The sequence below is a fragment of the Sarcophilus harrisii genome, chromosome 3 (genome assembly GCF_902635505.1).
Source record: "Sarcophilus harrisii chromosome 3, mSarHar1.11, whole genome shotgun sequence".
NCBI classification, from domain to species: Eukaryota; Metazoa; Chordata; class Mammalia; order Dasyuromorphia; family Dasyuridae; genus Sarcophilus; species Sarcophilus harrisii.
In genome coordinates this window covers 555,042,654-555,186,832 of record NC_045428.1, presented here as the reverse complement: position 1 = coordinate 555,186,832, position 144,179 = coordinate 555,042,654, and the positions used below count along the sequence as shown (strand labels likewise).

The following is a 144,179-nucleotide window of genomic DNA, read 5'->3' as shown; positions in this document are numbered from 1 at the left end:
AGTTTGAAAGGGTCATTATCTAGCCGTCAGTAAAAATCTATTAAAGCAAAGCACCATACTAAGTGCCAAAGGAAGGGAGAAGAAAGCAATGCACCATACGAAGTGCCAAAGGAAGACTGTCCCTAACCTAGAAGACTCACAGTCCTATAGTAGCTAGGGCTCGGGATAAATCTTTGTTCATGGCTAACAAGATCAGCCTAAAGGCCAGGTTGGGATTTAGTCTGGAACCAGTCAGTCTGTGGCTGGAGAGAAGGGGCCTTCTACAGTCAGCATTTCAAATCAACCTATAGCATCAGTCAGAAATCAGAATGGAGCTGTTTTAATGAATCAGTCTTTGGTTAAGACTTGAGTCGGGCTAAAGCCAGGATCAGGGCTCAGTTTTGGAAGGTGTACAACTCAGGTAGGGGCTAGAGTTAAGGCTCAGTCTGTAGACAATGTTAGGGAGTTAGGCACTGGCAGGAACTGGGTCTGAATCAATGAGGAGTGAATCTGGGCCAGGCTCGGGGGCCAGACTGTGGCTGAGGCTCAGCTTGGGGTCTGAGTAGGATTCACTTTGTGCCCAGATCTTAGAGGTTCGATTTACAGCTTAGTTAAGGGGTCAATCTAGGACATGCATCAGGGATCCCTTGGTGACTGGCTTCAGAAGTCAACATATAAGCAGTCTACATGACCAAGTTATCAGGCGGTAGTCAATAGGCAAGAGATAGGGCTCAATTGAGAGCCACAGGTAGGTATTGTTCTATATTTAACTTTAGGGTCCAAACCACAGCTGGCTTTAGAGCCCAGTCTGTGACCGGATCAATCTCTAGACAAGGCTCCATGTGTGGCTAGATCAGACGGCTGATCTGTGGGGAACTGTTAGGGGCTCATCTATGGCTACAGTGGGACTCAGTCTGGGGCCAGGAGTCTGTTGCTGGCTTTTGTGGTGTCTCAGTCTTTGGCTGGGACTTTCAGCCTAGAATTGGGATGGGACAAGCCAGCACATCATCAACCTCCAGGAGTAACTTGTAACCTCATTCTTATACTTGTAACCTCTTCCTATAAGATGCTCAGGGATTACCTTCTGCATGGAGCTTTTCTAGATCCGCATCCCCCTCCTCAACTATCTTGTAGATATTTGCATTTATTCATTTTATATTTATGGTCCCTCTGTTTTTATATGTACTTTGTTGTCTGTCTGCCTCAGCCTCTTGAGGAAACAGAGTAAGCCTCTTGAGAGCAGGGATTTTTTTTTTTTTTAACTTATATCCCCCACAATAGGGACACAAAATAGGTACTTAATAAATGCTTAGAATCCAACAGTTGTTTTAGAGTGTTGACTGGTTGTTGGCAGAGGTTAGGGGGGATTCAGTGAGTGCCTGAACAGAGAGGGTCAGGACTGACTCAAGTTTTGGAGGACTCAGTTAAATTAGAAGAACAAAAAAAGCAATGGGGAGTTAAAAACTAAAGTTAATTCTGGAAAAAGAAAGGAAAAAATAGGTGGCATCCTATGGATACTGAGGCTGACTTTTCTAGATCCAGTCAATGTGTTGATATTTGCTTGATTCTTTTTATATGTTTCTAGGGTGTGGGGGAGACTCATCAAAAAGCAACAGTGATAGTGATATAAAGGAAGAAAAGTACACCACTAAAAGGTTTAAAAGGAAGAGAGATAAAGAAAAAAGAAAGAGAGAGAAGGGGAGAGAGAGAGAGAGGAGATGAGATGGGGAGAGAAGAGGGAGAAAGCATGAAAGAGAGTAAAAGGGATAGTAAAGAGAAGAAAAAATGAAAAGAGAGAGAAAGGAAGAGACAAATGAGTGAGGAAAATAGAGAAGGAAGGAAGAAGAAAGGGAGAGAGTAAGCCAGAAAGAGACACAGACAGAGAAAGGGAGAAAGAAAGGGAGGGAGAAGGAAAGGGAGAAAGAGGAGAGACAGAGAGAGAAGAAGAGAGACACATTGAGACACAGAGAGAAGGAGAGGGGAGAGATACAAAGAGAAGAAAAAGAGACAAAGAGAAGGAGGGAGGGAGGGAGGAAAGGAGGAAAAGAGAAGGAGAGGAAGAGAGGAGAGAGAGAAGAGAGACACAGAGATAGAGGGAGAGAGAGAGAGAGAGAGAGAGAGAGAGAGAGAGAGAGAGAGAGAGAGAGAGAGAGAGAGAAAAGGGGGGGGAGGGAGTCACACAAGATGAAGTACATCCTTGTATGATGAAAGAAATGGTGGTTGTGATTACTGAGCCACTGTCTTTGATAATGCTCTTTGAAATACCATGGAGAATGGAACAGACGCCAGAGGACCAGAGAAGGGCCAACGGTTTGATTTTTCCACACAAAAAGGAGAAGATAGTGGAATTTGAGAACTGGGGGACTTTATTAGCTTCAATTCCCGGTGACATTCTAGGACATGTTATTAAAGGTATAACCTGTGACCCTATTTCATCCTCATCTCTTTGAGTTATTGTTGATCCTGAACCTGATTCAGGGGAGTGGGGGAGACGGTGATTGAAAGAGAAAGAGGCGAGCAAGATGGGTTTCTGATGATCCCGGCATATTAGAGATATATTGCCTGTCCTCCAATGGGAGGAGGCTGGGTCTCCGTGAATTCGTTCTTGATGCAGAAAAGACGTCCTGGAATTGGAGGGGGCTGGGGGCGGGGGCGGGGGTGGGGGTCATACTCTGCACGCTGTTGTATTCAGGGTTCGATGCCGGCCTTCCCTCTGCTGACCGGGACCTGCACCTCGGGCTTCTGTGAGGGCGGTGGGAATGGCCAAAGCAACCGCCGCTGCCCGGGGGGGAAGCATGGAGCGCTCACCTGGCGCTGTCCTGAGAGCGGAGCCCCCTTTAGAAGGACCCCAGGGGCCTGCCCCACCAGAGGAGCCCCGATTGTGGAGCAGGGACATCCACCGAGGGAAGTCTGAGCTGCTGGGCCTGCCAGCCGTGGAAAATTCTACCGGACTAGGGAGCTGGGGGAGTAATTTCCCTCCCCCCCCCCAGCATAATGGGGTGTTGGCTGGTCCCCACTGAAGCCCCGTACTTAGGTCAGGCAGGGCAGGATCTGCCCGCTGCCTGCGTGTGTGTGTGCGTGTGTGTGGCCGTCGGTGAGCCTGTTTCACCAGCGTGAGTGTCCTGTAGCATAAGTCCCCGCTTCCCGACAGCGAGCCCAGGTATTTTGTGACCGCTTCCTGCCTGTTGACGAGGTGCTGATGAAAGGCTCTTAATTGGCTTCTGAGTCACAGCCCAGCGCAGACAATAGGCTTCCACAGGAGCAACCTGACCCCCTTTCCCTCCCTGACGCAACTGGGGCCGCGCGGCTGCGGCTCTGAGCTGGGCGGGAGCCCGCGACCCTGCTTGTTCTCTCTCTGTTCCTTTCTGCTCCCGGAGGGCCCGAGGCTCTCGCCAAGTCAGACCTGACAAGTGGGAGGGGCCGCGGGGCAGCGGCTCTGGAGTCCAGAGCACCTGAGTTCAAATTTGGCCTCAGACACTTGCTGTGGGAAGCTGGGCAAGCCGCTGAACCCCGAGTCACTCCCCCCCCCCCACACACACACACAAAAGGAAATTTGGTAGTTTTCTTATTTTAATGATTTGAGCAACATTCCATTTTGTTCTCTAGAGTGATTTTTAGCCCCGGCCACACTGCCTAGCGGCCACGGCTTCGCGAGGCTGGCTGCCCGCGAGCTGAAAACCGTCTGGTCACCGAGAGGGTCACCGCAGTCTCCCGGGAGAGCCGCCCCACACATGGGCCCTAGACAAACTGACGAGCTCGCTGAGCCGCGGCTCCGGGAGAGCACCACCTGGTGGTCAACGCAAATGTTGCATCACCTTGCAAGGATACTGTGCTCCTCTAGCGTTACAAGGTAGCTTGCAAGCCACACGAAACCCCCAGGTGCCAGGGGGAAGCCAGAGTGTCCCAGGGCCACAAAAAGGGTTCGGGGGCACCTGGAAAGGGAAAGAAAAAGAAAGCGAAAGCCACCGTTTTATCAAGAACTAATCTCATTTCCTTTTATGTCGGGGTAGCTCTAGGAGTGCTATAGATGCACATATTTTACCAAAGCCTCTCCCGCCATCCTCGTGGGCAATGGGAGCCGGTCCGCAGGACGGCTAGCTGGACTCAGAACTTTCCAGAGAACAGTCATCGGCACAAGCATGTAAATGAGTGGGGATCTCCAGGGGCGGCCCCAGGGATCTGTCCCAGCCTCCAGAATAACTGACATTTTTATCAGTGACTCGGATACAGGCACAGATGGTGAGCTTGTCAAGTTCGCAGATGACACCAAGCTCAAAGGGATCGCCGGTGTGTGGAAATGACAGAATAGGGATTTTTAAAAAAGTATAGACTAAGACACTGGGCCCATCTGAGAAGGTGAAAATTAATGGAGATAAATGCAAAGGTCTACATTTGGGTTCACAAAATGAGCTTTGTAAATACAAGATAGGAGAGAAAAAAATAACTCACAAATGCATGGGGAGATAGAGAGAGAGGCAGAAAGATAGAGCAAGAATTGTAGTAAGCACCTACTGTGTGCTACAAATTATGCTAAATGCTAAAAGCGAGATAATTTTTTATCTTTTGGAACTTTCATTCCAATGAGAGAAGGCAACCCATAAAGCAGACCTAGAAAGGGGTGGAGTAAAGGAAGGAAGCCAGCATGCTGCAGAGCTTCCTGAAGTAGTTGCCCAGTCACTGATCAGGAGAATGGGCACTCTGCCCATAGAAGATAATGGGCAAGAAATGAAGTCTGAAGTGTGGATTCAGGGGTGGAAAAGATAGGGATAATACCTAGGGGTTTTCGTAAATGGCAAGCTTTAATCCATGCTGTGAGCTGGTAGCCGCCAATGCTAATGAGGTCCCAGACCACAGAACTAGGCAGACAAATAGTCCTCTGCCCTGCTCTGAGCACATATAGACTATTGGGTTCAATTCCAGGGAAGGACATGTATGAGCGAAGATGTGTCCAGAAGCAGGTGACCAGCAACGGTCATCATACAGGATCACCACCTGAGAAAAGTTTAGCCCAGAGAAGATTCGGGGTAGACATCCAAGCTGTCTTCAAGCATTTGGAGGACTGTTGTATGAAAGAGAGAGTAGGTCTCTAACTCCAGACCTATGACCAATGAATGAAATTTCAGCTTAAGAGAAGAAAAATATCTTCCTAATGATGATGCAATAATTGAGTGGGCTTCCTAGAGTGCTAATATTTGAAGGCTTGGGAGGTATGTTGAAGAGGGGATTCTCATCCAGTTATAGAAGGTCTCTGAGGTTCATTCGTTCTTTGAGATTCTGTGAATCTGTGACTAATGTTAGGACTTGGGTTGTGGTAAGATTGAGGGGTCAATGTGTGGCCATGTTTAGGAGATACCACATGAAGACAGGAATTATTCTGAGTTTGCATTTAGGGCTCAGTTTGCTGTGGAGGCAAGGGCTGAACTTGTAGCTAGATTTAGACAGAGTTAGAAAAGATCATGGTGGACATCCAATCGAACCTCTACTTAAATGTACTGTACTGTACTTTACAACATATCATCCAGCCTTTGCTTGGAGACCTTCAATGAAAGGGAACCCCCCTCCATCAGAAACAGCCCAAATCACTTTTGGATGGTGCTTAATATTAGGAAGTTATTTCTTAAATCAAGACTAAATTTGTCTCTTTGGAACTTGGCAAGCCTTAGAGTCAGGAAGATTTGGCATCTTGCCTGGGACCTAGTCTGGTGACTGATTCTTCACAAATGACTTCCCTTCTCAGTGCCCCAGGCAATTTTCTAAGACTCTAAATTGTAGATGAATTGCTGCTCTGCATTGATGGAGGATGTTTACATACTGGGAGTTTCCCCTGATTCATGAAATCACAGGTCTGGACCTCCCCCCACTAAAACCTGACAAAATCAAAAACCTTCTACTTATTAATCCTTGTTCTATGCTCTGGGACCAAGAAGTGCTAGTCTCTTTCTTTCTTTCTTTTTTTCGTTTGTATGTAATATATAAATCTATATACATCCATCCATCCATATATATGTATGTGAGATCTCCTGTGATAGAATGTCCTTTCTGTGAGGGTAAGAACTTTCATATTTTTTTTCTTTGTATGTCTAGCAGCTAATAAAGTAATTGGCACAGAGCAGGTACTTAATGTTTGTTGATTGATTGATCTAGGAGTTCCACCTGTTGAATAGTGAGGAATAAAGAAAGGTTAGTGGGAAGTTGGATTGAGTCCAAGGGGCATATCTAGTCCATTGTGGACTCCTCCATCCTTCTGCTTGAAACTTTGGTGTTCTCCCTGATTGTATCCTTTGTCTTTTGTAGTCCCATTTTTGAAGTGTGACTCACTGTCCCCTTCTGGAAGAAGGTCACAACTTTAGATGTGGAGATGTTGGCTATGGTGCCAAGTGAGGAGTGAGTGTCACACTTATACCTTTTTCTTGTTGTATCTTCTTCACTCTCCATACTGTTCTTAACCTGTGGTGTCTATAGTTAAATCTCATAGTCTTCCCTTAAACAGCCCAGATAAAGGCTTGTTGTTTTCAGCACAGAATGCTTGGTCTCCTCTGTGAATATCCTTTTTAAGTTCCAAAGCAACCAGAGAAAGCCGGGGAGGGAGGGGTTAATTACAATTCTAGTTCTGTACACAATGCTCCCTCTTCACACAGATTGAAACATCATTGGCTTAGAGCTATCCGTTAGGCATGAAGCATGTTACCTACCTTCTGACAATGTAAGGATGGAATCAAGATACAGAAGCAGATGCTCAGTTTTAGTCACGGCCACCATGTGGTTTTGTTTTATTTGTCTATGTTTATTTGTTATAAGGGTTTATTTTTTTTCAGTGTTTTAATTGAAAGGGTGTGGGTGGTAAGATGGTGATTTCCCCTCCAAGATAGTGATTTCCCTTCCCCATCCCCCCAAAAGAAAAGAAAAATAGGACCATTAAAATATTTTTTAAAGTATACCAAGAAGGAAGTTCAACACAAGGTTTTACAAGGGTTAATGTTGAAAAATTATCCATGTATATGTTTTGAAAATAAAAAGGTTTAATTAAAAAAAAAAAGGAAGTTCCGAGACAAAAACAAGTCAGCCAATTTTGTACATAACTGCTTAACTTTATTATCTATTCCATAAAAAAACAACAAACAAGTAGGATGTAAGGGAAATCCACTGTTTCATATACAATCTTCTTTTTATATTTCATTTTGATTGTGAAAATACTCATGGCTTTTTAAAAATTTTATTTATAAGCATAATGTTTGTTAAATTCAGAATAGGAAAAGATAGCAATAGATTTCTTGGCTGCCATGCTACAGTCTAGGATTATATTGAACCTTCAGTGTTCTAGAATGTCGGTATCTTTTAGATGAACCTAGTTTTGCTTCCATTATCTTGTCATCATCAACCTCCCCAGTAGAAACCCTTTCTACTATTTGGATGATTATAATTGCTAGGAAGATCTTCTATTAAGTCAAAATCTGCCTCTTGGCAACCCATTGATGTCCTGGAATCAAGAAAGAGCTGTAACACTCAATTGAGGTCATAATTCCATATTAAAGAGCCAGTAGCACTTTTTTTTTTTTTTTTTTTAAGGTAAATATCACCATCTGCTGGAGAACAACAATTATAACAAGAAGGATCCATTACTCCTGATAGGGGTGATGGAGCACAATTAGGTATCAAGCTGCAGGACATAAAGCCAGCCCCGGATTTGCCCCTGGTTGGTTGGGGCCCCACTTGGGGTCATATATCCCTGTATAGGAGAGAGGTAACCCCAAAAGGGATAAGTCATCTGATTCTTATCAGCTCAGATTTGTGTCCTTTATGATGTAAATATAACTATGAAACCTTAGCAGTCCTGGTGTGTCTAAGGGGTGCTTATGGCTACCCTTCTTAGGTCTTCCCTGGCTGGGGGATGATGTGGCAGCATAAAAAGAGATCTTCCAAGAGTAGTTTGCTTCTTCTCTATTATATTCAGCCAAATAGGGGATGAACCCTCTGAACCCCCCTCCCCCATTGTATCTAGAACCCATTTGTTCCAAGGGGAGTAGGTAGGGAAATGGTACCATTTGTGGAATGTAGCTCTGTGGCAAAATAGTATGATGTATATGGAAGTCTGTGTGTGCGTGTGTGTGTTTAAGACAAAGACCCAGCCAGGTTAGCCACATGAAGTTTTGCCACATGGAGAGCCAGACACCACTGGGAGGCACCTTTCTATCTCCTGATCTTGGGTGACTCCCTGGAAAAGAGACTATTTTCTCAGTGCTTCTGCTCAAAGTTGCTTACATGAAAAGTTACCTTCACGTTCACCTGCTTTATGTCTCAGGACAGGAGGGAATTCTCAGCTACAGCTGGGTCCACAAACAATTATTATCCTTAGCCCTAAGTCAGAGGCAGGGGGAGGTAGTTACTCTCTGCTCTGGGGTGCTGGAGAAATGCCATTTTTTTCTGTACTAGCTCATATGTAAGTAATCCATCACGTCAGGATCTTTAACCTGGGAAGAGAGCGAGCCCAGACATTCTGTCTGGTGAACCTGTCTGGCTGTTTTTTTGTGCATTTAGGTGGAAGAGTGTGTAGGTCTCTGAGTGTGTGTGTGTGTGTGTGTGTGAGATGTAGTTAGAGCTAAGAGTAGCTGTGTCTTGAACATGTCTAAGCATATCCCACAAGGAGTCAGGTAAAGCCTCAGGTCCCTCTTGAGTTTCCTTGACAAAGTGTGAAATCCCCTGAAATTCTTTGACAAGGTGTGAATTTGCCTAGGCTTGGGTCCTCCTCACCTATGCTTGGCCCTTTGTTATGTTATCAACTCAAGTTCAAAAAAGAACACAAGACATGAAGTCGGAGCAGCAACTCGGGACACTCTCAAGGTCTCTCAAGAACTTTAGAATCGATTGTATGGCATGGGAGACGCTGACACAGAACCGCCCAGCATGGCGTGCCCGCATCAGAGAACATGCTGTGCCCTATGAACATAGCAGAAGTGAATTAGCTCAGGACAAATACAAGATGTGCAAAGACAGAAAATCCTCCCCAAATGTTCATAGGGACTATTTGTGCCTGACCTATGGCACTTCGAGCTCGTATTGGTCTGATCAGCCACAGTTGGACACACAGTAACTGGACTGAGAGCCTCAGTCAGATACACTGTAACTGGACTCCAACACAGTGACAACCACAGTCAGATACACTGTAAATGGACTCCAATACAGTGTTAGCTACGGTGACAGCTGCAGTTGTACACACAATAACAACTCTAACACAGTGACAGCCGCAGTTGGATAAACTGTAACCAGACTCTAACACAGTGATAACTACAGTCAGACACATAGTAACAATTCTAACACAGCAACAGTCGCAAACACAGTAACTGGACTCTAACACAGTGACAGCCACAGTTGGACACACAGTAACTGGACTGGGAGCCTCAGTCAGATACACTGTAACTGGACTCTAACACAGTGACAACCACAGTCAAACACACTGTAACTGGACTCTAACACAGTGACAGCCACATTTGGACACACAGTAACTGGACTGGGAGCCTCAGTCAGATACACTGTAACTGGACTCTAACACAGTGACAACCACAGTCAAACACACTGTAACTGGACTTGGACACAGTGACTGCTGCAGTCAGATATACTGCAACTGGATTCTAACATAGTTAACAACTACAGTCAGACACACTGTAACTGGACTCCAACACAGTGACAGCCACAGTCGGACACACTGTAATTAGACTTGAACACAGCAAACACCACAGTTGGACAAATTGTAACTGGTCTCGAACACAGTGACAGCTGCAGTCAGATACACTGTAACTGGATTCTAACATAGTAACAGCTACAGTCAGACACACTGTAACTGGACTCCAACACAGTGACAGCCACAGTCGGACACACTGTAACTAGACTCTAACATAGTGATGATATTTTGGTCCTCTTCCAGAATGAAGGACAAGAACCATGGAGCAGCAATAGATGGGTCTAAAACCCACCACCAGTAAATTCATATACCAGGACTACCCTAGGGCAGGGGCTTTTAAAAGGAAATTTAAAATGAGCACTGGCTAGAGGAGAAAATGGTCTTTAGCTGGAGAAGTAGAGAGCAAGGTGAAAGAAAATACAGATTTTTTTTTTTGATTGGAGGGAAAGGAAGGAGGAAAAAGAACAAGCACTTATTAATCACCAACTATATGCCAGGCACTGTGCTAATCACTTTACACATATTATTGCCCTTGATCCTCACAATTCTAGGAGATTTCTCATCCAGGATCACCCCACTACTAAATTTCCGAGGCTGGATTTGAATTCAGATCTTCCTGATTCAGGTCATCATGAAATTGAATCTAGCCTCAGATACCTACTCGCTTTGTGATGCCAGATTATTACTGGATTAACACTCATTCCTGTTTGCCTCAGTTCCTTCATCTGTAAAACGAGCTGGAGAAGGAAATGGCAAACCCCTCTAGTATCTTCGCTGAAAAAATCCCCAAATGGGGTTTTTCCTGACTCCAAACCCAGCACTCTTATTTATCCACTGAACTACCTAGCTGCCTGAACAAGCCCATGGGCGTATATTCTTTGTCATTCCTTCCATCTTCTGGCACTCCCTGAGACCTGGCTCCCTGCCATGACAGTTTCCTTCAGTGTCCTTTCCAATACTGATTAGACTTTCCCTCATATTCCCAAATTTCTGGAGAAATTTTTCCATTCAGAATTCTCTTACTTGGACTCATTAGTATTAAGGACCACTGGAGAAAAATTTAGCATTGTTTTCTTGCTTTTGTTGTAGGCCATAATTGTACAGCAGTCCCCTTTTTCCAGTGCATTTCCAGGTCGGACCAGGTTTGGGTTTTGCAATAACTTTTGTTTGCTTGAATGCAGATTTACTGATATCTGTTGTATTACTGTAGCCAGTTTGAGAATTGTGGCTTATAAGAGAAGTATAGATTTTGCATCTGTCAAATGCTAGTATCTAGAAGTTTGCCTAGGGCAAGCTATGATAGCTCATAAATGTTCATATGTTTCTCTATTTATTTTGAAGCAGTCCTAGACTGTGACATGAGCCCAGACAGCCTGTCTGAGATCCTAATGGGCTACAAGTTCATAGGATAAAGTTTACCTGTTGGCCTAGAAAGCCTGAATAAACAACTCTATGTCTTGTTCCTTTTGGGGAGTCTTGCACTTCTTCGATGGTTTCCTGAGTATATTTTCTTTAAGTTAATTTGCTCATTCTGGTGAGTGGTGACTTCGAAACTCCATTTCGAAACCACTTGCAGTGGTGGGAATTCACTGGAGGAAATGTTGGGTGGCCCTTGATAGAGAGACCCAGGAGCAAATTCAGCCAGACCTCCTAGGGCAAAGCTTCTTAAACTGTGGTTTGTTCTAGAGGGGATGGCTAAACTGAATGTGAAGCAACAGTAAAAGGTATCAAATATTCCACTGGGATTTAATTTTTTAATGTAAAAATAAACAAACACATCCATCTTATTAGGAAGCAAATTTGTTTTTTGTCTTTAATGGTAAAATTACGTGTATATCAAAGAATTGTTTTAAAATTAATTTATGATCTATTATTAGTAAATGTTTACTTTGTACACCCATTTGATATATCTAATATATCCACAGTCATGTACAAATTTCCTGGGCAAAAGGGCATCCTGAGTGGAAAAAGCTTAAGAAGCCCTGTTTTGGGGGATCACCTATGGTCCTGGGTCTCCTGGACAAATCTCCATGGCTCATCTAGAAATTTGTCTTCAACATACATATTTGTGCTCCTTCAAATATCCTAATTTCACAGTCTACTCATCTCTTCCACCTCAGCTACATACAGAGATGGTCATATTATCCCTCCATCTTGATTGACATCACCTGTGTAAGTGCTCCATTTCCCTGTTCATAAACTCCAGAATTCCTTGATCCAGACCCACATAAATGACCTTATATTCTGAGGAAATCCTTGAAGCGTTTTCACCCAGGACAATTTGGTTTCTCACATGTGAAGATGAAAGGGTCGCTTTTAGTCAGCTCCAGGACCCTATTCTCTGCAGAGAGTGCTCTGAAATCTCTGTAGGCATCAAGTTTCCCTTCAGTAAGAAAATGCTTGATTTTCTTTTCCTTTTTAAGTTGGCCTAGTATATGTAGGTTCAGAGAGGACTTTCAATCAAAGAATTCGAGCTCCATGGGGTGGCTAGATGATGAAGTGGATAAAGCATTGACCCTGAAGGATCTGTATTCAAATCCAGCCTCAAATACTTAACTTTATTAAATGTGTTACTCTGGGTAAGGCACTTAACTCCAATTGCGCGTGCGTACGTACACACACACACACACACAGAAAAAGAGAGAGAGAGAGAGAGAGAGAGAGAGAGAGAGAGAGAGAGAGAGAGAGAGAGAGAGAGAGAGAAAACGAACTTGAGTTCCTCTTTCCCATGGAGTCAATGGATCAGAACTGTTATACAAGTGCTAAATTAAATCGGTAAGTTTTTCCATCTGAAAAATGAAGAGGTGACTTCCAATCAAGCCCAGTTCCCTAATCTCTATGGAGAGAGCCTGAGTTTCTATTCTATTTCTTTTCATTGTTGTTTTTGGGGATTGGGAAGGCAAACCAAGGGGGTGGGTGATAACCTATTGAAACTTTGTTTAAAAATGATGTTTGTTTGTTAAATATATCACCACATATTTGGAAGTATGTGAGAATGTTAATTGCCAGATTTCATTACAATCTGGCCATCCAGACTTTTCCTGAAATGCTAACACAAGGTGCTGAAGAAGGCATTTAGAATGAATAATATAGAACCTCCCCAAGCAGGGGAGAGAGAGCTAGAATTTGGGATTTCAGACATGGCAAACACACTCTGGTAGATTTATTGGGGAGGCAATATCGAGCTGGGGGGAAGCTATAAGGGTGAGGGTGAGTCAATTGAGTCAATCATTCTACCGCACATGAAGTAACTAACAAAATGCTCTAGCCTAGATACCCTTATCAGGTAAGATCATCTCTATTGAATCAAATTGATTAATCAAAGACATTAAGTACGGTCACACCTTGTAGGTTTTATATAAAATGGCAAACTAGTTTAGAATATTGGCATTTGAGAGTCTGGCAGCTGAGGAAAGAACAGTTCCAGTCTAGCCCCTGAGAGAAAAATTACCTGTGAGGTTCAGGGGGTAAGAGAACTTGGATTTCTCACTGGCATACTGGCAGTATCCCTGAGACAGAGAGTGTCTGCATTGGGAGCCAAGGATGATCTAGGTACACTGAGCAAAGGCAGCCTCAAGGACTCTGCAGGAGCCTGGCAGAAAGCTATATGGTGCCCAAGCAGAACTTCCAGAGTTCCCCATAAAGTGGGAGTTACCAGATTTCTGATACCTTTCTGATCTCTCTAAGCCCGAGTCCACTCTCCCCTGGGCTTTGTACGCTCTGGTAGGACGGCATCATAGGCTTTGGGGGATACTTTATACCAACTTTGTGCCAGCCTTTTGGGGTCTGGTTTATAAAGAAGGCAGACGAGACTCTAGCTCTGATGAGGATTATGACTGACCCATACTACCCACTACTCTAACACTTCAGTCAGTTCCCCTTTCTAAAAGCTCATTGGATGGAATTGCCCGAGTAATTCATCTCAACTGATAATCAAAGGGAAGGAAGCAATGGGGGCTTCCCCCCATGGGGGGCTCAGTGAGTTCGTTAGGACAGCTCGTCTCCAGCTTTACCGTCCCGAGGGGAGAGCCAATAGCCGTCTCTGGGGACGTGGACACACATGTGCTGTCTAGATGACCACAGGTCACCCAAACTGGTAATCCCTAAAGAAGTCATGAAAGCTAGAGGCAACACCCAAAAACAACTGCAAGTAGGTGGCAGTATAGTTGAAAGTTTGGGTCTTCTACCAGATCACATGACTGCAGCACACATGATTCTTATTCTGTTGAACCAACCTTTTTTGCCCTGGTTTTTCATAGATGACTGGCAAAAAGAACAGATGCTTGATGAAGCACTGTATGATGGGAGATGAGTCACGAAGCAAAGGAATGATGGCAAAAGACTCGAGGACCAGTCTTGGGAAGGCGCTTGCCTGTTGAAGCAATGGCAGACGTTGGAGTTGTGCAGCAGAGTAATGTATTAAACTGTGAGTGATCCCACCAGGAAGCAGTTGGCACTGCATAGGGCATACTGTTCCTTGGGCATGAAAACTCGGCGTGATAACTTCAGACATATGGATCCAAAAAATATCTAGAGCTAGGAAGAGGTAGATTATTCTGGCTCAAGATGTCAAGACCTGGGAGACGACTCATTGTGTACAAAGGAAAATATGACCAAGTCATGCTACATATTTGAAAACACTAAAGACCAGCAAATCTTTGGAAATTTTCCGTTTCAACTTCTTATCTCTGGAAGGAGATAACAAAAAAAAAAGCCATCTCTTGTTGGTAATGGACTACTTTCTTAGGTAGAAACAAGCCCAGTCAGGACCCAGAAAGCCTCCTCAGTTGTATTGTGGAAAAAGAATTTCTCAGTGTGTGGACTTCCTCCCGGGAGCTTGCACCTTCCGAGCAAGGTAGAAACTTTGGAAGCACAGCATGTGATAGCAGGAAGTCTAGAACATCACTTTTCCATCTTCAAGGGGACCAATAACCTATAATAACAGCATTTTGAGGTGAGCAAAGCATTCTATAAATATTAGCTAATTTAAGCTTCACAACAATCCTGGGAGGCAAGTACCATTATTATTTCATTTTATAGATGAGGCATTTGGAAGTGAAAGACCTTGTCCAGGTGCCCAGCTAGTGTCCAAGGCTGGATTTGCACTCATGAAGGTGAGTATTCCTGATTCCTGGTCAGCTAGGTGGTACTGTGTTTAGATTATAGCTCCTTTAGTCAGGAAGATTCATCTTTTTGAATACAAATCCAGCCTCAGACATATACTAGTTGGGTGCCTGGACAAGGCACTTACCCTTGTTTGCCTCAGTTTCCTCATCTGTAAAACGAGCTGTAGAAGGAAGTGGCAAAGACTATCTCAGCAAAGAAAATGGGTCATGGAGAGGTGGTCAGGACTGAACCAGCTGAACTACAACATTCCAGGTCCTGCAGGCCATCCTAACAGCAGCCTGAATGTCTCAACTCAGATGAGTGTTTTAGGACCACTACGACCAGAATGGAAATCTTGGGGGAGCAAACACGCCACCAGGAATGTTCCCCATTTCTCACCCTACCTGTTGATGTCTGCCAGGAGCCATACCTGCCAAGGCACTTGGAGATGATGAAGAAGGAAAGATGGCAGACACTTACAAGTATGTACTGAAGTTGAGAGAAGTTGAAAGAAACTTAGCACCTAACTACGTATTTAGCCGGGAATTATGCTGACATAAATGGTGATATGATGTTTGTACTCATCAAGAGTTTTGATGAAGTGATAGTTATGCTAAGAAATCTTGGTGTTTGTGGGGCACGCGAATGAGCGGGCTGATGGAAATCTACCCCATAGCTCTCTGGGAAGAGAGTAGGCAACTTGCCTCTTTGTAAAATGGTCAGCTGCCAAAGACAATTCCTAGCAATTAGTTATTGCCAATCACCGAGGTCGTTGGTCCCCTGAATGAGCAGGTCAAGACTAATAGATGTTATCCGCACCTGACTGGCCCTAAACGAATGAGGTCACCTGCCAATCATGAGATAATTATCTGACCCAGACAAAAGATGAGAGACAGAATATTCAAAGGAAGGAAACTCTGTGCACTGTACTCCAGAAACCAAATAATAGCAGAGGACTGCATCCCAAGGCAACTTCTGCGCAGCAATTCAGTCCCAGAGTCCCCGAGGACTCCAGACCCAGGCCACAGCAACCCTGCAAGTTAACTTGGGTTCTTTAGAAGAGAAGCATCAAATCTGGGCCAGCAAAACTCTCCCTAAACCAGATTTAAATGTCGCTGGGAATGTTTTACGAAATGAATAAAAGTACAGTGCAACGTAGATAATGTTCATTTGTGGTTTTTAAAGTCTATATGCCCTGGCAGACAGGGAGTCATTTCTATCCCACTGCCTATGAGATGAGATTTAGACAGTTAAGACCCTTGTTCTGATGGGGACTGTAATGGGCTAACCTTTCACTAACACAGCTACAGAGTCTCAATAAAATTAGGACCATCCATCTAATTACCTATGCTGTCCCAAGGGTACTGAGGAAATGGTTGTACAGGAAGCTAGATGGTGATACGACGTTGACCTTCCTTGAATGTAATTATGTCAGTCACTTATTAAGCACCTACTGTAAGTCAGGCATTGTGCTAAATACTGGGATTACCAGAAAAAGCAAAACATGGTTCCTGCCCTGGAGGAGCTCAGTTTCATCATTGAACATGTTGTTTAAATAAGCTTCTGCTTATTATAGATTCGAGTTATGTTTTCCTCGGTGTTGACATTGGGCATGTTGTGTGGTTCCACTTGTGTGCTAACCTGGCGTGGTCACCGTTGGCTGCGCGCGCCTACTTGCGCTATTTGGCCTGTCCCATTGTCCATTAGGCATTCTGCCGCTGTCACTGCAGAGCTTGTTTTCGGTCTGTGAGCAAGCCCTCGGCGCTGCACGATGGGCATATGATACATCCTGTGTGGAACTGAGGCCTCCAGCCCCGGAAGCAGCCATCAAAGGACGCCTTTCTGCCACGTTCCAGGGCTGCCGTGTCCTTGTGGAGGCCTGTTTGCTGTTCGGGCCCTGAGATGATGACCTGGGACTCCATCACCTTTGCTCTGCGTTGTCCTAAGCCCTGTGTGCTGCGCGGCATGATTATGGACACCCCATCTGCGCAGCGCCTTTTGTAAGGGACTGAACATTCCAACCCTAGGGAAGGATGCCCTAATCCCTCCTCTGGGTGAGGGAGGCATAAGCTGGAACCTGCAGAGGCTTCTGGGATTTGGAATTTTTTGCTCATCTCCTGAAGCAAAGAGCTGTCACATGGGCGGCCCCTGGGGCGGATGAAAAGGAGATCCTGTGGAAAGAAGAGGAAGGGGGGGGAGGGGAGGGAAGTGGTGGCCAGTGCCTCCCCCAAGCCGAAGCAGCCCTGACCAGCTGTGCCGATGACCACGATGACCCAGCAATTTGGGGACGGCCGTCTGGCAAGCCCTGCTCAAACCCGAGCCTAGAGGGAGGCCGGAAGGGGCAGAATCCGGAGGGGCGCAGAGCAAGGGGGTGTAAGGCTGCCCTTGCACGCTGGCGCGGGAGCACCGGCGGGAGCACCGGCGGGAGCACCGGCCCGCTGGCCGAGAGGTCTCCACGCCCAGGCTGCTCGGGCCTTTCCGGCGCCCCACTCTGTTCAGGAGCCGCGGGGGTGGCCGGAGCCGGGACAGGGGGCCCGGGGGTCTCAGGCTCCCAGATGGGAAGCTGCTTTCCTCCCGGGAGCGGCCGGGGGAGCTCAGGACAGTTTCCTTCCCTCCCCCCCCAAGCTAGCCCGCGGAAGGTCCATTGTCAGTGACAGGGTGAGAGAGCGACATCTGCCGGACGCAGCACGCATTGCGACGCTGAGCCACGTTGCCGCTGGCTTCGCTGGCTCCGGGTCTCAGGTCCAGGACAGGCCCCGGAGCCGCTGGGGCCCCTCCCCGCGGGTTCGGCTCCGCCCGGGGCCTCCCTCCGCTTGGGGAGCCCGAGAGCGCCGGCACCGCCCCCACTGCCCCCTCCCGGGGCCCGGGGCCCTCTCCCCCAGGCGGCGGCAGAGAGGCCTCCGTGCACGTGAGCAAGAAGCCGCCCGAGCTCTGCCGAAAGAACAGGAGCCGCCGGGGCGAGAGGAGCTTGTCCGTCAGCTTCGCCGCCCCCGCGCGCTCCCCGCCCCCCCCCCCCCCCCCCTCCCCGGCCGCGCACATCCGGGGACTTACGCGGGCGCGGCCTCCCCGAGGCCCTCCCGAGCCGGCGCCCGGCGCCCCCCAACATCCCGGGGACCCCGCGCCGGACCCGCAGCTGGCGGGCGCGGACCGAGACCCGAGGCAGCCTCAGACACGGCGGTGACTCGGTCTCCTCAGTTGTAAACTCGCCTCCAACTAAAATCCCCGCGGTCCTCAGCGCGGCGCCCGCCCTTAAAGGCTCGCTCCGTCCCCGGCCCCGCGAGGCCGCTGGGAAATCACCTCCCCCCCGGACCTCGGCTTGCCCCTCGGGGAGAGGAGGAGGGCCCGGCTTCGTGGGGGCCCCTCCGCCTGCCCGGATCCGCGGCACCTCCGGGGCCTCTCAGGGCGTCCCCCTCCGTCCCGGCATGCGCCCGGCCGGGCACAGAGACACCGAGCGGCGCCCGTCCGGCCTGTGCAGGAACACTCCCAGACACCAGCAGGCTCCTGCTCCCCGCTGCGCCGACCCAGCCTAGATGCAGTAATCAGGGATTCACAGGCCAGCCTCGGGCTGCCGGCGCCCCCAGGCCCGAGCCGGCCCAGCCTCCCCCCCTTCCGCCCCCCCACCCAGGGTCCCAGTCCCTGATTAACCCCTTTCACTAATTGGCCACCAGCCCCCTGACTTTGCTGGAGGCCTTCTCAGGAGCTGGGAGCAAGAGGCTGCAAATTGGCCAGGAAGCCCGGGCCTGGGGAATAGCATCTGCAGCGCGGCGGGAGGGAGCTGGAGGGAAGGGGGGCGCCTCGTGCATGTGTGAAGCATGCATGTACACAGGAAGCCGGGCCTGCATCCCCCCCCCCCCCCCTGCCAAGCAGCCCTGCCTCCAGCACATCTCCACTCACACACGCACACGTGTAAAAAATCAGCCTGGCTCTCACACGCCAGCGCTTACAGCAATCACAGACAAAGGCAGGTCTGTCACACCAGAACAGCGAGACCCCGCGTTTGTGGGCCTGGCCACCGCGGGGAAGCGGGGAAAGCGCTGCTTTGGGGGTCCCTCCCACTCATTTGCTGGGGGAGGGGGCAGGGAGGGTGGTATGAGATAGCTTCTAAGCTCCAAGGTTCTGGGATCTAGAAATGCAACAAAGCGTGCAGACGTAACCCAACACGTGTGCCCACAGAATACATGGCAAGCCCACCAAGTCCCCCACTACCGCCTCTCCCACACACCACTGCGACGTAGCCGTGTGTGCGTGTTCACACAGGTGCACACACACACACACACACACACACTGAATAAAAAACTGCTGCTTCTCAGACTTTGCACATTCTCTAGGTTTCATTAACAGTGAAGCTCCTTAGGAGCTGAGACTTTGCTCACAGTGCTCCCAAGGGCCTCCGCTCCAAAATGCCTTGGGCTTCAGCCCAAATTCTCCAGGACTCCGTGTCTACCGGGGCCTCTCCAGGCCTGTTAGTTAAGGCTCCAAAGAATCCACCCTGCCCATCTTCACAGCAGACACCCCCCACCCCCAGGGATGCACTGAAGCATATGTTGGGAGGAGACAATGCTTTATACAACCACAGAATGTCAGCAAGGAAAATAACCTTCAAATCATGAAGTCCAATCCTTTAATTTTACAGATGGTGATGCCAGAAACTAGAGAGAAGGGTTTTTAAAAAAAGACTGATGGTCCTAGTGGACTGCTAATTCAACATAAATCAGCACAACATGGAAGTTAAACTAGGTTATCTAATCTTAAACTGGGTTTTAATCAGTGACTTAGAGAAGGAATATGCGGAGCCCCCTCCGGGGCTACTCCCCCTGAAACGCCCATTCTTGGCTATCCCTATCATGGCTTCCAGGGAGAGCCCTGAGGGACTGGGGTTTTAATTCTGTTGTTCATAAGCCCCCACCAATGTGATGTGCTGCTCTCAAACAATCAACTCACTTTTTAGCAAATTATTCCCTAAGAAGAGATAGGAACAGCAGTTATAAAAATGCCCCCTACTATTCTACACCCCCCCCTCTCCCCAGTAGCCCAGGGTACAGTCTCGTAATTCTGACTAGATGTATCTGGACCTATCCATCTTCTCTCTCTGGATACCCATCTGGATATATTAGCTGCTCCTGCTCCAGTCTTTCCAATCGACAATTGGAGGAGGGGGGCGGGGGGAAGGAAAAAAAGCTCTCCTTCCTCCTATGGCTCCTCCTCCAAACCGGGACCTCCGAAGAGACCACTTCCATTACTAGATGGGTTCCTGGTTCCCTGGCTGTTTTTATCCGTATCCCAGGTGTGACGTCATCTGCTTTTCGTGCACTGGCCAAAACTCTAATCCTCTCAAATTGATTAGGAATGTATTGATTGATTCCATGCAGGTGTCTAGGCCATCTGTGATTATGTCAGTTGTGGGGGGAGTTGGGGCAGAAGCCCGTCCCTCTACATACACATGCTTTTTTAATTTGCAAGCGGGAGACATAGCTAATGTATAAGGGGGCATGAGCCAAACTGAAGAAGATGAAATATTCCCTGCCCTCAGGGAGCTTACATTCTAATAAAAGAAGTAAAGAATGATGTCAAGGAAAGGGCATTTGATTCCTAAGTTATAAAGCTGGTGAGGTCACAGGGAGGCGATTTGATTCATCCCACCTAGAAACAAAGGTAGAGTTGATTTGATCATGGTTCCAGAATTATTCATAACTGGAGCTAGCACTTATATGAGGCAGCTGGGTGGTATAGCGGACAGAGTGCTGGGCTTGAAAGCAGAAAGACCCCATGTTCAAATTCTAAGACTCAGAAACTTCCTGGCTGTGTGACCTTGAGCAAGTCACTTTAATGTATTTGAGAAGGAGATGACAAAGCACTCTGGTATCTTTGCCAAGAAGACCCCATGGACACAGAGAGGTACAGGGAATCACAAGGAATGGGAGATGAATGAACAACAACAGCACTTATATAGCACCTACTATGTGCCAGGTACTATGCTAAGAACTTTCCAAATACCTTAATTGGAGCCTTTCAATGTTCTTTAAGTTAGGTGCTGTTATTAATCCCCATTCTACAGTTGAGGAACCTAAAGCACAGAGTCACACAGTTCTGAATCCCAGGCCAGATTTGAACTCAGGTCTCAACTCTGCTATCTACCCCCTGTCTCAGAACTGGAAGATGGAGGAGGATTGGGGAGTCTGGAGATGGTGGGAGAGTAGGGAGTGAAGCAGGGCACTTAGCTTGCCACCTGGCAACACAGTAGGCACTGACTGTGCTGGCCATCCCATACTATTGTGGAGCTGGCAGCCAGGAGGGGCAATCACCAGTTGGGGGCGAGAGATGGGACAATGAGCAAGCAGGTGTACCAGAGATTTAAGGGTTAAACCCAACATGGCGCATGGAGGGGGAGGGATTATTTTGTTTGGTTCCTAAAGAAAACCCTGGAGACTGGGGATGTGCACATTGTAAAGACAAGTCTGATACTGGAATTTTCCAACAAGAGCCATCTTAAAGGAGAATGGGCAGTCCTGGGATTGGGGAGAGGGGAGGGGGGAAGGATTCCCATCACTAGGTCTTCTAGCAGAGGTTGGATGCCCTCTTCTCCAGGAGCTTCTAGCTAGGATTCCTGCTCAGGGAGGGCCTAGGGGGCCCTTGTACAAGGTCACATGGCAAGTCAGTGATTGCAGAGGAATGGAAACCAGACCTCCTTCCTCCTTTCCACTACTCCTCTGGGATCTTTTGTTGGACGTGGCAGAGTGGGGCTGACCTAAAGCAGGGGTGCTTGGGATATAACCTAGGGGGGCTGCACAAGGTCTCACACCTTGACAAATTAATTCTCTGGGGCCAAGTACTTTAAAAATCTTCACAAGGCCCCTATGGACCCACAGAACAGACAACACCTTTTACACACTGGCCCCCAGGAGCATTACCTGCCTGTGAAAGGTGCTCTGGAGATGGATGAGTGTTTGTGGGAATGAAGTACAAAGGCAAGTAGGAGGGCACCTGGGATGTTGAAAAAAAACTTAAAAAACTTTAGAGCTTTGAGGGTCCTTAGAACCCAAGATGTCAGAGCTGGGAGGGCCCTTAGAACCCAGGAGGTCAGAGCTGGGAGGCCCTTAGAACATGGGATGTCAGAGCTGGGAGGGCCCTTAGAAACCAGGAGGTCAGAGCTGGAATCTGACCCAATCTCCTCTGAATGAGAAGGAAAATGAAGTACAGAAGAATAACTTCTGTTACCCTCTCAAGGTTACAGGCTAGTTAGTGGTGAGCCTTGGCCCACATCAGTGTGCATGAGAGCTTATAAATCCAGAGGCCGGCTGAGCCGCCATATTTGTTCCCGGGCCGGGCTCCCCAGGCCAAGTGCAGAGGGCCTAGTGAGCCTCAGCCTGAGTGAGGTCCACGGTCTCCAGCTCTCAGAGCAGGCAGGCAGTCCCAGACACCATTTTGTCCTCTGCCTCCCCATCAGTCACCAGTGGACGCAGGAAGCCAAGTGCTGACTAAACACCAGCATCTCCTTGGCAGGGGCTGGGGGTAGAGGGGGCCCGGGAGGGGGGGAAGGATGGGGGCCACTCGGCAGCAGCGACTGCTCTAAGCTGTTTGCAAACAAACTCCCCAACTCCCGCTGCTCGCTCCCTCCTCTCGGTCCCCACCTTCCCCCGATGAGCTCAGAGCGGCTGACGCAGCAGTTGCTGACAATTAGAAACTTCTGGCCCCTCTCTCCTGGGATGCTGGTGGGTGACTCTCCCTGCACAGCTGGGCCACAGGGCCTTGTCAGGCTTGACTGGAGGAGGCCACCCACCCAGGGAGTGCCCTCCCCAGCCCGATCCCCCCCAACCCAGGCGGCCGCCGCAAGCCTCACATTCAGAACTGGGTGTCTGCTCATAAATTACCTCCCCCCCTTTCCCTCCGCCTTCCTCTTCCCCTTCCCCTTCCCCAAGGGTCAGTTACCAGAAGCAGCAGCTGCCTGGAACAGCCATTTCTTTTCTTTCTTTAACAGGTCATTCTCAGGGTCAGAGTATAAGAAACTCCCCCCACCCCTCATCTCCTTCCCCAACTACAGGAGGCTGGGGGTGGGGGGAAGGAGGGCAGAGGCCAAGAGCTCTTATCGGATTCCACTGAAAAGGGTTCTATTTAAGGTAAGTTGCTTTGGTCTGAGAGAATCAGAAAAGATGCTGGCCAGATGTTGGGTGTCTACATCAGCTTTCATCTGGCATTCCTTTCCTTCTGGACCCAGTGAGTCACCAGCCGGGTCTGTGGCCCCTCGGTGAGCAGAAGGCTGCTGGACGCCCTCCATCTAAAACCCCTTCCCTATCCTGGGGCAGATCGGGGAGCTACAAGTCCTTGTCCTATTTGGCTGCACGACCCCTGGAAAGGCAGTATCTTTTTTCAGATGAGATCAGCAGGGCGAGGACATCTCCACGCCCCCTTACAAATGGCCGACCCCAGCTTCAGAACCACCTCCCCTCCCGTATGTCTCTACTCACACAACTCATCCCTTTCCCTCCTGGACCCAAGACATGACCTGGGACCTGTCGTCTGCTGCCCACATCAACCCCGTGCCACCCCTGCCCTCGGTGGGCTTCCCAGCAATGTGGCCTCTTCATGTTACCCATAAGTCCACTGCCTGCCACCCACACTGTAAGTACTCCTATTACTCTCTTGCAGAAAAACACCAAATGCAATGGCTGATTGGCTAGGAAGGTTTTATCAAAGTCTTTAAAATGTTTACATTGGAAGTATTTATACATATACAAATTGCAAGGGGGCAGGGGGGGGAAGGGAAGACAAACACGGGGCTGCAAATGAGGCAAGACACACAACCGTGGACTACTCTGGAAAACTGGGTGCCTTTGTCAAGGTTTGGGAGGAAGGGGGGGCAGTGACGCCACTGAGGGCAAGGGTTAAATGGCACTCTGCTTCTGTGGACTGACTCGTCCCCTCCAACTGGGATCTTTCAGCAAATACTTCTGAATCCAGCTCAATCGCCCGGTGTGATGGGATTCTCACAGCAACAGTGCCTTCCCCCCCACACACACATCCACCCACACCTACTTCTCCCTAAATCTCAGCATGACAGACTCACCCAAGAAGCCAGAGTTACCACTGGAATATCTGTCCTTATAAATATATTTATATCAGAGAAAATAAGGCACTCTGGGAGCATTACAGCTTGCTCTTCTAGGTCTACATCATTCTAGACAGAAAGTAAAAATTGGTTAGTTTCTCAAGTGAATTAACTGAATAAAGTTAATGCAATAACAAAATTGTTCCCTACCCTGCTTTGAGGCACTGTAAGAACTAAGATGAGGCACATGAGAGGCATGTGTCTGTAACGACTGCTCGGATTCCCCTCCCCCAGCCAGGTCATTTATTATTGGTGTTCCGCCTCCCCAGATAGGAAGTGCCCCTCTGTTCCTGAGTAAAGGTCGCTCCTGGATTTGGGGCACACCTTAGGGTAAGGCCCTGAATAACTGTGACAAGAGTTGCCCTGGGCCGGCGGGGGGCAGGGTGCCGCAATGGGAGTAGGCTAATGGCTCAGGTGAAGACACAGGGAGAATGCTGAGGCGGGGTCACCAGAGCCAGGGGAGTCCTTGATTTGAACAAGTCATTGCTGCAAAGCCAAGGCCGTTTTTTCCCAGCTCGGGCTCCTCGGTGACACTGGACAGGGTCATTCCTGGGGGATCAGGCAAGCTCTAAATTAGGACAAGAGCTTCCCCTCACCCCTTGAGATCGCCCAGTGGCTTTTAAATTGGGAGACCCACCTTGGGGACACTCCCTTGGAATGTGTGAATTGTCCCTGGCGGGCACTCCAGACTGGCTGGGATGGATGGGTCACCCTCCCGGTCTCCTACCCACTACCGGCCTCTAAAATAATCACTAAACTTTGCATTTAATAGTTAGAGGATTCACAAAGACACATGGTTAATTGCATAGAGTCCTTTCTTAAAGGAACAGCAAATTTTAGGAATAAAAAGCGTTTTTGTTTTTTTTTTTGTGTTGTGATCTTTCCCGGGGTCCATCTGCATGAGCAGAGCCCAGAGGACCCTTGTGCTGCCTGGGTTTGGGAGCCCCACCAGCCAGGGTGGCTTAAGCCAGGCGGCTGCTGGTACAAAGCGCCGAGGTTGGCTGCGTAGATTTTAATGAGAGCGTTGGGCAGAGCTGTGCAGAGGCACTCCGGGACTTGCAGATCATTACCAAGCCAGCTGTAGAAGGAGAACACAGCGCAGCGAAACCCTAGGAGGTCACTGAGCTAATGATCTAATCCTACCTTCGGCAGACAGCCCCCCCTCCCCAAAGCCCTTCCTGCCGTGGGCTCGCACATGGATGTGAGATGTGGATTCTGGAAGCCCAGAGAACACTGCCCCTTCTCAAGGTCACAAGTGTGCAGGGAGGGGCCAGGCCAGGGGGTGGCCAAACAGTGGCCTGATCAGCCCCAACTCTCGCTCTGTGTTGAGGGGAGGGAGGTGGCTCCTTGGCCCAGAGAAATGCCAGCCCCCCACCCTGGCCCTTTCCCTGGCAGCTGGGAGGCTGGCTCCATTGCTCGGACCATTTGAGGTCTGAGACAAATGTCCATTCTTAAGCTTCCAAAATGCAGGTTGAAAAAAAGGCTGTGAAGCAGCTGCCCAGCCTGATGAATGGGGAGACCTGAGCTGCAGACCCCAGATTTTGGGGTGTGCTGGGGTTCAGGGCATGCCTCGGAGATGAGCTGGACTGCTGCTGCTCAGCTCTGCCCACTCCCCCATCCTGAGATTCAAAGAAAAGGAAAATAGAGGAGCAGCACTGGAGAAGACAGGCACAATCTCCCTGTGATTACACACACCCTCATCTAGCCAGAGGGGCTTCTGTGGGCTTTGGCAATCACTGCAACACTGACTCTACTGGAGAGAGGCAGCCTGCTTCTCTTTGTTTCAATGCTCTGAAAACAGGAGAGGCAGGAGTCTGGGGGCTGGGGAGGTCAGATGGGGGGCAGGGGGGGGGGTGCTCTCATCAGGCCGGTGCTGCTTCCCAGCCCATCTGTGTTAATCTTGGGGAGGGGACCACACAATCCATTCCAGCATGGAGAGAAGGAGAAAAGACCTCCATCCTTTCACAGCCCCCTAACCCCTACCACTGACAGACTCCTTAAGGCAGCAGGGCTATAATCTGCAGTTGGCAGAGTCTTCCCTGAATTTGGGGGATATGGAAAGGTAAAAGGTGGGAAGAGCGATAAAAGACTTATAAAAAATTAATTGGGGTGGGAGACGCCTAGGATGCACGGAGAGAGGTCTATTGATTAGGGCGGGTGGTTCCAGACTGCTTACCACATTGGAGACTGCTGCATCCACCCCCTAAGAATTCTTTATTCTATTTAGCACAAAGACTCAGGCTGAACAGACCAGAAGGAAATGCTCCCTCTCTCCACCCCTCAGAAGGCAATATTAGGGAAAAATCCCTGGACATTTGTGGGAGAAACATAGGAACTCAAAGATCCCTAAAGTGGAACTCCAGGCCCGAGTTCTAGTTTCAGCCAGGTCCTGTGGGACCATGGACAATTCCTGAGCTCCTGGCTCCATCTCTAATTTGTGAGGTGAAAGGACTATCCTGGGCTCTCTGTAAGCCTGAGACCCTGAGCGGGACTGATGTAGGCAAGCCTGCAGGAAGGGAGGGGGGCCAGGCCCAGATCTCCTGCTCTAGAACCTGGGGCAAGTCCCCAGCCCCATCCCTGGTCCTCTGGTAAAATGGGAGGAGATTGAGACCTTTGGCCCCTTCAGTGTCACACAGAGAGCTGCTCTGCCAGCCTGGCTTGTCCTCCCTGGGTTCTTTGGCCCTCTGCCACCGGAGGGGCCTTCTGGAAAAGGTTTCGGAGACGAAGGGTGCCCTTTTCTTCTTCATGACACAGTCACATCAAAGGTGACGCTCATCAGCCTCAGGCTGCGCCTCTGCACCCACTCCATGAGAATGGAAATGGAAGGCTCCCTGGGGACTCTGGCGAGGCGGCCCTGCCTGGCCATCCCACTCCTGATACAGCCACCAGGGCTGGCAGGGATCACAGCAGAGGACCAAGCCTCTGCTTGGCTCCTGAGGGTTTCATGCCGTGCTGTGCTAGCAGATGGGCAGGGGAGCCGGGGTCAGTCTCCTGCTCTGGAGCAGGGTCTATGGGAGACCGAGACCCCATAGGCACAAGACAGGTTTAAAGTATGCCCAAGATGCCACTGAAAGGCACTTTCTTCCACTGAGAAAAGAAACTCTAATCTACCTTAGCAAAAGAATGTAGCATGAGGTTTTGGTCTCCTCCTCGCCCGGCTCTCCAGACCAGAGGAAGAAAACCAATTAGGATGTTCTTGATGATTTCACAGGCTTAAGGAAAAGTGAGACAGGGAAAAAACACACTGGAGGTGTGCAGAAAGCACTTAGGCTCATCTTTGGTTACTACGGGGGAGGACGCCGATGGCCCCTCTGGGCTCTGCTGGGTGGGCTGAGCAGGAGCCGGAAACGGTGCTGAAGCACACAACTAATCGAACCACTCCTCCTCGTCAAACTCCGAGGAGTCGTCCTCAGAGTCGCTGTACTCGACTGCAATTCGCCGGGCCAAGATGGTGGCCACATCATTGCCCACGACATCCCGTTTCTCCTGTTCTTGCTGCTCCTCCACCTTGCGAAGCTGGAAGCCTGGCCCAAGAGAAAGGAGCAGAGCACAGGGAGTCATTGGGAGCTGGGACAGTTCTGGCCCAGGGCACCAAAACCTCATTAGCCCTGAGGGCCCCAGCAGGACTGAACAATGCCAGGGGAGGCCCCTGCAGGCCTAAGGCACAGACGGGGAGGGGGAAGATAGAGAGAGAAAGAGCAGAATAGGGGAATGGGAGGGGGGTGGATTAAGGCAGAGGAAAGAACAGAGGAAAGGGGAAGAAAAAGGGAGAGGAAGAAGAGAAGAGTAGGACTGAGATGGAGGAAAGAACCAGGGTACCCCTTACAGCAAGAGGGAGAGCGCATCCTCAACAATTACCATAGCATCCCTCCAGAGCTCCCAGGGCTGTCTGGGATCCACCCCAGTCTCCCAGAGTTCCTCCTTTCAGAGTTCCTTAGCTTGGAAAGACTGACCCTCAGCTTCCTCCCATCCCATAGGCATCGAAATCCTGCTAAACTGAAGGCCATTTGTGACTGTGCAGAAGCCTAGGTCTAAGTCCAGTCAATGGCTAGGGAGGTCTGGCTTATGTCCCTGCTTAACCATAAGCTTCTTGACAGCAAAGACACACACTCCCTGTAGTGCCTGGGGATGTGTCCCCACTAAACATGGCTCTACCATTCTGGGGGAGGTGAACTAGTATTTCCTGAAGGTGAGATGACACAGCTAACTAGCCCTGAGAAAGAGGTTCTGCCACGGGGCTTTCTTAGACACCATGACAGAAATCCAAATGAGGAAATCCAGAAATATCAACTTTTACACTCTGAGGATCACAGAAGCAATGGGGACTACAGAGCTAAAAGGGATCTCAACCCAACCCATAGCTGAACAGGAATTCCTCTGTTAATACCCCTCTAAAGTGGCCATCCATCCTGGGTTAGCCTCCAGATACAGAGAGCTAGCTCCCTGCTTACTGAGGCAGCCCATCCTGGTTTTGGCCAGCTCTGAATGCCAGGAACTTTTCCCTTCTACCCCGGGGAAATCTGCCTCCCTCTAACTCACGTCCACTATTCCTGGAGTAAGAGGCACAAACCTAATCCCCCTTCTACATTCCACCCTCACAATACTAAAGTGCCCTGGTTCCCGAAGAAGGCCGAGCTGCACCTTTTCTATGGGAGAGGTCAGAGAAATGCTACAAACAGACAAGGCACATGGCCCCAATACCAAAGGGATTTACCTTGACGGATGGCTGAAAGTAAGTCACTTCGGGCATCATTCACAGGAGGCAAGGATGACTTCGGTTTGGATGCAGAGCTGTCGGCAAGTGGTGGCGGTGGGACCAGCTGGCCATCACTGCCACCGAAAGACAGAGGTGGAGGTCCAGGAGGAGGAGGAGGAGGAGGGGGAGGAGGAGCACCTCCAGCAGGCTGAGTTAGAGGAGGGGGTGGAAGACAAGGGTAGTCAGCTGCTGGAGGTGGAGGTGGGGGAGGAGGAGCAGCAAAATCAGGGTGAGGAGGGAAAGATGGAGGAGAAGGAGGTGGTGGAGTCCCTGGAGATGCAAATCCAACCGGTGGTGGTGGTGGAGGAACTCCCGCCACTGGTGGTGGAGGTGGGGGAGCAGGAGGAGCAAACCCAGGTCTGGGGCCAGGTGGGGAGCCAAGAGGCGGAGCTGGTGGAGGATGGCTTGGGCTAACAAGACTGGCTCTTTTAGGTCCAGCTGAACCAGATCCTCTTTGATTGTCTGCTGGGTAGCTATGGAAAAAAGGAAACGAAGACACTATCACCATGAGATGGAATTATATAAAACTACCATTACACTAGTTTCAATTCATATTAACTTAGGAGAGACAAACACAATTTCATTTTCAAGAAAAGGAAATCTTTGGTAATCCTCCTCTGCCCAGAGATCTTTAAATCTTACTGTCTTTCAGTTTTGTAGAAGCTTCAGTGCCTCTGTTTATGACTGAGGAGGAAGAATGGTCACACAAAGGCTAAAGATACACACCATTCAATCAACCCCGCAACAAAATTTAAATGCCTGCTTTCAAGGTCCTATTCTATACAAATATGGACATAACAAAGAACCTGTTCTCAAGGAATTTATTCCTCAGGTAAAAACAAGCATAATATCAGGAAGTACATTTAGTTTAAAGAAGTTCAGGAAAAATGCTGTGAGAAATATAAGGGAGAGAAGTATACATTTCAACTGGGATGGGGCAGGAAGGAAAGGTCAAGGAGAACAAGGAGGAATGGAATCTGGGGTAACCAGTGAAGGAAAGGCAAGATTTCAACAGAAGGAGACATAAGAAAAATTTCTTCCAAGGATGGGGGAAGAGCCTGAACAAAGGCATAAAAAAGAGAGAGGAATAAAGAAGGAGAAAATGAGAAAGGGAAATAAAGGATAATTTAGTTTGGCTGAAATAGAGAACATATGAAGTGGAGATGTATACAAAGGCTGAAAAAAGATGGTACCAGACTTCACTGTGGAGGCCCTGAATGCCAGAATCTGGAATTTTATCTTACAGGCAATGAGAAACTACTGAAGTTTTCTGAGTTGAGTGACATTATGAGACAGGATTTAGGTTTAAATAGGGAACTCTCATACTAATCTTACTAAGAAGAAATATGGACCTGGACTAGATAGCCTGCCCAGGGATTTGAGAGAAAGGACAGATACAGGACATACTAGAGAGTAGGAAACTTTTACTAAGGTCATTACCACCTCTGAACAATGGATTGGATTTGTTAAATGATACAGAAGAACTAAAGTTATCAGTTGGGATGATGGGAAAATGGAGCTGCCATCAAGATATAAAAAAGTTAGGCAGTAGGGCAGGTTTGGAGGAGAAAGTGAGCTAAATTTTGGACCTGCTAACTTTCAGGTGGAAGGGATTAGATATCTGAGGAGGCACTGGGGGTGAGTAAGACAAAATATAAAAGACAGAAAAGAAGATGAAGGGGAGAACTACAGTGGATGCCAACATTTAAAGGGCTAAAGAAACAGTAAGAATCAGCAAATGAAACAGAAGCACAAAAGTGGCCTTCCAAGGAAGCCAGGAGGAAGGAGCAACCCACAGGCTCAACTACCACAAGTAATTTAAGGGAAATAAAAATAAAGATACTCCAATGATAAAGAGACTATTGATGAGTGTGGAGGCCAAAACCAGTTTTTATGAGGGTAAGGAATGATTAACTGGGCTGTAAGGAAGTGGTAGCAGGAAGAAGCAGGGGCAGGTTGGAGGGAAGGGGGAGGAAAGGGAGGGAAGGAGGGAGAGGGAAAGAGATGGAGTAGGGTCTCAGGGGAAATAGGTTGAAAGGTGAAAGGTACAGGTGGCAGGATGAGGAGTGACAAGTAGAGGCAGGTCATCCCATAAAGAAGGAGTTGTAGGTATAAAGCCACCGAGAAAGCGAGAGGGTTAATGTACCAGAAAACTGCATTCATTTACCAAAACTAGTCATATAAACCCTCCTCAACTTGTAACCCCTAAACAACAGTATTCTTGGAAAAATCTACTCACAGGAGAGTGGAAGTGAAGAGCACCCCACCATTTGCTGGCTATCTGGGAAAAAATACATACAAGAGGAAAAAATTCACAGCCTCTGGTTGGCATATCACTTGAAGAACAAAAACTGAGTTTAATGTTCAGGCTGTTCAAGGAGGTTTTGTGCTGCCCGATTTAACACTCTCCCTGCTCTGTTACCAACATGATGGTACATATGGAGAAACTACCAAAAAAAGAGAAGGAAACAACAAAATGGGACCTCTGGTAAGGTCAGTTCTCCTACAAGAAAGGGGCAAGAAAGAATCTGAATGAAAATACAAATCCTCTCCATGCCATGGATGCAGCTTGTCCTTAATTAAAATCACTCACATTCACTGCAACACTGATGGGGCCTGAAGGACAAGCCAGGCTGGCCAGATGTGAGTGGGTTAGGAGATTCAGAATACAGTTTTGATTGGGCAATTCCTAAACCCTACTCTGAAGAATCCAGATGTTTTGTGTGGTAAAAACAAGGATTCCTTGCAAAAATGTCTATGTTGAGGATATTTTCTTCCTCTGAAATACAAAAGAGAGCCTTGTATCATAATTCTTGTACAAAGAATTATGGAAGGGACAAAAATGGGCTTAATTTCCTTCATTTCTGTTCTAAATTTTACCTGATCTCTAGTGTCAGATTTCCAAGACCAATATTTATGCATTCTATCAATACTTGTTTAGTTCTGTGGTCAAATTAGCCTGGGAAGCAAAGCGTTACTATATTATTAAACAGTAAACTCTTTGAGGACATGGGCCTAGGTACAAAGCCTACTGCTTTATACACAAGAAGCAGTTAGGTGTCCAATTAATAAAAACCTTCAAAACAAACAATGGAAGAAGTAGGAGATTCTGAATCTAAGCAACTGACCAGTTAACGAAATGAATGTTTCAAGCCAAAAGACAGAAAATGACCTAAGCTCAGAATGATGATAAAGGATCTGATTCCCCTGAAATGAGACTAATTCAGATGATGTTTGCAGCTCCACTGCAAAGCTCTAGCCACACTCTTATTTACAAGGCCCTTCCTTATGGCATCATTTCTGTTCAGACACTCCTTACTGAAGCATCCATTTGAGCCCTGGGTTGGCCACATAAATTCTCTGACATCTCGAAGGCCTGGGCTCCATCAGGAGCTGGCAACAAAGATGCTGTTTGCATGCAGCAAAGTGATTTGGGATTAGTGAGTCAGAGAGCAAAGGAAGCAGGAACTGACAAGGGGACCAAAGGATTTAAAAAGCTATGGTTCCTCAAAACACTAGGACTGGAACCTTCAATATATGATAATGTCCTACCACGCAACATTCAAGGAGAAAATGTCTCTCTCACAGGTTCCATCTAAGTGATAAGCCAATAGTTCCTAGGGAAGAAGAGAGAACATGGTGCATGGAGTCTCCATAGTATCTCCAAATACCATTTACACTATTACTTTCAACATCCTCCTCCATAAATCTTTGCCAGAATGGCTGATAAATACCCAGTGGGTAGATTTTGAGTGTCATCTCTCTCCCTTTCCCTTCTCAACTTCTCTTAGAGATGCTAACAAGCTGCAAGAGGAACAAAAGGCAGCAGAAAAAGAAGATGATAAAGTGAAGGATCTGGATCACATGAAACCACATTCACCCCTTGGGTTAACTGGCTAACTATTTAAAATTTCTTTGACAGAATTTTTGTTAAGTCATTTTATTTTGTGTTGAGTTAAGATAAGAAAGTGAGATTGGTAAGCGCAAGGCATGACAAATTTGTTTTGAATCTAGGAGAGCAAATAGCAAATTTAACCAGAAAACCAGAGAAAAATGTCAGTTTGTGAGGTAAGAAAACCAAAAACCATGGGGGTGGGGGGGAGGGAGGGAAAGAGGATAAAAGGAAAACAACATGCTGACACAGGGCACTGATTTCTCCACATTATTCTAAGACCAAAATTAAACTTGTGAAAGGGTCCATAGAAGACTCAAAGTCTCAGCATGGCCTAGGGGCCTGAGCACAGGCCTGAGTCATCAGACCTTGGATAAGTCACTTCTCTCTGATTTCCTCAGTTGGAAAAGTGAGAATAATAATACTTAGACTACTACCTGAAGGGAATGGGGAAGAAAGTGCTTTGCAAACTTTAAAGTCCTACAGAAATGTGAAATATAATAATAACAAACATTTATATGGTACTTTAAAATTTTTCAAAACTCTTTCCATGGTTTTTTAATTTAGGCCTCACAACAACCCTGAGGTAAGTACTCCATTTACTGCAGACTGCAGAGATTACTATCCTTATTTCACAGCTGAGGATGAGGCTCAGAGAGGTCATGCCCTTCCCCTGTGTATCAGGCTGTATGTGAGCTTGGGCATTCCTGGCTCTCAGTTTAGCACTTATATAACCACTGACCACTGGAAAGGCTCAGAGAAACAACATATGATCAGTGCACAGGGACCAGACAGCAGCTTGCCAGTGTACTCTCCTTGGCCCAACCTCCTCCCTTCCCTCTCTGATCTGGAATAGGTGACTGACCCTCAGAGGGTCCCTATCAATGTCCAAAGCTTTGGACTGTGTCGTTTTAATAATCACAACAGCAACAACAACAATAATGACAGAACTGGCTCCTATTATACCACTTTATTCCATACATATACATATAAATTTCATTATTATAGTACTTTAGTTTATATACATATACACATATATACAAACATACAATGTATATTATTATAACTTTAAGATTTCCAAAGTACTTTATCTTTGTAATTTGTGGAATAGCAAAACAAAACTGGAAATGAGGTTATGTTCCAACCGGAACTGACCCAATCACTGAGCTCTTTGCTTTTCCCTGGGATAGGCAAGGAACAAAGTGGGGAACAAAGCTTACCTGAACTCCACTGGTGGCGGTGGCAGGCTATCATCAGGGAAGGAGGGAGAGGGTGGAGAGTTGGACTCGGCCTGGGGTGGAGGTGGGTAGCCACTTGTGTCCACACTCTCTACAGAGCCAATGCTGCCGTTCTGATACACCAGGTTAGCTGGGTACCTACAAAGAACCCAATACCAAAGAGGTCATTTTCAGTGTTCATAATCTTCTCTTTTTAATTTCCCCAAAGAAAACTTCTCAATGACTTCCAAGTAGGCGGGATCAGGAAGACATTTTTAAACACTTGTTTACACAAGGGCCAAACCCATGAAAATGGCCTGCCTCTCCCCACCCCCACCTTTGTATTCCAGTGGAATGTAGCTCCATCATGGTCCAGGTAAGTCACAGACAGATGCTGGGTAACTCTTCTAAGCTCCATTACTCCCTAATCCTGACCATGTTTTATGTACCACATTACAGGGTCACAGATCTAGACCTGGAAGGGAACATAGCGACCACTGAATACAACCTTTTCCCTTGGCAGGGGGGACCCTGGGGCTCCATGCCCAAGGCACACAAGTAACTGGGCTCACAGAGGGGATTTGACCCCAAGTCTTGTGTGATTCCAGAGACAAGAGCTTCTTCCACTCAACCTACCACATTGTCTTTCTCAAGTACATACAGAAATTCCAGCTTTATTTGTTGCCACTGGATTTTAAGGATATTATTAGAAGTATTATCCCAGCCCCAGAGAACCCTAAAGAGATCACCTTGCCAGGGTCTTCAATTTATTAAGATGAAGAAAGGAAAGTATAGGAAAGGATGGTGGTTTCCTTGAGACTCTACAATTAGTACACCCATTTTTCCCATGCTGGGCCTCCCTCTTCCACTTTTAGTCTTACCACCTATGAGGAAGATTTAAAAAGAGCCTGATCTAATAGAAGGAATACTCAGTGTAGAACTGAGAAGTAGGTTTGAATGCCCACTCTGGCATTTACAGAGCTAATTCTCCAAGTTTCATACTTTCTCATTTGTAAAATTTAACTAATAGCATTAACATTATCTATCTTGCCTAGTTACTGCAGAAGAGTGCTCTGTAAACCTGAATGCACAACACAGATGTGAATTACTTTATTACCCCATTTTGTTAAGCCCTCTACTAAAAATGTTAAGTGAAACGGATGCGTAAGGCCCAAGGCCTGTCTTGTGGCCGAGGGCAAAAACTGAGCCATGGAGGACAGTGAACACACAAAAACGACAAGCAAACAGCATAATTTTGTAGTCAGCAAACTTCTGAAATGATCAAAGGCCAAAGGAGGGTTTCCACTGGGAAACTCCAAAGAATGGAGTGGAGCTGCTGAGAGGTAGTCAGATCCACATGCTTCCTGCCAGATCACAAGTTAAATAAAATGAGTTGCCAATTAAAATAAGAATCTATTTGGGTTCACTATATGAAACACTGCCTCCGCCCTTTAACATCAGGTCTCGGGTGAACTGGAAGAAAACCAACCAGCTTGAGGCTCTAAGTCTCCATTCATCTGCCTTGTCCCACCCCATCATCACCTTCAACTGCCCAGATGGCTGGGACTTGCCCGAAACACAGAAGTGAAGAAGAGAGAAAGAAGCCATCACCATCACAATGACCTGATTTGGGAAGCCCTGAGAGCACTCCAGCTCAGACATCTTAAATGTTACTGCAAAAGTGTAACAACAAGTATGACTGGGTTCAGTTGGCCAGGAGCTTGGGGTAGAGAGTAAGGAAGACAAGGGTCTAACTTTCTCCTGCCCTCAAAGTCTATGATTTTGTGGGTATATAGGTTCTTCTTCCACAGATGGAGGTAAACAACCCTTACCCACACCTGAGCAGAGTCATGAGCTGCTATGGCCAAAAACCCAGTGACTTGTGGTCAACACTCAGGTAATGAGCCTGAGCATAATGAATCTGGTTAGGTTTTAGATGCCACACATAATTCATTCCTGGATCTCTGCAGCTTGCATGGCTCTATAGGAATTTGGTGCTCCAGTGGAGTAATCTTAAGTAATCAGGGGTCAGGTCATTTGGGCAGCTAGATGACATAATGAATACAGTGTTGGTCTTGGAATCAGGAAAATTCATCTTCCTGAATTCAACTTTGGCCTCTGACACTGACTTGTTATGTGACCCTGGCCAAGTCATTTTACCTCAGTTGCCTCATCTGTAAAATGAGCTGGGGAAGGAAAAGGCAAACTGCTGTAGTTTCTTTGAATAGAAAAACCCAAACAAGGTCACAAAGAGACAGAAACAGTTGAAATGACTAAACAACAAGAGTTTCTTCCGGGCATTATGGAAAACCATACTGAAAGCCTCAAACCTTCAGGATAACAGTGGTGAAGGAAGCAAACTCCCCTCTCCTCCTTTCCCCCAGACAATAAATGACCATATCTTGGGTCTGTATGTCTCTAGATACTCACCTTACAGGATGATAGCTAACTGTACCAGTTAGAACCAGATAATAAAACGGTCATTTTTGCCAGAAGGTGGAAGTTAATTGTTGTTCAGACTGAAATAACATTTCAGTCATGCCCAACTCTTTGTGACCCCATTTGGGGTTTTCTTGGCTGAGATACAGGCCATTCCCTCTCTCCAGCTAATTTGACAGATGAGGAAACTGAGGCAGGCAGGATGCAGCGACACAATCACTAAGTGACTGAAGTCAGATCTTGAATTCATGAGGAAGGAGTCGTCCTGACTCCAGAGTCCTATGCACAATGGCGCCCTCTAGCAGCCAATTTCCCCATGGAGAAGTTCAGTCTTCTCTTGGCAGGCTCATCACTCTTTCAATCTTCCAGGAAGAACAAGGCCAGAAGCTCAAGGTCTCCCCAGCAGGCATCCTTACAGCCTGAGCTCTTGTCCCTCTGAGCCCCCCAGCAGACACCAGCCAGTGCAGCTCTCTGACAGTCAGTGAGATGGCAGACCGGAGGGCCATGTGGCCCAGAGGACACGGGCCTGGGCATCCCAAGTCCCCGAGGTCAGGCGCCAGATTTTAAGCCATATGTGTGTGCGTGCACATGGGTCTGTGTAATGCTTTCCCCTCCCCCTCTTCCTCCTCTTCCTTTTTTTCCTGTTCCTTCTCCTCCTCCCCCTCCCCTCTGCCTCTGTCCTGCAGAGGAAGGGTCAAACCTCTGTCCAGCATGTCAGGGTGAATCCAGACAAAGCCCAGCAGCTTGTGTCCTTCCCCTGCCCTGCGTGCCTGGAGTCCTCCCCACTCCCTCACCAAGTACCCAGTTCTAAGACAAGGATGGACCGACAGAAGCCCAAGACTACAGAGACCACTTTAGGGGTCATTAGATGCCTCAGGGTCACTACGCTCAGTGGACTTGAGCCAGTCAATGGGACTGTTCCCTGATTTATCTCGAGAATTTCAATCACCAAATATATTCAATGTAAAGGACAAGATTACGAGCGGTATCAGATTAAGCTCCCTGGCCAGGCCGCCATGGCAACAAGGGACACATCAGTGCTCTCAGCAAGGCTCCCTTCCACCGCTCTATGGTACCCCAAAGTGGGCTAGAGTCACCCTGACTCCCCAGCAACAACAAGCAAGGCCTTCAGGCTCACTCACCCAGAAGACCCCAGTTTTTCTTTAGATTCCACAAATTCCTGTCCCATCTTCAGTTTCTCCCATTCTTCCTTACGGGTTTTGATTTTCCGTGGGTTGACATTTCCTCTATTTGGATTATCCTTCTTCTCTTTCTAGAATGATAAAAGCAAAGGAAAAGTCCAAGACTTTAGAAACCTCCAGGGATGGGTGATCTTCTCTGAGACTTAGGCCTAGGTCTGTCAGTATGGACAAGGTGGGTCCTGACCCATCTAAAGTCCCCAGGATGCAACAATACATGAACATTGAGGAGAGAGGGAGAGAGGGAGAGAGGGAGGGAGGAAGGGAGAGGGAGGGAGGAAGGGAGAGAGAGGGAGAGAGAGAGAATATAAATAAAGTATACTGATGCTATAAAGGTTAGGGAATGTGATGCTGTAGAAAGGCACTGGACAATATCAAGAAACCTGCCTCTGCCGTCTCTGCCATGTAACTCTGTAAAATGGGACTAACACTTGCACTCTCTACATCATAGAAAGATTGGGTAGAATGTGCTTTATAAGAAGGTGCAAAATCCTATAGAAAGGTAAACTTATATTAATAAAAATAAAAAATAAGCTCTCACAATAAACTGTACCACCTCAGCCAATAGAGACACAATGAGTAGGTTGGCAGCAGCTCTCCAGGGCTCGGGAAGCAGCCAATCCCTCCGTACTTGCCGGGGGCTCATGCTCAGGCATCGCAGCAGCCACACTAATGGTGTCATGAGGACACAGCTCACAAACAATGGACAGTAGGGAGGTAGGGGCAAGAACCAGCTTTGAGATGAGGCAGCTGCTTTCTCAGGAGAAAAGGGGTTAAGCTGCTCCTGCTGCAGACCAACACTGGGGGCCTTGTGCTGCTCTTGGAGAAAGGAGCTAGCCAAGTGAAAGGTGAATGGGCCAGCCCAGGCTTCTGTGTCCAACAGAATCAGGAAAAACAATCCTGGTGAAGAGAAAAGTCCATTTCTAAAGACTCAGCCTGAATAAACTTGATTGTTAACAGTGCTGGGGGGAAAGCCTTGTTAGAATGACTTGTACTTTCAGCCGGATTGTAGTGGGTGAAAGTTGCACCTGGCCTTGATCACTTCCCCTAAGGCTGCCAGCCCTCACCCTGTGCTTCCTCTTCTCTTTCATGATGTCCTTGGTGTCCTGAAGCATCTTCTCCTTCCAAAGATCAAAGAAGTACGATGGATCTGTGTAGAATTTGAGGGCTTCTTTGCCATCGTCTCTGGAATAGAATTAAAGACAAGTGGTTGTCAGTGGACAGATAGACTCCCAACCAAATCCAACATTCCCAACACTTCCAAGTTAGAGTCAAATCACCCAGATAAATGAATGCTCATTTTGTATTCCTCTGCCACTGGAGAATAGCCCTTTATCTGTCACATTTTCAACAGCTACTATCCTTACTTTCAAGACCCTGTAGTCTAGCATCACTTGCTGGAGTTTTATGAAAAGCAAAACCTTTGATTTTGACATATAAACATCAGGATGAGGTACTACATGGAAACAAGGCATTGTGGACACCTCCTGTGACCCACCTAGCTGTGAGACCTACTGAGGATATAACTTGGTATCTCAGCAGATGAGGGAGACAACTTCTATTACTTGCATCTCTAAGCCTGTTCATGTGATTTCACGACCCTCATCAAGCTTCAACTCATATGCCCAAACCAAAGAGACAGGAAGTATGATCTACAACTACAACCGAAACTTCCCAGAATCAGGAAGGACCTGAGGTCATTTAGTCCAACCCTGAATCTGAATGGGAATCCCCTCTATAACAATCCCACCAAGTCGTTGACAACTACCTCTCAAAAATGTCCAGTAAAAGGAAACTTGTAACGCTATCTTCTGAAGCAGGCCATTCTAGTTTTGGATGGATCTCACTTTTAAGAAGCTTTTCCTTACCCAAGTTGAAAATTGGCTTCTCTTCAACTTCCATTTCTTGTTCCCTCTAGTCTCACTGCCACCATGGCTACATCCTTTTCTATAACTGACCAGCATTCTCTAAGCCACTAAAATCACACCAGGAGGAATTACAATCAATCTTCTGATCACAAAATTTCACCATCAATTCTAATGTCAAATATGAGGACCTTTGAGGCATCAATTACCAAATGTCTGAGTCTATATTATCTGTAGAAAACCTTACATAGCAAACTGTCTTCCTCTGCACACATCTGGGGCCACTCTGCCCTAATGAGATGCATTTAGATAACAGAAACCCATTCAACTATTAGCTTAGGTCAAAAAGAATTAGAAAGGATATTCCTAACAATGAAACCTGTCCAAAAAAAAGTAGGCTGGGTTTCCTGTGGAACTGATGGTTTCCCTCTCCTTTGGGGATTTCAAGAAGAGGCCAAGTGATCACTTATTACAGTGAGGATTCCTTTCAGGTACAGGTTCAACTAAATGCCGGATTGTGGTCTCTTCTGTCAAGGAGACACTTCCAACTCCATTATGTTGCCAGGGGAGAAACAAAGTCTTAGATACTAATAAATTGCAACGTCAAAAAAAAAAAAATTACTTTTAAATTATTTACTTTTTGGACTGGTCTTCTCTTGGGCAACTGTACTGACATGTTCTTTTCCATGTCAGTACAGTTGCCCAAGAGAAGACCAGTCCAAAAAGTAAAAAATTTAAAAGAGCAGATGTGGCACCAGGAGAACTGAGTAGATCTCTAGTCTTGCTTCTGTGACTTAGGCCTTCCTAGCTGTGGTAGTCTGCATAATCGTCTAAGCTCTCTCTTCAGTTTCTCCCTCCATAAACTATAGGTATAACAATACTTGTCGTGCAACTTCACAAAATTGTTGAAAGGATCAAATGAAGTAATTTTCACAAAAGTGCAAACTACAAAGTACTAAATGTAAGTCTGTAGTACTTTATGTGTAAATAATGAAGAGTTAGCTATAACTATGTAGAGATGTGTATACTAAAAAATAAATCCCACTTTAAAAAGCTTTCTGGAGCTCCTTCTTTGCCTAAATCCTCCAACAATATGCCATGGCATCAAAAAGCACATAGTCCATCTCCCTCCCAACCAACTGGCTAATGGGAGCTTCGGGACTAAACTGAGAGTAGTACATGATAACCTGAAGTAATCCTTTACTGTTGGAAAAACTAAAATGTCCCTAACTCCAGGCTCCCTAAATCAGGCCAGTGTCCTTGAGTTTTACAAGTACATACACACACTGCTGCTTTGCAGTACATCCATGTCTCACGGAAGACATCTGCCTCCAGCTATCTGTAATTACTTTTTACCTGTTCAAAAGATATTTATGGATGTGGGCAAGATAAATATTCGTATTCTTTCCCCTGCTTCGGTGCCTTCCTGCAAGATACCAATACTGAGGAAGGAAAGGGCTTTATGCTGACTATAGAGCTGTCTTCCATTTCAAGTCCCACCCCCTAAGAGCAGACATACTTAGAGGGGAAATTCTAGACAGGATGCTCAGAAACCAATCTGGCTGCACTTATTCTAGCAGGTACTTCTCAGAGAATCCAGCAATCAATTCCTATAGTAGGACCCAGTGAGTAGCTAACCATTCCCACAAGGGTGTTAAAATAAAAGGGAATTTCAAACCTCCAAGTGTAGCATAAATGGGAAGAGGCAAGGGAGAAGAGGATACTCTTTGGATACAGCCCAAACTATCTCTGTCTTATTTATACCTCAATCTACTTATCCTGAGGAGAATTGAAAAAAGATTTCAGCATGTAAGGAAGGCAGGAAAAGGTGCATGGATAACCTGGCCTTGAATCCTAGATCTGACCATCTTTAACTATGTAATCATAAATAAGTCCCAAAAGGGAATAATAATCATATCTCCCAATGCTGGTGAGGAAAATGTTTTCTGAAATATATAGGGTTAGAGACAGGGATTGGCTCTGTGATCTCACAGATCTAAGGAATTCCTTGTAGGCTGGTACCAGGCCTGTAGCTCATACCTCTAGAAAGTTACCTGGGGCCCTTAAATGTTAAGTGATTTGCCCAAGTTCCCAAAGCCAACTTTTCACCCACTAGTCTATGCCATTTCAATAAAGCATTAGCTGTTGTAAAGTGCTATAGAAACCCAAATTATTATTATCAGAATTCACTAAAGTGAAACTAGAAAAATGAGTAATTCTGCGTGTATAGTCAGCTTCAGTTCTAGTTGCTTCTGGCTCCTCCCCACTAGAGAGGGATCTTTAGTTCTCTACATCAAATCTAGTCCAGGAGACTTTCTCCATTGCTAGCTCTTGGCTGCTACAAGGCTATTGATTAGGGAGCTGTTACCTGTATGGGGACAGATTGTTGAGGGGTGGAGGAGCATTACAAGTGTTATACGTTTCCAGGACAGGCACCGGGAGTGAGGCCCTGTCGAAGAGCTTCTGATCTTGAGTGGTGGAGCTTTTGAAGGCCTTTCGGGTGTTAATCCCTTGCAGTGACACTGGGAGAAAATGGGAGGAAGGCATTAGAAAATGGAAAAATTCCAGTGAAGCAAACACTGGCTGAGTCACGCCAGTCACTGAAGACCAAGCTGTTACATTTCTTGGCAGCAGCTGATTAGAGCCAGGTTCTTCTTTCCTGGCCCTCTTGGTAAGCCCCACAAGGCTGTCTGCAGCCTGGCCATTTCACAACTGAACAAAACGAGACAATCCAGAGGTCTGCAACATGGCTGGCTCCAGTAGGATCTTTTTCAAGAGTCACTCCATTTGAACCTGCAAAGTCTCTTTATAGAAACGGATCATGGGGAGTAGAGTCCTGGGCTGGGGATGGAATGTGCTCAACTAAAGAGGTCACAGCACCCCTGCCTGGCCAGTGTCATTTCAAAGTAAAATGCCACAGGTTTTTGGAACTTTCTTTTCCTTCCATCTTTCTAGAAATCAGAAAAATAAAAAAGCATGGCTTGGCACTCCTCAACTGGGCCTACAAGTGCTGAGCTCTGCTTCCTTACCTTCTTCCTCCTTGGGATCCAGCTGAGTGACTTTAACTTGTAGGCGGTCAACCCTCTCAGCCAGAGAGTTCATCCGGAAGGCAAAGGTATTTGCTTGACTAAAGAGCTCTCCAAAAATGTCCTCTGCAAATTTACCTGGAAATAGCAAAGGAATCAAGTTACAGATGAACAAGTCATTCTCCATGTATCCATCACAAAACTGCCTGCCCCTGCTTAAGAAGGCTATGTAGTGTAGATTGAGATCATCCCCACCCCATGGGTGGCAAGCAGATGTTCTAAAACTAATGAAGCCTTTTGGGCAATCTCTGAGCAAGTCATGAAACTCAAAGCAAACTGGAAAAACTCTAAAGACTTGAGGAAATAGAATTAACACTGAAAGGCCAAAGAGCCAAATGCATGTCTGAACATTCTATTGTATTCTTACCATCTTGTTGCTGCTACTGAAAGAGAAAAGTTTGGGGGAGACAGTTATTAAGCAGTCCTCTTTTGGTACTTATAACTAGCATGCACAACTGGAGGTCACTTGCTCAATAATCTTCAAAAGTACATCATACAGGGCCAAGTTGTGATGTCTTTGAAAAATTTTCTATACACCAACCGATCCAATGTACAATTTCCTCTAATAGGTGAAATTTGGATTTTATAATTTAGCATGCTGTAGAGCATTCCTTCATATCTGCATCCCAAGGAATAAAAGAAAAGTTGGTATGTTCCCTGAAAAACAGCACACCAGTGATCTCTTTCTGTCTTTTTTTCTCCCCCTTAAAAAAGAAACAAGCTTCCTTCCTTTAAATTTTAGACCTAAAAAGAGCAATCACCCAGCATACACAAGCACACACATACACACACATATGCCCCTTATTAGGGATGACAAGTCAAGGAGGCAAAGTGGTGAATGTCTTTTAAGTATATTACTCAAGCAGCATCCAAGGGTGAGGCAGAAATAAAAGTGACCAGATACAAATGAATAGTGATAATTACTTTGAGAGCTATCCAAAGAACAAGCTCCATTTCTCAGCTTTTAAATGATACTCTAAACAAGTTCAAAGTCTGGCAGAAAAATTAGTTTAAAAGGAGCTAAACTGCATCTTTAAAGTGAACTGCAGCTCACTGCCTCTATAACCTAAAGGGTGAGAAGACTAATCAACCACAAGTTCAGAATTTCTGGAAAATTCAATTCAATGAGGGGTTTCTAATCAAGGAAGGAACAAGTTCTTGCAGACTGAATGGTTCGGGGGTCTAAACCACCAGGGTAAGTTGCTGGGCTCAGACAGGCTAACAGTCTGCATTTCTGCAAAGCAAACTGAAGGGTTAAGGACTGTGCCTGATCTCTACCTATAAAATGGCTAAGTTCCATAAACTCACCATTCTATGAGCTCCTACAGGTAATGGAAAATTGTAACAAGAAGGTTAGTGCACAGAAATGAACTACATGGAAAATAGCTGTTACCCATACAACTGTCCAAATAGTAGCCCCACCAAAAAATTAAAAATCACAAAACAAGAACCCCCCAAACACCCCCAGCTTTAATCCCTGGGACCGAGGCCCGTGTGGTAAGCAGCTGAGCTCATCACCTCCCTGGACAACTGCAGCAGTCTGCTAGTGGGGCCCTAAGCCTCAAGGTTTTCCCCACTCCAGACAACCAGCTCTGAGGTGGGCTAAACAAGTCTGCCTTGTTCACTACACTCCAGAGCTATCCTGTCACCTTGGTGTTCAAAGTTCTTCAGAGACAACCCTTCTTCTGGGCACTTTCCCAATTGTCTTACACCTTACTCTACCCCATGAACTCTAAACTTCAGTAACTTGAATCACTCTGCTGTTCTTAACACAAAACATCCCTGTCCCCTGACTCTAGGTATTGTCACTAGTTGCTTGGAGGGCTTGGAGTTTTCCATCTCCTCACCTCCATCATCAGGCCTTCCTAGCCTCCTTCAAGTCCCAGCTACAGTAGTGCCTTCTTTAAGAAACCTTTCTTGAGTATTCTCAATACCAAGGCCACCCCTCTACTGACAATCTTCAACTTATCCTATCTCTAGCTAGTTTATACATAGTTTCTTGTAGACTGTCTCCTCCATTAGACTGTGAGCTCCTGGAGATGAGAAACAATTTTTGGGCTTTATTTGTGTCTTCAATGCTTAACACAGTTTATGTGGGAGGAGCTTAATAAATGCTTACTGACTGACTTCTTGAGCCAATCTGGACTACCAGGAGGTTATTGAGGATTTTCCTGCTCTCAAAAAGGAAAAAGTGTTAGGGTTTAAGAAGATGGTAGAGGAGGAAGAGAATACCATTCTCTTTTAACAGCACTTACTTCTAAGACTGGTACAGAAAGTAAAGCTTGGAAGAATCAGAATCCTTAGGTCACACAATACTGGCATGTCAGGGAGGAAAACAAAATATTAAAGACCTAAGAATTGATAGAGTTTTCAAATATAAATTGATTTTCAACAACCAATTTAGCCTTCTTGTCCCTCAAAGATCAACCTTTGATGGTAAATGAAGAGAAGACGGAATCACAAAAACAGGCAATTCATTCATTCGTGCAACAATCAGAATACATGGTTCAACTGTGCCCCATACCAAACATATCTCAATCTCCTACAGTTGACAGTCTCCTACAATACCTCCTCAAGGATACTGGGGTTTGTCACAAATTCAACTTTATCAATATTTGTCCTGGGTCCTAACTGGCCAATAAACTGACAAAGATGTCGTCCCAACTACCATAATTATTCAAAATAGTGCAATCAACTACAAAGACTGCTGGTCACAATGCAGTAAGGGGGCAAATGGTGGGTTCTGTGGGTCAGCTACAGAAGCCAGATTTTCAGTCTGGAGTCCTGTTCTTTAACAGTTAACCCAATCAAAATTTATCAGATGCAGCAGCTCTCCTTAGAGTGCAGTGTTTACCGAGGCCAAACTCATGGATTTGATTCTTGCGTAGGCCATTTAGCTTTACACTGAAGAAAAACACTACTCAGGGCCAAGACTACATCTTTTGCCTGGCCAAGTCTCATAAATGCATACTGTTGGTCACAAGGGGGAGGGGGCGAGCAAGTATGGATGGCTCTGTGTAACCCAGCCATCCCCACACCAATGGGAAAACAAATGCAAAGCACATGTGCTATTTGCTTTCAGTAAAACAGCCTAGTGCAGGGAAAGGAGCAGGAGGCCAGGGATCAGGAGGCCGGTATTTGTGGGCCAGTTCCGCCTCTTACACACCAGATGACTTGGGACAAGTCACAACCTCTCAGGGACTCTATGTCCTTCTCTGCAAAATGAAAAGACTGGACCAGATGGTTCCAAAGGTTTCTTCAAGGTATTATAATATTCTGTTATTCCAAGTGAGAGTCACACATCCCACTGCTCACCAGGACAGCCTGCATAGAGCAAAATCATCAGCTGACAGCAGGACACAATAGTGGAGCCAAGGGTATGAGCAGGACCAAGCCCAGGTTTCCCAATTCCCAGAGTCCAGGACTTGTTCAGACTTCCCAATGCTATCAAGGCAGAGCTGGAGTCTTTAAGACTAGATAAAGCTCAGAGCAAGCTCCTCTTAACAAGCATTTCTTACTTCCTGGCAAGGTTCCTTTGTATAAAGCAAGAAGTCAAGGTTTTGTATCTTTCCTAGGCCCCACCCTTGTTTCCTAAGCCCTCCATCAGCAGAAATCACCCCTGAGCGAGATGACAGCTTAGGAATCTCAGAGCTCATAGATCACCTGACCACAGAGCAGGGTCTCAGCAGCCTATTCTAAAGGCAGGACCTATTACTATCTGGGGGCACATAGGCTTTAGTGATATTCCAGTCCCTTCACCCAAGGCCCTGATGCCATAGGGGAGGGATCTGCAATGATTCATGAAGATGTGTTTGCTAAGAGAAATCACCAAAATGGCATTTCAGCTGAGGTATTCATGGGAGCAACAGTGGAACCAGACAATTGCAAAGCTTATTAGAACATCTGCCACTCCCAGATCATGGCATCAAGCTAACAAAGTCTATACAGGATGAAATTTGAATCACATGCATGCATGCATGAACCCCACCCAGGGCAAGATCCATGCATTTCTGTCAATTAAGAAATGAAATAAAAGTGAGTATTATCAAGGTGGTTTTCCCTCAGCCTCAGATCAGACAGGGTTAGACAGAGGACTAGCTGTATTACAATTTGCATTACTACATATAGCTTGCAAAACTCTCACGGATCCCCAGAGACTGCAGAAGTAATTAGTACCCTGAACTTTCAGACCTTAAGGCCTATGACGCAGGGTGGTTAAGACAGGCCAAATCTGTGTATGTAAGAGAGGGAGGCAAGGAGGAGAAACAGGAGAGGGAGGGGAAGAGCCAGACAGACAGACAGAGCCAGACAGAGCTGTGCACAAGCTGACTTTCTATGCAGGTGAAAGGGAGGGGAAGGGAAACAAAGAGATGAGGAGACGGGAACATCTGAGGCTTCAACAGAGCCAGGCTCTGTCAAACAGCCCTTGCGGTTCCAGGCACACTCTGCGACCCAGGATGCCACTCGGTGAACCTCCCACTTTCTACACAGAATTCTGCTCTGTCATTCCATCTGCAATCCCGCTGCAGCCCTTCCTATCACCCTTCCCACGGATGTCTTCTGAAGCAGGTGGGGGTGATGAGGGGTGGGGGGTTAGGGGGGGAGGCAGTAAAGAGAAGGGAAGGGGGTGGCAGTGAGGAGAGTTCTGAAGGGAAAAAAGCTGTACTCCAAAGGAACTCTCTTTTGGGGGGAAAATAAATAAATATATTTTTGCATTACCTAGGGAAGGCAGATGGGGGAGAAATAGGAACATGGGAGGAAAAGAGAACTAAATAAAGAGCACCAACGACCCCTGAGGGCAGAGCGCAGGCTCTCTGCGGCACTCACTCAGGCTGCCCAGCTGTCGAATGACATTTGCCAGGGAGATGTTGGTCTTGCATTCCAGCTCGCTTGTAACGCTAGGCAACGTCTGACGGCACAGGTGCCTTGGCTCGATGTTCCTCGTTACTAACGGCATGGTGGACCTGCTTCAGGCAATGTTCTGAATGATGAAAAACAACCTAAAAAAGAAATAACAGGAAAGTATTACTCAACCACAAATTCCAGGCACACTAGGGCTGTGTGATATTTTTTCCTTTGCTCTGATCTGAAACAGCTTATAGAATCCTCCCTTCTCCGACCCATCTTTTAAAAACCAGACTCTTTTTCTATATTTCAGGAAGGTGTGGGGAGTGGGGGTGGGGGTGGGGGAAGCAAGATTTAGCTGTGATAGGGCTTGTTTTGTATATATAGGTGGTCCTAGAAACCTACCCACCTGAGGGAAGCAAGAATTTTCCTGGCCAAATCTCAGCAAGCAAGGGGGGGTGGGATTAGAAACCCATTCGGCAGGCACTGGATGGTACAGACACCATCCTTACAGGGATGGTAACTAGGACAGATTAGATTCCAGGCCACCAACTGTACAGGATCAAAAAAGGGCTTCTGTCATTTGTATCTCCATGATGAAATCAAGCTGCCAATAGTAATTTTTCCCTTCTACTGATACACGTCAGGACATAACCTTTCCAGTTCTTCCTTGATGGGTGACTGTTAAATGTGCAACTAAGTACTCGCTGCCAGAATCTACTAACACCACTAAAGTTTAGTCTGTAAATTGACAGAATGAAAGAACGTCAAAGAAAATTCGCCTGTTCAATATGCCAAACACAACGCTGTGCAAAATGTGCTGTGAGATTCCCAACTCTGCCCCTCCCCCCTCCCCCAATATCTCTTTCCCTCCCTCCAGTCTAGGCACAATACACCTGGGCCGAAAGGCTCTTGAGACAGCAGGAAGCATCTCCTGCCAACGAGGAAACATTCCAGTGACTGTTTCTTATCCTGTTGGAAGAGCCCCTTTCCCTAGGAAATCCCCTCCTCCCCCCAAAGCCATTGTTTTAGACTTCATTTACCAAGTTCCTAGCTTCACAAGAGTAGGAAGGAGCTTTATTCTGAACCAGAAGGATTTGACTTATAGTCAAATCACAATGGCCAGGTCCTATTTTCACATTCTTTCAAACTGAAGAAATCTACCACTGTCTAACAGTCTTTGTACTAGAGAAATGGTGAAAAGTCGGGGCACACAGCAGCTTATCCACATTCCCACTGCTAGGATTCCTCTAAAAGACAAGGGCTGACTTCCACAAAAAGCCTGAAAACAGAGACGGGACACTAATTCAACCACCTAACGACTGGCCTCGCTTAAAGCGAGTTGATCATCATAGATCTGAAAAGCTAACCAAGATACCGACTCAGAAAAAGCAAAATGAAGCCCTTCAAGCTTAAAGGAGGAGCAGTACCCTTTGGAACAGACTGCTCCTTGTTATGGACATTCTGATCTGCTCTGAGTAAAAATAAAACAGGAAGCCAACAGCTTGGGGAACAAGATTTCCTGTCACCAACAGCAACAGCTCAAGAACCAAGAGAATCAGCTGCTTGCTCATAACTTTGAACCTCCCTTTAATAGTCATTTCATGGCAGCTGTGCCTATCTTTGGGGTGCAGAGGTGTTTCCTGAATGCTGTTCTACTATGTAAGTAATTTCCATTCTGCTCCTTGGCTAAATTCCTTCCAAACCAGGGGCCTTACTGGAATCCCAGGCTTCTCCCTTAAGCTGATCTGTTCCATCCCTTCACTTCCTTGAACCACTGTGACCCAGAGAATGTGAAACATGAGCTCTCTGTGAGGGTCACCAGCTTTCTGGGTTTTCATAACTAAACAGTTAGGTGAAAACTGAAAATGGGAACATGGCTGTGGGAATCAAATGGGAACATGTATAAATCATAAAGCACTATCTCATTGTCATCTACTATTAGTTCCAGAAGAGAAGGAAGGTACAAATAGGAACCTCCTTGGGTCCTTATATACTGCTAGGTAGGGGACTTCCATCTTGTCAAACTTGTGACTTTCCCTGCAGAACCAGAAATACAAGGGTGGACCAGGGATAAATTTCAGTCACCAATGGAAGCCACATCAGTGTGACACTTAGAGAAGCTGCCCTGGCCTCTCCCAATGGAGAGCCTGGAAATTCTGGAAATGTGGTAAAGATGAGCATGGCCACTGGCACCACATTCATTCCAGACTTTCCCTCTGGATACTTGATTAGGAACTCTGGATTCCAGACTGTCTGGGTGAATGTCTGATGGGCAGCAACCTCGAAGTACTGGGCAATGTGGCACAAACATTTTACTTTGGTCTGTTATTTTACCTACCCAAGGTGCTGAAGCTTACATATGATAAATTGCACGCATGAGTATTCATTCATTCAGGAAGACCTAGGCTCCTGGATATGGAATTATTATAAACTAGCCTGCTGACCTGCCCATGATCAATTTTAAACCCCCTCTCCCATCAGCCTTCCTGACAATCAGTTGGTAATAAGGCATGTGCACGGGGAATTAAAATATTTTAATTTTCACTTAAGCAAAACAATTTCTTCTCTGAGAAAAATTCCCTGCTACAAAATAAAAACATGCTATGCATTCGCAAAGCCAAACAGTAGTGACTACTACTTTATCTATCATTTGATATTATCCACATGGCAACCCCTCCTAGATCAAAACAAGTGGCTTGTGTATGTAATGGATAACAACTATAACAACAAAAATTCAGATTATATATTCTAACATTCAGATGAAGTTTATAAGATCTGGACTATGCCACAAGTAAACATAATTAAATTTGGTATGGAGTAGTTTTGAAATCTCTGCTGTCTGATATAACAGCAAGAATACTGTACCAGGATCCAGGCAGCCCGGGTGGAGTCACAGAATGTGAGAGCTAAAAAAGAGGTAAGACCTTCTCTTGGCTCTGCAAAAACTGGATATAAGAACTTGGCCCAGTTTTATACCTGTCCTAGACATCAATTTCCTTATTCATCAACAATCAATAAGTATTAATTAGTCACCTCTTCTCTATGTGCCAAACACTATTCAAAGTGCTGAGGATCTAAAGACAAAACCAAAATAGGCTTTCCTCTAGGCAGGAAATACAAAATATTTACAAAAACAATATGAGGGAATTGGAGGAGGCGCTAACAACTGGATCAGGAAAGGTAGGTGAAGCTACTGGAGTGGTCTCCATTCCAAGATCCTTCTGAGACTTGACCTAGATCCCTTGACTCATGAGTCCCCTTTTTACACAGCAACTGCCAAGATACCATTTCTGAAGGTATACCTTTAACCCTCTTGCTACCCTCCTGTGTCTTCCCATAATGGGATACAAAATATGTTCAATATAAAACCTGGCATTCAAGGTCCTCCATAGTTCAACTTTTCACCATCCCTTTCCAATTTCCTTGCACCATATTCCTTTACATATGTCTCCATCTCTGCCAAATGATATCTCCTTCATCCAATACTAGTACAACTATAATGCCACCTCTTCCTAATCTCACCAACTGGAATCCATATCTCCTCTCCTGGAATCAATGAAACCATTGGGTTTGACCTCTCAGGCATTTAATCATTTTCTATTTTGAATGCAGTTATTTATAGGTATGTTTCATTCTTCCATTTAACTGTAAGCTTTTTGAGGGCATTAACTCTCATCTTGTACCTTTAGGGCCTAATATACATAAGAATTTAATAAATGCTGGATGAATTCAAATTTAAGGACTTTTATTTTCTTCTATGCACCCAAGCTATCACCTTCTGATGTGGTCTACCTATACTTTAAAAACCAAAGTGACAGTGACTAAGTCCTTTCCCTGTAATGCTGGAGAAACTAGGCAGGATAGAGATGAGAGAATATTTAATAATTTATTTAATGGAGAGATTTACTGGGACCAAATGGATCCATGGTTTGGTCCCAGGGCTGAATGAGACTGGTCTCCAAGAATCCAGTCAACAACTAGAGTTCTCAAAGACATATATGCACGTGGCTCAGTCGCAGGGGATAGACTGAGGCAGGGGCGGAGTCAGGGTGCTGAGAAGAGGAATAAGGCGGTATCTGAAATTCCGATAGCTTGGGATGGGGAAAGGCATTCTGATATTCTAAAACATATGATATTTTATCCTTATCAATTATTCTGATAAAGAGGGAGGGGAGGTTTTGCAGAACAGAGAAGCAGGGGAACTGAGTCAGGACTGGGTCAGGATAATTATGGAAACAGAACTGTGGCATAGTACTCTAAGCCTCATTTTACCTAGTGCCAGGTCCTGCAGAGACCCTAAAAAAAGGTACAAAGAGTGTTCCAGGAAAGGCCCTGAGTTGTTTGCTATTGCTTTATAACCCATCTCTCAGGCTGAGCTGAAAGCATTTCCCCATGGAAATTCTGCCTTTTTTGGACCAATTCTACACTCCCCCATTACAGACACACACAAACACTCTCCCCACCTTTCCATTCCTTGATTATTTTCTCCCTAAGGACACAGCAAGAAAATAGTGGAAACTAAAGACATCCTGGTCTTCCCAGTCTTTATCTAAACTAGCTCCAAAGCTCTCTGGGTCATCTCAGAGCACTGGAGCCTGTCCGGTGTTTGTAGGCATACAGAGACACCAGATATATCTCTGAAGTCTTACAATATTCAGGTCTGATACTGTGAGTAAACCCTAAGTCACCTCATGGAAGACATCCCCAGATTTCAAGGTCTGGCTTTGTTTAGGTGAAGAATCAAGGCAGTTTTGGTTGTTTGACTGATTCCCCAAGCAAGTTCTGCCCTGTCCCAAGACCCTAACAACAATCAGGAGAGAAGGAATGGGGGATGCCATCTTAAGTCCAAACTCCACATTTTTGTCTTTTTCAGGGAAAAGGATAGGAACCTGATCATTCTTGTAATGGTGCCTTTCTCTAAGTCACCTATCAAAGGAAATAAAGCTTCCTTGAACCAAGGTCAGGTCATCCCTGATGATACCTGCAGATTTTAACAGCAACACTGTCTAAACGGCAAGGAACTTAAAGCTACAGCAACAATCCATCAGAGCCAAGCCTCCAGTAGCATTTCCCTTTGAAATGCAGTCCAAAAAAACACTGATTAGCAATGGCAGAGGATGGTTGAATGTGGGGGGCTTGTACGTGTGGCAATTAGTACTTCTGCATTCTCCCTATTCTACAGCATTTTGGGCAGGAGTAGGGAAAAAGGGGACTTGTTTAGACTTTAGTAGATATTTCATTTTATGAAGAGGAAAAAAAAATCATAAATGGCTATAGGAATTTAAACTAAAATATTCCTTCCTCTCTCCCTCCCAGTTTAAGTCAAAGAAGGTAAGCACTCATGCTTACAATAATTGAGTCTGGCTATTGAAATGTTTAAAGACATGAATTTACTGTTGCATGCAGAGTCTTCACTACCAGGCAGCAACCACAGGCAGGAATGCCTCATTATAGGCTTAAGCACCCACCCACTTCCTGTTGAGATGCAGGGTGGGGCTGAAAATACAAATATAACCAGTCTCTTTCTTCAAAAACACATAACAAAGAGTTACTGACAAATCAGTTTAGGTCACAACACAAGTGTCCCTGAAGAGCAAGCAAGACTGAAGTAGAATTCCTGGGATGGATTTTATGAACAAAGAAGATCTCTGACAGGGGTAACTAGAGAAGAAGCTTATTTGAGATTTAACACCAATCCTCCTTCTCCCAGGCTCCACTGAGCTATGGAGATCCAGGTTATGCCAGCAGGATGGGAGCTTTAAGAGACCACACCATTTCAGGCCTTCATGTGAAAATCAACCTAACTAAATTTGACAGGCTTGTCACCAAACGCTAGCCACTGGGTGAAATTTTTGAGTCACAAGAACTTATGCAGAACATTTGCTAAGAAGCGGAATTTCAATCTAAGTGGAGAGACCCCTGCACTGATGAATTCACATATCCTTTTAAGTATTGAAATATTGGTAATATTTGTGCCCTAAGCTCCCATTAAATTGTAAGCTTCATGACTGCAAGGATTCTATCATGTCTTATATGAAGTTTAGGTTCATCTTAGTGCTTGATATACTGCTATATACACAGCAGATGATTAAATATTTGTCAAACTTTTCAACTTCAGAAAAGGAATCCCAGCAACCACAGGTCTACACTGAATAAGGTTTCCCCTTCCTTCCCCCCCCAGCTGTTTTCTCTTTAGGGCAATAGCACAGTAGTCTTTTAATCTATAGTTAGACTACCATACTGCCTCAATTCACTATTTAGTAGGAGTTGTTCAAACCCCTGGGGTCTATAACTTGTTTTTACTATTTTATTTTCATTCAATCACTTGCTTTACCCAAAGCTAAAAATCTTAGATTCACTCCTGTGTTCAAAACGAGTTTTTTCTAAGACTGACTCCTCCGTAATGTTTGTCTCAAATATGGTGAGAACTTCTAGTCCCTCCTTTTTACCAGAAATGAGCTTTCTTGTAAAGAGAGCATTAGAGACTGGAACTTGGAGGCCTGGATTCTAGGTCCACTCTGCCAATAGACAGCTCCTGGAAGCAAGGAAGGCAGGGCAGAAGAAAACAATTTATTCACAGAATCACAAGAACTGGAAATTAACTACTAGTCACCTAATCCAGTACTTGTCTAAATAAAAATCTTCCCCACTCTGGACTTTCAGGCATTGGGGTGAAATCAAAAATGTAGGGAAGGGAAGAGAAGGGCATCTACTCTGCGCCAAGCACTCTTGTAAGTACTTTACAATCATCATCTCATTTGGTACAATAATTCTGCTGTATGTAGGTGCTATCATGATCCTCATTTTATAGGTGAGGGAACTGAGGCAAAGAGAGGTTGTGACCTGCCCTGGGTCACACTCAGGCCTTCAGGACTCCAGGATAAGTGCTCTATCCACAGTGTCATCTTGCTGCCTAACAACAACAGCAGAGCAGTTAACTAACTGCTAACATTTTAATGTTCACTATATAAGCGCTACATTAAGTACTTTACAAATTATCACCCGACCTCAAAGGACTTATGTCCAGTAGGAGAAACAAGACAAAAACATAGATTAACTGCAATATGCATTATTACATGGAAAATCTGCCAGAAAATGCCAAAGCAAAGGGCAATACTCCATCCCAGGCAAGTGGTCACCCAGCTTCAGCTTAAAAACCTTTGAAGACTCACTCCTTCCAAAATAGCCCACTTCCCTTTAGATCTGCTCTAACTCTTCTACCTAACTTTTCTGACCCTGCCTCTAGAAGCAGAAGGTAATAGGCAGACTCCCCAGGCCCAAACCCAACTCTGCAGGAGAAAAAGAGTAGAGATGATCCTAAGGTTCCTTTGCCTCTGTCTGCTTTCCTGAGGTGAATCCCTTTGTCAAGAAGCCCTCTTAATCAATGACATCATCTCTATGCAGATCTAGCAGATCTTTGTACTCAGCCCTAACTTTTTTTTTTTTTTTTAAATTTAATAGCCTTTTATTTACAGGATATATGCATGGGTAACTTTACAGCATTAACAACTGCCAAACCTCTTGTTCCAATTTTTTATCTCTTATCCCCCCACCCCCTCCCCCAGATGACAGGATGGCCAGTAGATGTTAAATACATTAAAATATAAATTAGATACACAATAAGTATACTTGACCAAAACGTTATTTTGCTGTACAAAAAGAATCAGACTCTGAAATATTGTACAATTAGCTTGTGAAGGAAATCAAAAATGCATGTGTGCATAAATATAGGGATTGGGAATTCAATGTAATGGTTTTTAGTCATCTCCCAGAGTTCTTTTTCTGGGCATAGCTGGTTCAGTTCTTTACTGTTCCACTGGAAATGATTTGGTTGATCTCGTTGCTGAGGATGGCCTGGTCCATCAGAACTGGTCATCATATAGTATTGTTGTTGAAATATATAATGATCTCCTGGTCCTGCTCATTTCACTCAGCATCAGTTCGTTGTAAGTCTCTCCAGGCCTTTCTGAAATCATTGTTGGTCATTTCTTACAGAACAGTAATATTCCATAATATTCATATACCACAATTTATTCAGCCATTCTCCAACTGATGGACATCCATTCAGTTTCCAGTTTTTAGCCACTACAAAAAGGGCTGCCACAAACATTCGTGCACATACAGGTCCCTTTCCCTTCTTTATAATCTCTTTGGGATATAAGCCCAGTAGTAACACTGCTGGATCAAAGGGTATGCACAGTTTGATAACTTTTTGAGCATAGTTCCAAACTACTCTCCAAAATGGTTGGATTCGTTCACAACTCCACCAACAATGCATCAATGTCCCAGTTTTCCCGCATCCCCTCCAACAATCATCATTATTTTTTCCTGTCATCTTAGCCAATCTGACAGGTGTGTAGTGGTATCTTAGAGTTGTCTTAATTTGCATTTCTCTGATTAGTAATGATTTGGAGCATCTTTTCATATGACTAGAAATAGTTTCAATTTCTTCATCTGAGAATTGTCTGTTCATATCCTTTGACCATTTTTCAATTGGAGAATGTCAGCCCTAACTTCTTTGCTAACTTCCAGCCTTATATCTCTAAATGTAAGTATGATAAACTGGATATTCCATAGACATCTCAAAGTCAACATGCCAAAACTGAACTCATCTTTTCCTGTAAGCTCTCCCCACTTTCATAATATCAAGGGTAATATCATTTTTCTTGATATTCAAGTGTCACCTAGCAACTTAGGGGTCATCCTCAACCCTTTACCCCCTCTCATCTCCCACATCCAAGCTGTCAGCAAGACCTGTCTACTTTCCCTTTGTAACATCTCTTCAGCACACCCCTGACCAATCCTCTAGCAGTCCCCCAACCTTGGTGCAGGCCCTCAACACTTCACACTTGGGATCTTGCAACAGCTGCTCATGAATCTGTTTGCTTCAATTTTCAACCTACTCCAGCCCTTCCTCCAATCAGGTATCAAAGTACAGATTTCAAGTACAGATCTGACCATAGCATCTCTATTTAATAAACTTCAGAGACTCCCCATCACCTCCAGGCCTCCAGGGCCTAATGTAAAATCCTGTTTAACATTCTAAGTCCTTCCAAAGATGCTCCCCACTTTACCTTTCTACTCTTCTCACTTACTCCCAGTGCTGCTACCACCCCTGTGGCTCACGTGATCCAAGGACATGGCCTCCTTGTCCTTCCTCATGCTGAGCTGACTCCAGAAGGCTTAGTTTTTGGAGCATTCTCATCACCAACACCAGCATCCTTTATGTTCCAGCTAAATTCCATTTTCTATGAGGAATTTTCCCAATCTCCCTTAATCCAAGGGCCTGTTTTTATATATATCTTGCTTATACACAACTGTTTATATGTTGAACTCCTCATTAGACTGTGAGCTCCTTGAGAGGAAGAACTGGTTTTTGCCCTTCTTTGTACCCCAAGTACCTGGTATATAAGTGGAGACTTAATAAATGCCTATTGGCATTAATTCTTTTTCTTATTAATACAAAAGAAGAGTTAGCTACAGTATCCCAAAATATTGTTTGAAATCAAGTTCATTTATGAAAGCATTGAGTCTTTAAGAAAAATTTCTTCATATAAAATTTTATATTCCCAACTTGAATAAAATACCCAGTAGGAATCTGCACAGTATTATTATTAGTAGTGATAATAATAATTCTTATGTTTAAACTATATTTGTGCAATTAAATGATTAATCACAATACTGCAAAAGACCTATATTTTTAGCAGATAGTTTCATGAGGTGCTATATCCCCAAATTGATTTCCTGGTGGCCAATCTTCTGCTAATGAACCTAGACCTGGACCAGGAAGCCTTTCCAAACTGGGATTTGAGGGCAAAGTTTATGTCCCCGCTAGCATATTCTTGAGAAATCTAGAATCACTAAAATGAGGTATGTATTAGAGGAACAGCAATAACGACACACTTATATGGTTCCTTCAAGTTTGCAAAGCATCTATCTGATTCACAACCACCTTGTGAAATAAACAACTTAAATATTAAACTGATATAATGTAACATTATCATTGATACAAGTAGGACTTGGACTAGACTCTCCCTATTCCATTCCAGTTCTAAAGTTCTGTATTCTACTTTCACTCTCTAGTCAAGTACAATTTATCAACCCATACTATTAATATATTTCTTGCAAATTCCAAATATAATTACCGGGTTTCAGTAACTTCAAACTATCTAAACCTTTCTGCTTTTCTCTCTAAATGATCAAATACAAACTCAGAAGTCCAGTTCTACCCATAAATTCAGAACTCCTCTCCTCAATTCCTATTAGTATTCATGGACTCATACCATAGGGGAGCTAGGCGAAGCAATAAATAGAGTGCTGGACACACAGAGGCAGGAAGATTTAAAACCCGCCTCAATTTACTAGCTGGATGATCTTGGACAAGTCACTTGACCCTGTTTATCTCAGTTTCCACATCTATAAAATAGAGAAGGAAATGACAAACCATTCTAAGAAAACCCCAAAGGTCATAAAGAAGTGGACAAAAAAATGAACAACTGTCTTATCATTTTAGCCAACTCTCAACTTAAGAGTACTGAATTACCAAGTCTGGAGTTATTAAGATATATGGGGAATCTAATAGGGAAAAACTTGTCCAGTTTATCTATCCAATAATTCTTCTGAGGGTCACTGAAAGTCTCTCAATAATATACTCAAGCATGAATAAATTTCTTCTTTTTCTTTTTTTTTTTTTTTGGGTGAGGTAATTGGGATTAGTGACTTGCCTAGGATCACATAGCTAGTATGTGTTAAGCTGCATTTGAATTCAGGTCCCTGACTTCTATCCACTGCCATCTAGCTGCCCCATCACTGTTCAGTTTCAAAGACAGCCTTCCATGTTTCTAGTTGGTGACTAAAAATTCTAGCCTGCCTAAAGGAACTACTGCAGGGCAGGTGTTCTCAGATGAACAAGGATTTATTAACCCAGCACTATATGTTCATACCCAGCCCTAAGGGGGAAGGGAGAAGAAGAGGGGTGGTCATGAAAAAGTTACCGATTCTACTTGGCTCCCTTAACTGGGAATGGAGCTCTTTCTCTTCATACTCTCAAAGGTAGGGGCCGATCAGACACTGGTCAAGAGCTAAGTTTTCCATGGACAAACCAAGGAGAGTACCTACTGGTGGCTTAAACACAGTGGCAGTTTTAGAAATAAAGAAGGAAGGAGATAATCAGAACTGAAATTCCCATCAGGCCACTGAGTAAATCTCATTTCATCCTGCCAACAGTCTAACTGTTCCTTTTAATCTCTATGATGCCTTCACATTTCAAGCTTCTCTCTGCAGTATCTGCTCCCTCCCTGGGCTGGAAAGGCCAAAAAAGAAAACGACTTTACCAAACTGCAAAAGGCCAGGGGAAAAAAAAGGTTGCAGAGCAACAACAACAAAAAAGAAAATTCAGCAGAATGTTTTGCTGACAGCTCAGGGCAATATACAAACACACCGTGTGGTCATGGAGCAGTCAGAAGCAGCAATCTGAGATGTACTGTTCATACACCAACCAAAGTAAGGAGAGATACCCAGCAATCACAACAGCTATATTGGAGCAACAGAGAGTGAGATTACAGAGCAAAGTGCACTGCAATTCCACATCCTCTATTCTATTTTGCTAGCCATAACAAGGATTCATCCCTGAAATTTCATCCCCTCCTCACTGGTCACTGGTAGCCATACCCACCAGCAACCGAGGAAAAATCCACAGAAAAAGCAGCTGTGTGGATACTCTCTTTTACAAGAGCCCATTCTCCACTCACATTCCTGGAGATTTATAAGGGTCAATTCTTTTTTTTTTTTTTCCTTTTTTAAATTAGAGCTTTTTATTTACAAAACATATGCATGGGTAATTTTTCAATATCGACCCTTGAAAAGCCTTCTGTTCCAAATTATCCCCTCTTTCCCCCCACCCCTTCCCCTAGGTGGCAGGTAGTCCAATACATGTTAAATATGTTAAAATATATGTTATACGTGTATGTGTATACATATTTATACAGTTATTTTGCTGTACAAGAAAAATCGGATCTAGAAGGGAAAAAAAACTGGGAAAGAAAACAAAATGAAAGCAGGCGTGATCACCTTTTTGGGGTTCTCACCTCCTTGAGAAGTCAAAGAGGTTATGACTGCCTATGTTCTAAACACAAGAAAGGGGGAGCATTATGGTCCACACTCAGTTCCCACAGTCTTCTCTCTGAGTGTAGATGGCTCTCTTCATCACTGAACAATTGGAATTGGTTTGAATCATCTCACTGTTGAAGAGAGCCATGTCCATCAGAATTGATCATCGTATAATCTTGTTGCCATGTACAATGATCTCCTGGTTCTATTCATTTCATTCAGCATCAGTTCATGTAAGTCTCTCCAGGCCTCTCTGAAATCATCCTGCTGGTCATTTCTTACAGAACAATAATATTCCATAACATTCATATACCATAACTTATTCAGCCATTCTCCAACTGATGGGCATCCATTCAGTTTCCAGTTTCTTGCCACTACAAAAAGGACTGCCACAAACATTTTTGCACATGTGGGTCCCTTTCCCTCCTTTGAGATCTCTTTGGAATATAGGCCTAGTAGAAATACTGGTCAAAGGGTATGCATAATATGACAGCTTTTTAAGCATAGTTCCAAATTGCTCTCCAGAATGGTTGGATCTGTTCATAGTTCCATTAACAATGTTATCAGTGTCCCAGTTTTCCCATATCCCTCCAACATTCATCATTATCTTTTATGAGGGTCAATTCTTAAACAAAAGAGAGAATAAACCACTCCCTTTTACTAAGGGGGTCTAAAGTCAGTCTCTCTGGACTACAACCACTTACCACTTATTCCCCAGTAATGGCCAAACCACCAATATGACCTAAATATCTACTAGAGTCATCACAATATATTTGGTGTTGAAAGGATACAATAATTGAGACACCATCCTTACCTTTAAGGAGCTTACAATCAGATGCTAAGACAGAAACAGAGATAAATGGAATACAAGTTAGAATAAGTACAAAAGAGGACAGTTTAAAGAGACCTCAACATTCTATAACAGGCATTTCAGGTGTGACCCTATCAATCAACTATACCCTTCAAGAGGTTTAAAATCTAGTTTGAAAACTCAACAAATCAATAAAAAGATTCAATAAAATAGGAATTGCAAAAGGTCATTATGCAATAAATTGACAAATGTAGATATTGTAAGAATTATAAAGAGGGAAAGAATTTTGGAAGCTCCTTGGGAAAGACTTCTGAGCAGGATAGAATTTAGATACACAGTGAGAAGGGGCATTACAATTAAGGGTAAGGTGATGATCAGACACTTAAAATCTGTAAGGAGATACCCAAATTTCACCAGTCCATCCACTCCATGGGAAGAACAAATAAAGGAAATAAGTCCTTTCCCCTAGCTGCTTAGCATAAAAACAGGTAAGAGATATATTGACAAGTCTGAGATACATATCTATTATAGAACAAGTAGTTGCCCAACTGCATTGACACTACCCAACCAAAGGTGTTGTGCAAGTCTTAAAGTTATATTAATTTCAATTTATCTTTTTAAAAAATTAGGGAATGCCATACAATACAATTGAAAGGTAAAAAAGATGTCATAAAATCAAATAAGGATCTCCAAAGAGGTCAGAAAGGATTGTAGTGAGTAAAGAAATGCCTCTGAATAGCCTACTTAATCAACTAGAAAATTCTTGAAATTGAAAATGATCACAATAAAATTCTCAGTACTAAATCAAAAGAAGAAAGTGGCTAGACTGAATGAATCCAGAATAAGGAAGAGTGTAGTATAACATTCAACCAATGGTCATGAGTCCAAATGAATCCTAAGTTTATTCTGACTCTATGTGAGAACAATCCAAATTAAACAATCATAAACATCAAAAAACAACCTCACAGTTGGGCATCTTGTCTACTGGCTCAACAAAGGCCAGGATGTAGAAACAAAGAGCTGCTCACCTTTCAGAGTGGGTTCTGAGGGCAAATGTAAATAAATATTGTGAAGTAAAACTGGCTTAACATGGATACTGTTTCATATGCACAGGCAATTGGGAATTTCTTCACTATGAGTTTTCTAGGCTAATGAAATTACAGGTCAGAGCCAAAAAAAGATGTAAAAGAAATGACCTGGAAAAGGAGACTCCTTTTTAAAAAAAACAATACTAGTTTTCTATTTTTCAAAATAAATTTGAAGATAGTTTTCAACATTCATCTTTGCAAAACCTCGTGTTCCAAATTTTTCTCCCTCACTCCTCCCCTTTCCCTAGACAAGTAATCCAATATAAGTTAAACATATGCAATTCTGGGGGCAGCTAGGTGGCGCAGTGGATAGAGCACCAGTCCTGAAGTTAGGAGGACCTGAATTCAAATATGACCTCAGACATTTAACACTTCCTAATTGTGTGACTCTGGGCAAGTGACTTAACCCCAAATAACTCAGCAAAAACAACAACAACAACAAAAAGTCAAACATGTGCAATTCTTCTAAACCCAGGAAAGCAAACTCTTAAAAGAAAACCAACCTGGGCTGGTCCTAAATTCCTTGTTTGCCACCAAGCCATCAATTAGATTTCCAGATGAGGTCAAATTGCCCATAGTTGAGCAAGAATCCAGCCTTATTCATTAAATCAAGATTTTTTAACCTTTTTTTTGTGTAATGGATCCCTTAGGGAAAGCCTACAGAACTTTTGTCAGAATGGTTTTAGATGTATAAAATACACAGACTCAATGGGAGTACAGATAGGGATTACCATGGACACAATTTAATTATATCCATCTATCCTAAACATTAAGACTAACGAGGATGGATGGTAATATGTTGGGAATTTTATAGAAGGGATTAATTCCCTCTACTATGTGGGAGGTTAGGAAGTTGGACTAAACCATGGCATAAAACTAAAAAAAAAGGGGCCTCCCTAAATTGTACATCTAGGTACATAATAGCTACTGATTAAAGAGACAATGTATTAACATTATTTGTTTTTGCATTTTTATTTTCTTAAATATTTCTTAACACATTTTATCTTTCATGTACAGCTAGAATGCCAAGATTGACACCTCTGAATTAAAAGATCTGAGAGGCCTTTAAACTACAATTCTAAAATTCCGGCCCATCCTTCAAGGCCCTACTCAAATGTCATTTCATTCTCAAAACCTTCCTTGATTACCCCAGCATGAAGTAATTTCTCCATCAGCAGGCCTCATAGTGGAATATCATATTCTTATTTGAATTTATTGCCTCCATAAAACTAAAATTCTTGAGGGGAGGAATTATGCGTAACATTCATTTACTCAATCAAACTTTGAATGCTTATTATATACAAAGTCCCTACCCTTAAAGTGCTTACAATCTACTAGATAATATACACAATAAAAATTGATACAAGAAGGGTAAAAAGTAATATAACATCAGATGAGAACATTTGTAGCTGGAAGAATCCAAGAAGGCTTCTAGAGAAGACAGCCTTTAAGCTATGCCTTAAAAGATGTGAACTTGCAAAGCTGGGGGTAGAGGGTGGGGAGGAAGGAAGAGGTATTCCACACAGATAGAATATAAGCAAAAGTAGAGGTGGAAAAGCAAAGGCTATTTCCATTTTCTCATTTGTAAAGTCAGGCAGTTAAGACTACATGATCTCTAACGTCCCCTCAAGAGCTACATATACGAATCTATGATAGTTCAATTTGGCTGGAGTACAGAATATATGAAGACTGTAGTTTGAAAGATGGTTAGTTCTCTAAATCACCACTGATTAGAGAAATGCAAATTAAAACAACTCTGAGATAACACCTCACTAAGTATAAGATTGGCCAACATGACAGAAAAGGAAAATGGCAAATGCTAGAGGGAATATGAAAAACTGGGACACTAATGCATTGTTGGAGAAATTGTGAACTAGTCCAATCATTCTGAAGAACAATTTGAAACTATGCCTAAAGGGTTATAAAAATATGCATATTCTTTGATCCAGTAATATCACTATTATGTCTACTGCCCAAAGAGATCAAAGAAAAGGTGAAAGGAGCTATTTGTACAAAAATATTTATAGTAGTTCTTTTCATGGGGCAAAGAAGTGGAAACCAAGGGGATGCCCATCAATTGGGGAATGGCTGAACAAGTTGTGGTATATGATTGTAATGGAAAATGATTATGGTGGTCTTAGAAAAACCTGAAAAGATTTACATGAACTCATGCAAAGTAAAATAAGCAGAACCAGAAAAATACTGTATACATTAATAGCAATATTTTAAGGATGACCAACTACTTTGATCAAAACAATGATCCAAGACAATTCCAAAAGACCCATGATGAAAAATGCTATCATCTCTAGAGAAAAAAACTGATAAATTCTGAATACAGACAAAAGCATACTTTTTAAAAAATTTATTTTTATTGCCTTAGTGTTTTCTTTTGCAACATGGCTAATATGGAAATATATCTTGCATACCCTTACATGTATAATCAAAATCAAATAGCTTACCTTCTTAAGGGAGGAGGGGCAGGAGGGAAGAAGAAAGTTTGAAATTCAGATTTTTTTTTTTTTAATGACTGTTAAGGGGGCAGCTAGGTGGTGCAGTGGATAAAGCACCAGCCCTGAAGTCAGGAGAATCCAAGTTCATACCTGTCCTCAGACTCTTAATAATTTCTAGCTGTGTGATCCTGGGCAAGTCATTTAACCACAATTGCCTCAGGAAAAAAAAAAAAAAGATTGTTAAAAACTTATTTTTACATATAACTAAAATATCTAACAAAATAAAAGACATTTAAAAAAATTTAATAAAAAGGAAGAGTTACTTCATATTGAACTGAAGATTTTAACCTTATCCTATAGACTCGAAAAAACCTCCTCAAAGTTCATAATAGTAGAAGTGATAAGCATAAGAAGATTAACCTGGCGGTGGGTTTGCAGAATATGTGGGTAGCAAAACAGACTAGTGGCCAAAGGAGTGAGGAGTTAAGCAAAAGGTAATAAGGGAGAAGTAATCAAAGATGATTATAAGATTAGAAGTACAGGACAACATAATGATACCATGACAAATACAACAGAAAGAACAACAGATCAGGATAGAGAGAAAGTTTTATCAAGGAAGCATTCATTACATGGGAGGTTAAATAGTATATAACCAAGTGCTCTACAACTTTAATATTCATGTATTTTACTATTCAGGACATTTAAGCAATTCAATATTTTCACTCTATGTATTATGAGAGCAAAATATTCTTAAGTGAAAAATCTAAATTGTAACTATCTTAAAAGCAAATCCTCATTACTATTACCACCACCATCAGCAGCAGCAGACCATGAAGGTCATTCACAAGTACACCCATATTTCCCATATTTATATAAAGGGTACCATCTTTTACTGGCTGATTTTCCCAAATAGGATATCCATGCTAATACAAGAAAGCCTCCCTGACATATTTATACCAGGACTGAAAGAGTGTTAATGAGGATAACACACTACTTCCCCGTCTTTGCACCCAACTTTAGCCAGATGCTCTGGGGCCTCAAATGTTTCACTTTCAACAACATAAACACTCACTATTTTAAAGCACCAACCTCAGAAAACATGCTCAGCTCCTACTGCTTTTCAAAATAAACCCTTGTTTTCATAGAGGTGAGCATGTAAGCTTCTAGCACTTCTGATGGACTACTTTTATCTACAGTGTCCTGGAAAATCACTTTAAGCTTCATTCCTTGGCTACTATTTGACCCATCCAATCTTTTCACAAGGAAGAAGAGGGGGTACCTGGTCTTTTATCTCTGAAAGGCAGTATAGTTTAGGGAAAAGAACCCAATTTGACATTGAGGACCTAGGTTTGAGTTCTAGCTTCAGCATCTATCTGAATGACCTTGGGTGAATCACATAATTTCTCTGTGCTTCAGTTTTTCAACTGTAAAATAGAGAAAATAGAATTTACACTCCCTACATCATACAGGATCACAAGGACAATATTACCAACCAGAGTACCACAAAGAAATGTGATTTATTGCTATTTCTTATTAAATGAGCTAAATAAAACCCATTATAGAGTAATCTCCAATGTGCTGCAGTGTTAACATCTTTAAAAAAATATTTTGATAAATGTATTTCAAATGTATTTGAAAATGTATTAAGTATGCATTTAAGAAAGGGTGCCCATGACACACAAAAGGTTAAGAATCCATGATCAAATCTACCCCTTTTCATTAAAATGAAAAAAGGGAAGCTGAGACCCAAAGAATGAAGTTGACTTCCCAAGGATACACAGTTTACTAAGAAGCCAGGCTGGGATTATCAATCAGAACTCTTGCCTCATATGCTCGAGTGATCTGCTGCTCTACTCATGAAATACAAGCCTTTAAAAATATTATTCTGACCCCCTTTTCTTAAAAGCAGAGTAGCTTTTTCAAGTTTAGTTTGAGCTAAGATAATTATATCAGGGTAGTGGATTTCCCCCATCTCTTTCTGCACATGGGGAATACTGAAAAGATAAGTCTTTTTTAATTATTAACTGTAAATAGCTCATTAAATATAATCCAATTACTTTAATTGTAAAAAGGAAGTAATTACAATATGTACATGTATTCTTGCCTAGTAGATTTAATATCTTAAATTAATCTTTTCAGCATTAATATTTTAAATTAACCTTTGACATTAGAAAAATGTGAGGAAGTGATGTCTTTTTTTATGTTAAACAGTATTTCATAGATCTTTATTGTGATTTTATCCACAAACAGTTTTGGTAGTATCAACCCACTCACTCTAAAAAGATTTTATTGAACACCATTTGCCAAAATAATAACAATAGCAGCTCATTTATATGATGCTTTGAGATTTGCGAGGTTCTAGGGCTGGAAGGAACCTTTAAGTTTATCTGGTCCTAACCCTCACTACATATGAGAAACCTTAGGTCCATTACTGTTGAGTAACCTGTCACAAAGCTCGCTGGTGGGAGAATCAGGATTATAATCCAGTATTTTTTCTATTTCCCATAATATCTAGTTTGTGTCCCGAACTTTTCCTTGGACTCTTTTTAAATGTTGGCGTTTCTATAAAGACAAGGAACCACAAAAATTCCTCCCAGGAATCTTACTCATCATGAGGCCTTTTCTTGGGAAAATACCTAATCTTAAATCTCAAAGTTATATTAGACCACACTGGTATTTTACACTTTTTTGATTCTTCATTTCCATCAGTCTTGTTTCAGTGAACAACTTAGAGACACTTCAAAGAATGCTTCTTCCCTTCTGATTTTCAGGCCTTCAAAGATCAACTGGGTTAGGTTCCCTAGGCTGGCATCTAACTATTTAATTTTGAGACTTTCTTGGTGAGCAGGGATAAATAAATTGCAAGGCTAAATCTTCATGAACTGCTTTGAATATGTGGTCTGCTATGGTTTGTGAAGCAAAGAACTCCTATTAAAGGGAAGGGAAAAAGGCTTACACACAAGAACTAAAAAGAACTAACCTTGTTTTTATAACCCCACACACAAACTGAAAACTACCAACAGGAGTTATTTTAAGAACCAAATCTGCATTTGGCATAATCAGAATTCTACTTATGTTCATACTGAGCTCTTTGCAAACTCTAGATTGCCCCAAACTCAAAAGACAGTGACTATGGCAAGTACAAGTGTTATAGGGTAAATATTAGGGCCCAAAGTATTATAAACATGGAATCAAAGAATCTTAAGCATTGGAACGGACTTTTATATCAAGTTTCATTTGACAGAGGAAATTGAGAACTGACACCTAGAGAGGGAAAATGACTTGCCCAAAGGAAACACAACTAGTTAGTAACAGACAAAACTGAACATAAGTTTCCCAATTCCTAGAGTTGAGTGTTACAAAGCATTTTAACTCCTAAGATTCCAAGTATTAATTCAAGTACCAAGTATTATATTATGTATGTGATCCAAAGATTTTACTAAAAATTGATTTACATTTTCTTTGGCTAACATACTAATGAGCCTTCTCAAAATGCATGAATAAAAGCTACTGGCATAGCTTACTGAGATAAACTCCTTTTACCCCATAGACTGCATTGGAGCAGCTCACAAGGCAATTTCCCATGCCACTTTCTAAACCAGAGAGTCTCTTGAGAGAAAAGATGCAGACCCAGGTTACCACAGATGTACTCACTCCAAGAACCATTACGGTTTCCAAAAAACCACCACAGTCAACCAGGAGAACTAGATCCAGGGGAGTGTTCAACATTTTTGATTATGGTTATAAGTCTGGGAAAAGATGGTGATACCCAAAGCCTAAATACAGCAACTGCACAGTTCAATAAAAAGCATTTTTGGGTTCAAGGCAAATACATGAAAGTTATATCATGATAACACTGATATTTTCATACAAAATAGAACTTATTAGTCAGCACTTAAAAGTTATAAAGGTAAATATCTAAACAGCTATAGACCTACAATTACCATGCCTCACTCTTTCAAAGAATTGACTTTTCTAGCAAAGAACAACACATGCCAAAAAAGCTACTGCATGGAAACCAGTCTGTTTTGTACTTGTGGAACCAAAAGTAGAAGTGCCTCACACCACTCAGGGGGAGGATGGTATTTATATGGGCTCTTGCTACCCTTGGGCAACAAATATAAGAAAAAAAAATTTTTTTAAAGGCTAAGGGGTGGTTCCAGAACTTTCAACCAGCCATTCAAACAGGACTGCAGATCCCCTCCCCAGTAATTAAGTTCCTTTTCCCACTCTCCAAGCATGCATGAATCCTAATAACAATGAGGGGAGTAGGAGGTGGCTGACATTAACCTTCAGAGGTCAGATTCCTATCTAGGAAGCCTTAAAAACAAAAAAAATATCAATCCAGTGGCTAGAAACTGGAAACTGAATGGATGTCCATCAGTTGGAGAATGGCTGAATAAATTGTGGTATAGGAATATTATGGAATATTACTGTTCTGTAAGAAATGACCAACAGGATGATTTCAGAAAGGACTGGAGAGACTTACACGAACTGATGCTGAGTGAAATGAGCAGGACCAGGAGATCATTATATACTTCAACAACAATATTATATGATGACCAGTTCTGATGGACCTGGCCATCCTCAGCAACGAGATCAACCAAATCATTTCCAATGGAGCAGTAATGAACTACACCAGCTAACGCCCAGAGAAAGAACTCTGGGAGATGACTAAAAACCATTACATTGAATTCCCAATCCCTATATTTATGCACACATGCATTTTTGATTTCCTTCACAAGCTAATTGTACAATATTTCAAAGTCTGATTCTTTTTGTACAGCAAAATAACGTTTTGGTCATGTATACTTATTGTGTATCTAATTTATATTTTAATGTATTTAACATCTACTGGTCATCCTGCCATCTAGGGGAGGGTGGGGGTAAGAGGTGAAAAATTGGAACAAGAGGTTTGGCAATTGTTTTTTTTTTTTTTTAATTTAGTAGCCTTTTATTTACAGGATATATACATGGGTAACTTTACAGCATTAACAATTGCCGGTTTGGCAATTGTTAATGCTGTAAAGTTACCCATGCATATAACCTGTAAATAAAAGGCTATTAAATAAATATATATATCAGTCCATGATATTTGACAAGATGGGCCTCATAATCAGTTCATTAGAAGTATGGAGAAAAAAAAACATCATTGCCAATTCTGGGAAATAATGAAGAATTATAGTAAAGAAAACATGGAAAACATTTCTCAAGAAAGGTGATATACTAGAGCAGAAAGAGCATCTGATCAGAATTAAGAGACTTGACTTTTGGTCCTGACTGTCACCCCCTTACCAAGTGGCTCTGACGACGTCACTTCCCCTTATGGAGCCTTCATTTCCTCCTCTATAAAATGAGAGGGCTAGACTAAATGGCAATGAGGTCCCTTCCGGTTTAAAAAAAAAAAATCTATGATTCTAAAATGATTCCAAAATTCCCTAAATATAGTCCTACTCAAAGTCTTATAGTATCATGAGCCCTAGATTCAATGACGAACACATTCTGACAGTTCTTACCAAACCAGAGAGCCTTCAAAGCCAAGTGCAGCAATAAGTTGTCTGTGGTCAAAGGAATAATCCAAGTTCAAAGACGTTCATCACTAGAAGGCTGAATGATGAATTTTTTTGGCCACAGGAAATCATGAAAACTAAGGTATCAATAGAGGTGTGATGTACATCCTGGGAATAGGCACAGTACTAAAGTCACAGATCTTTCAAAGCACTAAAGATTAGAGAAATGATAAACCATGTAGCATTGGATGCACAATGTTTATGTATTCTTTTATCTTGAGTGAGCAGATTCCAGAGAAGCAAATGGTGTCCACTGTCTTAGTCACCGTCATTCTCTATTCTGGGGAGCTTGGATCTGTGGGCTTGTAGAAGCAAGTAAACTTCTGGAATTATCTGAAAGCGTAACAGGCAACCTGCCAGTTCCAGTGGGATTTCCTAAAAGCGGGCCAAGTCAAGAATCATCCTTCCCTTCTATATTACTAGGTCCAATAACAGAAACTGGATGCCCTGTCTGGAGTATTCATTCAAACCTAGCACCTAGTATGTACAATGCACTGTGCTGAGTTCTGGAGAAGACAAATATAATATCGTTCCTGCCTTAAAGAAATTCAGTTCTAGTAGGGAAGATGTGGCACTTAAAACACATAAACACAATTTAGAAGGAAAAGTATGTAAAACAAAGTGCTAGGAGAACACATGATAAATACGTATATGCATACAGTAGAAAGTTAACTACTATACAACTAATATAGTGTATCCTGTGACCTTAATTTCCTTCTCCATCTCAAAGCTCATAACTGCAGGGGAAGAAGTGAAACAAGTCAGCAAAGAGTGAGAGCAGAAACAAGTTGGAGAGAAAAAAGGGAGATGGGTTTTCAGATATCCTGGACAAAGCAGGAAAAGTATATTATCTATATTATCACAAAAGTTAGGACATCTGTAATCTAAAACAAAAGCAAGCTGATTTTAAATCATCAAGTAACTGGCAACCTACAGCTTCCTTTTCTTCTGGGGCTTTTGTTTCTCCAACCATTTTTTCCCTTTCTTTTCTCTATAATAATATAATCTACCTTCCAGAACTCCTGACCAAATTATATCTCCTTTATATCATCAACTTCCTTTGGAAGTTGTGTTGGTGTCTTCTCCTAGCCTAAAGCTGGGTGCACAGGCTGGTGAGGAGCTGGCCAACAAGTATCCACCTCATCTAACTGTAGGGATTACAAAGAGTGTCTGCAAGGCCAGAAAATGATGTGATTATTCATAATGGTATAGGAGAAAACGCTGGCCTGAATTCTAGTACTGGTGCTACTCATGTGTGACTAGAAGCAAATGACTTGTCCTTTCTGAACCTTAGTTTTTTTCTCCAAAGTCAGTGTGCTGATAAGCCAGCCCTCGAGCAGAGGGCTTTCCCCCTTTGCACTGAAATGGCCCACAAGCTGTAAGAAGGGTGACAGTATATGCCATCTCATCATAAGCCACTCAAGGACAGCTCTGGCACTGTGGAAAGTACTCTGGACTCAAGCAGTTTGATTTAAATGTCACGAAATGGCTCTGCTGCTCACTCTGGATGTTTTTAGGGAAGTTATTTCATCTGTCTCTCTCCTCCTTTTCCTCTCTCCCCCTCTACTTTTTCTTGGGGGCTCAAAGACTATTCCAAAGGTGTGACATCTGGCAGATGCTACCATGCTAGAAAAGCTTGGAGAATAGTTTCAGAAACAGATTCTATGTTCCAAGGAGCAGTCCAGCTGAATTCAAAGGCTCATCATGAAGAGGCTGGCCAAAAGGTGATGAAGTCTTTGGCCATGGTAACCCACAAAACAAAGGAAAAACAAACTGGGCCTCAGTGGTCCTTTTCCACTTTTACAGTGAGATCTGTAAGAGTAGCAGAAAGTGGACAAAAAGGGGTTGGCAATTATTCATTTTTTAGACTGGATGTAAATCTAACCTGAATGATTAGTAGTTAACATGTAAAATTCATGGTTGAATTACCAATAAGAGGATAAATTACTACAAATTACAGAATCTGGGCATTTGGAAGAGAACTTCAGAAGACATCTAGTCCAATTCATGACAAAACTGAAAGGAAACCCCATAGCCAACAAACCCAGAGATTCTTTACCATTTTTATACCATGAACCCTTTAGCAATCTGGTGAAGTCCCTATGGATCCTACTTCAAAATATGTTTTTAAATAGCTGGATGATATCCTAATAAAGATTTAATTCCCCCCTCAAAAAAACAAGTTCATAATCCCTCTGAAATCTATCTATATACCTCCTGATATATGCCCAAGTTAGAAGTCCCTGTAATCTAGAGAGAGACCCCACAAAGCAGAGTTAACGAGGCAGCCCATTCTACTATCGGGCAGAGCTATTAGTTTTTCCTCACAGCTAGGCTCAGCTGACCATTTTGTGGCTACTACCTACTGCTCTCAGTCCTGCGTTTGGGGTCAAAAACAAGTTTAATTCATGATACACTGGATAGCCGCTCACATACTTTATAGCTCAACTACCAAGTCTTGTCTGCACCCTTCCATGACTGCAAGGCCTTTCAAACTCGTGGAGGCCTCTCCAGCTTGTCAATGTCTTTCAAAAATTATGTTTTCAATTAACAAAAATCTATTTTTTAGTTCCTAATACCCCCCCTAAAAACAAACAAAAAATCCGAGTAACAAATATGCACTCAAGCAAAACAAATTCTCTCATTTTTCATGTCCAAATAATACAAAACATTTTGCTTCACACTGGGATGAAAGTTCATGAGTCTTTCAAAATTGTTTATCTTTACATTATTGTATAAATTCTCCTTGTTCTGCTCACTTCTTCAGTTACTATATGTGTTCCCAGTTTTCTCCAAAACTACTACTTTCACCAAATCTTAAAGTACAATAGTATTTGACATAATTTGTTCATTCAACTAATGATAAGCATTTTGTTTTTAGTTCTTTGCCACAACAGAGCTATTATAAACATTTTTATACACACAGGTTCTTGTCCTCTTTGAGGTATAAGCCTAATAGTGGTGGGGTTAAAAGGTACCATATATACACCAATGTCTCCACTTCGTTACCTCTCCCTCCCTTAATTCTCCAATCTGGCTTCTGACCTCAACATTCAACCAAAATCATGTTCTCCAGATTTATGATCTGACATTGCTCAATCCAATAGCCTGTTCTAAATCTTTACCCTTCTTGCCCTCTGTGCAGTCTTAGACATGGTCAGTCACCTTCCTCTAGGTTTTCTTGACATTATTCTCGTGTGGTTCTCTCCTCAGGCTTCTCTACTAGGTCTTCATTTCCATTAAGACCTCAGAGAGTACTCCCCATGGCTGCACTATTCTGGGCTTTCTGCTCCCTCTATAACATTTCATTTGGTGATCTCACATTAGCTTCTATGGATATAATCATTATCTCTATGCTGATGATACTCCAATCTACAAATCCAGCCCGAACCTCCAGTCTTGCATCTTCAATTACCTCTAAGACATCTTGAACTGAAAGTTCTGTGATTGATTATCTTTCTCTCCAAATTCCTTATGACTGTCAAGGGCACTGCCATTATCCAAGTCATCCACTTCTGTCATCTTCAACTCCTTACTACCTTTCACCTCACCCTACGGATCCAATCTGTTGCCAAAGCCTGTTGATTTTTACCTTTGCTAACACTTCTTGCATAAGTCTCCTTCTTGCCTCTGATACCAGCACAGCCTTGATGCAGCTCCTCACCTTACACTTAGATTATCACAATAGCCTGCTGATAAGTCTGCCTATCCCAAATCTCAACCCAATCCAGTCCACCCTCCATTTAAAGTGATCTCTTACACAGAAGATCTGACCATGTCATTCCTATTCAACAAATTTCAGTGGCTCTCTATCACTTCCAGAATCAAATACAAAATCCCATTTGGCATTTAAAGCCTTTCATAACCCCCCCCCCCACACACACACACACACACACATACTTGCCACCTTTACCTTTCCACTCTTTTTAGACTTTCCTTTTCTTTCTTTTTTTGGGGGGTTGGGGGGGGGGTGAGGCAATCAGGGCTACCTTACTTCTTACAGTTTACTATCACATACTCCATGATCCAGTGACAACAGCCCCTGCTTCTTCCTGGCACAAGATGCTGCATCCCCTGACTCCAAATGTTCTCTCTGGCTGCATCACCCTGCTTAGAATACTCTCCCTTCTCAGCTCTAATTCCTGGCTTCCCCTTGGCTTTTTTAAAGTCCCAGCTAAAAATCCCACCTTCTACAGGAAGCCTTTCCCAATCCATACTAATTTTAACACCTTCCCTCTGCTGACTATCTCCAATTTATCCTGTTTTTATCTTGTTTGTATAGGTTGGCATAAATGCTATTTCCCCCATCAGATTGAGAGCTCCCTGAGGACAGCACTGTCATTTACCTTTTTTTGTATCCCAGTGCCTGTCACACTTAAAGTGTCTACCATTTAATGTTTAAAATATTTAAACATTTAATGTTTAATTACTGACAACAATTTGAGAGGCAGAGTACCAAATTATTTTCTGGAATGATTACACTCCCCAATAGTACATTAATGTACTTGTTTTTCCACAGTTTCTCAAACATTGCTCATTTTGTTATTCCCCCCTATCAATTTGACTAATCCAATGGTTTTCCATTAGTATATGCTTTAAACCAGTATCTGTAGAACTGAATTTCCAGATGAGGTCTGACAAGGGCAGATTACAATGGTACCATGACTTCCCTAATCCTAGAGATTATTATTTGTCTCTCTGAATGCAATCCAAGAGTCTAGAGGAGAAGCAAGACATAGTGGATGCTTAACCGAGGGGTCAGGAAGATATAAGTTTAAGTCCTTCCTCTGACCCCTAAAAGCCATGTTATGCTGGAAATCTTTTAAACTCTGTGCCTCAGTGTCCCGATCTGTATAATGGAGAACTGGACTCATTAGTCTTTAAAGTCTTTTTAAGTTCTAAATCTGGGATTTTTTTTGCATTAGCCTTTTTGGCTGGCATATCACATGGCTGACTCATACTGAGCTTGCAGTCCAATAAAAACCCCAGATTTTTTCCCCCAGAACTGCTGCCTAACCACATCTCTCCCATCTTGTATTTGTGATGTTGATTTTTTTATACCCAATTATAAGATATTACTGTTCTATCTCCACTGAATTTCTTATTAGAGACAGCCCAATGCTTTAGGCTATCAAGATCCTTTTAGATCCTGTTGTCCACTGTGTTGATTATCCGTCTCAGCTTAGTGCCCCCAGTCAATGTGACGAACTTTATCTGTGCCTCTTTCCAAGACATTGATAAAAATGATAAATTGTTTAGAAACCAGCACAGATTCCTGAAGCACTTTGCCCAAAACCTTATGCTACCTTGACAATAACCCAATAATCACTCCAAGTAGTCATCCAAACAGTTCTGAACCCATTTAATCACCTTCCTATCTAAGCCATATCTTCTCTATAACAAGAGTATGAGATTCTTTATCACAAACTTTACTAAAATCTAGGTAAACCAAATCCTTCACAATATTGCCCTCACCTACAATAGTAATTTAACAATCCCATCAAAAAAAAAAAAAAAAAAAAAAAGGAAATGAAATTAGTCCAGTATGACCTGTTCTGGATAAAGCCACAGCTCCCTATAGTCACTGTTTCCTCTTCTAGATGTTCACCATATTTTTTAATAATCTATTCTAGGATTTTCCAGGAAATACACTGGCCTATAGTTTGCAGACTCCATTTCCTTCTATTTTTTGTAAATCCTCTGTGACCTCTCCTTTGCCCATGGTCTTTCAAATACCATTAACAGTGGCTCAGCAGTCCCATCTGCCAGCTCTTTAGTATCAGAGGATGTTGTTCATCTGGGCCAGGTGACTGGCATTCATCAAGAGAGCCAAGTGCTCTCTTACTGTCTGCCTCATTACTTAGCTTCAGTACCAAGTCCCTGGTACTCATTCTCCTTGACAAAGAACACAGACGCAAAATCAGAACGCACAGGCCAGCCGCTGCCTCCCTGTCAGTTCTGCACGCTCTTTTCACTCCCAATTTGACTTTAATAAAAGATCCTTTTTGGATGGCCCCTAGATTTCTCTGCCAGCCATTAAAGAATCTGTGCTTTGATATTCCTGATATTCTTTGTGCAGAGCTGGGCCATACACTTATATTCATCCTGTGATCGGGCCATATTTCCACCTTCTGTATATTTCTTTTAAATATCTACATGGTTTGGTGAGATCCTTGTGCATCCACATCAGTGTCTTCACACAAACCCTATTTTCTGCCTCAGTGAAATTGCCTCCCTTTTTGTCATCAGAATTTCATTCTTAGCCATTGTCGTATTGATGTTTCCTCTGAACCCTTGAAAATTTTCTTTACTATAAGTCTAGGGTATCCCCCAGGCCATACCCAAGTTTCTTCTCCTTATTTGCCATAAATTCAAGGAAAAGACAATCAATTTCCATGCAGAGGATGAAATGAAAAATATCAGATCAGAAGAGAACCACTAGGACACAGTGTTAAATGCATTGCCAGGTGTGTTCAACTGCTGCTCTTTGTCATCAGGGCCAGTTGTTCTTCCTCCAGAAATGACTGATGTAAAAACAAAAGGCAACGATAAAACAAATTTTTAAAAACAAATAAGACAAGAAAACAGAAGAAGCTTCTAGTAAATGGAAAATTGGCTCACAGATTCTCTTTGAAGAGGCAAATACAACAGATGACAGAACTCAATCCATCAAAAATTCTGTCATCTCTTATATTTGCCTATTTACCTGATACTGTGGGGGATACAAAGACCAAAGTAAAAAAATCCCTGCCCTTAAGGATTCTGCAAGGAGAAACATCATGCACATATAGAGACATGTAAAATATAAACAGAAAATAACTTTGGGACAAAGGCATTCACAGCTGGGAAATCAGGAAAACCTTCATGTAAAAAGTAATGCTTGAGCTGAGCATGGGTAGAAACTAGCAGCCAGGTACAGAGTTGAGAAGGGCATTGATTCCAAGCAAGAGGTCAGCAGGTACAAATGCTGTAGACAGAAAATGAGATGCGGTGTGTGAGAATAATAAAGAAGCCAATTCTGGCTGGACTGGAGTAGGAACAGAATGATAGAAAATAAGGTTGAAAGGATAGAATAGAGGCAGGTTGTGAAGAGTTTTAATGTTAAACAGAGTCTATATTTGGTCCTAAAGGGAACAGAAAACCACTGGAGTTTATTAAGCTGGGGAATATCACGGTCAGATTTGCACTTTAAGAAAATTGCAATGTGGAGAATGGATTGGAATGGGGAGAGTCTTGAGGCCTGAGACCAATTAGGAAGCTATTGGAAAAATCTAGGCAAGACACCATTAGAAGCTAAACTAAGATGGTAGCAATGTGAATGGAGAAACAGGAATGGATGCAAGGCATGTTGTAGAGGTAGAAACAAGAAGATTTGTCAACTGATTGGTTAAATGTTATAAGAACCAGGTCTCAAGAATGACCCCACGTAACCGGAAGGATGATAGTGTGTTCCATAGAGAAAAAGTGATGTCTGGAGGAGGAGGGATGGATTCAAGGGAAAAGATAAAGTTCTATTTTGAAATGTTTGCCCTAAGATGCCTATAATCCATCCAGTTTTAAACATCCAATAAGCAGCTGGTGCTCCTTGACTGGAGTTCAGGAGAGAGACCAGAGAGGGATTTATAGTGCTGAGAGTCACCGTCATTGAAACAATTATGCCAACGTGGCTGCTGAAGTTACAAAGATAGGCATTAAAAGATGGAAGAGAAGTGGGTCTAGGACAGAGTCTTGGGATTACAGTTAAGGGCTATGGTACAAGTAAGAAGGCAAGAGTAAAGTAAAGAGAAGATATAATTAGGCAAAAAGAAGAAGACCTAGCAGAAAGTTGTGTTACAAAAATCCAGGTAAAAGAGAGGATTCAGGAGTAGGTGGTCAGTGGTTAATGGTGTGAAATGTTGCGGAGAGATCCAAAAGGATGAGATTTTGGGAAAAAAGGTCATTACATTTGGCAATTAAGAGCTCACTGGCAACTTTGGAAGGAGCAATTTCAATTGAGTGACATCAGCAACCAGATTACAGAGGATTTGGAAAAGAGTGAAAGGAAAGACACTGGAATCTCCAAGTGTAGTTGGCTTCTGAGAAAAGAAGGAGAAATATAGGACAGCAGACATTAGGAAGTAGTGAAGTTTTGCTTTTTTTTAATAAGAGAAACTTGGGCATATTCAAGTAACAGGGAAGGAATCAGTGGACTTGGAATTTGGAAATTAGAAAGAAATGACAATGGGGACAATCTGCATAGAAGATAGGAGGGGATGGAATGAAAGATTCACAGAAAAGGGTTAGCTTTGGAAAAAACACAGGTCAATTCTTCATGAGAGACTGGAATAAAGGAAGAGACAATGGGAAATAATGTCAAAATGTACTGAGATGTAGAAAAGGGGAAAAAACGGAGTTCCTGGCAAAATAAAAGTACATGGTAGGAACCTTCCTTGTGAGGATGGAGAGAGAAGAGAGAGTCTGGAACACTTGCTTTGGTGAGTGGTACATCAATTAAAGAACTGAATAAAACTGTCTTGCTATAGTGAGGGGCCAGTTTAGATTAAATAATAAATTTGTAATGAAACAGTCAGCATGGTTGAGTGACTCTCACCAGAACTGGGCGAACTGGATGGTGAAAATAATCTAGGGTTGTAGTTTTGCAAGGTGTAAGCTGTGATAATACAGTTGAATAAGGGACCAGAGAGTAAAAGGTAAAGTTAAATTGGTAAACTAAAGAATTAAATACTGGAAAAGGACAAGAATGAGGACCGCAGATGTGATGTCTTATAACAATACTAATAGATAAAAGGATTATAAGTCACAATGGAAATAAAGAGCAATAAGGTTATAGAGAGTGATGTAATGATCTTAAGAGTGATTCCAGTCTGATAAAAAAAATTTCTGACTTAATTATAGAAGTGGAAACAATGTAGATGATGGCAAGATCAAGGATATATCTATCACTATTGGTTTTATCGTGCATTCAAAGGCAACAAGAAGCATCATTTCATGGGATATTTGGTCATTTCATACTTTATACACACACACACACACACACACAAAATATATATATGCATGTAAAAAGGCTACTAGGTAAATACCTACACCTTATTTATCACAAGATGCAAATGATGAGAAAGCAGAAAATTTCTATGAACAACTTGATAAAAATCTTCCAAATTAAGTCAACATATATTTTGGTAATTAGGAATTTCAATTCAAACATAGGCAAAGGAAAGAATGGTCTGGGAAATATATGAGAAAACATAATTCAAGAATAAAGAATGAGATAAGTCAAAAGTTTGGAGACTATCCACCAGAAGACTCAGTCAAGTCTGTATGTCATGAATACTTTCTTGGGAGAAAAAAATGAGGAGGTACTTGAAACAGTAAGTATTACATAAAAATACAAGAAATGAAATTGATTGTATTTTAACAGAACAGAAACAACTTCTTTATTGATGTAGAAATCACTCTTGAATTAGTTTCTGATCTTTAAACAAGACAAACTTAGAAGGTTAAAATTTTTAAAAGTTATGGCATACAATTTTAAAACTCTAATACCTTCAAATAATTAATGATATTCAATAATAGAAAATGAATTACTGGATGTCCATCAATTGAGGAATGGCTGAACAAGCTATGGTATATGAAGGTAATGAAATATTATTGTTATACAAAAAATAATGAATAAACTAATTATAGAAAGGCCTGGAAAAATTTACATGAACTGATAATGAGTGAAACAAGCAGAACCAGGAATACATTGAACACAACAACAAGAATGTGCGATGACCAACTATGACAGATTTGGTTCTTCTCAACCATTCAGAGATCTGAAGCAATCCCAATACACTTTGGACAGAAAATGTTATCTGTATCCAGAAAAAGATCTAAGGAAACTAAATGTAAATCGTAAATCAATACATGCTTTGTTCACCTTTTTTTTCTGGGTTTTTTTTTTTTTTTATCTCTCCCATAGTTTTTCCTTTTTGTTCTGATTTTTCTTTCCCAATATGATATCTATATGTGTGTATCAACTCTCCCCTACCCAAAGACCCTGTGTGTATTTGTGGTGAACTGTGGCCCAATATTATGGGTATACTGTTACATGATGTTTTGATTAGTCCTACTTCTGCTTTCTACTGAGTCAATTTTGACTTCTTTTTCCTTTCTCTTCTCATTAAACAAATATTCTATTAAAAAGAAAAGAAAAGAAAATGAATTAAGCAAAGGTTATCAACACTAATTAGAACAACTTTCATAAGGTTTAACTGATACATTACCCATCCCTCACCCAATATCATTATGAGATAATATCTGGAAAAAGCACTTAGCATGGTGCCTGGCTCATAGCAGGCACTATATAAATGTTTGTTCTCTACCTTCTCCCCTCTTTTTGATAGAGGGAAGGGGAACTAGTAGGGCAGAATATAGCTTGCACTGGCAGTTATAATCACTGTGCTGATTGCTTTTAGTTAACTTTTTATTTTTTTACATGAGATAGTTCGATCCTAGGAGGGCATAAATACAGAAATGACTCTGATATAAAAACAAAAGATAATAAAATTTGATTTTAAAAATAAAGAAATCTAACCAATTATATTAGGAGACCAATCCCCCCCCCCCCAAAAAAAAAAAAAAAAAAAAAAAAACCAAGAATGACCTTGGCTAGCAAATACTTGATCTTCCTGCCAAAAAAGAGAGAGATGGCAGCCAAGAACAATACTGACTAAGAATATAAATTTCTTGAAAAATCTTTTGGATAACTATGGTTGAAGATTATAAGATTATGAGCAGTATCACCTCATAAACTAGAGGTAGTGGATAAGAAAAGAAAGTTTAAAGGAAGTGTTGTAGGAGACCTAACTAAGCAATAACTTAAGACATCTGAGAATGAAACTAGAAAGACAACAAAATGATGAAAAGAGGAAAAGGGTTTTTTTTGTTTTTTTTGTTTTTTAATAACATGCTTGTCATTTTTGTAATAGCAAGGAATTATAAATTGAGTGGATGTCTATCATTTAGGGATTGGCTGAATAAGTTATAGTATATGAATCAAATAGAATATTATTGTTCTATAAGAAACGATCAGGATGACTTCAGAAAGGCCTGGAGAGACTTAAATGAACTGATGCTAAGTGAAGTGAGTAGAACCAAGAGAACATTGAACACACCAAGAAATTATGTGATGATCAAACTGTGATGGATGTGGCTCTTTTCAATAATAAGTTGATTCAAGGCAATTTCAATAGACTCGTGATGAAGGGAGCTATTCATATCCAGAGAGAGAACTATGAAGACTGAACGTGGATTACAACATACTATTTTCACCTTTGTTGTTGCTGTCATTTGTTAACTTGTTTTGTCTTTCTCATTTTTTTCCTCATTTTGATCTGATTTTTCTTGTGCAGCATGATAAATGTGGAAATATGTTTAGAAGAATTACACATATTTAACCTATATTCAATTACTTGCTGTCCAGGGAAGGCGGGGGGAGAAAGGGGAGATAGGGGGAAGAGAGAGGGAAAAATTTGGAACAAATTTTTTTTTTTTTTTTTTTTTTTTTACAAAAATGAATGCTGAAAATGATCTCTGCATGTATTTGGAAAAATAAAAAGCCATTATTAAAAATAAATAAATAAAATAAAAATAATATGCTTTTCATCACTGAGGACAGGGCAGCCATGATATTTGTCCTCAACATCACAATCCTAATGCTTTACCAGACAAAGTAAAAATGACAGGAGGAAAATAAACATAGAGAAAATTGAATAAGTGTATTGGTGTATACTGGAGGTACAAAATTTTGAGGGCTCTGAAGTACTAATTTTCAAGGTATTATCCTTGAAAATTCAAACATCATCATCACCAAAATTAAGTGACTAGGAATATCAAAAACTACCAACCCTTCCTACCTAACCTTCCTACATGTACTAATTTTTTTTACATGTCCATTTTTTACAAAAATGTTTGCAGTGGCTCTTTTTGCAGTGGCAAAGAATTAGAAAATGAATAAACGTCCATCAATTGGGGAATGGCTAAATAAGTTATGGTGTATGAAACTAATGATGCATTATTGTTCTATGAAAAATAATGAACAAGCTAATTTTAGAAAGGCCTGGAAAGATTTACTCAAACTGATGCTGGATAAAACAAGCATAACCAGGAATACATTATATACAGTAACAAGAAAATCATGCAATGATCAACTATGATAGACTTGCTTCTTCTCAACAGTTCAGTAATCCAAGGCAATCTTAATAAACTTTATGATAGAAAATACCTTCTATATCCAAAAAGAAAACTGTGGAGATTGAATATAAATTAACACGTGCTATTTTCACTTTTCTGGGTTTTTTTTTCTCTCTCATAGTTTTCACCTTTTGTTCTGATTTTTTTCTCCCAACATGAATCAAAGAAATGTGCATTCAAAAAGTGAATTTATATACATATATACAGAGAGAGAGAGAGAGAGCACACCAGAAAAAAAAACAAAAACAAAAAATAAAACTAATATTCCCAGTTCCTAAAGAGAGAGAGAGAGAATTATTTACACATATACACACACCTCTGGGATAGGATTTCACAAAAAACATTCCACAGCAAACCATATCTTTACAATTACATAACTGACTGAAAAGTGAAGAGAATAAGGATCCTACTGAACTTTTTTGCTGACCATTAAAAAACTCTTGATTTGATAAAACAGAATGTCATTTTAGAGGCTCTCCTTCAACAAAATCTTTTACATGAATGCAAATGTCAAAATCATCAAAGAAACTTCAAAAAGTGTAGTGATTACATTATTTGATAACCTGATTAATATTAATCAAGACATAAAACAAGAAAACATATGCTCACCAAAGACGGCCACTACTTTCACAAAGGAAGTCCAATGCAGTCTCAATTAAAGGATTCCCTATAGATGAGGTACTCTTGATGCTATTTTCAAATGACACTGTGTTGATTAAATCAAGACCTGGAATACTGCAGAGCTTCTTAAATGGGATCTACAATCATTCAAAAGAACAAACTTTAACTTTAACAGAAAAACTAACTAAATGAAAAATGTCTTTAATTCAGACTAAATAACACAGTTAATTAGAGCTCATCCATCAGTATATATGTACCAAAGACAGACAATACATATAGACAAACAGCTTGGCCCAGAACTAGACAGAAGGGTGGGAAATTTTGGGAAATTTTTGGGAAAATTTCCAGTATTTCTTTTAATGACTCCAAGCCTTTTCCTGAAACAATAGTTCGTTTTTGTAACATCAACACTAATCCTTCCTTTTAATGATGTTGTTTGGCTACAAGTCATGAAATGCAAAAATCTGAAATGGAGAATAATTCAAAAAGCAATGAAGGGGCACACGATAAGACATGAGCAGTTTGGGTTGACTATAACATAAATGATAATTATGCAGAAGTGGTATAAAGGATGTCAACAGAAAAATGTGACTAGAAAAAGAAAAAAAAAGACCAAGTTACATAACAAGAAAAAGGGACAATTGATGAAGAGCTCTGTCAACAGAAAGAGAAGATCCCTCAACCAACACACTGTAAGAAAGAAATGGAATGGAAGTTACACAAGATGGCCAGGCAAAGATGAGCTATGTTTTATATCCCTGAAAGAAATATCCATATCATTGAGATCATTGATCCATTGGAGTATTACATTATTTAAAAAAAAAAAAAAAAAAAGCAAAGAAGGGGAAGGAGGACTCGGTGATCTTCAATGTCTCTTCAGTTGTAAATCCTATGATCCTACAGTCCTAAATTTCTATAATGAGAAAATTAACCACAATTAAGTTCTTTCATTTCAGCCATAGGGCTCAAATCTGGCAAATTTTTCATCAGGGAATAGTCTCTTAAAGAGTACTCAGTATTTGAATTTAAGGGTATTTGAGTCATTGATGTTCAGCACAGCAAAAATGCACTGAACCAGAAAGGAAGAAACAAGTTAGAAGATATAGACAAAATCCACTGCACAGTTCCTCTTGAAATAAAAAATAAGGAACAAAAGATTTGTGGCTTAGCAAGTAAATTTGCATCTTGCTCAACAGAGAGAACAAGAAACAGAGAGGGAACAAGGAAGAAAAAAGCACCATTTAATGAAGAACAAATCTACCTCCATTAAAATTATTTAACAGAGATATGGCCAGGAAGTTCAGGAATAACAGCTTAATGTAAACTCTTCAAGGACAAGGACTGTCTCATTTTTCTATTTACACCTAATGTTTAACAAAGTGCTTAGTGTAGGATAGCACATTAATAAATACACATTGATTGATATGATCACACATTGATAATAAGAAAGACAGTATGGAAAATTAAAATGTATAAAAACATGAAAACTTAGATTAACTTATCTTCAAATCCTTCCCCACCAAACTTTTTATCAAAGGAGCTAATAGATGACCAAACTTACTAATTTAAATTTAAACTCCTCTTCTTGCTATGTCCCAAGTGAGTCCAGATTAAGTACTATGGCCAAAAGGTAGCAAGTAGAAAGGGAGGGAAAAAAAGCAAAGACTCAGTTAATCTTGAGATAATCTATCTCTGACTATAGTAGTATCATCTTCACAGCCTATATGAGAAGGAATCAAGAGGTACCAATTTTTTGTCTTTTCCCCCAAAAGCAAAAAGTCACAGTTAACCACTTTTTTTCAGCCAAGGATGCTTAGGAAGATAGACAATAGCTAGACAGTGAAGTCTGCAGACAATGGGGCAGTGGATGGTCAGTCACAGAGTTATTTTCTTCAGTAACCCTTTTTTTTTTTTTTAAACCATTTTGCCAATTCTGATTTAAGAATTTATTTTCTTAAGGCTATATGGGTGTGTATTTGTTTATCTTTTACCAAGATGTTAATTCTCTTTTCATATTTTTTTCCATAGCTCTCATATCCCCAATTTTTCTTCTAGCATTCTTATTTAATTTTCCCAAGACAAGGAGAAAATACTATAAGGAGCGAGAAAGGAAAAAATAATTCAAATATTGGAACCACAGTTAGAATCACACAAAATTTAGTACCTACCACAATAAGGGAGTAGAGGGCTTGAAAAGATATCCCAGAAGGCAAAAGATTACAACCTATACTGCAATATTGAATATAATCTTACAGTGGGAAAAAAAAATTCTCCATTTGATGAAATGAAGAATTCCAAGCATTCCCAATGAAAAGATGAGAGCTAACTAGAAAATAAGACATTCAAATAGAAGATATGAGAAAAGTATAAAAAGGTAAACATGAGTGAGAAATGATAAGGAACTTAATAAGGCTAAATTTCTTTAGCTGGGTATACCACTACTATACTACTATATATAAGACAATGGCATATGTAGCCCCCACAAACTGTATCATAATTAGAGCAGTTAGAAGAAGTCTATTTGGACAGAGAGAATGGAATGAATCTATTATATTGGGACGCTATCAAAAGAATGGAAAGGTAAAAAAAAGAGGGATACATTGGGAGAAATGAGAAAGGAAAGAATGGAGAAAATTACCTCAAATAAAAAAAGGCATGTAAGGGAGAATTTATACAATAGAGGGAAGAACAGGAGATACTCAAATACATGGAAGCATTTAGAATGAACAGCACCTTGCTCACTGAGCTAGAATTCAAGAGTTTCAAAACAACCTGACATAAAAAGACAGGAAGCCTCCAGCTATGTTACTAATCAGCTGTGTGGCAAGTGCCTTAACCTCTGTGCTACTTAACTCATTCATGAAATGGGACTAACAATAACTTCTACTAACTACCTCAAAAATTTGTAGCAAGGAAGAAATTACAAAACACTTTACAAACAAAGACCTACAGCATCACTTAAATTCAAGCTATTATGTAATAAATGTTAACTACATATTCTCATCTACTCATTATAAAATAGGTATAAGTACCTGTAAAAACAGCTCTGGGTAATATGTGACTTGGTTCTATATTTATTGATCTGGGCTATATCAAACCTATAAATATGCTTTAAAAAAAAAAAAACCCTTTCTTATCTTATATTAAGTTCCTCCCAAATTAATCCAAATGTTTGAAGTTTAATACAAACTCTAATTATTACTCCAAAGCTGAAAAAACCTCTTCTTTTCACTGTTTAGAACACTTAAAAGAATAAAGAATAATCAAATGAAGTGCTCTACTTACATGTCTTTTCTAGATAATACAAACTTAGCCCTTTAAACACTAAACAGTTTTATTTTAGCCATTTTTCATGGACATATTTTCCAAACATATTACAAATGTTCCTTTCTTAAATAGAGCATAGTAAACATAATTTAAAATTTTCTTGATGAGTCAGGATCATCATTAGAAAAACGAATGACTATACTGCATTGAGGTGTATGGAGCTATTTACTCCTACCACTCTCCCACTCCCCATGCTTTAACAACTCTTCTGTAAGCTTTTTATAGTTTTGGCCCTTCCCTCTGCTGCCAGCTGTCACTTAAATGGCCATATTTCCTGCTGCTTCTAAATCTACACAGCCTGATTTTTACACACATTTGCCCATAGAAGAGGGTGACAGTGACAGTCCCTCCCCTGCAAGGTTAAGTGCATGGGCTTTATGAAAGCTATTGACCCTGTAGAAAACTTTTTCAACTGCTTCTGACTTCAAGAATATTCTTATTATGGCTAAAGGTTATGAGAAATTATATACATGGGAAAAGTTTTCTTTTTCCTGACCATTATTTTTCATTAAAAATTCTATTGATCCTAAAAGAGGGGAAAGGACCCACATGTGCAAAAATGTTTGTGGCAGCACTTTTTATGGTGGCAAGAAACTGGAAACTGAGTGGATACCCATCAATTGAGGAATGGCTGAATAAATTATGGTATATGAATGTTATGGAATAGTATTGTTCTATAAGCAATGATGAACAGGCTGCTTTCAGAAAAGCCTGGAAAGACTTAGATGAACTGATGCTGATGGAAACAAGCAGAATCAGGAGACTACAGTACACAGTCACAACAGCAAGATTATATCATCACATTAACTGTTCTCAGCAATGTGGTGATTCAAGACAATTCCAATAGATATGGAATAGAAATTCCATCAGCATCCAGAAAGGGAACTGGAGACTATATGAGAATTGAGGCACACTATTTTCACTCTTTTTTAAGTTTGTTTTTTTTCCTGCATGGTTTTTGCCTTTTGTTTTGATTTTTCTTTCACAACACAATTAATATGGAAATATGCTTAAAATTATTGTACATGAATATACCTAAGTCAGAATGCTTCTGTACTGATAAGGGTGGGAGGAAAAAAAACTTAAAACTCCAAACCTTACAAAAATGAATACTAAAAATTACCTTTACATGTAATTAGAAAAAATAAAATAGTACAGATTTTTTTTTTAAATTATGTTTATTGAATAGCAAACACCAGCACTTTGGAATGTAAAACTCTGAAATTATAACACGGATTTCTTGGGCTCAAGTCTTACTTTGTATGGTCTCTGACGGATTTTTAATCATATTTCATTTAACATTTAAGGTAACATTTTTTTAAAGTTGAAGGCACATATATCTATCTGGGAAGGGTTCATGCAAGGCTTCATGTACAACAAGAGTGGGAACATTTTTTTTTTTTTTTTAGCTAAGGACCATTTGGATATTTATAGCATCACTCACAGGCCATACAAAAATTATCAACTTGCAGAAATCAAGCAGTAGGAGGTTGTTGTACCTACCTTTCAGCCCATCATCATCTGTGGTTGCATTAGCAAATGAGCTGGACATTCCTGAGGCAGAAAATGTTACTTGAGAGTTTGGAGGTAACAAATCGGTTTCAGAATATTATATGGGAGATTAACCAGCAAATGATACTGAGAAGGAGCAGTCAGAGAAGCAGAAGGGAAGCCAAAAGAGCAGTGTAACAAACCCTGAAAGGAGACATTGTCCAGGAAGAAACTTTAAAAAAATTAATGGCATAAACAATCTTAATGGGGGGGGGGGGTAGGGGGGAGATGGGGAGAGTTGAAGAAGGGACATGTTCACCATATAATTCTTCTACACTTTAGGAAGAAATCAGTTACACCTAAGAGGCGACAAGGTATGCTGGAAAGAGCACTGAGTCTGCAATCAGAGAACCTGCGCTGGTGTCCCTGCTTTGTTACTTTTATTAACTAGGTAACCCTGAAGTCAATGAACCTTTCCGAGCTTCACTTTCCTCATTTATCCTTGCACTACACTTATAAGAATAAAATGAGATCTATGTAAAGTGGTGTGTGAGCTATTATTATTATAATACAACGTTAGCTTCACATCACTTATTCATTAAAGCAGATACACGGACCCCAACCTAGCAAAATAGCTTGAGAGTGTTTTGTTAGCCTTGTTCCATATTTATTTCTTTGGACTCTGTCAATTACAAAGTAATAAATGTGTTTTTACAAAACAACTCCCATTGAGATTGCCTTTTTTTTCACTTACTCCATATTTCTGAGAATATACATTCAATTACCCAAAAGTAGAAAAGGCTTATTTTCCCCATTGATAGTGCAAACACTGAAATGCAGTTAAGTCACCAACAGACAGCTTCATGAGGCTGGCAGAGATTTCAACAAGTCACCCTTCATCTCCCTGCCTCTAAGCAGTACCCTAATAAACAGTGGTTTATTTTAGCGAATCCATTTCATCTCATTTCTCCTTTTAGTTCTCTTCCGCAAAAGGACTTCAACATAAAGGGCCAATATTCCAAACCAAGGAGTCTTAAAGGGGCAGAATGTTATTAGCTGATCTTCCATTAAAACTAGGGTGGAATACAATAGACTAGATTTTCTTCATCATCTAATGAAACACCTTTGGATAGGGTCAGAAAGAATAACTCTTCCCTTTAGGAGAACACAATAGAAAGGGTATGTCATGTCAGACAACTCCATAAAATAAATATTATTTCATATGAGCTGTCCAAATAATAGTATGACAGTGAAACTGCTGACCACTAGCAACAGAATTCAGAGTTTAGCCTAACGAAAATCCTTTGGAGGGAAGGCAGAGGAGAGGAAATATGATTGTTGTCCTCAAAAACAAGGTGAGAGAGATATGTAAAAAAGGGATCAGAATGATAAAATGTCAGAACTACAGGGAACTTAATCCAACACACATACTTTACAGATGAAGCAACTGAGGCCCACAGGAGAGGGCCTATTCAAGAATGCATTGCTACATTTATGGGGCATTTGTAGTTTATTTTAAGCATTTTGTGAGGTAGAGTAATGAAATATTTTATACCTAAAAAAAAAAAAAAAAAAAAAAAAAAAAGAATGCATTGCTAGACAGTGGCTGCTGCACTAGGCCTAAAAATCTGAGTGTCTGATTCCCAAGCCAGCACTCTTTCTCCCCATCTCAAAATTAGATCCAGAAAACAGAAGAGCAAAATTTACAATGACAAATTTCAATTTTAGAATGAATTTCATAACAATTAGATATCTTCAATACTTCAAGTGATTTTCCTGGTGTGAGTACTCTTTCCACCAATGTAGATCTATAATTCCACTATGCACTGCAACCAAAAAATTCATCAATTTGCAGTTAGTACCAACTACAGTTAACATAAAACATCATTCATTACTAAAAAATTTTCAGCAGTTCCCTCCTGTCTATCAACTAAATTATTTCTTGAGATTTGGCTAGGTTGGCCCACAGAACACAAACATAAGTCTGTCACTGGTCTGGACTCAAAGCCTTTCTGATAGAACCTCTGGCATAGCTTTAAAGAAACTTGGGTAATTTCTACAACAGAATGAGTCAATGAATGAAAACCACTTAGGTGGCTTACTACAAACCAAGCACTGTGTTAACCAAACCAGGATAAAAACAGTAAAGTTAAGTAGTCCCTGGTTCTCAAGGAGCTCACACTGTAATTGGGGGAGACAATACTACCAAGGGGTTTAGCCACAGGGCTGTCTTGAGATAGTAGCTATAGGGTGGATGGCAAGGCCAGGGAGTCTTTAGACTGAACTGGCAGGTGAGATGGTAATCGATGCCCAGGGTTGTGGAAAGCATATTGGCAGGAGGGCTAGTAAGGCCCAATGGTGGGAGATCTTACATCAAGGATTGTAGCTGATTTCTGTTCATATAAACGGTGTGAACAACCTGATGGGGGAAGGAAGAGGCAGAGAGGAAGGAACAAAGGGAAATTTTGGGGAGAAGAGTACAACCTATAGTGCTAGTTCTGGGGAAAGGAAGTACATGTAGCTGAGGTTATTCTAAACCTGTTAGTTTAGTGGTTACTAAGTAACCTGTTAATAACCAAGTCAGATCCCTTCTCTCCTCTCTATACTCACTGACACTCAAATAGAGGTTTGAATTATTACCTTAAATTACAGTAGCTTTTTTTAAAAATAAATTTTTATTTCTCTGTTGGTTTTTGAATCACCTAAATATCCTTCTCTATTCCTCTCTTTTCTCTCTCAGAAAACAATCTCAACAACAAAGAATTTTGTAAGGGGAAAAAAAAGAGGAAAAAAATCTACATAATTGATCAATACAGTGAAAACAACCTGAAAACATATACAATGTTCCAAACCCATGGTTCTCCCACCTTTGAAAAGGAACAGAAGAGACATTTTTCCAAAGTTCTTCCTTGGGATTAGGCTTGCTATCTGTAAATTTGCAACACTTAATTTTTACTTTTGTAGTGATTGCCTTATCCATTTATATGGGTAGTCAGAGCAGCTTTTAACAATTCTCTACACCATCTTCTCAACAATGAGAAGATTCAGACCAATTCCAATAATCTTGTGATGATGAGAACCATCTACAACCAGAGAGAAGATTGTGGGAACTGAGTGTGGATCACAACATAGCATTTTCACTTCTTTTGTTGTTGCTTGCCTGAATTTTATTTTCTTTCTCATTTTTTTTCCTTTTTGATGTTATTCTTCTTGTACAGCAAGATAACTGTACGTACATACGCCTATATTGAACTTATATTAAAAAAAAAACAAAACAAAAAACAATTCTCTCCTCCTCAATCTCTTCTTTCCAATCCATTCTTCATATCTTTATCAAACTAATGTTCTTTATGTGTAAAATGTCATCTGTCTATTGAAAAATCTCCACTGGCTCCTACTGCCCACCTACTGCCAACTACCCATCCTACCTTTCTAATCTTCTGTTATACTCCTCCTCCCTACTAGGTATGACACTTTCTAGCCAAGTGGACAATTCTGGTCTCAGAAATACCTTGCATGCTTTTATCTCCATTCTATTGTTCACTTTCTTCCTTTGATAAGCAATATCTTCCTTTCCCTTGTTTTCTGAATTCTTATTCATCCTTTAAAAATCAACTTGTATGCTGCTTTCTTGTGAAGATTCCCTTCATGGGAGTTAGTAACTAACTTGCCTTCCTTGGGCCTTATATCACATTTTGTTTTCTGTCTCTTTCACTTGCCCAGTGTTATCTGTAAACAGACACAGAGAACCAAAAGCTCTGCAACGGCAGGGTCCATGTCTTATCTCTAGTTTTTATCTCCATAGCACTATGTATTATATAACAAAGGCCTACAATCATTCTCTGATTTGTTGCTAAGGTGGCCCTTGAAATGAGACTTAAGAGATGGGACTTCATTTCAGAAAAAGAAATAGAACAAGCTATTAATCAACTCCCTAAAAAAAAAAATCCCCAGGACCAGATGGATTTACATGTGAATTCTACCAAACATTCAAAGAACAATTAGTCCCAATGCTTTATAAACTATTTGAAAAGTAGGGAATGAAGGAGTCCTACCAAATTCCTTTTATGACACAGACATGGTACTTATACCTAAACCAGGTAGGCTGAAAACAGAGAAGGAAAACTATAGACCAATCTCCCTAATGAATATTGATGCTAAAATCTTAAATAAAATATTAGCAAAAAGACTACAGAATATCATCCCCAGGATAATTCACCATGATCAAGTAGGATTTATACCAGGAATGCAGGGCTGGTTCAATATTAGGAAAACTATCAGCATAATTGGCCATATTAATAACCAAACTAACAAAAACCATATGATCATCTCAATAGATGCAGAAAAAGCATTTGATAAAATCCAACATCCATTCCTATTAGCAACACTTGAGAGTATAGGAATAAATGGACTTTTCCTTAAAATAATCAGTAGCATTTATTTAAAACCAGCAGGAAGCATCATATGTAATGGGGACAAACTGCAACCATTCCCAAGATCAGGAGTTAAACAAAGGTTGCCCATATCACCGTTACTATTTAATATTGTATTAGAAATGCTAGCTTTGCAATAAGAACTGAGAAAGATATTAAAAGAGGAATAAGAATAGGCAATGAGGAAACCAAATTATCTCTTTGCTGATGATATGATGGTATACTTAGAGAACCCCAGAGATTCTACTAAAAGTTATTAGAAATAATCCACAATTTTAGCAAAGTTTCCGGTTATAAAAATAAACCCACATAGTCATCAGCATTCTTATATATCACTAACAAATAACAGTCAAGAGTTACAAAGAAATCCCATTTAAAGTAACTACTGATAGTATAAAATATTTAGGAATCTATCTGCTAAGGGAAAATCAGAAACTTTATGAGCAAAACTACAAAACACTTTCCACACAAATTAAGCCTGATCGAACTAACTGGAAAAATATTAAATGCTCTTGGATTGGGCGAGCAAATATAATAAAGATGACAATACTACCTAAACTAATCTATTTATTTAGGCTATACCAATCAGACTTCCCAAAAACTATTTTGATGACCTAGAAAAATAACAACAAAATTCATATGGAAAAATAAAGGTCAAGAATTTCAAGGAATTAATGAAAAAAAATCAAATGAAGGTGGCCTAGCTGTACCAGATCTAAAAATTATATTATAAAGGCAGGTTACTAAAACTATCTGGTATTGGTTAGAAATAGACTAGTTGATCAATGGAATAGATTAGGTTCAAAGGACCAAACAGCCAATAACTTTAATTATCTAGTGTTTGACAAACCCAAAGACCCCAGTTTTTTGGGATAAGAATCATTATTTGACAAAATTGCTGGGAAAATTGGAAATTAGTATGGCAGAAACTAGGCATTGACCCACACTTAACACAGTCACAAAAAGGTCAAAATGGGTTCATGATCAGGAATAAAGAATGAGATTATAAATAAATTGAAGAGCAGGATAGTTTACCTCCAGACCTGTGGAAGAGGAAGAAATTTATGACCAAAGAAGAACTAGAGATCACTGTGACTACAAAATTGAAAATTTTGATTATATCAACGAAAGTTTTTGTACAAACAAAACTAATGCAGGCAAGATTGAAGGAAACAATAAACTGGAAAACATTTTACAATCAAGGTTCTGATAAAGTGCTCATTTCAAAAGATATAGAGAATTGACTTAATTTATAAAAATCAAGCCATTCTCCAATGTAAATGGTCAAAGGATGAACAGACAATTTTCAGATGATGAAATTAAAACATTACTACTCATATGAAAAGTGTTTCCAAATCACTATTGATCAGAGAATGCAAATTAAAGACAACTCTGGATACCACTACACACCCTGTCAGATTGGAGAATGACGGGCGATAACATGGAATGTTGGAGGGATGAGGAAAACAGGGACACTGATACATTGTTGGTGGAATTGTGAATACATCCAGCTTCTGGAAATTTGGAACATGCCCAAAAGACAAATGGCAGCCTTTGATTCAATGCCTACGGGCTTATACCCAAAGAATACTAAAAGGAAAGGAACCTGTATGTGCCAAAATGGTTTTTGCAGCCTGTTTGTAATGGCCAGAAGCTGGAAAATGAATGGAGCCCATCAATTGGAGAATGGTTGAGTAAATTGTGGTATATGAATGTTATGGAATATTATTGTTCTGTAAGAAATGACCACAGGGCGACCACAGAGAGGATTGGCGAGACTTACATGAACTGATGCTGGCAAATAAGCAGAACCAGAAATCATTATATACCTCAACAACAATACTGTATGAGGATGTATTCTGAAGGAAGTGGATTTCTTCAACAAAGACAAGATCTAAGTTTCAATTGATCAAGGATGGACAGAAGCAGCTACACCCAAAGAAAGAACAGTAGGAAATGAATGTAAACTGCTTGCATTTTTGTTCTTCTTCCCAGGTTATTTATACCTTCTAAATCCAATTCTCCCTGAGCAACAAGAAAACTGTTCGGTTCTGCACACATATATTGTATCCAAGATCTACTGTAATCTATTTAACATGTATAGGACTGCTTGCCATCTCCCCTTCTCCATTGGTGAGTGCCTTCCATTTTCAGAAGGAACCCAGGGCCCTCAATGTTGGCCTTCTGAGTCTAAAGACTTTTGCCTTCTTGTTCCCACATGGGTACCCTTAATTCCTTCTTCTTGCTACCTCTTTTTATGTGAGGGCAGAGAGTGTCTCTTTGCTTATATTTGCACCTCCAGCACGTAGCAGTGCCTGGAACACTGTGCGTAATAAATGCTTGTCACCTACCTACCTACCTGATGAAATGTTAAACTGAAAGGAATAAATTTTAATTAGATCTTGCAAAAAGGGGCAAAAGATCATCAATGAGGGCAAATATAAGGCTGAGGGGCATGGGAGAAAGTATCTAAGCTATATTTAAGAAATTACAATTCTAATTCTAAGTTATGACTCAGGCCTGGAATGATCAGAAAACAGATCTCAAATACACTGGTCTAATCACAGTTCATACTTAAGATTTACAAAGGGCTTTCTTCACAACAAATAGGAATTAAGATCGGGAAACTAAAATGCAATGAGGGTGATTTGCCAAAAGTTGCCAAATGAGTGTCAGAGTAAGAAGTCAGGATTCTCAGAACTGCAGGTTTTGTGTCTCATCCAAGTACTTTCTTCTACAAAACATTGCCCCCTCCTGTATAATGTACCACACCAACCAAAACAGAAAACTATGAAACACCAGACATCTGAAATAAAACTAATTTATTCTATCAGGGCACAAAACTAAAGCCTCTGCATCCTTAGCATATCAGATGTACAATTTTGGTCATCCCATTTCCAAAAATAAAGGCTGGTGGAAAAAGCACAGAGAACAACTAAAACTATCAAAAGAATAAGAGGTCTAATTAAGGAGGAAACACTTAAAAAACAACAACAAAATCTTCAAGTGGGAAAGAATAGGAAACAATGGATGTGATATAATAATAATAATAATAATGGTAACAGCTAACATTTATACAGTATTTACTATGTGTCAGGCACAGTGCTAATTAGGTACTTATTATCTCATTTGATCTTCCTAACAACCCTGGAAGGTTAATGCTATTAGCATTCCCATTTTACAGATGTGGAAATTGAGACAAACAAGATAAATGACTGGCCCTCTATCCACTCTGCCATGTAGCTGCTACCAAATAAGTATGATTATAGCAAACACAGACTTGTTTACCAAGTCCCAGAAGCTAATCACTGTAGGACAAATAAAAAGTACCAAAGACCTTGGGGTTCTAGTACTGACTCAGGCACTAGCCAAGTGTCTGACCATCATCAACTCAGATTCTCAGAATCGTAATTTCCTCTAGACACAATGAAGGGGCTATTCACCATACCTTATCGAACTAACATTTTATATTATCTAATTCTAATTAAAGAAAGAGGAAAGTTACATACAGATGTCAGGGCAAAAGACAGTCCAGCTTAAAAACTAACATAGGAGTTTTACTGGTGGTCCCTTCCCAGTTCTTGTAACAGTGAATACCACCCTCTGAATACCATCAAAGTTCTATGGAGATTAAAAAAAGAAAGAAAAAAACTTAGAAATGAGGTACAATACAAAATATAATACACCTCTCTACATTTTATTGTTTAGAATGTTTATTATTTCAGATGCTAGGAATGAAGAATGAGAAATATTCACATAAACTTCCTGGTGCCAATTTATTTGGTCCAACCCTGATCATTTTGATATAAAAAGGTCCGGTGAGAAAACCCTTTCTACCAATGAAACCAAAGGTGACTATTCTATAATTTATGTTCTCAGAGAGCTATGTGGGGCTCCTCTGGCTAACTCCCATGCATGAAATGCTCTCCTTCCTCACTGCTAGCTCTTCATTTCTTTAATGTCCTTTACCACTCAGCTTCAGTCTCACTTTTGGAAAAAGGCCTTCCTGAGTCCCTCAACTGTTAGGGCCTTTCTCACTGAAATGACCTTCCGTTGAGACAGCTCAACGTATCTTCCATGTACCAAGTTATTTATAGGTTGTCTCTCCAGTTTCAATGTCAGTGCCTTGAGAGCTCCTTTAGGATTGTTTTTCACCTTTCTAGTAACAGCAATTAGCATGGTACCTGACACACAGGAAAGACGTTAAAAATGCTGAGTAAAAGATCAAGTAGCTTGCTCAAAGGCACACTACATATAATTCACATTAGAGGCAGTACTTCTATCCAGGTTTTCCCAACTCTGAATGCAGCTTTACCCAATATACCATGCTGTTTGTGTGGCAACAACAAAACTTAAATTTCAGTGTAAGCCAATGTCTTGTCTCTGTATTTTTCAAATGGAAACCACATTAACTATTTCTATTATTTCACCGTCCTGAAAAATCAATTGAAAACATGTTAAATACTTACTATGTCCCAGGCACAGAGCTACTGTACACTAAAAAGAGACCTGTGCTAGATAATCCAACAACTAGGAGAGCCAGACTTAGGATCCTTCATAGTTTAACTGGAGAGAAGAGGTCTGGAGTTCTGAAAGCAAAAAGACAGGCAAAAGTTAATAGCTAGCCTCAAGACTTTGTCCTTATTGGTATGTAGAAATTAGTACAAAAGCAAATTTCCCAGAAACTTTCATATCTGAGACTTTCTCTTACGAATTCAATAATTTTAGTATCTATTCTACTCTTTTCTCATTCAATTCTGTTTGGTTTCTAAGTTAAGAAGTGTGTTTCATTTGCATAAATGGTAACTATTCTGAGATAAGGGGGTGGGCTTTACCATTCATAACTATACATTTAAATTCTCTCCAGTATCATTCATACTTCAAATGGAGCAGGAAAAAAATACTCATTCAGTTTCTCTTTAATGGTGACTAACACATGAATGATTATAACGTTAGGCTCTGAAGGGCTGGGGGTGGTCTTCAAATGCCAGCTATCAACTCTAATCAATTTAAGTTCAATACAGAGTATACTGACCCAAGGGCCACTGCCACTTCCTTTGACCAATTTCACCCATGGTGAAAAATGGGAAGATTATGAACATGCCTATGAACTAGAGTTATAAAGTATCTGTGTACGGTGCCATCACAATAATAAAATGTTTTACCAAATAATCTCAGAATAGAAATTAGCAAGGAAGCAACCCTTTTACCAAAACTCAATAATAGCTGCTCTCTAGGCACTGATGTTTCTAGCTAAGAAGATGAGCTCTTGGGAGGGAATATAAATGTAAGGGAATGGTAGTAGTTCTTTACCCCTATCTAGTTTTAATCAGTAGCAGAAATTGAATTTACACAGATCTGCATAAATTATTCAGTTGTCTGTGCTTCTCTCATACATTTAAACTTAATAAAAACTTATTAAAATAAAATTTAAACTGAATAAAAATAACTTGGCTATCTTTAAAATTGTCATATCTTGATTTCTTCCCTCTAACCCTCTTCTCCTTATCATAATGGCAGAGAAGAACAAGAAAGGAAAGCTTATCTATCCAGCACATCAACAAGTGATTTTTATACTGCTCTTTATGGCTTTCAAAGAACTTTCTTCACAACAGGAAGCTTGTGAAGGAGATAATATAAACATGACTCCCATTTTACTAATGAGGAAGCTGGGGCTTAGAGACATTAAGTGGCTTGCCTAGGTTAGAAAGCTAACCCTTGAATCAAAACTGGAATTCAGTTATCTCATTCCCCTATCAACCCTTGGTCATCCTACTATACTGGCCTGCCGGCAACTCCTCCAACATGCCCCTCATTCCTCATCTCTATCTCCAGCCTCTGGGCCTCTGCTGCTCTGGACTTACCTGGGATGTTCCCTCCTCTGACTTTTAGGGCTCAGTCCTCAGTAGGAGGTCTTTCCCTACCACCATCCCCAGCTACACTAATCCACCCCTCTCTCCAGATCACTTTCTATTCTGCAAACATCTTCTACAGCCTCAATTTTATATAGTTGTTGTCACCCCTACTGTCTACTTCATTAGGGGAAGGACTGAGGATCCTGTTTTTTGTCTTTCTCTAGAACCTAGCACATAATAAGCACTGAATAAATGCTTGTTGATAGACTCCAAATCCAAATCTTTCAACTTCACCACATTGCTGAACCTGCATTCATTGCCTTTTACTGCCCCACTTAACCCAAATGTCAAGATATCTCAGCCCTAACATAGAGAAGAAAAAAAAAGGTAATTAAAGCAAGAGTCACAGAATAAGAGGAGAATGAATCATCACAATTATCATAACTCACATTTACAAAGTATTCACCAAATATTTCATTCAACACCTGTAAAGCATGTATTCTGTAGAAGGCACTACAAAAGTACACAGGGGTCAGAGCTCAACATCTGTGCCCCACAATCTCATACCATCCAAAGCATGGATTTCAGAGCATCCCCACCCTAATCTCTGCACCATTTCCTCCATCCCAGACTCTATCATTCCTTCCTTTGCCTCTTCCTGTCATTTCCAATGTGACTGTCGGAGAATCCTTTGCCTCTCTAGGCAGATGAATGTGAATGTGGCTGCCTGAGCAGAAGGCAAACTGCCTGGCATACCCATGCCAACAAAACACCCAAGTATGAAGCAGCATGAATCACAGTCAAGAAATCCAAGGAGAGGTAATGATAAAGGCCTCATTTCTAATTATATAGAGAACTGACTCAAACTTAGTCAAGCTGTTCTCCAAATGATCAATGGTCAAAGGATATGAACAGACAATTTTCTGATGAAGAAACTGAAACCATCTCTCGTCATATGAAAAGATGCTCCAAATCACTATTAATAAGAGAAATGGAAATTAAGACAACTCTTAAGATACAGCTGCACACCTCTCAGATTGGCTAAGATGACAGGAAAAGAATGTGGAATGTTGGAGGAGATGTGGGAAAACTGGGACATTGATACATTGTTGGTGGAACTGTGAACAAAGCCAGCCATTCTGGAGAGCAATTTGGAACTATGCTCAAAAGGTTATCAAACTGTGCATACCCTTTGACCCAGCAGTGTTACTACTGGGCTTATATCCCAGGGAGACCTTAAAGGAGGGAAAGGGACCTGTATGTGCAAGAATGTCTATGGCAGCCTTTTCGTAGTGGCTAGAAACTGGAAACTGAATGGATGCCCTTAAGTTGGAGAATGGTTGAATAAATTGTGGTATATGAATATTATGTAATATTATTGATCTGTAAGAAATGATCAGGATGGTTTCAGAAAGGCTTGGAGAGACTTACATGAACTAAGTGAACTGAGTGAAATGAGCAGAACCAGGAGATCATTGTACAGGGCAACAGCAAGATTATGTGATGATTAATTCTGATGGACGGGGCTCTTCTCAATCATCTCATTATTAATATAATAAGATGATTTAGGCCAATGATCTTGTTCCAATGACTTTGTGATGATGAGAGCCATCTGCACTTAGAGAGAAGACTGTGGGAACTGAGCGTGGATCACAACATAACATTCTCACTTCTTTTGTTGTTTGCTTGAATTTTATTTTTTCTCATTTTTCTTCTTTTTTGATCAGATTTTTTTTGGTGCAGCAAGATAATTATATAAATATGTATTGCGATGTTCAACTTACCATTTTTTTTTAACCATGTTTAACATATATTGGATTACTTGCTATATATTTTTACCATGTTTAACATATTGGATTACTTGCTATTTAGAGGAAGGAGTGAAGGGAAGGGGGGCGGGGGGTTGGAACACAAGGTTTTGTAAGGGTCGATGTTGAAAAATTATCTTTGCATATGTTTTGAAAATAAAAAGCTTTAATAAAAAAAATTTTTTTTAAAAATTAAGAAATCCAATGAGAAACTACAAGAGGCTTCTTCCACCCTAGAACTGGACACGTTCGCCAGACTTTTCTGGCTATAGGCAACAGGAAATGGGTGGTGGTGGTGGTTGTTCAGTTGTTTTAGTGATATCCAACACTCTGTTGAGTCTATTTGGGGTTTTCCTGACAAAGATACTGGAATGACTGGCCATTTCCTCCTCCAGCTCATCTTACAGATGAAGAAATTGGGACAAAAAGGATAAAGTGACTAGTCCAAGGTCACAGAACTAGTTAAGTGTCTGAGGCCCCATTTGAGCTCAGGTCTTCTTGATTTCAGCCAGGTCTGGCACGCTATCCTTTGTACCACCTAGCTGCAGAAAATAGAGACCTTCTAGGAAATCCAAAAACAGTGGCAGGTAATCAATCTTCCAGGGCTATCAGAAACAGTACAGGTAATGTCTGAAGGCTTCCCCAGAGAAAGCCTCCAGGGAAGGGACACAAGGGGAGGTAGAGAGTGAAGGGACATCTTAACTCCAGGGTTAAAAACCTTGGAAATCCCAGGGAGCAGTGGACAGAGATCAGCTATCAATACACTGCTACAAGGCAACACTGATCAAAAGTGGGCTCTAAAGATGCAGTGCTCAACTTCAAAAATTCAGGGAAGTCTAACCCTGAGAGATGGAGATCAGTGCAAGAATCCAAAAGACAAAGGCCAAGACCAATCAGGGGTCAGCTCCTTACCCAAAAACACAGAGAGTAGGGATGGAGGGAGAGGGGAAGTGGAGAAGTCTGGTCCTGGTCCAACACCCCAAATCGGGAATTACAAGCTGTAAATGAGTATATAAAGAAAACACTAATACCAAAAATTATTCTAAATCTAAGGATCCCTTCAAAAGAGTATCTCTGTAACAGCTGGAAACAGAGATTCAATAGGAAAAAATGGATTTTCCACAAGGACTAAATGAATATCTAAATGAAATGAAACAAGATAATATGAAGTAATATAATAAAGCAATAATGAAATTAAACAAATTATAAAATAAAAGCTTTATAGCAAAAGATTTGAGAGAATGAAAAGCTTAGTAGAGAAAGTGTTCATCTTTACCCAAATAACAGTCCCTGAAAACTGTAATAAACAAAGTAATCAATGACTGTATAAAATGAAAAAAAAAAAAAAAACCACTGGAAAAAAAGTAAGAAAATATAAGATACCTGATATCAAAATAATTGACCTGAAAATTGATTTAAAATTTAATTTTTAAGAATTTAAAGAATTTAAGAATCAAGAGACTCCCTGAAAATTATGATTTTAAGAAACTTGAATACTATATTTCAAAAAACCATAAACAAAAACTGCCCAGAACTACCAGAATCAGAGGGCAAAATGAAGATTGGAAGAACCCACAAATTTCTCTCTAACAGATAAACATAAGATACAAGATAAACAATTAAAACAAGACACATATATATACACACACATATATATGTACATATATATAAGCCATTCTCCAAATATAAGTAGACAAAGGCTATGAGCAAACAGTTCTCAAAAGAACTGTCAACTATGAACAATCCTAAAATTGTTTATACTATAAATTAGGAAAGGTAACAAAAGATAGGAATATTCAGGACTGATGGGATTGCAGGAAGATAGGAACACTACTATACTGATAGTAAAGCTGCGAATAAGAATTTTAGAAAACAATTTTAAATTAAGCAAATTAAGATGTTAAGATATCCATATCCTTAATTGCAGAAATTTCATTCAGGCCTAATAACCCCAAGGAAATCACTGAGAAGAAGAAAGTCTTCATATATAGCAAAATAAAGCAGTACCATTTGTGACTGTAAAGAATAGAAACAAAATAGATATCTATAGACTTCATAATAGCTAAACAAATTGTGATACATAAAGCAATGGACTATTAATGTGTTTAAGAAATGACAAATGTGATGAAGAGTTCATGTAGAAAGATATATATGAACCAATGCAGAGTGAGGTTAAGTGGAGCAAAGAAAACAATATACACAACGACTATAACAATGGAGATGACAAAACCACCAAAAAAAATTATCATAAGTGAAAGTTGCAAAATTATAAAGAAAAAACATGACTCAAAATCACAAACATGAGAAAACATTTCTACCTCCTCCCTTTGTAGAAGTGAGAATTTCCCAAATGTTGCACATTGCATATATTTTCATTTCTTAAATGTATTGATCAGTTATGCTGAACTTTTTTCCTATTCTTTTCTTTAAAAAAAATTATTATATGAGATGACAGTGAGGAGAGGAAGGATACTAAGGGGAATTATGGGGGTATAATAAAACAAAAGACATCAATAACAACTTTTTTTTAAGGATCTACTTGAAAGAAACCCCAAAAGAAAAAGTCCCAAGAATATCAAAGCCAAAATCCAAATCAAAGAAAAATATTGCAAGCATCCAGAAAGTAGTTCAAATATCAAGGAAATCAGGATCACACAAGATCTAGTAACCTCAAATGTAACTGAGAGAAGATCTTGGAATTCAACACTTCAAAAGGCAAAAGATGTTTACTACCAAGAATAACTTACCCTTCAAAGCTGAATACAATTTTATAGGGAAACAAAATGGCCTTTAATAAAATATAAAATTTTCAAGCATTTCTGACTAAGAAAGGAGAGTAGGAACTCTAAAATGCAAATACAGTAATCTAGAGAAGCCTGGAGGGTAAATTTATCTGACCAATTATAAAATGATATAATGCAAACATTTTAATGGGGGAAAAGAAACAACCAACCCTTAAAAACCTTAATGTCTTCAAAAAATATTGAAGGAGTTAAAGAAGAAAAATAAAGGTATTAGGGATAGATTGATTTGATTCTGTTCAGAGTTTAAGCAAGGAAAGAGAAAGGAGGGTAAAAAAAAGAGAGAGAGAGAGAGAGAAAGAAATACACACCAGTGTATTTTTACACTAATAAAAAGGAAGGAGATGGAATGTGCTATTTCTTCTAATTGAAGTACATTTGAAGAATATCCAAATACAGAGGAAAGGATGAAGAAATTAGGACATCAGAAAAACCTCAATCCTCTTAAATGGAGAAAGAAGGGTTGAATACACACATATAATAGTTTAGTATAGAGATTCATCAAACTCAAAGGGAAATGAGAGGGAGTAAGAAAAGGGGATGAGTTAAGAGGGAGTATAATACCATAAGGAATAGCTACAAACAAAATAAACTTCCTATTCCTGAAATGGGGATTTAAAAAAGAAAAAGAAAAGAAGTAATTGTCTCTTTGACAACTTAGGAATGAATGGCGGGACAAATTGTGGTACGTGATATAATGGAATATTACTATATCATAAGAAATGATGAAAGAGAAAATTTCAGAGGATCTTGGGTAATATGAAGTGATGCTGAGTGAAATGAACAAAACCAAGAGAACAACTTATTATATAAAGATGGCAAAGTTATAAAGAAAAACAACTTTGAAAGACTTAATACAATAACCATGTCTCCACAGGAACCATGATGAAAGTATGTTACCTCCTCCTGAAAGAAAGATGATGAGCACAAGATACAAAAACATACAGTTTTGTACCTTGCTAGTGAACAATGTTTTTTGACTATGCTTCTTTGTTACAAGTGAGTTTTTCTCCTCTTTCTCTCAGTTTTTAATTGGGGGAAAGGTTAGCAATAATGCTTTTTAAAAGAGCAATTTAATCTTTTTTTAAATGAAAGACAACAAAAGTTCAGAAAAAAGTACAGAGAAGCAGGTTAGTTTTAAGAGAAGCATGAAGAATTTATTATATACTTTTTCTTTAAAAGTTAAGCAGTGAAAATTCAGTTTTACATGGGATACTTTTTTGTGTTCTGCAATATAGATGAATTGCTCTTTTGGGCAGTGTTTTAAGTTCAGACTAAAATTTTTTTAAACTTTCAAAGATGGGGAAAAAAATAAAAGTTTAAAGAAAAATGGAAAATAAAATGAATGAGTTAACCTGGATGACCTCTTTCAGAGCTCTATCTATGATGCTGCTTTTATGACTATCATTTTAATTTGTCTTGGATCATTGGTCAAAAGGCTAAAGTGGAAAGAGCATGGCCTGTACTTCCCCTTGGAACGGATCATCCAAGATAATCCATATATAATACTGCCCTCATTTCCTACCCAATCACTGTGAATATAAGAGGGATGAGGTGAGAAATTCTAAGATTTTCTTCTAGTAATGAACTAGGGCTCCAGAACTATCCAGTGAAACCAGGCCAATTCTAAGAATGAACTATGACACAAAGACAGCTCTCCCATCTTATAATAAAGGCATCCCTTTTACTCATTTTATCGCACTCAATATAGGAACAGCAACAAATCAGCCAATACTTGATATCAAGTATTATGGGATTAAAAACAGAAAATACAGAACTTGTTTATCCTAGGATTATCTTGAACATCCCACTCCTAAGATACAAATTACCCAGTTAGGCTAAAATGACATTCCTGACCAATTCTACTACTGATAAATATTTCTGAATTATCAAAAATGTGTTAGGAGGAGGAGAAACCTGGAACAGTCTGATCAAGACCTACTCCTACAGAAACCAAGAAAGGGACTTTTATAGGGAAAGGAAAAAAGTAAATGTACTTTTTTAAATGTTTAGAACTATTCACAAAAGATGGGATAGATTTTGGTATTCAAAAAAGGTGGCTGGCTGGGTGGTATGCAGGCACCAAACAAAAGATTTTATGGGACTTGTTCTATTGATAACAGTGTTAGCTAAGTAATCTTGCAAGCTCTGGTGATACAGGTCGAACTCCCTTTACAAATGTTATGTGCCCCTGAAAAGTGCCTATAAGACAAAATAGGAACTCCCCTGTAAGGCATTTAATCTAGCTCCAACTTATCTTTCAAGGCCAACGGGACATTACTCTTCATGCAATCTACATTCCAGCCAAAACGTCCTACTCTGCTGCTCCTCATACATGACATTCCATCTCCTGTCTCCATGATTTTGCTGGGCTGGGGCTGTCCTTGTGCAAAGTGAGAAGACAAGGGGAAATGAATGTTACCAGAATCATTTGTTTTCCTCCTCAACCTTACAAGAAGTATATCCTAATCCTTTTCCTAGAAATCATTTTGTATAAAATTTATATTTATTTTTCTGTTTATATGCTGTTTTCCTTTAGTAGAATGTAAGCTCTTTGAAGAGAGGGAACATTTCATTTTCATTTTTATATCTCCGAGCCTAGGATAATACTTGGCACATGGTAGCCACTTAATAAATGCTAGCTTAATGAATAAATATAAACTGAACTTTAGCTAACACCAAGCCTATGGGAGACTTTTCTATTTAAATAAATTTTGTAGTAAATCCTTTTGTAAAGTGAAATTATCCTTGATTTGTTTTATAAATCTAGATTTTTCATATTAGGTACACATAAAAGTGAAAAACATCAATGCTTTAAATTAAAAATATATTATAGCATATCCTTTCTTCCGCATTTTAGCACATTCTTCCTGGTGCCTAATCAAAGCACAAAGAAGCTCCCAAGTTCCTAAAGGTTACAACGGTAGGGTACAAGTTGTAACAGATCCCACCAAGCTAAAAAAGGTCAAAGCAAATCTGAAGAAGCTTATAACAGTTTTCCCACCTAATTTTTGTGCAAGGACAAGTCATTTCTCTGGATTTCAATTTTCTTATCTATAAATAAGAAAAGATTAGCCTAGATGATCTCCAAGGTCCCTTCCAGCTCTAAAACCTCTGATTGTAGGCTTACCAGAAAGTAGATTTAAGCAACTTTTAAAAATAAATTCCACATGCAGAATTACAGCAGTAATGATATTATAACTAAAGAACCATATTATTTGCAAATCAACTCTAAAATTCTAAACATCTAGGGATCTTCCTGGCTCTGCTCCTGAGAATTCAGGAGATTAGCTTTTCTCCAATATAAACAGGCAAATGGATGTTGAACAATTCTCTCACTTACCAAAAATCACTACATAACATAAAATATAAAATAAGCAATTTCTTTTGACAACAAACAAAAACTGAACACGTTATGGTGTTGTTCAACTGTAAAGTGCCTTTTGCCCTATCCTGTATTTAGATCAAGATTAATTCCTCTGAAGTTGAAACCACTAACTAGAATCATACTTAAAATATACTACAAGACTGACTTCATAATTATGTCAAGAAAAAGAGTTATCTTACTGATGAATCACCTGTACAGTGAAACGTTCTGAATTGTTTTTTTTAATTGTCTTGTGGGGCTTAGGTAAAAAATTTATTTGATCTTGTAATATAATTTCCACTGAACAAATTACAATTGACTTTTTCCATGACAGCAGCTTCTGACAGGGACAACTCAGAAGACATTTAAACAGGAGTAAGTTTCACATGCTTTCCTTCCTCCTTTAGCTATCAGCTTCTTTTTCTGGTTCTTCAAACAAAGAAAAATGTGGTAGTTCTGCTACTTACAGACACTCATTCTCAGCAGTTTCCTTCTTGCCCCAGCTCCAAAAAGGCCTCTTCCCACCCCAAACTCACATGAGAATCCTCCCCAGGCCAGGCCTACCCATCTGCCCTGTGGTCTGGATTAATCAAAGCCTCTGAGATTTAGAGGAGAGTTGCAGTTTCTGAAGCTAAACTGAGCCCTGAGAAGGTACTCAACCTTCTGGAGGTCAGATAACAAAAAGTACAAAGAAACAGCCTGGCAGACAGGCTTTTGTCCCAAGGACTCCAAACTTTGTACCAACAGGGAGTTGTACCGGGACCCAACTCCGGGGAAATGCAGCCACAGAGAGGGAGAACAGGAAGCTGTAGGGCAGGAAGCCTTCACTCCCGTTGTTGGGATAACTTTCTTGAAGGCAACTCTTCTAACTATGGCTATTGGGACACCTCTAGAATGGAGGAGCTGTCATTTGTTTCAAGTCAGCAGGTTGCTCAGTAGTTCCTAAAAGGCCTAAATGATGGAACCTACCCCCAAAAGTCAGCACCTATCCCTACCTCAAAGCTCTGTGGACCCCAAGCACCAGGGATACATGTCTATCTCAGGCCCCCAAAAGATCCGATTCGGTCCTTTGAGGAGGTATCACTTCCTACTGTTTTTCCTTAGACAAAGACTGCCCCCTTAACCTCACTAAGCCAGTATCTTCCTATAATAAAATGTGTGTATGGAACCAGCAAGTGGAATGGGGGTATCTGAGAGGCGGAAAAGTGAAGTAAAAAGAACAATGGATTTAGAATCAAAAGGTACAACATATACTAACTTCATGACCTTGGCAGTCACTTTTATTTGAGCCTATTCTTCAGGCTCAGGGAAAACTGGCAATGGTGTGACCTGCCAGGGTGGTATTAAGCACTCAAGAAGAGAACTGGCTTCCTAAAGGGCTCTGATGAATGAATACCAGACAGATTCAAGTCCCCGGGAGCCCCTGGATCTGTGAAATGACAAGGGAGACCCACCCCAAGACCAACAGGAGGGCAGGGTCACTCTCACCCAGAATGACAGGGCATGGGACACTCTCTGAGGAAAAACCCCTACATCCAAGATCACAGAGCCATCTAAGTACCAAGCATTTGGTAAACTGACAGCATCACATGTGTTACTTCATTATGTCCCCCAATGCCTCGCATAAAAAAAACACTTAATAAACCTTTGCTGAATAAAACTGAACAGAAAATACACAGCAGTTTAAGTCTTCGGTAAGCCCAAGCACATGCTCTCCTCCACAATTCCCTTGGATTCCTGGGGGCAGCACCCACAGCCAAAGTGACCCAACTGTGCCTGCGAGGTTCACGTCTGCATGGAACGTACAGTGGCTTCCCCCTCAGGACCCTTCCTCACTCTTACGTGCAGTCTGGGCTAAGTGATGGTATAATACACAGACTGATTCACCCTTCACACCCATAACCCAATCCTACCTGCCTGCTTGGGAGGTGGCCCAGGTCTCAGTCCCATGTCTGAGAGAGCACTCTGGGACTGTCCCACAGCCCCTCACTCTGGAACAGTACTACCCTTAACTGCCTTTGGGTCCTCACCGCTTTGTAGAAAGACCCTGGCAGCGTCCACAGCATCAGCCCTAGCTCTCTGCCCACCAGCCTCCAGCATTCCCTGGAGTCCTGCGATGCCTCCCAGGGTCTCTCTCTTTGGGGCGGCTCTGGGCATCCCTGGTCCTACCTCCCTCTCAGTCAGGGCTGACACTGTCCCCACAATCCCACATCGTTAACATTCTGTAGGCCTTCCCCCAGCAACTTCCCTATGGGGCAACTACAGGAACCCCTCCTCTGCAGAGAGCGGCCCCAGGCAGTTCCCAGATCTCAGTGTGTCCCACCATCCCCACTGTCCCTGTCTGTAAGATGACTGTAATTATTTATGGCGCATCCTCTCCATGTGTTCCCTCCCTCTATGGGCCTGGTCCTGGGATTCCCCACATCTCTCTTTCTCTCGTTTTTTGCTGAGACAATTAGGGTTAAGTGACGTGTTTAGGGTCACACAGCTCAGTTACATGTCATGTTTGAACTCCTGACTTCAGCCACATCTCTCTTAATAGGGCCTCTGGTAGCCCCACCCCACTCTCACTTTATAGAAAAGTTTGGGGCCCTCCCAGATGCCCTCTTCTCCATGGGCACACTTCTGTCTTGGGAGCCCCAGGGGCACACACACTCACACACCACGGGGAAGGCTCGGACCCCCCCCACTTGTTTTTGGCAAGCGCTGCCTCCGCTCCTCTCCCATCCCTCTGCGGGGCAGCCCTTGTAGCCCTCACCCCATTCTCATTTCCCTATGGTATAGCTTTATAACCACTCCCCTGCCCAGGCCCCCGTCCCCAGCGTGCCACCACCTCATCTCCCCTCCCCTGTGGCACTTCATCCTGCCACATTCCATCACTCCCGTTCTCCCCCGAGGGCAGGCCTTGGTACACCCCCGTCCACCTGAATATAGGGCCCCTAGCTCCTCATAGAGCCCCCCACCCCCACATCTTAGCACGGATCCCAAAGCTTGTCCCAAACACACACCACTCACTTCCCAAGAGCGGGGGCATCCCCACGCCCAGGTACTCCTCTCCCCCCCCAATCCATGGGGCAGGCCTGAGAAGCCCTCCTCAGATCCCTCTGGGGGGCCTCGGGAACTCCTCCCCATCTAAGGGGCCCACTTCCTTACGCTGCTTACAGGTCAGCCTCAGTCCGTTCCTCTGCTTCCCTGAGGCACCACTACCCCCCTGCCCCCAGCTGTGGAACAGGCTGGACTAAATCTGGGTCAGCCTGAGCCCTCCTTCCTTCATTTAAGAAGTCCAAGGTTAGTTCCTTTAAGAGACAGACCTGGTACCTCCCTCTCCCTCTCCACAAGGAAGAGCTGCTGCATCCTGCCCACCCTTCTATCGCCCACCAGGATATCTCCAAAGGGAGCCTAAGGTTTCCCCCTGCCCCTCCCCCCAGAGGCTGCCTAGCGCCCCCTGCCCCTCTCCCGAGAGGCAGCTTAGAACCCCCTGCCCCTCCCCCCAGAGGCAGCTTAGAACCCCCTGTGCCCTCCCCTGTGAGGCAGCCTAGCGCCCCCTGCCCCTCCCCCGAGAGGCAGCTTAGAACCCCCTGCCCCTCCCCCCGAGAGGCAGCCTAGCGCCCCCTGCCCCTCCCCCCCGAGAGGCAGCCTAGCGCCCCCTGCCCCTCTCCCGAGAGGCAGCTTAGAACCCCCTGTGCCCTCCCCGAGAGGCAGCTCGGGACTCCCCTGCTCACTCCCCGTGAGACGGCCGGAGGCCCTGTTCAGTTCCCTACCGGACAGCCTACAACCCCTGCTCCGTCCCCCACGGCTAACTCTCCTATGGAACGGTCTGGGACCCTGCTGACTCCCCTGTGGAAGAGTTTGGAGCCCCGACTCCCTCCCCTACGGGGCAGCCTAGAACCCAGAACCCTGCTCCAGCCCCCACGTCTTGCTCTTCTACAGAACAGAGCCCTGCTGGCTCCCCGTGGGAGCGGTTCAGCTCTTGTCCGCTCCACCTGCCCAATGCCCCCGGCTCGGACCCGTCGGACGCCGGCCAGGCCCGGCCCGGCCCCACCAGGAGCCGCCCTCTCCCGGGGCGGCGGGACTTGTTGCTCACCTGGCCGCGCGAGAAGCCCCAGCTGCAGGGCCGGTCGCCCCGCTCTATTTGCTGCAGCGGTGCGCAGGGTCGTCTCGCCCCTCCAGTAGCGGCTACTACTTCTGCCTGCGGTCCCTCCCTCAGTTCGCTACGCCCCCGGTCGCGCTCGCCAGATCCGAGTCCGCCATTACGCGCTCCCCTCCCTGAGACGTAGCCCCACCCCGACATCAACTCTGATTGGTTCGTGGCCCCGCCCTCTCAGAGCTTCCAGCTTTTTCATTGGCTTTCATGGAGCGCCTGTCAAACTGATACGCAAAAGACGTACTCGGCAGGCACTGCCCCGGGAGCTCCACCCGAAAGACTTCCGCAAATGGAGTAAACAGGAGGGAGGAAACCAAGCAAAGTTAAAGTCGGGGTACCAGGAAGTCAACTTCCTAAATTAAAAACAGAAAACATCACTTCTAAAAAAGCAAATCCTCTTCAAAATAATTTTTTATGGTTCTTTCTTGTGTGATACTCTAGAAAGCGGTGTGTATGAGTTGGATAAATGAGCTGAGCCTGGAAACTTCCTCTCGTCACTCTCTGGTTACAGCTGGTTTCGCCCAGTCCCTCCTCCCGGCTTCTGACGAAGACTAGGAGGGAACTAGAAAGTTGAGTCAATTACTCGGTCCGGGGTCTGGCTGGAGCACGCCCAGGGCGGGGCCGAGAGCGCCGCGAGGGTGGGGTAACCGGCTTGGAGAGGCCCCACGTGTCCGAAAGTGGGCTGTCAAACCCGCGAGCCTGGCTTGCGGCTCTGAGACGTCTCCTCCTCCGAGAACGCGGGCCCCCGGCCGACCTCCCGCCCTTCGGGGTACTTTTAATGGCCGCGGGCGCCAATCCCGCTCGGTTCTGTGAGCTTTGACCAAGTTTCCCTTTGGGCCAGGCTGGCCGGAGGCGGCGCGCGGAGGGTGGGAAATACGGGCCCAAGGGCCCGGCCTCCAAGCGCGGGGGGAGCCTCCGCGCCCAGTCAGCCCCCGGGCACTTTCTGTGCGCAGGACACCGGGCCGACCCCTGGGGACGTACATTCAAACACAAGAAAGGTCGCGCCGGTCCTCCAGAGGCTTGCCTTCTAGTGAGGAAGTCAGACACACACGCGGAAGCTGAGAAAGGAGGGGGAGGGGAGAGGAGGGCAGGGAGAAGGAAGAGGGCGAGATGGGGAAACCCGGGCGAGTGCGCGCCGGCGGGGGAACGGGGCCGGGGCACGCGCCTCACACGGACGTTCTGGGAGGTGTCCAATCAGAGAAAGGGGGGGGGCCCGGCCTGAGAGGGTCCTCTGGGGCCCAGTGTTGAAGCCCAGGCTGTGGTGCGAGTTCGTTGGGCGTTGGAAGCCCTTGGCAGCCGGATTCCAACCTGCCTCCTATCAAACTGATTAATCATTACTTCACCCACGCTAAGGCTCCATCTCTCTCTGGGATTATCTCCAGTTCATCCCGCTTATACCTTACTTGTACATAGCTTGTATGGTGTCTGAAGTCAAAGCTTTTATTAAGCGCCTACTATGTAGAGAGACAAAGAAAGGCAGTGGGTGGCAAGCTTCTCTTACCTCTTAGAGGGCAGAGGCTGTTTCCCCCCTTTCTTTGTGTCCCCGAGGCTTAGCAGAGCGTCTGCAACACAGTGGATACTTCGTGCCTGTGGGCAAGATTTGAAACTGCCCTCCTTAATTCCAGGCAGATGGTGTTCCGCTTTATATCTTTGCAATGTCCCTTATCTCCGTCGGGTTTCACTCCTGAGTCTGGATTTTATCTTCCTTTTCCCCATCCCACCGCTGTCCTTCCTTCTGTGATAATAATAGCTAAACATATCACCCTTATTATGTGCTAGGGACCATGCTAAGGTACTTTGCAAGCATTTCATCTGATACAACAACAGGTGGGTGCTGGTTTTGTCCCCATTTTACAGATGAGGAAACTAAGGCAGTGACTTGCCCAGGGTCACACAGCTACTAAGTATATAAGGCTGGTTAGGATCAGGTCTTCCTGACTCTGGGCTAGGGGCTCTATCCACTGAGCCCCTTTTGCGTGTGCAAAACCACTTTATTATTATGCCTGCATATAATAAGTATTTAATAAATACTTGGTTTGACTTGTGCCTTAGCCCATTTGAAATAGCTTTACTGCTCCTTTCAAGGCTCAATACAAATGCCACTCCCTATAAGAAACCTTTCCAAATTTCTCTCTCTCTCTCTCTCTGTCTCTCTCTGTCTGTCTCTCTCTCTCTTCTCTCTCTCTCTCTCTCTCTCTCTCTCTCTCTTTCTCTCTCTCTTCTCTCTCTCTCTCTCTCTCTCTCTGTCTCTCTCTCTGTCTCTCTCTCTTTCTGTCTCTCTCTCTGTCTCTCTCTCTGTCTCTCTCTGTCTCTCTCTCTCTGTCTCTGTCTCTCTCTCTCTCTGTAAGATAGAACATTAATCCCCTCCAGGCAAAGAACTGATTCATTATTGGCTTTGTATTGCTATCAACTAGCACAGTACCTGGTGCAGAAATAAGGGTAACAATTCCTAGTTCAAAATACACGCGACAAATTCTCAATAACCATTCTCTTTGCCAACAGGTATGTTTACTTAAGAGAAGAATGAACAGGTAAAATAGGCAGCAGGAGTGTCAAATATGAAATAGATTTGGGAGAGCAATAGGGTTCTCAAGAAAAGGAGTTTGGTAGAATCCACGAAAGGAATATGGCATGAGGTGTTGACTGGCAGGTTAGAGCCATAGAGGAGTTCAGCAGACTAACCAGAGTTAGCTACAATTAGGAGAAAGACGGCCTTAAAGCTAGAGACAGTACTTCCTGGCGGGCTTAGTCCTGGAAAGGACCTAGCAAAGATCTTCATTGTGGGCACTGTTTTTATAGGGGAAATATATGGGAAGGAGGAGGTGAAGTACCAGGAAAGACTTGGGTAGCTCAGAGGGAAGGATCAGGTTGAAGCCAGAGGGAAAGCACCGGATCCCAAATCTGCCTAAGATAGGTTGATCAAAGTTTGAGAGAGGTTGATAATGAGTTCTATCCTTATGAACAGACAATTCTCAGCCAAAGAAAATGAAACTATTTCTAGCCATATGAAAAGATGCTCCAAGTCATTATTAATCAGAGAAATGCAAATTAAGACAACTCTGAGATACCACTACACACCTGTCAGATTGGCTAAGATGACAGGAAAAAATAATGAGGAATGTTGGAGGATTTGTGGGAAAACAGGGACACTAATACATTGTTGGTGGAATTGTGAACTCATCCAATCATTCTGGAGAGTGATTTGGAACTGTGCTCAAAAGTTATCAAACTGTGCATACCCTTTGATCCAGCAGTGTTTCTACTGGGCTTATACCCCAAAGAGATTATAAAGAAGGGAAAGGGACCTGTATGTGCCAAAATGTTTGTGGCAGCCCTTTTTCTAATGGCCAGAAACTGGAAACTGAATGGGATGCCCATCAGTTGGAGAATGGCTGAATAAATTCCAGTATATGAATGTTATGGAATATTATTGTTCTGTAAGAAATGACCAGCAGGATGATTTCAGAAAGGCTGGGGAGACTTACATGAAGTGATGCTGAGTGAAATGAGCAGGACCAGGAGATCATTATATACTTCAACAACAATACTATATGATGATCAACTCTGATGGACCTGGCTATCTCCAGCAATGAGATGAACCAAATCATTTCCACTGGAGCAGTAATGAACTGAACCAGCTACGCCCAGTGAAAGAACTCTGGGAGATGACTAAGAACCATTACATGGAATTCCCAATCCCTATATTTTTGCCCACCTGCATTTCTGATTTCCTTCACAGGCTAATTGTACGCTATTTCAGAGTCTAATTCTTTTTGTACAGCAAAATAACAGTTTGGACATGTATACTTATTTTGTATTTAATTTATCCTCTAATATATTTAACATGTATTGGTCATCCTGCCATCTAGGGGAGGGGGTGGGGGGAAGAAGGGGAAAAATTGGAACAAAAGGTTTGGCAACTGTCAATGCTAAAAAATTACCCATGCATGTATCTTGTAAATAAAGAGCTATTAAAATTAAAAAAAAAAAAAAGGAAAAAACTAACAAACAAAAAAGAGTTCCATCCTTATATATCACTCTATGCAAACAGGATAGTCTTGGGATATCCCTGTAATAGCCAGATGGGCTTCTTCCTGACAAGGGAAGAGAGCCAGCTCCAAATCCACATCACCTGGCACATAGTAGGTTTTTGTGGTTTTTGTTCTGCAGTTTCAATCCCATGAGACTCTTTTTGACCTCATTTGAGGTTTTCTTAGCAAAGGTACTGCAGTGGTTAACCATTTCCTTCTCCAGCTAATTTTACAGACGTGGAAACTGAGATAAACTGTGTGAAGCTAGATTTGAACTCAGATTCTTCCTTGTTCCAAGCTCTATGCTCTCGCCCTTGTTCAGCTACCCAACTACTCTAATACTAATGGGTGGGGTGTTCAGGGAGGACCAGCACCTCTGGGATGAGGACTGTCGAGTCCCCTTTGCTGTCCACCCTCACCCAATTCTCACCCGAGGCTCCAAGGAACTGGAGCACACACTGTTTGGTAAGATAGTCTACACCAAGCTGAGGATCACTGATGGTCTCAAACCAGATAGTAAATTAGCGAGATGTCCTCCCCAAGCACATAAAGACTTCCCTCAGTGGAATGGGTGCGTCAGATTTGTTCCAGCAGCCATGGAGGTGGCTGAAGCAGGGGCTATAGAGTGTGTAGAACTTGGACAGACATGGAAGAAGCAGCCTGGGCCATCCCCAGTCTTCCTGATTGGAGTACTACTTCTAGACTGGAAAAGGAGTCCAACAAATGACTTTGTACAACTCTGCCTCTTTGAATCCAACTTCAATCCAATTCATTTGGAAGTCAAGACTTCACCCTGTGATGTCACTGGAAAATGAAGAAGGAATAACAAGGGATGTACTAAACACCCTTCAGTGCTCATTGTCCTCCATCCAACAAATTACCTTGTCTGCATTTATTGAGGATGTGTAGAATGGGAGCTCTGTGAGGGTGGCGACTGTCTTGTTTTTGTCTTTATAATTTCAGTGCCGGAAACTTTTTTTTTTAACCTGACAAGTAATTTCATTTTGGAGAGTTCCTAGGGAAGGACTCTGCCCGTCACTGCAGAATAGCGGCTGCTCTGCTGCTTAGGGTCTTAGCTACCTGAGGCACTGAGAAACCTCTCCAGAGTGACAGTTACAGAGTCGATTTATGAAGCACTTGCTATGTACCAGGCATTTTGCATTTGGGACACAAAACTTGGCAAAAGATAGTCCCTGACCTCAAGAAACTCATATCAAATGGGGGAGTCAATTAGCAAACAAATATACACAAACAAGCTATATGCAGGATAAAGAGGAAACAATTTAGAAAACAAACAAACAAAAAAGAGGTGCTAGAATCAAGAGGGGTTGGGGAAGACTTCCTGTAGAACAGCAGCGTCAAAATTAGGGGTTACTGAAATCACAGATTCCTAGATTGACTCAGAAAAACATATTAACATTATCTATGTTTTATTATATTTTTGCTAACTTTATTAAATATTTCCCAATGACATTTTTTAATATTTTATTTTCCTAATTACATGTCAAAACAATTTTTAACATTTTAAAAAATTTTATTCCTCCCCCTCTCCTCAACCTCCCAAATTACATTTTAATCTGGTTCCTCAAGAGCACTGTAGAACACCTGTCAGACTGGCTAGAACGACAGGGAAAGATAACGCGGAATGTTGGGGGGGATGTGGGAAAACAGGGACACTGATACATTGTTGGTGGAATTGTGAATACATCCAGCCATTCTGGAGAGCAATTTGGAACTATGCCCAAAAAGTTATCAAACTGTGCATACCCTTTGATCCAGCAGTGCTATTACGGGCTTATACCCCAAGGAGATACTAAAGAAGGGAAAGGGACCTGTATGTGCCAAAATGTTTGTGGCAGCCCTGTTTGTAGTGTCTGGAAGCTGGAAAATGAATGGATACCCATCAATTGGAGAATGTTTGGGTAAATTGTGGCATATGAATGTTATGAAATATTATTGTTCTGTAAGAAATGACTAGCAGGATGAATACAGAAAGGATTGGCGAGACTTACATAAACTGATGCTGAGTGAAATGAGCAGAACCAGGAGATCATTATACACTTCAGCAACGATACTGTATGAGGATGTATTCTGATGGAAGTGGATTTCTTCGACAAAGAGAAGATCTAACGTAGTTTCAATTGATCAAGGATGGACAGAAGCAGCTACACCCAAAGAAAGAACACTAGGAAATGAATGTAAACTGCTTGCATTTTTGTTCTTCTTCCCGGGTTATTTATATCTTCTAAATCCAATTCTCCCTGAGCAACAAGAGAACTGTTCGGTTCTGCACACATATATTGTATCCAAGATCTACTGTAACCTATTTAACATGTATAGGACTGCTTGCCATCTGGGGGAGGGGGTGGAGGGAGGGAGGGGAAAAATCGGAACAGAAGTGAGTGCAAGGGATAATGTTGTAAAAAATTACCCAGGCATGGTTCTGTCAATAAAAAGTTATTTTTAAAAAAAAGAGAGCATTGTAGACATACTGGCCTATGTGTTTGACACTCTCTTTGTAGAAGAGATTTTAATTGAGACTTAAAGGAAGTCAGGGAAGTGAATAAATAGGCAGAGATGAGGAGGGGGAAAGCATTTCAGGTAAGGCAGCCATGGAAAGGGGCCAGTCAATGGATTGAAGAGTACATCGTGGAAAGGACTAAAAAGACTGGAAAGTTAAGAGGGGGCTTTGAATGCTAAATGGGATTTTTTTTTTTAATTTGGTCCTAGAGGCAATAGGGAGCCACTGGAGTTTATAGACTAGGGGAGTGACATGATCAGATTGAGCTTTGGAGATCCAATATTGAACTAGGGAGAGATTTGAGGCAGGCTGACTCATCAGCATCTGCTGCAGTGGACCTACCCTAGAGTTTTGCAGTCCAGAGGAAAAGTGGAAGCAAAGATGAAATTCATCTATTTGTCAGAAGGAGGTACCTGAACCCAGATTTCCTGACACTAAGGCAACTCTCTGTTAACTATGTCATTCCTAAGAAGTATCTGTTGAGAGGCAGATGCAGTGTCAGGAGTCAGAGGACCTGAGTTCAAATCCAGCCTCAGACACTTAAAACTTGGTTGGTGGTAGGTAGTTGTCCTTCCTTCTCAAAGTGGACTAAAATGACATCACTTACTACCGTGTGATCTTAGGCAAGTCACTTAACCCCAACTGCTTTGCAAAATAAATCAATGGATAAATAAATAAATATTTATTGAATTGAGTTGAAGTGTGGGATAAGTACAAAAGAAAAATTCTAGTTTGGGGAAATCAGAGGTGGGAGGGGCTTCATAGAAAACAGGGTCTTGAACAGATGGAGTTTAGGGAGAGGGGAGTCCATTCCAAGCAAGTAGGACATTGTAGAGGCACATGATGGCAAGGTAAAAACACAACATAAAATGGTCCCCACCCTCACAGAGCCCCTTTTCTCCAAAGAGAAAACCTCTTAAATAAATGTAGACAAGGTAATTTGTTGGATGGAGGACAGTGAGCACTGAAGGGTGTTTAGTACATCCCCTTGTCATTCCTTCTTCATTTTCCAGTGACATCACAGGGTGATGTCTTGACTTCCTAAAGAATTGGATTTAAATTGGATTGGAGGAGAGGTAACAGTCTGAGAGAAGGCTAAAACAAGAGCCAGATTGTATAAGGCCTTGAAGGCCAAATCAGCAGTTGATACTTTTCAGTTGACAGTGGATATTTCTGAAAGCTAGAGTGGAAAAGTGAATGATCAATTTTTATAGATTATGGAATATACTATTACCTTGTTATTTCAGAGGAACCAATAGAAATAGAGATGTGCACCAAGTATCCAATCACTCACAGATCTAGGTCCAGGCTACCTCCCAGCTAGTCGGACCCAGGACTCTAAGTCAGAAAGATCGCTGGGCAGAGATCCCCTAGAAAAGCTGTATGGGACCATCTAGTTTTGCCCCAGAGTATCAAAATCTAGTGGGCATTGATAACACTTTCACTCTACTGTTTTGGGGATCTCTTCCCAATATGGTCTTTCATTCTTAGAGACCCTCCACTCTCCCCCTGCCACATACACACTTTATTAAATTTGTCTTTAAAAGTTGATTTTATATTTGTCTTGGATGTCTCCAAAATTGCTCATTAGAGCTCTCCCTGCTCGCCTGGAGAGGAGGTCATCAGAAGGATAAAAATCTGTTCTAAAATCTGGGAAGGGAAGGAAGCCCTTACAGTAGAGGCAAGATAGTGGGAGGCTTCTCAGTCAGTTGTTTTGATTATTAATTCTTCAACTGATGATTTCTAGATCATCCCTGGAATCAGGAGATACAGACTCCGCTCCACCTTGAAACGCCCCCTGTAAGCTTTGTTTCCCCATTTTTAAAATGAAGAGGATGGGACTAGATGCTCTGCGATCCTATAAAACAGTACAAGGGTATGCAATCCCCCAGCCCTCAGCCCTTTCCTGGAGGTCACAAGAGAGGCATTATCTCCAGAGCCCAGACTAGGACACAGAACTCTGTTCTGTTTGGAGGACGGCCCTTGACCCCATAATCCACCATAATCAGCCTCCAACTTTGAAGAAGTCTTCCTCTCTGTAAGGCTGATGTTCTGTTCTGGGCAGTGGGGGTACATTCTCCTCCTTTTCTGACCTGATAAGATCTATAAAGAGCTTGGCCACTGGAAGAGGGGGGCCATATAAATTCCAGATGTCATTCCCACAGCCTGGAAGGCCTGTGACATCTAAGAATCCCCGTGGCTATTCCCTTTGCTGCCAACGTGCAGCTCTGACTGCGGCTTCCTCCCTCCCCATTCCTGTAGGGTATGAGAGCAGCTTAATGCAGACAATCTTCCTCCGGACTAGAAAGTTGGGACGAGCTTGGCAGTCTCTGGCACAAAAAAGAGCTGATGTGGCAGTGGCCTGATGAAGGCAGGGAGTGGGAGGGTACAGGTCAGAGAGCTTCCAGGAGCAGTCTCCCAACCCTGAAGCTCCCGCCCACTCCTTACCTTTCCCCTCACCACCCACTCCAACCAGAGCACAGAAATGGAGTTCGGTATTTACTTTCTTTTATTCCTAGCTCTTCCTCTGGTTCCAAACTCAGCTCCCTATCAAGGCAGATGGAGATAACCTGAACATCTCTTCCAGTTCCCCAGTTCTTTGCTCTGAGACCCCTTCTTCCAGCTCTGACATCCTGGGTTCTAAGGGCCCTCCCAGTTCTGACATCTTGTGTCCTAAGGGCCCTCCCAGCTCTGACCTCCTGGGTTCTAAAGCCCTCCCAGCTCTGATCTCTTGTGTTCTAAGGGCCCTCCCAGCTCTGATCTCCTGGATTCTAAGGGCCCTCCCAGCTTTGACATCTTGTGTCCTAAGGGCCCTCCTAGCTCTGACCTCCTGGGTTCTAAAGCCCTCCCAGCTCTGATCTCTTGTGTTCTAAGGGCCCTCCCAGCTCTGATCTCCTGGATTCTAAGGGCCCTCCCAGTTCTGACATCCTATGTTTTCAGGCCCCTTTCAGCTCTGACATTGTGTTCTAAGACCCCTCCCAGCTCTGACATTCTTTGTTCCAAGAGCCCTCCCAGCCCTCATATCCTATTTACCAAGTCCCTTTCCAGCTTTAACATTCTACAGTTGTGTGATTCTAAGGTCTTATCCAGCAAGTTATCTCAGGGGGCCCCGAATCTCTGTTGCAGCCAAATAACCAGCTTCCCCTCCTCCACACCCCGCTTGACTCCAGTCAAGCCTATTTTGTGGCCATTTCTTTCACCTGGAACCGGCTCCCTCCTTTTCCAGGGCTTAGGCGGGGGGAGGACCTGAAATGGCTCCCTTCCTTCTCCCCTCAGTGCCCCCCCAACTTCTAACCAGCCCCCCTGCACTCCCTGGAGAGAGAAAGAAGACGGGGTGGAGCTGTGAAGAGCTCTCTGTAATGGTTTGCACCTGCTCAGAGAGGTAAGAATGAAAGGAAAGCCTTCCCACAGGACTGGGAATTGTGATTCGCCTCTTTCCACCCCAGCTCCAGCCCTGCCTTTCCCATGAAACTAATTCTCTCCTTCCCTTCTCACCGCTTCCGTGCTCTCCAGCTCCCCGCTGGCCGGCCCCCCACTCCAGAGCCTGCTGGAAGCCTCACCTCCTCAAGGAAGTCTTTCCAAACTAATCAGGCCTGGCTCTGCTTCCCCGGCCCCTCCAGCCTTCCCTGGGCAAGCAGAGAGCTCAAAATGGATGGCCTAGACCATTAGAACTGGAGGAAGTCTCAGAACAGAAGATGTCAGCTCTGGGAAGGACCTTGGAAACCCCTGCAAAGCGGTGAATTTAGTCGTGTGTTTTCTAAATGATCATCTGGACCCAGAACAGAGCACCCGCTCCCCTGGAAGGGTCTGTGAGATGTTTAAGGGGATTAAAAGAAAAAAAAAGGAGGCCCCTCTATTGCACAAAAAGTCTGGAGTCACTGCTGATGTGATCCAAGCTTTCTGCTGCAGCTCTCTGAGCTGGGGAGTGACACGGTCAGCCCTGTGCTTTAGGAAGATTATTTTCCTAATTCCATCCCACACACTGTTGCCAAAGTAATTTTCCTTAAGTGAAGCTCGGTCTGACTCACTCTTCTATTCAATCAGCTTTTAAACTCTTCAGTTTAGCTTGTAAAGGGCTTCCTGACCTGACCCGATTGGACATTACTGTGATCCGGCCATTCTGTCTCCTGTCTTTGCCATCCCCCATGTTTAGAAGACACTCCTTCCCCCTTCTTTTTCTCTTCAGGATTCAGCTCAGACACCATCTTCTCCCAGGGTCCTCCTTCCCAAACTATCTTTTTTTTTTTTTTTTTTTTTTACTTAACTATTATATATATTTGCTCTCTTGCTATTCCATCTGTATGTGACATGGAACCGACCCACAAGGACTTTGCTCCAAGGGGCAAACCCGATTTGGAACGAGGGCCCTGGATCCCTGGGATGCACAGGTATTTTGTGACTGTTTGCTGTTTATTTACTGCGTGGTGAAGAGGGGGCTTTTGGGTGGGCTGTTGACCTGGAGCAGCGAGTAGATGCTAAAGCCTCCGAGGAAGAAGCCCTGTTTATCTTACTGCTGGCCAAGAGGCATCTGAACTCTGGGAGGTCAGTAGGGGAAGGGGCTGCTCTTTCCCATCAGCCAGATCAGCTGACAGCAGCATGGCCTCTAAGGCAAGTCTGGCTGGGAAAGAGCCGTCCTTCCTGCCCCTTTAGCCTGGTGAAACCTCAGGTCCAGAGACTACCAGGGAAAGAGCCGTTCCTAAGAAGCTGACCTGTAGCACTGCACCTCAAGATTTCATGCTCAGCTGTCCCGCCCAGAAGTGAGCTTGGCGTGGGGGTGGGGGTGGAGGGGTGGGGGAGGGACAGTTTTCTGTAAGGTGAAGTTTGAGCCCACTCTCCCCAGCAGTGGACCACTGCTCTCTGAGTATAACCTGTGGGCCGCAGCTGGTCAGCCACTGTGGCTGTGGGGGATGAGGAAGGGGGTTTCTTCTTGATGGCCGAGGAGGTCAGGCAATTTAGGGGGAGGGGGCTTGGCTGCCACTCCCAAGGCCCTTGGGCTGTCTCCATCAAACTGACTTGACTAGAACATGCTGACTCTTGTTTCTCTCTCAGGACATCCTGGGATTTCAGGGTACTTTTTTATGACATTGGGGGTGAGAATCCCTTAAGATTAATATTGGGAAAACACACACTAGAATGGCAGCTTGGACTGATCGCATTAGGAGAACTCATTGTCTCTCAGGTGGACTCCTAGAAACCTGAAGTGGGATATGACTAATTGGCCCAAGATGGGCAGCTAAGAGATGCAATGCTGGAGTCAGGACTATCTGAGGTCAAATCCAGTCTCAGAAGCTTACTAGCGGTGGGGTCCTGGGCCAGCCATTTCATGTCTGCCTGCCTCAGTTTCTTCAGCTGTCAAATGGGGATTATAAAGCCTTGCAGGGTTATTGTGAGGATCAAATGAGATCATGTGCAAGCACTGAGCACAGGGCCCAGCACACAGGACGAGTCATTTAAATGCTTATTTTCTTCCCTTGCAGTCTGAGGTGAACAACTCCAGAGTCACCTTTCTTCCTCCTCCATGGCCAAGCCCTGCTCTTATTTCCAGTCCACCTCCCACACTTGCCTCCTCTTGGCCCACACAAACGTTGCCCAAGTTCAAGCCCCTCACCTGGGCCATTGGAATGGCTTCCTAATTGGCGGATGCCCCTGTGGCCATGTTTCACTCAGCTGCCACAGGAAGTGAGCGGATCCTTCTAGGGCACGGGTCTGAACATGTCACACCTTAATTAAAAACCGGAGGGGCTTCCTGGTGCTCTGAGTAGGAAATCAAATGTTCCCAGTCTGGCTCCAGCCGCCCTTTCTGGAGTTTTTACTTCCCTCCATTCTGGCTCTATTCCACGACATCTCCCATTCGCTGTCTGTCCCCCTCCCCTGTAATGCCCTCTGTAATGTGGGACTCGTGGAACCCCCAACTCATGTGCTCCACTGCTAAAAGGCCTTTCTTGATCCATCCTTCCACATCCCCCTGTTTGGGCCCTGCCCATAATTTATTCATTGTTGTCCAGCTTTTCATGACCCCATGTGGGGGTTTCACGGCGGAGATACCGGAGCGGATAGCATTTTCTTCTCCAGCTCATTTTACAGAGGGGGAAACTGAGGCAGCCAGTGGGACAGAACTTTGCTCATCGTCGCACATCTAACAAGTATCTGAGGCTGGATTTGAACTAGGAGAAGCTTTCCCCCCTGCAGGCAGCACTCTCCCCGACTGAACCACTGGTTATAAATGTTGTATTTACATAGATATACCTACACAGATTGTCTCCTCCCAACAGAATGTAAATACCTGGAGAGCAGGGACTGCCATTTTTGTATCTATATGTCCCGTGCCTGACACTTAATAGGTGATTAATAAATTCTTGTTGGATGAACGAATGGCAGGAAAGACAGAAGCGGAGGGATTTATTAGGAAGCTATTGCAGTAGTCTGCCTGAGAGACGCTGAAGGTCTAAATACCTGGAATGCACCGGGGCAAATAATCTCTCTTCTCTAGGGCTGTTTCCAAATCTGTAAAACAGTAACTATAATACTTGTAGGCCTTCGGTTTCCTCATCTGTAAAATGGGGTCAAGAATGCCTTAACTATCTGCTTTACCAAGTTGTCCTGAGAAAGAAATAAAATGATAAATGCTAAGTACTTTGTAACAGGCAGAAATATGAAATGCTACATATAAATGGTAGCTATTGTCATTACTTCCCCTCTGTGGACCTTGGTCTCCTTATCTGGGAAATGAAGGAGTCGATCCAGACAGCATCTTGAGATCCCTGCCAGCTCTGATCTCCAGGGTCCCCTCCCATCATCCAATCTTATGAACTCATGGACGGAATAATACGAATAAGTAGCATATAGAGATAATATAAAGAAATAAGAAATAAGTTCCAAGGGGAAAAGGAGAAGGATCACGTCTAGGTGCAAGAATCCTAGGAGACTACCTGGAGGAGGTGATAGTGTTTGAGGGCCTTGAAGCAGAGTTAGGATGGACATTAGAATTACAGAATCTCAGACTTGGAAGGACCTTAGAAGCCCAGCAAAAGCAGAGTCTTGGGAGCAGGAACCTCAGGGGAATAATCCCATTTTCCTGAATTCCCCAGTTCTGTGCAGGGGAGGGTTTTGAGCTAAGACTGCAAACAAAGGAGATTCTCACATGGCCCATAGTCCGGTGCTAGAACCCTCTAGAAAATCCTAGATTTAGACCTGGGAAGGGCCTTTGAGGTCACCCAGCCCAAGGTCCCCTTATTTCATAGAAGAGGAAAACTGAGGCTCAATGAGATGGGAAGGACAGGGTGAGTCACAATGTCAGGATCCGCACTAGGTTCCTGTGACTCACTGACTAACGGTGCAGGATGCTAGTGGGATGGGACTTATCATCTGCCTGCACGTCTGAGTCCCAGATTAAAACAAAATAAGAGAAAACAGACAAATAAAAAATCCTAAGACTTCTTTTTTCCAGGAAGCCATCTCTAGTTTTCCCCTGAGCCACAAGGAACAGGTTCCCAGAGGCCAGTGTCTCCTAGGAACTGGCTGGGAGAGAGACATGATGGTCTCTGAGATAAAATGGGGGATCCAGGGGAGAAGGGGGAGGGGAGAGCTGTCCATCTTGTCTCCTTAGCAGGCAAACTGCGAGAATGAGAGCCAACAGCTTCTGTCTGTGTGCTGTGAGCTCCTGGCAAATCTGGAATGATAATGAAGGCTCTCATCCCCGTTACCCAACAGCCTATCACCCTGCTGGGCTCTGCAGAGACACGAGCCAAAAGCTGCTCCTCCCAGAATCCTGAGCTGGGCCCTGAAGGGAGCTTAAGGCAGGGGGTGGGAAGGAGGGAGGGCTGGGGGGAGCCAAGCACAGACCCCTTCTGTCCCTAAAGCTTTCTTTCTCCCCAGCTCTCTGAGTCAATGGACCTCAGGGGCACATGGCAAAGCTTATCCCTTCTCCCAGGCTGGAGGGACTCAGAAAGCCAGAGGTTAGAAGGGCTGTGATTAAGGAGTTGGCAGATTCCAGTCAAACCAGGGTTGGGCTGCTCTCTCACGCTCCCTCCTTCCCTCTCTCTCCCTCCCTCCTTCTCCTCTCTCTCTCTCTTTCTCTCTTTTTTTTTTTTTTAAGCAGAAATGTTCCTGTACTCGCACCCAGAGGCTTTTGCAGAAGGCGGCTGTTCAAGAAATGGAAAAACAAGTCAATGTGAAAGAAGGAAAGGGAAAAAATCTATATGTCACCAGAAAATTTCTTGGCCTAAGAGAGCTTGAAAAAACCTCATGACCTCTGTGAGCCTCATTTTCCTCATCTGTAAAATGGGCAGCTAGATTCAGGTCCCTTCCAAGTCTACCATTCTATGTTCTAAAGTCTCTCATGATTCTAATATTTCCTATTATACATTCGTTTCTATAACTAAATTCCTGTTTTCCAGCATGGAAGAAACAATGGACCACACAAATTCTGCCCTTCTGTATTCTGGCTCTGATGTTCTTTGTTTTCCCATCTCTCTAGCTCCTTCCACTTTTATATTTCTTTGTTTTAGCATGCTGTTTTGTAAGATAATCTTTCAGCTCTGACATTATGGGTTCTAATCATCAATCAGTCAACAAAGCATTTAGTAAGCACCTACTGTGTGCCAGGCATTGTGTTAAGCACCAGGGATAGAAAGCAAGGTAACAGACAAGTCGTTCCTGTCTAATAGCAAGCAAACAACTAGGGCCAAATAAGATGGATATAGGATAAGCTAGATCTAAAGGGAGAGGGAGAAGGGCAGTTATAAGCATTAAGGGAGAATTCAATTTTCCACATTCTAAGGTAAACGTTGACAGTGATGTTCCAAGGTTCTATATCCCAAGGCCCCTCCCAGCTCTGACTTCCTGGGTTCTAAGGCCCTCCCAGCTCTGACATCCTGGGTTCTAAGGGCCCTCCCAGCTCTGATATCCCGGGTTCTAAGGACCCTCCCAGCTCTGACATTCTATGTATTTTCATTACCAACATTTCAAGGCTCCCACAGCCTCCTTATTAAGCTACAGTTAGGGAAGGGAAGAGGTCTTGGGCAGGAGAGACAACAGGCAGGCTAATGGGTAAAAAGTTTCTCAGGGGCTGAGGCCCAGGCCTGCCCCAGGATCCACAGCCTTTCTGGTTGGGGCCTCAGATCCCCCAGGGCCATCACCTGGCAGGGTGAAGGAGAATGGTGGTGAATGCTGGCTGAGCTTCCCTCCTCCCTCTTCCTCCTCCTTCCCTCCCTCCTCCCCCTGTCAGGGCTGGGGTCCAGGGCCTGGCTTTCCCTCTGAGGAGCTGAGCCCCCAAGTGAGGACACTGGTGGCAGGCCTGCACTGTTCCAGCCACAGAAGAATCTTGCCCGCGGCCAGCCTCTCCCTCTCCCGGGCCAGGCTCCCCGGCTTTCCCAGTGGGTGCAGCTTCCTCAGCAGAGCCGGCCCTGAGCGCTTACCCAGCCTGGTGCCCCGACGGACTTGGCCCCCAGTGCCAGTCCGAGCACCGAGCTGCCCCTTGTCCTGGCACAGGCGCCCATGGGCCTCTGCCCCCGACACTTCCTGGGGGTTTTAACGGGTCCCATGCCCTCCTCTCTCTCTGATCCTCAGTTTCCCCATCTCAGGAAAAGGCGACTACACTTTGCCCTAACAGGAGATAATGAAACAAGTGAACAACGCCGTGGCCAAAGCCTGGTTTCGGGTCCAGCCTTAGCCACTAGCTGCGTGATCCCCGCAGAGCGGGTGAACCTCTGCCTCAGTTTTCCCATCTGCAAAATGACCATAATAGCATCTCCCTAGCAGGGTTGTAGTGAGGATAAATGAGCCCACTTTGGTAAAGAGCTTTGTGTGTGCTGTAAAAATGCTAGCTATCATTATTAGTGAACTCATGGGGTTGTCACAAAAACCCAATTAAATAACAGATGAGAAATTGGTTTTGAGTCACATACAGTGTAGGAGGAAGAGCAGGGGAGCGCTAATCAGAAGAGACCTGGGCTTGAATCTTAGCATGGACAACTCCCTGCTGTGTTAACATGAGCAGTGAATCTTTCTGAGCCTCAGTTTCCTCAGCTGTGAAATGGGGATAATAATCTTTGCCCAATCCATTTCACAAGGTGATTGGGAGGAATGTGTCTTATTCATCCTAGAGCTTCAGAAGTGTGAGCCGCTGTTATTTTAATACAGGCCCACGGGGCTCAATTTCTTCATCTGTAAAATGGGCTGGAGAGGGAAATGGCGAACCACTCCAGTGTCTTCGCCAAGGAAGCCCCAGATGGGCTGGTGAAGAGTCGTGACAACCTGCCACCCCAGGATGTCAGATGTGAAATGCTGCTGGTGATGGGTACAGGTTTTTTTTTTTTACAAATTTTTCCAATTTTTAAAAAATTTATTTATTTTTAATATACATTGTTTTATGAATTATGTTGGGAGAGAAAAATCAGAACAAACGGGAAAAATCATGCAAAGATTAAAAAAAAAAAAACAGCAAAAAGAAGTGAACATTTGCTTGTTTAGCAAAGGGCCTGGAGTGGCTGTTATTTCCCAAATGAGGAAACCAAGGGACACAGATTAAGTGACTTGGGGAGGATTGCCCATCCGAGGCTGAATTTGAACTCCATGCCCAGCACTCCAGGCACTTTGGCGCCACCCAGCTGCCTAACCCTATAAAGGAAAATTGAAATATTTGACCTTAGATTCCTTCCAACTCTAAATCTATGAGCTAGAAAGTTGCAGTGGGAAACAGCTGGATGGTATATAAGGAAAGAATAAGGAAACCCTGAGTTCTAATCCAGCCTCGGACCCTTCCTGGTTGAATGACCAATCTGCCTCAGTTTCCACAACTGTAAAATGGGGATCATAATCGCACCTCCGAGGGTTGTTGTAAAGATCTAAGGAGATAATATAATACTTGTAAAAAGAGCTTGGTACATAGTAGGTGCTTAATCAATGCCTGTTTTCTTCCTTTCAAAGAGCTGAGTGCCGGGATCTTACACAGGGAAGCTTGGGGTCTCAGGTGAGAGAATGGGATTGCTGCTGGGGCTGGCTGATGAAAGAGCAGGAAGCCCTCCCAGGACCTAGATTCAAATCCCACCTCTGCTACTCCCCTTGTGTGGTGATCCCCAGGTCCCTCTCATATGCTCCTCTCTGAGCACTAGCCCCCTCCCTGCAGGAGCACATTAATGATAACGCTGACATTTGTATGGCTCCTTAAGGTTCCCAAAGTGCACCATTTCATCTGCTCTTCACACCCCAAGCTGCAGGTTGTTGTTATCCCCTTTCACAGATGAGGTAAGTGGGCTGAAGAGATGGAAAATGACTCAGCTGGTGAAGACATGGCCTCTAAGGTCTGTGAGAGCTCCAATTCTGTGAGCCTCGGGGATGGCACAACCTGCGGAAGCAAGAGGGGGAGCCCAATGGGCCTGAGCACTGGGCAGCACAGAGAAGGACCCACAGAACATGCAATGTCAGGTCTGAGAGGGCCCTTAGAACCCAGATGATCAGAGCTGGGAGGGCCCTTAGAACCTAGGATGTCAGGGCTGGGAGGGCCTTGGAAGCCTGTCTAATGCACTAGTCCCCTGGATTTCTCTGGCAGCCACACCCTGCCAACTTCTCCCCCGAGGCCTCCCTGGCCTTCCCACTCCTGACTCAGGCCTTTCTTTCCTGGAGCCAAGTGGTGCCGGGAGAAAGCCGAGCCTGGCTGGGAGGGGCCCTAGAGCTGGGTCCCTTGGCCCACTGAGCTAAGGAAGCCCCACCCTGAACTAAAGCTGCATTTGTGGGGCACCAGGAACCTCCTCTCCTCCGTACGCCTGAGCTTTGTTTGGTTTAGTTTTGTTTTTTCTTTCTACCTGAGCCTCCCAGAAACTGCAGGAGGGGAATGAACTGGGGGGAGGGAGAGGGCAGGGCAAGGGGGGAAACAAAGGGGGAAAGAAATAGAGAGAGCAAGAGAGACAGAGACACAGAGAGCAAGAGACAGAGAAAGAGAAAGAGACAGAGACAGAGAGTGACAGAGATAGATAGAGAGAGAGAGAGAGAGAGCAAGAGACAGACACACAGAGAGATAGAGAGACAGACAGAGACAGAGAACAAGAGAGATAGAGAGGGAAGGATGGAGGTACAGAGAGAGCGATAGGGAAAGACTCAGAGAGAAGGAGACACAGAGAGAGAAAAGGAGAGAGAAGAGACAAACAGGGACATAGGGACAGACAAAGGACGAGAGACAGAGATGGAAAGCTAGAGCCACAGGAGGGGAGGAAGAAGGGAGGGAGGAAGGGGTCCTGAGGAGCACTGGAGGAAGGGTCTCCTGGAGGAGCGGGCAGAGGGCGCCCCCATCCTAACAGACACCAAGCCTGGCTGGGGCCCGAGACTTTTCTGAGGATAAAACTTGATAGGAGAGTCAGACCTTAACCCATTGCTGGGGGCGGGGGAGGCACAGGGGAAGAATATTTTGTTGCTGTCAATATTTTTCCAGCCCGATTGCCATTAAAAAACCAAGGTTATTTAGGCCGTTAAATTCAACCTCCCAGAGAACCCGGGAGCAGTCGGCCAGGACCAATAATTAAGCAAAACTACCACCTTACATCTTCCCGAGTTTATAAACCGTTTTTATTTGGCAGAAGTGTTGCACAGAAGTGGGACACTCCAGTGGGGACGGTGGGGGTTCGAATCCTACCTCCAGAACTTAAAGGCTGTGTTACCCTGGGCAAGTTCCTTAACCTATCTGAGTCGGGTTTATTCTGCCACAATATGGGGCCGCAGCTGGCTTCTGAGCTCAGATCCTGGGCCTGGAGTCGTCTCCCCTCCAACCCTCACTAGCTGGGGGTCTGGATCGGGAGGACCCTACTTCAGACCTCGTGGCTGTTACTTTCCAGCTGTGTGACCCTGGAGAGGTCCCTTCACTTTTGCCTCTGCCTCCCTCTCACAACGCTTACCTGTCTCGTTAAGGCATCTAGAGCTAAAGGAGGCCCAGAAGCTATTTCACCCAATCCTTTCTTTTGAGAGGAAATGGTGTCACTCCTCTGTGAAGGAAACAGCTTAAGGTCAATGGAAGGTGGGACCTGAACTCGACTCCTCTGCCCTCCAGAATCTCCTTCCTGGAAGCAGCTAGAATTCTAACGAAGTCATCCCTACAAAACCTTTTGTGAACCTAAATGTCAGTTATTTCTACTCTTGACCTCTTGAAAGCAAGGACTATTCTCCCTTTTATACAGATGAGAAAACTGAGGCAATTGCCCAGGGAGCATCTGAGGCTGGATTTAAACTCGGAACTCCAGGCTAAATGCTCCACATCCACTGTGTCTCTCAGCTCCTCTGCTTTAGAAAATTATAAAATCCCAGGCCAGGAAGGGCTCTTAGAGATTAGCCGGGCCAGCTGTGGTGGAAGACCACAGAATCAGAAGGCCAAAGCACTGGGTTCTAATCCATCTCTGCTTTTTACTAGCCGGTGACTTTGTGCAGGTCACTTTCCCCCTCACCCAGCCTCAGCTTTTATGGCTGTAAATTGAAGGGATTGGACTACGAAACCTTAATCTAAACCCTGCAACACAGTGAATAAAGCAATGGATTGGGTTTGAACCTTAGCTCAGAATTTTTCTGGTTTGGGTCATCCTTTACCTCTCTGAGCCTCAGTTTTCCCACCCACAAAATGGGGAGAGAACAAGCATTTATATAATGCCTACTATATGCCAGGTACTATGCTAAATACTTCACATTTGATTTTTTGTAACATTTTGCTATTATTATCCCCATTTTCCAGAAGAGAAATCTGAGGAAAGCTGAGGCTAAGTGACTTGCCCAGAATCACAAAGCTGCCTCCAGGCCCAGCGCCCTCTGCCATGGGGCAGCCTTATGATGCCACAAATCAACTTTCTGGGGGAATTCTCATGATCTGACACAGAGGAAGGGGAAACTCAGAAAGCCTCAGTGACTTCTGTAAGACCTCACTAATACTTATCAATCACCAAGCATTTATTAAACACCTGCTGTGTGCCTGGCCCTGTGCGGAGCACTGGAGGTGCAAAGACAAAGGGAGAAAAGTCCTTACCCTCAAAGGGCTTAGTCTGTGTTTTCACATGTACCCAAAAGCGTATATTGTGTGTGTACATGTGTGTGTATCTGTGTACATGGTTTCTACCCCGTGCTGTCTACGGTATCATACATGTGATATATATGTATGTGTGTGTCTATATGTACAAATTAAACATGAAGGCGGGGGAGGGGGGCTTGGCAAATGGAAGAATCAGGAAAGCTTCGGGGGTGAGCCAGGGCTTTTGGTACCGATTTGTAAAATGTTGGTTTATTTTTTAACTACCAAGCATTTATCTGAGCTGCCTTGAAAGGCACTAGGGAAGCAGAGAGGTAAAGAGGGAAAGCATTCACTCCAGAGCTGGGTGGGCAGAGCATCCCAGTCTCCCTGGATCCCTAAATCGACATTGGCCTAGGCACTGGGGGGGGGGGGGAGCCGAGTGGTCCAGAGGAAGGGCTCCAGGCACCCCACCAGCAGCCAGAAAACCAAGCAGAAATTCTGTCTGAGTGCAAGGTCATTAGCAGACAGGCCCATCAGCATCGCGGGGGGAGAGAGAAGCCCCCACGCGGAGAAGGGGGGCAAAGCAAGGCAGGGAGGGCGTAGCCAGGGATGGGGAAGGAAGCGAGGGACAGGGCTTGGCAGGGAGCAAGATGGAGTTCCAGGTGGGGGAGCAGGGAGGCGGGCTGGAGCCAATAGTGTGCAGCTGACAGTAAGCAGATTAGGTTGGCAGGAGCAGTGTCAGGGAGCAAGGAGCAAGGAGACTGGGCTGACTCAGAGCTCAGGCGCCTGCTAGCTAGCACTGCGGGCCAGAGGAGGGGGAGGCAGAAGGGGGGAGGGAAAAAGGAGGAGAAAACAAGGGGAAGGGGAAGGAGAAAGGAGGGAGAGGAAAAAAGGAGGGGAGGAAAAAAGAAGGGGAAAACAAGGGGAAGGGGAGGGAGAAAGGAGGGAGGGAAAAAAGGAGGGGGAGGAAAAAAGAGGGGGAAGAAAAAATGAGGAGAAAACAAGGGGAGGGGAGGAAGAAAGGGGGGAGGAAAAAAGGGGGGGGAGGAAAAAAGGAGAGGAAAACAAGGGGAGGGGGAGACAGAAAGGGGGAAAGCAAAAAGAAGGGGACAACACAAGAGAAGGGGGAGGAAAAAAGGAGGGGAAAACAAGGGGAGGGGGAGGCAGAAAGGGGGAAGCAAAATAAAGGGGAAAACACAAGGGAAGGGGGAGACAGAAAGGAGGGGAAAACATAAGGGGAAGGGGAGGCAGAAAGGAGGAGAAAACACAAGGAGAGGGGGAGACAGAAAAGAGGAGAAAACAAGGGGAAGGGGAGGGAGAAAGGAAGGAGAGGAAAAAAGGAGGGGGAACAAAAAAGGAGGAGAAAACAAGGGGAGGGGAAAACAAAGGGAGGGAAAGGCAGAAAGGGGGAGGGGAAAAGGAGGAGAAAACAAGGGGAAGGAGAGGCAGAAAGGGGGGAGGAAAAAAGGAAGGGGAGGGAAAAAGGAGGGGAAAACAAGGGAAGGGGGAGACAGAAAGGGAGGAGGAAAAAGGGAGGAGGAGGGGAAAAGGAGGGGAAAACAAGGGGAGGGGGAGACAGAAAGGAGGGGACAACACAAGGGGGGGGAGGCAGAAAGGAGGGGAAAACACAAGGGGAGGGGGAGGCAGAAAGGGGGGAGAGACTAATGAGGAGAAAACAAGGGGAAGGGGAGGGAGAAAGGAGGGAGAGGAAAAAAGGAAGGGGAAGAAAAAATGAGGAGAAAACAAGGGGAGGGGGAGACAGAAAGGGGGGAGGAAAAAAGGAGGGGAAAACAAGGGGAGGGGGAGGCAGAAAGGGGGAAGCAAAATAAAGGGGAAAACACAAGGGAAGGGGGAGACAGAAAGGAGGGGAAAACATAAGGGGAAGGGGAGGCAGAAAAAGGGGGAAGGCAAAAAGAAGGGAAAACACAAGGGGAGGAAGAGGCAGAAAAAAGGGGGAGGAGAAAAGGGGGAGAAAAAAAGGAGGGGAAGGAAAAAAGGAGGGGAAAACACAAGGGAAAAGGGAGGCAGGGGGGAAGGTACAAAGGGAGGGGGAGGCAAAAAGGAAGGGGAGGCACAGGGAGGCTCTTCCTCATCCCCAACCTCCACTGGGCTAGAGACTAACCCCCCAGGCAGCCCAGGATGCTGCCTGGGATAGACAGAAGGGCTGCAGAACCCGAGGGGCCTTGGGACCCAGGGTGTGACAGGCCTGGGGACCTCAGAGCTACCTGGGGCAAGTTTCTGGTCCCATAGGTCTTCCTGCTCCCCCAGCCCCACCTGGAGCCGGATGGCCTCCAAGAATCGCAGACAATTCACAGTGTGAGCCTCTGATCAGAACAAAGGTGCAGGACTTTGACTCTGACTCTGTTTCCCATCTATAAAACAGGGGAAATGGCCCCTTCCTTACTTAGGGCCTAAGGGTGCTGTGAGAATGCCTCAGCAGGGGGTCTGGAGAGGGGCTCCTGCCCTGCCTCTGACCTTCCCCTCTGTGTGACCCTGGACAATGTGTTTGATCTCCCTGGGCCTCAGTTTACTCATCCGTAAAAATAAGAAAGTTGGAGTCAGGGTTCTCAGAAATCTCCTCCAGCCCCGAATAGGACCCGTGACCCTAAAAGCTCTGACGAATGGCAATAATTCTTTTTAATCTTGTCTATCTTATTTTATAGGTGAAGAAACTGATTCTCAGTCGATGGGACATTTATTAAGCACCTACTATTGGTCAGATACTGCAATAAGTAAGTACATTTGGAATACAAAGAAAGGGAAAGAGGAGAGCAGAGGCTCTGGAGGAGTTTACAATCTGATCGGGGAGAAACATACAAACAACCCTGTAAGAAAGAAGATATATTCAAAACCAGCTTGAATAATTAAAAGAAGAAAGAAGCTGGAATCAAGGAGAATCCGGAAAGGCTTCCTGTAGGAGGCAGGGTTTTAGCTTGGAGGCAGCAGAGGGGGGCAGAGGTGAGGAGAGGCTTGGGGGACAGCTGAGGAAAAGACCAGGAGTGAACAGATGGAGGCCCTCTTGTTCCTGGAACCTCCAGGAGGCCAAGGTCACCGATGAAAGCATACCTGTGGGCAGGTGTGAGTCGGGGGCTGGGCTGGGAAGGGCTGTACTTGGTCCTGGAGGTGATAGGGAGCCACTGCAGTTTATTGAGGAGGGGAGAAGGCCAGTCAGACCTTTGCTTAGGAAAGATTAGAGTAAGAACATGGGCTGCAGGAGCTGGGGATGTTTAGCCTGGAAAAGAGAGAGGAAGCTCAGTCAGGGGAGAGGCCAAGGGCTGCTGGCCTGGCTCTGGGAGATTGCAGCTTCAAACAAGACAAACTGCCCAAATGGAGGGCCGGCCCGAGAGAGAGAGCTCCTCTGGTGGTGGGGAGTGGGTGGTGATCACCGGGAATGGGGGAGATGGCAGCGGGGGTCTCTTGCGGGCAGGCTTAGAGGGCCTCTGGCCCCCTCAGGCCCTGAGATGCTGTGACGTGCTCAGGGTCTCCGGGCTTGGGGGCAGAGCTAGAATGATGATCCAGCTCTGTGTCCCAATCCAGGGTTTGGAGGGAAGGGAAAGGAAGGGGGAAAAGAAGGAGGGAAGGGGAAAAGGAAGGAGAAGAGAAAAGAAAAGGAAAGGAGAAGGGGAAGGAAAGGAGAAAGGGAAAGGGAAGGAAAGGGGAAGGAAAGGAGAAAGGGAAAGGGAAGGAAAAGGAAAGGGGAAAAGAGAAGGAGGTAAAAAGGAAAATGGGAAGAGGAAAGAGAAGGTAAGGAGAGGGGGAAGAGGAAGGGGAAGGAAATGTAAAAAGGAAGAGGAAGGAGAGAAGAGGAAGGGAAAGAGAAAGGAGAAAGGGAAAGGGAAAGAAAAGGAAAGGGGAAAAGAGAAGGAGGTAAAAAGGAAAATGGGAAGAGGAAAGAGAAGGTAAGGAGAGGGGGAAGAGGAAGGGGAAGGAAATGTAAAAAGGAAGAGAAGGAGAGAAGAGGAAGGGAAAGAAAAAGGAAAAGAGGAAAAGGGGAAGATAAACGAGAAGAGGAAGTATCAGTGATGGAGGGATCTAGATCTTCACACACACACCCCTCCTGTTCACCACTACCATCCCTAGCTGCATAATTCCAGTTTGTTGATACTTCTTACTTTCCACTAGACAGAACAGAAATTGGGGCAGCTAGGTATCAGTGGATAGAAACCCAAACCGGGAGTCAGGAAGACCTGAGTTCAAATCTACTTTCAGACACTTAGTAAATGTATGACCCTGTATAAGTTACTTCACCCAATCTGCCTCAGTTTCCTCAATCTGTAAAATGAGCTGGACAAGGAAATGGCAAACCACTCCAGTATCTCAGCCTAGAAAATTCTAAATGGGGCAAAGATGAGTTGGATATGACGGCTAAGTTGTTTTCAGCAAAAGAGTGGAAATTGATCCCCATTTTATGGATAGGTCAGTTAAGGCCCAGAGAGGCAGATTGATTTTCAGAAGGTCACACAGGAAGTGGGTTAGTCTAGAAACAGGGACCAGAATCCACTTCTTCTGACTCATTTCTGGAGCTCCTCTCCCTCCCTCCCAGCCAGATTTTTCTTCCCATGGCCCTTGTGACCCAGACCTGCAACACTGTGGAAAGAGCCCTTGGTTTAGCAGCAGAGATCCTGGGTTTGAATCCTGATCCCACTGTTTGCTAGCCATGTGACCTTGGATGAATCATTTCTTTTCTGTGGACCTCAGTTTCCTCTTCCGTAAAGGTTAGAGGGCAGAGGAGGGCTCCCCACTGGCAGCCCTCAAAAGAGACCGCGCTTGGTTCCTGAATCACATACACAGTATTTCTGCATTTGGGGCACACAAAGCACTTGACATAATTTAGCATATTTGAGGAAACACAAAGCAGAGTTAGATGTGGAGTCTGGGTGTGTGGGCTGAAACTCTGGCTTTGACATTTCACTGGCTGTGTGACTTTGGGCCAATCACTTACCTCTCTGTGCCTCAGTATATTTATCTCAAAAATGAGGAGAGGGTGGATCAGATCATCTTGAACTTCCCTTCTGGCTTAAAATCTATGATCCTGAGCTCTAAGGGCCCTCCCAGCTCTGACCTCCTGGGTTCTAAGGGCCCTCCCAGCTCTGACCTCCCGGGTTCTAAGGGCCCTCCCAGCTCTGACATCCTGGGTTCCAAGGGCCCTCCCAGCTCTGACATTCTGTGTTCTAAGTCCCCTCCCAGCTCTGACCTCTTGGATTCTAAGGCCCCTCCTAGCTCCGACATTTTCTAAAGCTTTGGTTCTGACACTGGCTCTGTGAAGTTCTCACTAATGGATGCTTCTTGTTTTTCAGAAGAAACAGTCTTGGGCTCCCTGGCACTGTGAGGGCATGGAGCGAGGTGGCTAAGGACAGGCAGATTGTGGGCTCAGAGGCTGGTGGTGCAATCAGGAGGTGCTGGATTCTAGGGAGGCAGAACCACATGGGTCCAAAGGTTCTGGGCCCCTGAGTCCATTTGGAAGTCTACCCTCCCTCGAAGGCCCCAGAGGATGCTGGGTAGTGAGGAGGCTGGCCTCCCCCAGCCCCCGCGGCTGCTCTGGCTTGTTGTCTCTGCACTGTGCCAGGGGAGGGCAGTTTAAAAGGAAGCCGGGCACTGCTGACATTTACTAATCACAGTTCTCACCCGAGATCCACACACTCACCGTCTGGTCTCCATGGAGACACAGCAACCTTTGCCCATTTCTTAATGGCCCCTCCAAGAGCTGAGCTCACACAGTGGTCTGACCAGAGCCTGGCTAGCCAGTGCCGCCATCGGTCAGGACCTCCCGCTCCCCACCGGTGGGCAGGCCCAGAGCCCGGGCCTTTGGGTTGGGGCGGGGCTAGGAAAAGGGGGAGCATCCGGGAGCCCTCCTTTCCCCCATCTGCTTGCCCTTGGCTGGCCAGCCTCCTGGGAGGGATGGTAACGAGGAGCAGAAGTCCAGCTCAGACTCCCCAGGCCCACCCCGGTGCCTTCTGGGAAACAAGCTCAGACAGCGAGGGAGGTGCTCCCAGGGAGGAAAGGAGCCCAGCGCCAAGATGGGGTCCTAGGGAGAGCCAGAAGTAGCTGTCAGTCTAATCCAGCCCTCCTAGGCGAGGGCCCGTCCAAGGTCACCCTGGGAAGGCGGAGTTGCGCCTCCTTCCCTCACCTTTCTGGGGCGAGGTGGCCACGCAGCCGCCATAGCTCTCCCTGCCGGCCTCCTCCCCCCCTCCAAGAGTTGGATTCCACCATTAGAGAGTCATTCCTTTGGGACTGCACCTTTGCTCTGCTGATTCCACTTTTGTAATGCACAGCCCCTGGCAGGGATGTAAAAAGGACCCAGATAAGCTGGAGCTCTTCCAGGGAGAGCAATCAGGAGGGGAGGAGACTAGAAATCAGGCCATATGAGGACCAGCTGAGAGGAGGAGGGAAGAGAAGGCCCAGGAGGGACAGGAGAGCCGTCTTCAAACATCGGAAGGGCCGTCAAGTGCAGGGAGGGGAATCTTGCTCTGCTTGTCCCAGATGGCAGAACAATGGCAGGCAGGGAAGGGGGTGGGTGGGCTGGTGTCGATTTCCCCTCAATACCAGAAAAAACTTGCTAATAATTAAAGCTGCCCCAAACAACAAGCTGCTAAATACCAGTAGCTAGCACTTAGAGAGCACCTGGGTAAATTCATAAAGCAGTATTTACTTTTTTAATCTGGTGGGAAAGCAGATGTAACAACTTTGTAAAGAAGATGCTGTTGCTATCCCCATTTTATAGATGAGGAAAAGTGAGGCTGAGAGCAGTTTAGTGGTTTGCCCAAGGTCACATGGCTAAGTGAGTATTTTGGGCAGGATCTGAACTCGGGTCTTCCTGACTTTTATCTTCTTTACCAACTAATTAGTCATTTTGGGGATATTTAAACATAGATTTGATGAGTAGTTGTCAGAGCAGATGAATAGAATGCCCTCCTGAGTCAGGAAACACTGAGCTCAAATCCAGCTGAAGATACTTTCTAAGATTCTTTGCTAGTCACTTAACCTCTGTCTGCCTCAGTTCTTCAACCATAAAATGGGAATCATAACAGAACCTACATTCCAGGATCCTTGTGAGGATCAAATGAAATATGTGTAAAGTTCTTATCACTGTACCTGGCACATAGTAGGTGCTTAATACTCTTTCCTTTGCCTTTCTCCCTTACCCTCCACCCAACTCTGAAATTCTGTGAACCTGGGTTTAAGTGTCTGGTCTCCATCTGATTTAACCAAGTTTCTTACCATCAAATAGAGAAACTGGGTTTGTGGAAAAGGGGATGGGAGTATTGCTGAAAGGGTGGGGAAAGGCTGGAGATGGGTTGTGGCCTATGGGTTTGGACATGGTCTGATTGTGCTCTTTCCTCATCCCTTGCTTCTGGGTCCTCCCTCAGGAGATTCTGGGCTTAAAAGAAGAGCATAGGATGTTAGGGCTGGGAGGGAATTTGGAACAGAGAACACTAAGTTTAGTGCAACCTGGAATATTATTCATAGGAGGAAACTTAGAACGTGGAATATCAAAACTTGAAGGGACCTTAAAAATGGAATGTCATGGCTGGCAGGGACCTCAGAACATGCGACAGTGATCTTATCAACTTCTAGAGATTTAATGATTTTCAAAACTACCTATCTTGCCCCAAACTCTCTGATGACTTCTACCATCTTTCAGATGTGTCAGACTGGATGTCCAGTAGAAATCTTAAATTCAGTGTGTCCCTTGGGCAGCTGCATGGTGCAGTGGATACAGCACCAGCCCTGAAGTCAGGAGGACCTGGGTTCAAATCTGTTGAGAGAGAGAGAAAGAGAGAAGCGAGGAGAGAGAGAGAAACAGAGAGAGAAGAGAGACTCCTCTTAAACTTTTCTTCCCCTAACTTTCTCTGTTGCCATCCTCCTAGTCCCATAGACTTAGGACCAAGACCAGTCTCAACTTCCCATATCCAATGTATTGCCAGAGCCTGTTGATTCCACCTTTGTCATGTCTCTGGAATACAGCCTCCTCTCTCTCCTGATACTCCCCTCTGGTGCAGACCCTCATCATTTTGTGCCTGGATTATTGCTGTAATTTATTTTTCATTTACTTATGATTATTTTTTGTTTATTGCTGCGAATGCCTGCTGGGGGAGGGGGGCGTCTACCTGCCTCCAATCCATCCTCCATTCAGTCCCTAAACTCATTTCCCTTAGCACAAGTCCAACCATGTCACCCCCACACACTAAACTTCAGCAGCTCCCTATCACCTCCAGGGTCCAATATTAAATCTTGTTTGCTGTTCAAAGCCTTCGCTAACCTGGTTCCTCCTCCACCTAACTCTTCAGTCTTGCTACATCTTCCTCCCTGTCACATACTCTTTGATCCAGTGATACCGATCCGACTGTTCCTTGCACAAGACAATTCATCTCTCCACTCCAGGTGTTTTGGAAGGTTGTCCCCAATGTCTGGAACATCATCCTTCTTTTTCTTTTTAAATTAAATGTAATTTAATTTATTTATTTGCTGAGGCAATTGGGGTTAAGTGACTTGCCCAGGGTCACACAGCTAGGAAGTGTCAAGTGTCTGAGACCAGATTTGAATTCAGGTCCTCCTGAGTTTAGCTGGTGCTCTACCCACTGCGCCACCTGAACACCATTCTTCTTCATTTCTACTTTCTGGCTTTTTTTTTTTTTTTTTGGTTAAAAGTTCATCTTCTACAACCCCTCTTAATTCTAGTGCCTTCCCTTTGTTGGTTACCTCCTATTTATCCGTTATGTACTTTGTATATATTTCTTTGCTAGTTGTCTCTCCAATTAGAGTTCCTTAAAGACAGGGGTATCTTTTTCCACTTTTTGTAATCCCAGCACTAGGTGCCAAGTAGGTGCTTAATAAATGCTTATTGATTTACTAACTAAGAAGGTCAGAGCTAGGAGAGATCTTAGAATGTCGGAGCTGAGAAGAAACTTAGAACAAGGAATGTTAAGCAGAAGAGAGAATATTAATCCTGGGAAAGGAGCCCTTAGAACATAAAATGTCAGAACTAGAAGGGACCTTAGAACACAGACTAGGTGAAAGCTGGGAGAGCCAGAAGGGCCCTTAGAACCGAATATTAGAACTGAGACATTGAAGTGCAGAATACCTCAGCTAAAAGGCCCATTAGGGCATAGAATGTTAGAACAGAGGTTGTCAGAGATGGAAGGGCCCTTAGAAGATATTAAAACTAAGAGGATCATTAGAGTAATAAGAAAGATAAAATATGGGGGAGGGAGGGACCTTAGGGATCATCTTGTCCAAACCTCTCTCTCCTACCTTTTAAGTTATATAAAGAATGAGAATTGTCTGACTCTTTGTGATTCCATTTGGATTTTCTTAGCAGAGACCCTCGAGTGTTTGCCATTTCCTTTTCCAGCTCCTTTTACAGATGAGGAAAATGAGGCAAACAGGGTTAAGTGACTTGCCCAGGGTCACACAACTAGTGTCTATTTGAACTCATGAAGGTGAGCACTCTATCCTGTGTGCAACCTTGATGCCCCAAAGACTCTGATTTTAAGTGAATATATTTACAACTTATTCAAATTCACCCGGAGAGTTTGGGACATAGTTGGACCGAGAATCTAGGTCTCCTGATCCCACCCCGCTCCTTGCCCCTCACTGATTCTATGCAGTTATAGCTAATAATAGTGCTTGTATTCTCCCTGCAAATTACAGTCCCTGTCCCGGTTGGTGTACTGTAATAACTTAATTGCCCAGAAAGAATCAGAAGAGATCTTTTTGTGATTTTGACCTCAGTTTCTTTATCAGCAAAATGGAGAGTTTAGGTTAGATCCCCTGTACTATTCTATGAGCTCAACTTCCTGCCAGCTCTCTGATCCAAAGCCCATTCCGGTTTTCTCAAATCTTCCTACTTTCTGACATTAACTGATTCTAAAATCGATTTTTTGGCTTGGTAAGAATGTCATGGGGGAAGGCTTCCTTATTACCTCCTCCGTAATAATAAAAATACTAACCAAGCTCTGTTTAGTGTTTTAAAGTTTGTAAAGCACTTTACAATAGCTCTGTAAGATAACTGCTCTTAGCCCTATTCACTGATGATATGGGAGGCAGAATTTGAACTCAGGCTTTTCAGATGCCCGGTCCAGCCCTCCAGCCCCTATCTACCTGATTGCCTTTGTGTATATATATATATATATATATATATATATATATATATATATATAGCCTTTGTTTATATATATAAACATATATAACATATATAAATATATATTTCTTTTTTTTTTCCTTTCAGTTCTGTTCTCTCTTCCTTTTGTCATTCACAGGCAGGAAGACAAGAATCCAGTCGACTTATGGATACTAAGACACAAATGACTCAATGATTCTTTAGGAGCTCCCTGAAGGATTTGCATTTGTACAGAGAGCAAAGTATGACGTCCAAAGAAAGAATTTCTAATGGTGGAATCTCAGGCTTTTAGGGGAAGACGTTCTGAGAGAGAGAAATTTCTCAAGCCAGCCATAAGGTCCCTAGCTAGCCTACAATGTCTTCCCAGGGAAATGGGGGACTAAAGGGATCCTCCCCTTTGTGTCTGGTGTGGGCCTGGGAAACACAATAACGAACCGTTTGGGTGCTTCCCGTTCAGCAGGCCCTTAGCTCCCTGCAGGCTGGGGAGTGGAAGCAGCCCCAAGATTGGCAGTCCGAGGGACCTTAGAGATCATCGGGTCCTTCCCTTAATAGCAGGAGAAATCATGGAGACCTAGGGAGGGGAAGATGGTCAAGGCTGTGAAGGGCCAAGTGGAGACTCGAACCCAGCACCAAGGTCCCTCCCAGCGCCCCAGGCCGCCTGCTCGCCATTAAGCTCCCTCCACTCACAAAAACTCCTGGTCCCACTTGAAGGAGGGGAGCCACTCAGTCCTTCACACTTGAGTGAGAATTAGTTTTTGAGATCTCAGCCGCAAGGGACTGGCGCCGGGGGGGCCTGGGCAGGTCAGACCCGAAGAAGGGCAGCTAGCCGGTGGGGTGGGCTCAGGCCCCCCCCCCGCCCCCTCCCTGGGGACTCTGTGGGGGGGAGGGGGAGTCATGGGAGAGCTCTGGCTCTGTGCCCCTTGGAGGTTATAGCCCCACCAGGTCAGGGGGCAGAGGCCTGCTGGAGAAGGGGGAGACGGGCAGGAGAGCTCCGGCCTTCCTCCCTCCAGGACCGGTCAGCCCGGGGGCGGCTCTGAGGGAAGCTGGAGCCGGGCCTCCTGCCGGCCCGCCCGCCTTCTGTTGCCCTGGCAGTGGCTGCCACAGGTTCCCGGCCCTGTGTGGCCGCCGTCGCAGAGTAACCGGCTGGAGCATGGATCGGTGCGTGTAGAGGGGACTGGAGCGTCAGCTCTGCCCAGCATGGACACACAGGCCGCGCCGGCCGCTGCTCTGCCAGGCGGGAGGGGCCAGGAGACGGAGCAGGGCGGGCCCTCCTGCGGCCCAGTGTCCTCCACCTCCTGCCGGCCTCCAGCCTGCCACGGGGTGCCTCCCTAAGGGGAGGGCTCGGGGAGCTGCTGGTGACCCCCATCCCCCCTATGTCTGTGTGGGAAAAGCTGGCACAGGAGAGTGAGTGAGGCTGGCACCGGGGTGTGTGTGTGTATGTGAGGCCAGCACAGGAGAGTATGTGTGTAAGGCTGGCACAGGGGTGTGTGTGTGTGTGAGGCTGGCAAAAGGGTGTGTGTATGAGGCTGACACAGCGGAGTGTGTGTGTAAGGCTGGCACAGGAGTGTGTGCATGTGTGAGGCTGGCACAGGGGTGTGTGTGTAAGGCTGGCACAGGAGAGTGTGTAATGCTGGCACAGGGGTGTGTATCTGTGGGTGTCTCCCCCTGCCAGAACACTGTGTGGGATTTGGGGTGTCCATAGACCCCATGGTGTATGAGCTCTGTGTGGGTGCAGCAGGGTCCCTGGGTGTCCTTTCTCTCTGGTCTGCCTAGTGTGTGGGGCCTTTGTGTACAGGAGGGATGCCCGTGGGTCTCTGTGGATGGGGCTGGGTGCCCAAGGAACCCTTGGATGTGGGGGGATTATGTGCCCCAGGGGTGCGGGTGCCTGGGACAGAGAGGGCTCTGTGTGTGTGACTGTCCCCAGTGTGTGTGTGCACAGGGGTACACCGGGGGGCCATGCCCGTGAGCACGTGTGCCCCTGGGCATCTGGACCCCTAGGACTGGGTGGTGTACACAGAGACCACACAAAGGGATGGATGCAGGCTGGTTGTGCACCTGGGGTTCTATGGCACTGCCAGGGAGTGCCCGCCTGGTTGCTGCGGCAGTGGGCTGGGCGCCTCTCGCCCAGCACACCTGAGGAGTTCCTGACGTGGCTCTGTTCCATGCGGGGCATCTGGAGAGGGGGACTCTGGGAGAAGAGAGGAAGGACCCGGAGGGGATGGGGTTGCACCCCCTCCCCTTGGGCAGAGCCAGACAATGGGGATCTTGTGGGGCCCTCCCCCAGAGCTCCTGGCGCCAGGGAGGGCTGCAGGCAGGCAGGCAGACAGACAGAAGGCGCCCACGTGGCACCGAGGAAGGGGTCAGGTCAGCTGCATGACCAGGGGGTGCCCACAGTCTTGCCCTTTGGGGTGCTGGGGGGCAGGCAGGGCTTGCATGACAAGAAGGCTTTCATTGCAGCCCCAAGCAGAGAGGGGAGAGAGAGAAAAGGTCCAGAAGGTGCCCAGAAGGTTCCCTGGGAGGGAGGAGCGTCATGTTTTTACTCCCTTTACCCGAGAGGTGTCAGGAAAGCCGAACTCTCCCAGCGCCCTTCCTCCCGCCTTTGTTTACTTCTGGATCAGCAGAATCCCAGACATTTCCAGAATGCCAGCGCCAGAAGGGACCCTCATTTAAACACCAAGCCCCAGAGCAGGGAGGGGACCCCGCAAAGATCCCACGCCAATGGAGCCCTGGCAGAGCCGGGCCTGCAAATTCAGGCTCTTGGCCCCCAGATAAAGAGGGTTTTTTCCTCTAATCTATAGCATCTGGTCCCAAATTGCAGCCCCCTGTTCCTGCCCCTGCCCTTCCGCCCACACACCCACCATGAGCCTCTCCCTAGCCCTGCTCCCACACGTGTTCACCCCTTTTTCTCCCCCTTGGGGACTCAGCACATTAAAGCTGAGCCTTTTTTTGGCCTGGGTGTCTGTGTCTGTCTGTCTGCCTGCCTGGGTACCTAGGGCTTCATCCATCAAAAGCAGCAGGACCCCTGAAGGAACAAGAGGTTTGTTCTGGGCCAGATGATACCATGACATCAAAGCTCCTCTTCCCACTGATTCCCCAGAAGGGAATGGGGAGGGTGGCGGGGAGGGAAGTGGGAGAAATAGAGGGAGAGACAGAGAAAAGGGATGAGAGGAGAAGAAGCTGGGGGAATGAAAGGAACAAGAAAGGAGAGTCGGGGGAGTTGACCCATGAACCAAGAACAACCCTCTCTTCAGACCTGCCTCAGCCCAGCCTAATTAACGCTTTCTGAGCTTCAGTCTGGAAGTCCTTAAAATCAGTTTGGATTTTGGGTCCCTGAGGTTCCTCTCCAGCTCTGACTTTCTGGGCTCTAAGGCACCGCCCCAGTCAGTTCTGATATTCTTTGTTCTAAGACCCTTTCCAGTTCTGAAATTCTGGATTTTAAGTCCACCCCAATCCCTAGCTCTGATATTTTGTATTCTAAAAGCCCTTCCAGCTCTGACCTCCTGGGTTCTAAGGGCCCTCCCAGCTCTGATATTCTGGGTTCTAAGGCCCTTCCCAGCTCTGAAATTCTGAGTTTTAAGCCCAACCCAATTCCTAGCTCTGATATTCTGGGTTCTAAGGCCCCTCTTAGCTTTGACATTCTAGGTTCTAAAGTCTTCTTAATTCTGATATTCTGGGTTCTAAGGCCCTTCTCAATTCTGACATCCTGTCTTCTAAGAGTCCTCCTAGCTCTGACATTTTGGGTTTAACATCTTCCTAATTCTGATATTCTGGATTCTAAGGCTCTTTCCAGCTCTGACATCCTGTATTCGAAAGGACCTCTCAATTTTGACATCCTATGTTCTAAGTCCATCTCCCAGCTCTGATATTCAGGGTTCTAAGCACTCCCTCTCAGCTTAGAACACATTCTGTGTTCTAAGGACCCTACCAGCTCTGATATCCTTTGTTGTAAAGGCCCTCCCAGCTCTAATATTCTGGGTTTTAAAGTCTTCCTAATTATAATATTCTCTGCTCTAAGGCCCTTCCCAGCTCTTATATTTGGTTTTTTGAGGGCCCTTCCAGCTCTGATATTCTAGGTTCTAAGGCTCCTCCTAGCTCTGAAATTCTATACTGTAAGTCTATCCCAACTCCTAACTTTGACATTCCGTGTTCTAAGGGCCCTCACAACCCTGACATTCTGAATTCTAAAGTCATACTATCTCTGACATTCTTGGGTCAAAGATCCTAGTAGTTCTGACATTCTCTGTTCTAAGGGCCT

At 43.6% G+C, this 144,179-nt stretch overlaps 2 protein-coding genes across 4 annotated transcripts; one reads left to right on the top strand and one right to left on the bottom strand.

The window, feature by feature from the left end:
• Positions 1-23,423: 23,423 nt before the first annotated feature.
• WASF2 (WASP family member 2) lies at positions 23,424-109,408 on the bottom strand. 3 transcript variants are annotated; one of them, XM_023499885.2, is made up of 11 exons: positions 109,215-109,408; positions 95,769-95,888; positions 82,037-82,185; positions 47,146-47,318; positions 42,262-42,396; positions 41,601-41,754; positions 38,435-38,552; positions 37,311-37,441; positions 33,733-33,888; positions 28,579-29,093; positions 23,424-27,388 (listed from the first exon to the last, which is right to left on the bottom strand). In XM_023499885.2, exons 4-11 carry the CDS (start codon positions 47,273-47,275, stop codon positions 27,231-27,233), a joined length of 1,497 nt encoding a protein of 498 aa, XP_023355653.1. In that variant the 5' UTR covers positions 47,276-47,318; positions 82,037-82,185; positions 95,769-95,888; positions 109,215-109,408; the 3' UTR covers positions 23,424-27,230. The 3 variants fall into 3 exon arrangements, with proteins under 3 accessions (XP_023355653.1, XP_012401026.1, XP_003765041.1); XM_012545572.3 differs by lacking the exon at positions 82,037-82,185; XM_003764993.4 differs by lacking the exons at positions 82,037-82,185; positions 95,769-95,888.
• A 23,066-nt stretch (positions 109,409-132,474) lies between these two features.
• LOC116422806 lies at positions 132,475-143,013 on the top strand. The gene is made up of 2 exons (XM_031962483.1): positions 132,475-132,536; positions 140,064-143,013. The coding sequence occupies exon 2, from the start codon at positions 141,745-141,747 to the stop codon at positions 142,720-142,722; it is 978 nt and encodes a 325-aa protein (XP_031818343.1). The 5' UTR covers positions 132,475-132,536; positions 140,064-141,744; the 3' UTR covers positions 142,723-143,013.
• The last annotated feature ends 1,166 nt before the right edge of the window (positions 143,014-144,179 follow it).

What these genes read in the sequence shown, in the direction of transcription:
- WASF2 (XM_023499885.2), bottom strand. Translation starts at nt 47,275, where the DNA reads ATGCCGTTAGTAACGAGGAACATCGAGCCAAGGCACCTGTGCCGTCAG. An exon ending in AAGAGAAGAGGAAGCACAGG is followed by an intron (nt 37,442 to 38,434) that starts GTGAGGGCTGGC and finishes TTATCATTCTAG; the next exon opens with AAAGAGAAGAAGGATAATCC. An exon ending in GAAAAACTGGGGTCTTCTGG is followed by an intron (nt 33,889 to 37,310) that starts GTGAGTGAGCCT and finishes GGTTCTTTGTAG; the next exon opens with GTACCCAGCTAACCTGGTGT.
- LOC116422806 (XM_031962483.1), top strand. Translation starts at nt 141,745, where the DNA reads ATGGGGCTGGGTGCCCAAGGAACCCTTGGATGTGGGGGGATTATGTGC.